The sequence below is a fragment of the Setaria italica genome, chromosome VII (genome assembly GCF_000263155.2).
Source record: "Setaria italica strain Yugu1 chromosome VII, Setaria_italica_v2.0, whole genome shotgun sequence".
Classification (NCBI taxonomy): domain Eukaryota; kingdom Viridiplantae; phylum Streptophyta; class Magnoliopsida; order Poales; family Poaceae; genus Setaria; species Setaria italica.
In genome coordinates, this window is record NC_028456.1 from 29507244 (window position 1) to 29643708 (window position 136465).

The 136465-nt window shown below is 47.0% G+C and overlaps 15 protein-coding genes, 2 long non-coding RNA genes and 2 pseudogenes across 24 annotated transcripts in view; 9 read left to right on the forward strand and 10 right to left on the reverse strand.

The window, feature by feature from the left end:
* Positions 1-6746: 6746 nt before the first annotated feature.
* Positions 6747-11110, forward strand: LOC101763472 (hydroxycinnamoyltransferase 2). The gene is made up of 2 exons (XM_004978169.3): positions 6747-7231; positions 8727-11110. Exons 1-2 carry the CDS (start codon positions 6791-6793, stop codon positions 9654-9656), a joined length of 1371 nt encoding a protein of 456 aa, XP_004978226.1. The 5' UTR covers positions 6747-6790; the 3' UTR covers positions 9657-11110.
* A 5377-nt stretch (positions 11111-16487) lies between these two features.
* LOC101762920 (hydroxycinnamoyltransferase 2) lies at positions 16488-18369 on the forward strand. Its single transcript, XM_004976697.2, has 2 exons — positions 16488-17001; positions 17167-18369. The coding sequence occupies exons 1-2, from the start codon at positions 16600-16602 to the stop codon at positions 18097-18099; spliced, it is 1335 nt and encodes a 444-aa protein (XP_004976754.1). The 5' UTR covers positions 16488-16599; the 3' UTR covers positions 18100-18369.
* A 9311-nt stretch (positions 18370-27680) lies between these two features.
* Positions 27681-29170, forward strand: LOC101764278 (annotated as a pseudogene).
* A 1960-nt stretch (positions 29171-31130) lies between these two features.
* Positions 31131-34927, reverse strand: LOC101763327 (probable protein phosphatase 2C 44). Its single transcript, XM_004976698.4, has 5 exons — positions 34423-34927; positions 32504-32755; positions 32115-32397; positions 31874-32028; positions 31131-31649 (listed from the first exon to the last, which is right to left on the reverse strand). Exons 1-5 carry the CDS (start codon positions 34543-34545, stop codon positions 31509-31511), a joined length of 954 nt encoding a protein of 317 aa, XP_004976755.1. The 5' UTR covers positions 34546-34927; the 3' UTR covers positions 31131-31508.
* A 3428-nt stretch (positions 34928-38355) lies between these two features.
* On the reverse strand, positions 38356-53751 carry LOC101763734 (protein FORGETTER 1). Its single transcript, XM_004976699.3, has 32 exons — positions 53081-53751; positions 52474-52539; positions 52170-52343; positions 51959-52089; positions 51768-51844; positions 51249-51430; positions 51065-51142; positions 49853-49985; positions 49132-49192; positions 48839-48920; positions 48193-48321; positions 47673-47816; positions 47452-47554; positions 46969-47097; positions 46492-46562; positions 45874-46043; positions 45694-45787; positions 44511-44608; positions 44298-44433; positions 44099-44205; positions 43337-43432; positions 43178-43265; positions 42977-43094; positions 42208-42319; positions 42014-42137; positions 41861-41938; positions 41592-41710; positions 40845-40898; positions 40601-40703; positions 39914-40042; positions 38941-39052; positions 38356-38830 (listed from the first exon to the last, which is right to left on the reverse strand). Exons 1-32 carry the CDS (start codon positions 53654-53656, stop codon positions 38799-38801), a joined length of 3906 nt encoding a protein of 1301 aa, XP_004976756.2. The 5' UTR covers positions 53657-53751; the 3' UTR covers positions 38356-38798.
* Positions 53752-56218: 2467 nt separating this feature from the next.
* Positions 56219-58544, reverse strand: LOC111258040. The gene is made up of 8 exons (XR_002678667.1): positions 58404-58544; positions 58201-58284; positions 58070-58110; positions 57813-57854; positions 57398-57469; positions 57131-57223; positions 56984-57054; positions 56219-56619 (listed from the first exon to the last, which is right to left on the reverse strand). It is a non-coding gene; the product is annotated as an uncharacterized LOC111258040 (long non-coding RNA).
* Positions 58545-59538: 994 nt separating this feature from the next.
* LOC101764683 lies at positions 59539-64840 on the reverse strand. Its single transcript, XM_004978170.2, has 8 exons — positions 64288-64840; positions 62494-63856; positions 61048-61277; positions 60772-60975; positions 60579-60671; positions 60408-60512; positions 60023-60322; positions 59539-59909 (listed from the first exon to the last, which is right to left on the reverse strand). Exons 1-8 carry the CDS (start codon positions 64732-64734, stop codon positions 59832-59834), a joined length of 2820 nt encoding a protein of 939 aa, XP_004978227.1. The 5' UTR covers positions 64735-64840; the 3' UTR covers positions 59539-59831.
* Positions 64841-65227: 387 nt separating this feature from the next.
* On the reverse strand, positions 65228-70081 carry LOC101764408. Of its 4 annotated transcripts, none has more exons than XM_022827955.1 (9): positions 69497-70081; positions 67909-68790; positions 67345-67487; positions 67064-67253; positions 66548-66979; positions 66361-66471; positions 65928-66245; positions 65785-65847; positions 65228-65398 (listed from the first exon to the last, which is right to left on the reverse strand). In XM_022827955.1, the coding sequence occupies exons 2-9, from the start codon at positions 68119-68121 to the stop codon at positions 65327-65329; spliced, it is 1542 nt and encodes a 513-aa protein (XP_022683690.1). In that variant the 5' UTR covers positions 68122-68790; positions 69497-70081; the 3' UTR covers positions 65228-65326. The 4 variants fall into 4 exon arrangements, with proteins under 4 accessions (XP_022683690.1, XP_022683691.1, XP_022683692.1 ...); XM_022827956.1 differs by having other exon boundaries at positions 67345-67484; positions 67909-68834; XM_022827957.1 differs by having other exon boundaries at positions 65942-66245; positions 67909-68834.
* A 3290-nt stretch (positions 70082-73371) lies between these two features.
* Positions 73372-80071, forward strand: LOC101765103. Of its 4 annotated transcripts, none has more exons than XM_012847311.2 (11): positions 73372-73783; positions 74806-76165; positions 76246-76313; positions 76815-76954; positions 77052-77238; positions 77327-77743; positions 77845-77937; positions 78057-78416; positions 78498-78557; positions 79461-79654; positions 79740-80071. In XM_012847311.2, exons 1-10 carry the CDS (start codon positions 73412-73414, stop codon positions 79554-79556), a joined length of 3153 nt encoding a protein of 1050 aa, XP_012702765.1. In that variant the 5' UTR covers positions 73372-73411; the 3' UTR covers positions 79557-79654; positions 79740-80071. The 4 variants fall into 4 exon arrangements, with proteins under 4 accessions (XP_012702765.1, XP_012702766.1, XP_012702767.1 ...); XM_012847312.2 differs by having other exon boundaries at positions 77055-77238; XM_012847313.2 differs by having other exon boundaries at positions 76821-76954.
* A 2581-nt stretch (positions 80072-82652) lies between these two features.
* LOC101765615 lies at positions 82653-83934 on the forward strand. Its single transcript, XR_001164453.2, has 2 exons — positions 82653-83383; positions 83661-83934. It is a non-coding gene; the product is annotated as an uncharacterized LOC101765615 (long non-coding RNA).
* A 3530-nt stretch (positions 83935-87464) lies between these two features.
* Positions 87465-88505, forward strand: LOC101765897 (ethylene-responsive transcription factor 4). The gene has a single exon (XM_004976705.4). The coding sequence runs from the start codon at positions 87612-87614 to the stop codon at positions 88227-88229; it is 618 nt and encodes a 205-aa protein (XP_004976762.1). The 5' UTR covers positions 87465-87611; the 3' UTR covers positions 88230-88505.
* A 2415-nt stretch (positions 88506-90920) lies between these two features.
* Positions 90921-94497, reverse strand: LOC101766310 (methionine aminopeptidase 1B, chloroplastic). The gene is made up of 10 exons (XM_004976707.4): positions 94281-94497; positions 94014-94089; positions 93621-93852; positions 93329-93490; positions 93181-93222; positions 92994-93065; positions 92453-92532; positions 91828-91925; positions 91357-91404; positions 90921-91223 (listed from the first exon to the last, which is right to left on the reverse strand). Exons 1-10 carry the CDS (start codon positions 94342-94344, stop codon positions 91078-91080), a joined length of 1020 nt encoding a protein of 339 aa, XP_004976764.1. The 5' UTR covers positions 94345-94497; the 3' UTR covers positions 90921-91077.
* A 1894-nt stretch (positions 94498-96391) lies between these two features.
* On the reverse strand, positions 96392-98056 carry LOC101765499 (annotated as a pseudogene).
* Positions 98057-99547: 1491 nt separating this feature from the next.
* LOC101765908 (probable metal-nicotianamine transporter YSL17) lies at positions 99548-101750 on the reverse strand. The gene is made up of 4 exons (XM_004978172.2): positions 101477-101750; positions 101139-101403; positions 100927-101061; positions 99548-100832 (listed from the first exon to the last, which is right to left on the reverse strand). Exons 1-4 carry the CDS (start codon positions 101733-101735, stop codon positions 99548-99550), a joined length of 1944 nt encoding a protein of 647 aa, XP_004978229.1. The 5' UTR covers positions 101736-101750.
* A 950-nt stretch (positions 101751-102700) lies between these two features.
* Positions 102701-104057, forward strand: LOC101766991 (late embryogenesis abundant protein 76). The gene is made up of 2 exons (XM_004976708.3): positions 102701-102971; positions 103055-104057. The coding sequence occupies exons 1-2, from the start codon at positions 102786-102788 to the stop codon at positions 103784-103786; spliced, it is 918 nt and encodes a 305-aa protein (XP_004976765.1). The 5' UTR covers positions 102701-102785; the 3' UTR covers positions 103787-104057.
* Positions 104058-104201: 144 nt separating this feature from the next.
* Positions 104202-109114, reverse strand: LOC101767391 (probable potassium transporter 15). Of its 2 annotated transcripts, none has more exons than XM_004976709.3 (10): positions 108623-109114; positions 107950-108178; positions 107605-107853; positions 107368-107418; positions 106998-107258; positions 106676-106728; positions 106432-106546; positions 105956-106210; positions 105328-105850; positions 104202-105176 (listed from the first exon to the last, which is right to left on the reverse strand). In XM_004976709.3, exons 1-10 carry the CDS (start codon positions 108920-108922, stop codon positions 104660-104662), a joined length of 2553 nt encoding a protein of 850 aa, XP_004976766.1. In that variant the 5' UTR covers positions 108923-109114; the 3' UTR covers positions 104202-104659. The 2 variants fall into 2 exon arrangements, with proteins under 2 accessions (XP_004976766.1, XP_004976767.1); XM_004976710.2 differs by having other exon boundaries at positions 107950-108161; positions 108623-108758.
* A 1627-nt stretch (positions 109115-110741) lies between these two features.
* On the forward strand, positions 110742-114576 carry LOC101768063 (oxygen-dependent coproporphyrinogen-III oxidase, chloroplastic). Its single transcript, XM_004976712.4, has 8 exons — positions 110742-111439; positions 111784-111859; positions 112285-112379; positions 113055-113138; positions 113474-113561; positions 113842-113966; positions 114043-114141; positions 114294-114576. Exons 1-8 carry the CDS (start codon positions 110897-110899, stop codon positions 114360-114362), a joined length of 1179 nt encoding a protein of 392 aa, XP_004976769.1. The 5' UTR covers positions 110742-110896; the 3' UTR covers positions 114363-114576.
* A 590-nt stretch (positions 114577-115166) lies between these two features.
* On the reverse strand, positions 115167-117675 carry LOC101768741 (60S ribosomal protein L11). Its single transcript, XM_004976713.2, has 5 exons — positions 117539-117675; positions 117294-117401; positions 116833-116875; positions 116555-116750; positions 115167-115590 (listed from the first exon to the last, which is right to left on the reverse strand). The coding sequence occupies exons 1-5, from the start codon at positions 117539-117541 to the stop codon at positions 115398-115400; spliced, it is 543 nt and encodes a 180-aa protein (XP_004976770.1). The 5' UTR covers positions 117542-117675; the 3' UTR covers positions 115167-115397.
* Positions 117676-133360: 15685 nt separating this feature from the next.
* Positions 133361-136465, forward strand: part of LOC101769146 (serine/threonine-protein kinase CTR1) — a gene marked incomplete at its 5' end in the record, with an annotated part of 4965 nt that continues 1860 nt past the window's right edge. Inside the window, 7 exons of the mRNA XM_012847273.2 lie at positions 133361-133798; positions 134517-134815; positions 135131-135275; positions 135374-135489; positions 135744-135952; positions 136042-136326; positions 136402-136442. Of these exons, the coding sequence (XP_012702727.2) occupies positions 133361-133798; positions 134517-134815; positions 135131-135275; positions 135374-135489; positions 135744-135952; positions 136042-136326; positions 136402-136442 (1533 nt within the window). The remainder of the gene's footprint in view (positions 133799-134516; positions 134816-135130; positions 135276-135373; positions 135490-135743; positions 135953-136041; positions 136327-136401; positions 136443-136465) is intronic.

A 136465-nucleotide genomic window follows, 5' to 3' on the forward strand; every position in this document is an offset into this window, starting at 1 on the left:
CATCAAAACCATATATGCAGATGCACAAACAACATAGGGTGGATGAAAACCAACCAAGATGTACCGTCGCAGGACCGGCGGAGGCACAGGGTGCCGCCGGAGGACCCCGACCCACACAAGAACCGAACAAAAATTCAGATCGACCTCTACACATGTGAGAACCATAGATCTGCATCACAAAAAGTACCTACGGTTCATCACAACCTTAAATCCACAAAAGGAGCGCACGAATCTGACAGAAGAATAGCCTAGGGTTCATCGACACCAACCAAAAAAATACGAATCGACAGATCAGCGGGGGAGAGGGGATCAAGCAGCGTAAAGAGGAGGGGGAGATGTACCGTCGCAGCACCGCCGGGGGCACAGGGCACTGCCAGAGTACCTCGAGCCACCGGCGAACCGAGGTCGAACAGGAGGAGGAAGAGGAGAAGGCGCACCGGGGAGGAGGGGAGCGAAGAAAATGGCGCGAGGATGGGAGGTCACCGTAACCTCCCGCGCCTTTAGCCCCGATACGGCGCCATCTCCCGCCCTCCGCCGAAATCTTCCCGCCAGCACCGCGCCATCCCGGCTCGCGAGAGAAGGTGCCCTCTGGACGGATGGGGCGATGCGGGATGGAGTGAGGGAAAGGAACGGGGGGATGCGCCGTTTCAGTTCCGGGAGGCAAACCGAACACGCGACAGTGCACGGGATGCTTCGGGGTCATGCAGCGGACGGTGGGACGCGGGCAACCAATCACGCCCTAAATACGCCATTTAGTACCGCTCGATAACACCAACCGGTACTAAATTGCGAGCCACATCACGCTGTTGCGGATGGCAGTTTAGTACCAGTTGGTTTTACTGACCGGTATTAAAATTTATTCCCTTTCTTTTTTTTACCCTTTTGTTTTAATTCATATTCATATCCGACGGAGTTTTTACTAATAATATTACGTTAATATATCAACTCATTCAAATCATTAACACTCAATAGTTCGTACATCAATACTTAAGGTCTTAGAGAGAACAAGTTCAAGTCCATGCATGCTACATATTTAATAATTCTCTTCGTTTATGTAGATATGCCACATAGCTTAAGTATCCAATCATAAAGCCTAGAACTTCATCAATATAAGCTAGAGCATGAATTAGTGCACTCTCTAGCGCTTCACAAGGACGGCCACATGCACTACCATAAATCTCGAACAATGGAGACGACGTCAACTGTAATGGCCTATAGAAAGTGAGATGAGCCTGGAGCTTGAAATCTCTGGTGCGATCGGGTTTCCATCGGTGTAACTATGATTCAACACATCCAAGACTTGAGCTAGAATCACATGAAAGCTCATTGCCACCAAGGTTTGACCAAAGACATCCTAAAAGAAGAGAATAACGTGATGAAATTTAAAAGATGTAACATATTTAAAGATAAAAGGATGATTAGATATGTTCCATACCATGTCATATTGATTCAGCTGACAAAGCCTCTCAGTAGTCCTAGTCACATTGCTCTCTCCCTCCTCGAGCACCTTTATTCAAAAATATGAGAAGTCTGGCACAAAGTACCCATGATCCTTAAGCTGTTGTAGGCAGGCCTCCACGATGGTCCTTTCAAACCCTACCTGGTGCTAATTGACCCCATGCGGTAATCGAAACCATCGGGATAGGCTGTCCTCGTACTCTCATCCAGTTGGCCTGTGTTTCTCGAACAGGAACTTGAAAAGAGATTTTTACTCATTTAAAATTTCGTGGATCAACTATCTCAGAAGTGAATTCCTAAAGGATGATTGGGAATTGCTCCTTTGCTTCGATCATCTTTGCCAAAATTTCGTGGATCAACTATCTCGGAAGTGAATTCCTAAAGGACGATTGGGAATTGCTCCTTTGCTTCGATCGTCTTTTGGCAAGTCAATGACGCGATTAGGGAAGTGAATTCCTGAAGGACGAGCCAATGGTGGCTCCTCAAAAATGTAGTGTCCACGACCACCACCACCATGGCGGCCACCTCCACCACGGCGAGAACAACTTCCACTTGCCATAGTTAGCCCAAACTATCCAAATAAAATTGGGATAAGATAATTTGCCACCATTTTTCTTAACTAGTCAAGTTTTCCACCAATAATACATTATCATATACGCACATCATATACATTGAAATAAATCTAGACCATCATTTCATAGCCATCCACAATTCTATCATAATGCTACCCGTGAATATCTACATGTCCTCTAAGAGATATAGACTTATGCCATAATTGTATAAAAAAATAATAGTATCTCAAAATTATCGAAAAAAAGAAAAACTAACTGGGGTGGGCGCGCGGGGGAGGTGGGGGAGGGTTCCATACCACGGTCGGTACTAAAGTTGCCAAAATGGCGGGAGCCCCGCCTCCAGTAGTTTCCTTTCGTGCGCGCAATGTCTTTTGTTTTATTATTTTTATGACTATAAAATGTTGTCATCGTGATATTAACTAAATACATTACACATGAAAATGTTTAATTGTAATATAATATTCCGATAATTATGACAAGGTTGTCACATGTATATATATGAAATAGTAGAGATAAAAATTCAAACATCGATCGTCCGCATCATGGCCATTAATCCTCATGACATATGTAGAGTATTAACTAGAGTAAATTATATATATGAAATAGTAGAGATAAAATTCATCGTACATATTAAGTCTTACATAAATAAGATATTTAGAATAAAAATTCATCATACCAATCCTAAAATAATGGTACAAGATGAGATCTACGAGTCCACCTATTTTGGCTGAATATCATAAAGAAATCTTGAAATAATTGTCCAAACGACTTTTGGAGCAAGTGCCATATTTTCATAATAGAAGTATGGTGGTCCAATAGCCTGAACTGTTCACTGAGCATGGTCCATTTTGGCAATCCAAAACCAACCATAAGTTTATGGGTCAAGGTCAATGAACAAATCTCTGCCTGAACCGACTATTGGCCACCATACTTCTATTATGAAAATCTGGCTCCAAAAAAGTGTTTGGAAAACTATTTCAAGATTCTTATATGATATTCAGCCAGAGTTTGTAGACTCAAAGTTCTTCTATTCTCTAGTATTGGAGGAGCGGAAGTGTTACATCCATTGCCGGTCCATCTGCATCATATTACATGAAAAATGTACATAGAACTTCGTATTAGATAAAGAACTTGATCAATATTAGGTAGAGAAAAGATAGAGTAAATGTGTTTATAATATTTAGTCCTCACTCTAAAAAACTCTCCATTCTCCTCGTTCTAAAAGATCAACAACTACTCCATTTGTAACATAAAACTCATTCTAAAAAACTCTCCATTCTCCTCACTCTAAAAAACTCTCCATTCTCCTCATTCTAAAAGATCAAAAAGCTAGTACTTATGACCAGAGGAGGGAGAATGAAGTTGCTAACCGGTCTAGTAAAGAAGCTGGTTGAGTGAAGAAAAATGAAGCCCGAGCAAATGGTTGAGCTAGCTCGGGTAGGAAGCTAAGGAAGCGCTCATTTATAGAGCAAATGGTTGACATTAGTAGTGGCTGGTAGTTTCAACCAGTACTAAATGGTTTCAATTAGTACCGGTTGATGCTACCAGCTGGTACTAAATGGCATTCTCACCATTTAGTAACGGTTGAAGCCACAAGCCGGTACTAAATGGCTCCATGGAAAATCTAGTTGTTGGCCACGCGGTCCACATGCCGCCATTTAGTACCGGCTAAGGCAGTTCCAAACTGGTACTACAGGAACTCCATGGCACTGTGCGTAACGATCAGTACTGACGCCGTGCGTTAGTATCGGACAAAAAGGCGTCCGGTATTAACGCGTTGGATGAATGCTCAGTTTTCCAGTAGTGTTCTTCCCGTATCCGGGACAGTATCTTGTGAACAACCACGAGGCGTGACCCACCTATCAGCCTTATTAAGTTGGACCAAACTAAAATTTTGAGCACTCGATAAAGATTGTTGGAGATGTCCTAAAGGATGATAGAATTAAGCATATGCTATTTTACAAGTATAATATGTCTTATAAATTGAGGTTTTTTCTCTACCTTCATAATGTTTCTAAACGGATAATGTTACTCTCACATGCAAATAGATCATATTAAATTGACACGTCTAAGAAGTCTTAACTTGCAAGCAAATAAACTATGACGCTAGAAATATCTAAGAAATATATCCGCGTAAATCACTACACAGCCTGCTGGTGAAAAGACTACGTATATATGTGCCACGATTAGCTATAGTGTACACATCTTTTACTTGAGGCTAGAAGAAAGATTCGTGTTAGGTTCTCATCCATATAGATCGAGCAAATTTAAGCTAAATTCTAGTGAAGTGTAATATATGTGCGTGCCCTTCACCCAGTCATGTATAAGTTTTTTTTTTGCAAGTACAATTAATCCACGAGATTCCCCGTCTGCATGCAGCACCATCATGTATTGATCGATCTGACGATCGCCAATGCCGAGTTGACCACAGAATTTTTTTTAAAAAAATGGAGATTATTAATTAGTTGGTCGGATAGCGTGCTTGTGATGTGAGCTACCATATATAGAATTACTCAGGGCCTGTTTGGCAACCAGCTGTTAAACTTTAACACCCGTCACATCGGATGTTTGGATGCTAATTAGGAGTATTAAATATAGGCTAATTACAAAACTAATTGCACAGATGGAGTATAATTCACGAGACGAATCTATTAAGCCTAATTAGTCCATGATTTTGACAATGTGGTGCTACAGTAACCATTTGCTAATGATGGATTAATTAGGCTTAATAGATTCGTCTCGCGAATTAACACAGGGTTCTGCAATTAGTTTTATAATTAGCTCATGTTTAGTTCTCCTAATTATCATCCGAACACCCGATGTGACACTGTTAAAGTTTAACACCTCGTATCCAAACACCCCCTCAATCAAATGCTATGATTACAGATACATTCGTGAAATAGCGCGAAATGCCGAGTTGTCCCCAGCCGTTTCCTTTGAAATGGGGCTGCTAAATTACATTACTTTTGAATTTTCTCAGACAGCTGATGGCACACTAGTGCTAGTTAATGCGACCTTCCTCTAACTGGTCTTGCATGAGAAATTGTACGCGCGCGGTTGCCGTGTAAGCAACTTTCTCTTCGTTCAACTATGTAGTATTTGAATGGATATAAATAAAAACCTATCTAGACTTCTGTCTATATTTGATCTCCGGTGTTTATATTCAAAATCTGAGGGCTAAATGTATCATCCCCCACACGCTAGGCACGTCATCAGTTCTTGACTTTCAGAGAGCAGGTTTAATCCGGCACGTACGTGTGTTCCCAATGCAAATTTATCAAGAGCATGAGAGGATGCATGAACTTTGTTAAAATTACAGAACGGCACTGCTAGTGCCCGGACGTCTGATAGGAATTTTTCCATCGGACGCTCCGCAACATCAAAATAAAGCATCTGCAACATCAGAAATCTACAGTTGCAACATTGAAAAATATGCGAAAAAATGACTACGTCGTTCGACTCTGGGATAGAAAATTCCCGCCGCAACATGAACACTATGTTTCATGCAACATCCACTGTGAAACATGCGGAAATAATAGTTACAACATCGATGCTTAACTATTGGAACATATATCGAGCCGTTCGATTTTAAAAAAAAAATTGGACGTATGTTGTATAGCATTACCGATTACTCCCTCCATCCCAGATTACTGTTCGTTTTGGTTTTTCTAGATTCATAGGTTTTGCTATGCACCTAGATATATGGTATGTCTAGATACATAGTAAAAGTCATGTATCTAGAAAAACTAAAATGAATAGTAATTTGGGACAGAGGGAGTACGATTCGTTCGTGTACCTAGCACCCACCACTCCTATATAAATGGCAAAATAAGCGATTTGGTCCCTCAACTTTATCCCAAGGGTCGAATTAATCCCTCAATTTTCAGATCGGTCAATTTAGTCTGTCAACTTTTATTTTTATCAAAATCACCCTTGTACTAATGTGGCACTCCATACTTGTTTGAAACTAATGCAAAATATCCTTTCTACCCTTGACTCTTTCTTCCCTCCTCAATTTCCATTACAGTGAGGTCCAGCACTTTTAAAAGCTCCGTCATTTCGTTCTGTTTAACACTAGCAGACCTTTACCATGTCGAGCAAGACCGGTACTAAAGCCCCCTCTTTAGTACGAATTACCAGTACTGGTACTAAAAAGGGGTTAGCAACCGGTAGTAAAAGCGTTTTCTCTGATAGTGTCGAGACCTTATTGTTGCAGCAAGCTGATCTGTTCCCTTAGGCATAATTTGGCTGAGCCCATCGGTCATAGCAAAAACACGTACATGAACACATCAGCCGTGATGGTATGAGGCATGGAGAACAACTCTTTGTGATCTGCAATGATATAAAAGTAAAACAAAACAAGCAAAGAGCCTTACGAATTGTGAACCATCTAATTCGATCAGAGCTGCGGATCGAGTTGCAGAGAAGAATGATCATTTTAGTTGAGGATTTCAGCCGATGGCTATTGGCTTGTGAAGAGGAAGTCAAGGTAAAAAAGAGTTTTCATATTATTCTCATGCTAAAATGGAGCACCACATCATCCATAAGAATAAGGGCGAATTTGAAAAAAAAAAAGAAAAGTTGAAATTTAAGGGGTGAACTTGACCTCGGAATGCCTATTTTGCCTATATAAATCCACCCCGTGTGGCCGTGTCATGTCCCCAGATCAAAAACCAAAGCAAGTGCTCCCCTCCCCCCCCTCCCCCCCCACCCCACACACACACACCTCTCGCGCGTGCGCGCCCGCGCATACTCGCAGCATGGTCAAGGAAGGGACCACCGACGGCAGCGGTGCCCGGCGCGGGCACGGCGGCGAGGTGACGATCACGGCCGTGACGACGGTAGCGCCGGCGCTGCCGGTGCAGGAGCACCGCCTGGCGCTGTCGAACCTGGACCTCATCCTGCCGCCCATCGACGTCGGCGTCTTCTTCTGCTACGCGGACCCCGGCGGCAGCAGCGGCGCCGCCACCGTGCTCAAGGCGGCGCTGGCCAAGACGCTGGTGGCGTACTACCCGCTGGCCGGGGAGGTGGTGGCCAACGCGGCGGGCGAGCCGGAGCTGCTGTGCAGCGGCCGCGGGGTGGACGTCGCGGAGGCCAGCGCCGGCGACGGCACCGACATGCGGGACCTGCGGCTTGGCCTGCCCGACGAGAGCGTCGAGCAGCTCGTGCCCAAGAAGAAGGCCGGCGTCATGGCCGTGCAGGTTCGATCGATTCATATATCTTCCATTCTCTACCAAAAAAAAACTAAAATACACCAAGCGAATCATCATCGATCGATAGGATACCACAATCTAGTAACATGCACGTACGGCTATTGTTTCAAGCATGCACAAAACTACTTGTAAGAATAGAACTCGACGGTGGTTATGTAACCGTCTGATCGTGGTGAAAAAAGCTGCAGCAAGATCGGGTTCGGGTGGCTCAGCTGTAGACCGGCCGTGCACGATGACTTGCATTGGTAGATGAAGCATGCAAATTGATAGTAACCATGCAAGTGTTTCACCTACGAGAACGCAGGGCTGCTGACAAAGAGAAAATCTACACGAGAAATTAACTGACGTGGCAAGGATGTACGTGCATGCATGCAGACATGCAGTACACCTGCCAACCTGTACGGCTACAGAATTTTATGGATCACCAACACGTACGCACGAAGATCTCCATTTCGACCCAAACTTCACCTAAGATTCGTTTCAAAAAAAAACTTCACCTAAGGTAAAAAGGTGATCTCTAACAGCTTTTTGGATAGATTCCATGTGGCAGTCAGCTACTTCAATCATATAGTGTGTCGTATATCCACCTCCAACCACACATTTTTTTTAGCAGTATGTCATGCCATCACTTCATGAAGTGTCCGCTCTGCATGGAAACCTTCTTTTCCTTATGATCACGACAATGTAATTTTCTAGTTTGCATTGGTACGTATGCCACTTTCATGCTTCATCAACCATCCTACCAAGTTTTAAATATTTGCATTCCAAGACTTTACATGTGTTCGTACACACTGCTACGTAATTTTTCTTTTTAGTGAGCTAATCAATTATTTCAGTAATTCTAGGTCATTCCGATTGGCTTTTAGTAGTAGCGTAGGATTGTCCACGGTGCGCAAAACATTTTCTGACTATGGCTAACTAGACTAACTTATGGACTTATCGCTTATGGCCAAGAAAAACGACGCTACAGCTCCGTATGTAATTTTTTTAAAGACCAGAACTCCGTATGTATTATGGCTAACCAGAACCTGTGTACGTATTATGTATAATAACTTGGTCAAGTCTCTTGGTCCAGTCAAGTTAGACTCACAATCCAGCGTGCGTTTAGATTACACGTATTATTCATCATGCTCTGCACCCATAAAAATTGTAGAGAACAAAACCTTATGTAACCATATTAAGTTTTTACTGATGACATTTTTTGTGGAAGCCTCCAAAAGCATCCTACTTTTGATAAAGACTACTGCAATATATAAGACGCCTTATTTGGTGGGATTCTTAATAAGTGACATTTGAGGTGGTTATTTACAATTTTGCCTGTAATAACTTAGTTAACCTTAACAGAGAGATCTGAGGTACAAAGATGTAGTATCCGACTAATTTCTTATGGACTGTTGCGAGTGCTACAAAAACGTACTACTAGCTACTACTACAAGCCTATAATCATGACGTCATCATTCCTAGCTAGCACATGCACGCGCAGGTGACCAAGTTCGGGTGCGGCGGCATCGTCGTCGGCTGCACCTTCGACCACCGCGTCTGCGACGCCTACTCCTTCAACATGTTCCTCGTCGCGTGGGCCGCGGCCGCCCGGGGCGGCCCCGCACCGCCGGCCCCGTCCTTCCGCCGCTCATTCCTGGCGCCTCGTCAACCAGCGCCACCGTGCACGGGCACCCTCGCCGACCGCCTCTTCGTCCCAGTCAGCCTCGCGCCGGCCCTGCCGGACACCGCCGCCGCCAACCGCATCTACCGCGTGTCCGCCGCAGACGTGGCGGCGCTGCAGGCCGCGGCGGGGCCGGGGCGCACGAAGCTGGAGGCGTTCACGGCGCACCTGTGGGGGCTCCACGCCCGTGCGGCCTCGCGCCGCCGGATCGGGTCGTGCTGCATGGGCGTGGTCGTCGACGGGCGCACCCGCCTCCGCGGCGGCGACGGCGCCATGGGCACCTACTTCGGCAACGTGCTGAGCATCCCCTACGGCGTCATGGGCGCCGGCGCCCTCCGCGGCGCGGCGCTGGCCGACGTGGCGGGCGACGTGCACCGGTGGGTGGCGGAGGCCGCGACGGGGGAGCACTTCCGCGAGCTGGTGGACTGGGTGGAGGCGCGGCGGCCCGAGCCGACGGTGGCGAGGGCGTACCTGGGCCGCGGCGAGGGCGGCGAGGGCGCGACGGCGTGCGTGGTGTCGTCGGGGATGCGGCTCCCCATCGGTGAGGTGGACTTCGGGTGGGGCCGGCCGGCGTTCGCGTCGTACCACTTCCCGTGGCCCGGCGGCGCCGGGTACGTTATGCCGATGCCGAGCGCGCGCGGGGACGGCGACTGGGTGGTGTACGTGCACGTGGCACCGGAGGTGGTGGAGGCCATGGAGGAGGAGCCAACGGTGTTCAGGGCGCTGGACAGTGGCTACATGTTCGGGTGAAGTGTCTGCTGGCCGCCGGTCGGATGGGAATGAAAATGCTGGAACGAGATGGCGCCATCGTGAGTGACATCGTTGCGTGTCTCTTGTTCGTGTTTTACGTTGCTTTGGGCTCCATCCCTGTACGTGTGTGCTGTGTAATGTGTACCTACGTGCCGTGGTGTTTACGTGGAACCACACGCGGCCGGGGACAGTAAAGAACAGAAGACAGAACTACTGCTGTAATAAGTGTGGTATACTGGTAGTGGTATATATCACATTACCTGATCATCAATGGGAGTATCGTGTAAGTATCTGATGATGACTGATGAGGCAATGATAAAGCATTCACACGAATACATTGTGGACTCAATTTATCTTTTTGCCACCGCGTGGCTCCTCCTCGGGACGGCTCGGGCGGAACACCAGCGTCCAGCGCCGCCTCCCCTCCTCGCCGTCACCCGAGCGGCCGCCGAAACCCGTGCGGCCACAGGGAAGGCGGCGGCAGGGCTCCACCACCCTCGTCCTCTCCTTTCCTCCCCCTTGTGCTCTCTTTGGTGGTGATCATGGCGGCGGCGGCCATGGCTGCGGCAGTTGTCGCCGGCCGTCCGCGACCGGATCCGCCTAGGGTCTGGCTAGATCCGCACCCTCGGCCGCCGGATCTGCTTCCCCAGGGCCTCGACGTGCTGGGGATTTGTGGCGGCTGCTGCTTCTTGCGGCGGCGACGGCGGGGCCCTGCTTCGGCGGCGCGTGCGTCGGGCGCACGCTTGGCCCGGCTACGGTGGCGCCAGCGGTAGGTGCGTGGTGTTACCCGGCATGGGCGGCGTGGCTCGGCTATAGCGGCCGGTGCGAGGTGCCTCGACTGCGGCAGTGTCCGTGGCTGCCGCGCGCAGCTTCACCCAGCGGCTCCATGGTGATGTGGCTGGGGCTGCGATCGGGGCCTGCGGCGGCTAGTCGCTCCAGTGGCGTTGCGGCCTACCCCTGCTGCGGACGGGCTCCTAGGTGCCGGCGTCTGTTCGATCTGGCGCGGCGGGCGGGCTCCAAGGTGCTGAGCAGCGGTGTGTCGGTGGCACCGTGGTGGCGTGGCCGACAACGGTTTGCTTGGGCGTATGCCAACGTTGCCGTGGTGGTGTTGTTGGCTGCGGCTGTGCGGAGGCTCACCGGTAGCGTCATGGTAGTGGGGTTGGTGGTGCCGGTCATCTCTTTGCACCATGGTGACGATGCGGGTGAAAACCCATCCCTCCTTAGGATGGCATCGATGGTGCCATTGGCGTCATGTCCTTACAGAAGGCGACGTCGGGCATCTCTGGCACAGACCTTAGCTCCTGTCTAGGGCCAAACAACTAGGATGCCGATCTTCCCTATCGGATGAGGTGGGTGAAAACCCAACCCAGTTTGAGCTGGCATCGGTGGCGTCTTTAGCGTCATGATCTTCTTGAAGGCGATGTCAGGCAATTCCAGCAAGGTGGCTTGCTTCAGCGATGGTTGCTGCCGAGCAGGCGTTTTCTTTCTTTTCCTTTCTTTCTCTTTCCTTTAAAAAAAATAGGATTCAATCTGTGGCGTTGGCTATGTGGTGGCTCGTGTCGATGTTCCAATCCGACTGGGCAGAGTTCGTGGAGGCTCAAGTCAATATCCCAATCTGATCGAGCGGAGTTTTTCATTGAGGCTCATGTCGATGTCCCAATCCAACCGGGCAGAGTTGAGTAGACCTGATCATGGGTTGCCCGACCCGACAAACCTGACCCGACCCACCCAAAAAAACCGATCCGATCTGACCATGTGACGGGTCGGGCGCGGGCAAAAATTTTTAACCTAGAAAAAAAAAACCTGACCCAACCCGAAAATTGCACACAAAAACCCGAACCTGACCTGACCCAACCATGTGACGGGTCGAACGCGGGCCAAAAATTTCGACCCGACAACCCGAAAGAACCCTACCCGACCCGACAAATGATCAGGTCTGGAGTTGAGAGAGATCCGATTGATGTCACAATTCAACCGGTCGATGTTGTGTGGTTAAGTTGAGTTTGAGTTGTGCGTTGGCGTGGTACGGCGCATGTTGATATCCTAATCCAACCTGCTAGTGTTATTTTTTTTTGTTTGCCTAGTATGAGCTTATTCTTCTTTTTGGCAGCTCTCCTGTTTCGTTTAAAAAAGATAAAGCATACACACCAGAGCGATCGAACTTGGTGGACTGAAAACCACATGGGCGCACGCGAATTCTGCTTTACTTCGGCCGGCAGGACAGCGGCAGCATGGTGCGTGGCACCGCACCGCAACGGTATGTGGCGCGGTGGTGGCTGGGCGCGCGTGGGCAAGCAGGGCGGCAGCGAGATCGTGCTGCGCGGTCACGCGTGTGCTCAGCTCCAGCACGACCGCCTCGGCATTCAACCGTGGTCCGCAGCCCGTAGGCACGGCAGGCAGCACTGGTGGTGGTGCGGCCGCGTGGAGCAAAGCGATGGCCGATGGGAAAAGGCAGCCCAAAATCTGCGGATTTCTGTGCCGGCAGGTAGGTAGAACTTAGAAGGGCTAGGGAGGGATCTGATTGGCATCTCCTGGACTACAGCCATTTGGGCCTCGATTATTCAGTCGGGTTGAACCATCTGAGGCCTTTGGGTTTGGATCGCAAAGTATTTTACTCATAGTTTTGCAAAATACATACTTTGGTTTGAAAAGTCAAGATGTATGGAATATGGATGCAATCAACCTTGCAGTTTATAATATAGTGATATTGGTAAAACTGTCCTGTTTTCTGAAATTTATGAGCTCTCACTTAGGACATTTGCTAATAACTCATGTGGCCTGTGATATGTAAAACGATGTCTTTTTCATAACACCACAACATATTTCAATTACCCGAGTGTTTTCCTAAAATGGCTAAATGGAGTATTCTTCTTATTCTTATCTTTTTCCTCAACTGATAAGTTTTTTTATTTTAATTTAGACAATACTCAAGGAGGAAAATGAAATAGAAACCAAGAATTCTCAACCAATGTTTCCCAACAAAATAAAACCGTTGGCCACTAAGCAAATAACACATAAAAACGTTGGCTATTTAAGGAAGTTCTAAAAATGACCAATAACTGTTGTCATCCGTAAAAGAATATTTGGGAAATGCTGTAAATCCAGTACTGTACACTTAATCCGTTCTCCAAAGAAATGTTGTATCGGTATTTGGCTTCTGGTTAAAGAAGATTTACTTGTTCTTAACCGACAAATTGGGTCGTAGCATACTTACAAGTTACTACCCGCCCTGTACTATAAGTTTTTTTTAAAAAAAAGGCAATAGTCCTAAAGTTTCAGGGTTCGTTTTAATTTACACAGAACTAAATGGATTCCGTCGGTCCCAAATAAAATCGCATGATTTGAACATATACATACTCTGCAAAATGTGAGTTTGGAAAGTTCTCTGAGCACACTTGCAAACCAACGCCAAAGGTGTGCGCGAGTGGCCAACATAGGTACCCGTTAAGCACTCACTGGAGCCGTTGGATGGGATATCGAGGCTGTCCGTCGTTGGTTCACCTAACCTCTGTGCGTGACAATCTGCGTGCGCGAGCGAGCACCGCGCGACGATCAGCCGATCTCAGATGACATGATTGACAGTGAGAGATCGAACGGGCGAGCTAGGCGCCTAGGCTTTTTGGCCCATCTCTGTCCGATCGTCCTAGGCGGATCAACGTGTAGTGGATGCCGCACACATTGTTCGTGGGCTTTGGCTCCTACTACGATCGCACGAACACGATTGCAGCTGAAAGATGCAGCGAATAATATATGCCCAGTATCTCGCACGAATTTGGTTGGTACGCAGTAGCGATCGAGAGAGTGCGTGTACTCACACTCCATCCGTTGAAAGCTGCAAGACCCATAATCTCGTACTATTGGAGTCGTCAGGGGAACTATGAATTACGATCGGGAAGCAGCAGGGGGCGCTCACTGTCGATGCAACACGCAAACGACAAAAGGAACAATTGTCATCGGGATGTCATCAACATGTCATCAAGGTCGTACTACGTCTCACCAGACGCCGGCCAGGGGCAGGAAACAATCGCCGCAAGCAGGGAACCGATCGATAAACCTGCCGGTTTTGGACGCATTAGCTAGCACTAGCAGAGACGACGGAAGCTTAATTGTTAGCATTGGTTTGACGAGTGCTAGCTCGATGGTGTCTAGTGAGTAGGTGGCTGTCCCTGTGGACTGCGTTCCTCTTTCACCTGGCGAAGCAATGGGGTCAACCCAGCTACCTGTCCTTGATCCGAATTCTTAAAGCGTCCGAGGCCACCTTTCCCCGTGATCTGACCTGACCCGGCCCTCTCGCCGTGCCGTCGTGCTCGAGCGCGTGGGAGAAATGGTGGCTAAATTACTTCTGATTTCTTTCGACGGGTTGCGACGTTACAGGCACTGGTGATGGTAGCTTACTAGCTTTAATTTGGTTCGTTTGGTACATGTCGCACGCAGTTGGCTCCAACTGGCTCGCAAGGTCTTCTCGGTTCTCATCACCCTCTCCAAAAGTCCAAATGGATCGCCGTTTGGTCATATACTTTTACCTTTCTGGCTACCCGTCTTCGTCGCCGTCGGCGCACGCCACGTCCCCCTTTTAATCTGTCGTAGGCGATCAGGATCACGAAAGGTTTTCACGTAGGGTATGCTACATACGCCGACGAGACCACGGGGGCAGAGGAGGACGCGGCGTGGGATCGTTCTCGCGACGGTCAGGTACGGTGTGGGCGTGCCGTTTTAGGGCTTGTTTGGAAAAGAACGGTAATTTTACAAACAAGTCCTTAAACGGAACGTGCCATTTATTTATAGTGGCCTTCAAGGTCGCCATGGTATGCAGCAGGGGTTTTGTATTTTGGGCATGCTTGGTTCCCGAAATTCAGCGCCACGCTTGTGGCGAAGAAATGAACGGTAGTTAAAATCGCGTGGCGTGCCGTAGTAGTAACCAACCAAGCACCTACCAGGCTTATGTGATGGTGCCAAACTTTAGGCTTGGCAAGCCAAGGCGGGGAACTAAGCACCCCTTTGGTTTCGGAGTTGTTTTCATTCTCCACCGAAATTACCGAAGTTTCACTGAAATTTTGTCAAAAACTTATAGAATCTGGACAAAAATATATGATTTTGTAAATTTTTTAGATCTAAACAAATGATTAGCATGGATTATAGATATATATCTATTAAGTTGGAGATTGGAGAATATGTAACATAAACAATAAGAAATACGAGTCTAGAGTAATATATTCACAACAAAACAAAGCATATCCATAGACCATAGGTGTAATAGGAATAAGAAACCTTCTGGGAGCTTGATTGGCGAGCCTGGACTCCATATCGCTCACTTGAGTAGCTATCTTACCTGCTCCTGCTTGCCGTGGGCGCTCGTGACAGGCAACCAGACGTGAGCGCGACTAGCTCTTGCACCTACGTGTGAGTGGTTGCTCGGTTCAGTTCAGCTGCCTCTCAACTCCTGAGGCCTGAACGCCGTTGCAACGGGCAGCATGCGGTTCGGAGCACTGTCAATCGATTCCAGGACGAACTGGTGGTGGATCCATCGTCGCGGCGTAACTCCCTCTCCGATATCTCTCTTGCGTGTAAAACTTTGTTAAAACGACTTGGTAGAAAGCAACGTGCGACTTGAAGGATATGGTCGGTTGTGGATTTTTTTCGCTCTTCCAACCGCATGACCTTTACGCCAAATTTTGGAGCGTATGCTCCTAAGTCCTATGTATTACCTTGACAAATAGTCTTGACTTTTCGGTTGGATCGGAGCTGATCGGTATTGAAACTTAATACAGTAGCACCAAATTAAACAAGCCCAAAAGCTTGACCGATTGTGAGTCTGTTTGTGAACTTGTTGGTGCATAAATCATCAATTATCCATACATGTTACTAGAAATAGAAGTATTGAGTTTGAAACCTGACCCTTTCAAGTATGGCTTATGCTAACTTGGGGAGCCTACATTTCCTATTAACACTGTCTTTAATAATTCCGTGTTTGAAACTTGACGATTCCAAGTATATAGGCATGAAATTCAATAGCAAAAAACCAAAAACAATTTTTCTTCCAGTCTCCAACTCCTCGCAAGAAGGGTTGCTCTCGCTGAACGCAAAAAGAAAATAATTGCATTACAGTGTCACTTTTATAAGTCCTCACCGTTAATTTTATCATGAAAGCTGCCTGCGATTAATAATTTATTTTTTATCAACATTTGTGAAGATTATTCACTCTAGAAATGGCGTCCATGTGCAAAGCCTGCAAACCCAAAGTCAGGCCAACGGGCACCAAACTGAATCGACGGTGTACGTCTAATACAACCAACAAATGCAGATGCAGCTAGACAAGCTGTACCAAACCTGCACATCAGCAATTCAGCAGCAAGCCAGCAACTAACATGCAGCAAAATCTGAATGCAAAATATAACAAAGTAGCGAATTGCACACGGCTAACATAATTGATTTGTTAATCAACATCTGTGAAGATTATATTACTCACTCTCAAAATGGCATACTGGCATCCATGTCCAAAGCCTACAATCCCAAAGTCAGGCCAACAGGCACCAAACTGAATCAATGGTGCACATCATCTTACAACCAACCAAATGTAGATGAAGCTAGACAAGCTGTCCGCGATTTCTGATTCTTGTCAGTAACAGAAGAATGACCCACCAAACCTGCACATCAGCAGAAACATGCAGCAAAATCTGAATGCAACATATATTAGGGTAGTGAATTGCACACAGCTAACTAAAACTAGACTTTTTAAACAAGGGATAGATTAGACAATTAACTAAGACATTGGATATATAGTACATTGTAAATTTGCAGTTCAATTAGCTTACCTAACCCCTTCCCTTTAAATACTTGCATCATGGCACCTTAGAAACCTGAAGACCCAAGTCCTACACTTCCTCAACACCTCACTCTCAGGCCTCATTAGCCAACACGCACAGGGGCGCGTCACCCAGGCTACATGGTGAACGAAGCCACCAAAGAGCAGGGCAGCCACGACGTGACCGTCACGGTGGCGCCGGCGTTGCCGGTGCAGGGGCACCGCCTGCCGCTGTCCAACCTTGACCTCCTCCTGCCGCCGCTCGACGTCAGCCTCTTCTTCTGCTACCTCCACCCGGCGCCCACCGCGGCGGCGCTCAAGGAGGCGCTGGCCAAGACGCTGGTGGCGTACTACCCGCTGGCCGGGGAGGTGGTGGCGAACGCCGACGGCGAGCCGGAGCTCCTGTGCAGCGGCCGCGGCGTGGACTTCACGGTGGCGACCGCGGCCGGCGTCGACCTGCGGGAGATCCGGCTGGGCGCCGTGGACGAGAGCGTCGAGAAGCTGGTGCCCGTCAAGAAGGCCGGCGGTGTCGTGGCAGTTAAGGTATATTTATGATGCGCGAGGATGACGTTTCACGTATTTCGCGTCTGAACTTTGAAGGACACGTACATAACATGACGTGGAAATCTGTACTCCACACTTTCTATAAGACGTAACGTTCACATGAACGCCGTGCCACTGCTTTGCATGGCGCATGCATGCACGCAGGTGACCAAGTTCAGGTGCGGCGGCGCCGTCGTCGGCTGCACCTTCGACCACCGCGTCTGCGACGCCTACTCCTTCAACATGTTCCTCGTCGCGTGGGCCGCGGCCGCCCGCGGCGGCCCAGCACCGCCTGCCCCGTCCTTCCGCCGCTCCCTCGCCGCCCCGCGCGACCCACCGCCGCGCGCGCCGTCCACCGAGGCCCTCATCGACCGCCTGTTCTCCCCTCGGAGCGCTGCGCTTCCCCCGCCGCCTGTCGCCGCGAGCTCCGTCAACCGGATCTACCGCATAGCCGCCGCGGACGTCGCCGTGCTGAAGGCCGCGGCGGGCCCCGGGCGCACGAAAATGGAGGCGTTCACGGCGCACCTGTGGCGGCTCTGCTCCAGAGCGGCGTCCCGGCGCCAGAGCCAGTGCTGCATGGGCGTCGTCGTGGATGGGCGCACCCGCATGTTCCCCGACGGCGCGATGAAGGCCTACTTCGGCAACGTGCTCACCATCCCCTACGGCGTCATCGGCTCCGAAGAGCTCCGCCGCATGGCCCTCGCCGACGTGGCGGACGACGTGCACCGGTGGGTGGTGGAGGCCGCCACCGGCGATCACTTCCGCGGCCTCGTGGACTGGGTGGAGGCGCTGCGGCCCAAGCCGGCGGCGGCGAGGGCGTACCTGGGAGGCACCGGCGGGAGCGAGGCGATGGCGTGCATCGTGTCGTCCGGGATGAGCTTCCCCGTGGGGAAGGCGGACTTCGGGACGGGGCTCCCGGCGTTCGCGTCGTACCACTTCCCGTGGCCCGCCGGCGCTGGGTACGTGATGCCGATGCCGAGTGCGCGCGGCGACGGCGACTGGGTGGTGTACGTGCACGTGGCGCCGGAGCTGGCCAAGGTGATGGAGGAGGAGCCCACCGTGTTCCGAGCCCTGGAGAACAGCTACGCGTTTCAGTGATGGGCGTATTCATGTACGTGCATGCGTTGTGGTAAGCGCTGTGTACAGTACTTGTGAAGCTAATTTATGTCGTCATGTATGCCTGCGACGCCTGTCTAGAGTTGATGTGCGTGGAGTACTCTGCAGTGCTACCAATTTGTCCCGTTGGTAGTAACTGTGTTTCTGAAAAAAATAATAATAGTACACTCTATGTATAATCGTTGGCTGTTGGGCCTAGCTAAATTATATGTGGGGGAAATATGTAATGGTGACGAGCGGTGTTTCTACTCAGATCCTATTTGGTAGAACTTAGCTTCTTCACCGGTTTTTAGTGAAACTCTACCAAAGGGGCAATTTCAAAACGGCTCCATCATCGAAGCTGAGGAGAAGCCACAAAATGGCTTACACTAGAGAAGGAGGTGAAAGAATTATAGTAGATTGGTAAACATGGCTACCTTACCCGGCTCGCCATCGGTTCCGTGTTTATATAGGGATAATCCCCCTCAAGAGTACATGTTGTTTACAATCGTAATTAGCAAGGGTACTCGGTCTCTATTACATATATCTCTATCTCTATGCCGAGTCCAAGCTGACTACGAATACCAGTCCCAGGCGCATATGCATGTTATACACTCCATGCATATTACGTTTTACATAAGCCGAACCTATCTGCTGTTCTAACAGCCTCCCGCAATCTCAACTGATCTTGCTTGTCAGGTTGAGATTGTTTCGAAACTCTATGAATTTCTGAGTTGCCAACGGCTTTGTAAATCCATCTGCCACTTGATCTCTAGAAGGAATGAACCGAATCTGCAACTGCTTCCTGGTAACCCTTTCTCTCACAAAATGAAAATCAATCTCGATGTGTTTTGCCCTTGCATGAAACACTGGATTAGCTGAGAGATAAGTGGCTCCAAGATTATCACACCATAAGCACGGAATCTGAGCTATCCGCACACCTAGTTCTTGCAACAACGCTTCCACCCATATAAGTTCAGCAGTAGCATTCGCTAATGACTTATATTCAGCTTCCGTGCTTGATCTTGACACAGTAGGTTGCTTTCTAGCGCTCCACGATATTATGTTAGGTCCAAGGAATATTGCAAAACCACCGGTAGATCTTCTGTCATCAATCGAGCCTGCCCAATCTGCATCCGAAAATGCACTAAGCAGAGTTGAATCGGAAGGTCGAATAGTTAAGCCAACGTCCATAGTTCCTTGAGTGTATCGCACGATCCTCTTTACTGCACTCCAGTGAGCCGTAGTTGGAGCATGTAGATACTGACAGACTTTATTTACTGAGTATGTGAGGTCAGGCCGGGTGAGAGTCAGGTATTGCAATGCTCCTACTATGCTCCTGTACCGCGTCCCATCTTCTAGTGACAATGGCATGCCATCTTCCCCTCACAATTTTTCTGTTGCAGACAATGGAGTAGGTGCACTTTTGCACTTCAGCATGCCAACCCTTGTCAAAATATCGGACGCATATTTCCCTTGCGAAAGCTGCAAACCACCATTCACCTTTTTTACTTCGATGCCAAGGAAGTAATTCAGATCTCCTAGATCCTTCAGGGCAAACTCTTCTCGAAGTTTGTTGAGTAAATCAGTCACGGCTTGAGGAGAGGAACTTGTAACAATTATATCATCCACATAAATGAGCATGTATATAGTGATGTTTCCACTAGAGTATATAAAGAGGGACGTATCTGATTTTGATGGTCGAAATCCAAGCGCGCATAACTTTGTGCTCAACCTTGAGTACCAAGCTCTCGGAGCTTGTTTTAATCCATACAGTGCCTTGTCCAGCTTGCAAATGTAGTTAGGCTTTGACTGATCTTTGAAACCTGGTGGTTGCTTCATGTAAACCTCTTCTTCCAGAACACCATGAAGAAACGCGTTCTTCATATCTAATTGTCGTAAGCACCAGCCCCTTGATACTGCAATAGACAATACCAATCTTATTGTAGCAATTTTAACCACAGGACTAAAAGTGTCTTCATAGTCGATCCCATATCTTTGCTTAAACCCTTTTGCGACTAATCGAGCTTTGTAGCGATCAATACTCCCATCAGATTTCCTCTTTAACTTATACACCCATTTGCAGTCTATCAAATTTATGTCTTGCCTTGGAGGAACAAGATGCCAGGTGTTGTTCTTGTGTAATGCCATTATCTCTTCTTCCATCGCATTAGTCCACTTTGGATTGCTCAGAGCTTCAGCAAGATTATCAGGTTCCCCTGTCGAACAGTAGCTGGAGTATAGAATTGTTCCATCTGTGAAAAATTTTAGCTTAAAAACCCCACTTTGTGATCTCATGTTTGGGCGAGCAGCTGCTGAGGTCGCAAGTTCGGGCACAACGTTGCCATCCGCACGCGATCCAGGTTCTGCCGTGGAGGATCGTACGGAGGTGGAGCCTCCCGCGCTCCCGTCAGCCAGCCCGGGCTCGACACGCCCATGTCGTGACGCGGGATGACTCCGCGCGCTACCAGCTGGCACTGGCGCTGCACCGCTGCTGCTGTCGCCAGGTGTTGCCGCCGCCGAATCCGCATTGCCTTCCGTGCCAGATGCTGTTGGAAAATCCTCCTGGATTTCAGCGCCCGTGTCTCTATCCAGAAACAGAGAATTTTGCTGCTGCTGTCTGTTTTGAGTTGGGTTTTCACCGGCGATTGCTCCTTCGTGATCCTGCACACCAATCACATCACTAGAAGGCATGTCAAGGTTATGGTCATCAGTAATTATTGGTTCATTGCTATTTGCTCCCCCCGGATTGGTGGCATAAAGATCTTCAGAAAGGAGTAAAATTTCTTGTCGAAGATGAGCTCCTGCATTCTCATGTAGCATCTCAAAAGGAAACACGGCCTCGTCAAAGTTAACATCGCGCGAGATATACACACGCCCTGATGAGATGTCTAAGCATTTGAAGCCTTTATGGAGGGGACTATAACCAAGGAAGGCACATCGCGTAGAACAGAAGGAAAGCTTCTTATTGTTGAAGGGTCGTAAATTGGGCCAGCAGGCACACCCAAACATACGCAAGGACATATAGTCAGGTTCTTCTTGGAGGAGGAGCTCAGTTGGGGTGTGAAGATTAAGGACCTTGCTAGGCAGAAGATTGATGAGGTGTGTGGCTGTGAGGAACGCTTCGTCCCAAAACTTTAATGGCATGGAGGCTTGTGCGAGGAGAGCGAGGCCAACGTCGACGATGTGACGATGCTTTCTCTCGGCCGTGCCATTCTGTTGATGAGCATGAGGGCAAGAGACACGATGAGAGATCCCTATCTGTTTAAAGAAGGTATTTAGCTTCTCATACTCGCCACCCCAATCAGTTTACATGGATAAAATCTTTCGGCTAAACTTTCTTTCTACGAGTTGCTGGAAGTCACGAAAGACAGCAAAGACATCAGATTTTTGTCGAAGAAGATATATCCAGGTGTACTTGCTATAGTCGTCAATAAAGTTCACATAGTAGTTGTACCGCCCTACAGATGTAGGTGCAAGACCCCAGACGTCGGAGTGAATTAGAGCAAGCGGAATGGTAGAGATGTTCTGAGACTTGGAGTAGGGAAGTTGATGGCTCTTGGCACGCTGACAAGAATCACAAACGGATGTGGTACTATCATCATTAATAAAGGGAAGATCATTATTTTTTAGGACATGAGTAACAATGGGAAGAGCAGGATGTCCTAGGCGACTATGCCATTGCTTAATGGATGGCCTACTTATTACAAAAGATTGTTTTCTCCAACTATTATCTAGGGAGCTCGGCACCAAAGGGTAAAGACCACCCTCACATCTTCTTGATGTAGAATTCTCCTCGTTGCCCGGTCCTTAATAAGGAAAAAAGTGGGATGAAATTCAAAATAAGCATCATTATCACGAGCTAAACGGTGAACAGAAGCAAGATTTTTGTTAGCTGATGGGACATGGAGGACATCTTTTAGAAGGAGGTTTCGAATTGGGGATTGCAAAATAGAATAACCAATATTACTAATGCTCATACCTGAACCACTAGCAATGTGAACTTGATCACGGCCGCCATACTTCTCCCGAACAGTCATCTTGTCGAGGTCCGAAGTAATATGATCAGTTGATCCACTGTCCACATACCAATTTGTATCAACACCATAGTATGTAGCATTGGCAGCTGTTTTGTTGCTCACGTTGGGCTGAAAATCCTCCTCAAACCTGTGCCAGCACTCAAGAGCTGAATGGTTTGGTTTATCACAGATTTGGCACCTTGGCTTTGAGGTACCTTGCCCGTCGAACCTCAGGTTGGTGGACTGATTTTGTCGTCCACCAGTACCTCGACCTCCTCGGCCTCCACGTCCACGAAATCCTCCTGATCGACCACGATTAAAGTTGCTGCCTCCACCGCGACCACGGGACGAAGAGAAGTTTGCTGAAGATTGGTACTGTCCACCTTGGTTTTGCAGCATCTCAAGTCTTGTTTCATACGACATTACTTGGGCATATAATTCAGACAAGGGAATTGGATCCAACCTTCCCATAACCGAAGTCACAATTGGATTATAGTCCGCATCTAATCCGGTGAGTATGAAGGAGACCATCTCATCATCTTCTATTTTCTTGCCAGCGGCTGCCAATTCATCACCTAGAGCCTTCATCTTGTTGAAGTATTCAGATGTACTCATACTTCCTTTCTTCAAAGTAGAAATCTGCATGCGTAGGTTTGTCACTCTCGCACGCGATTGCGCTGAGAACATTGTCTCTAGCGCCGCCCAAACAGCAGCTGCAGAATCCAGCGTCGCAACTTGGCCCAACACATCTTTCGAAACTGAATTAAAAAGGAACGCAAGCACCTGCTGGTCTTGAGCAAGCCATGCTGAATATGCTGGATTGACGTGGATCTCTTTCATCTTGTCGTCCCTCACAACTTCTATGGTCGTTGACGGCGACTTGAAGGATCCATCAATGATCCCCATGAGCTAAGCGCCTCTAATGGGGGGAAGGACTTGCGCCTTCCAAAGGACATAGTTGTCCCGGGTGAGCTTCTCGGTAACTTGTGGCCCTAGGGGCGCAACAGAGGGGGCGCCGAATGATGACGCCATAATCGAGGCTAGCAATTAGATGTATTGGAAGAAGATAGCTCTAATTACCATGAAAGAATTATAGTAGATTGGTAAACGTGGCTACCTTACCCGGCTCGCCATCGGTTCCGTGTTTATATAGGGATAATCCCCCTCAAGAGTACATGTTGTTTACAATCGTAATTAGCAAGGGTACTCGGTCTCTATTACATATATCTCTATCTCTATGCCGAGTCCAAGCTGACTACGAATACCAGTCCCAGGCGCATATGCATGTTATACACTCCATGCATATTACGTTTTACATAAGCCGAACCTATCTGCTGTTCTAACAGGAGGAGCCAAAAAAAGTAGCTTCACCGGCTTCTCCTCTCTTTCCAAGTATTAAGTGATCATAAAATTACCTATATTGCCATTGAGAAGTCGTTTTACCAAACATTTTGCAAAATGGCTTCAGCTCCATCAGAGAAGCCACTCCACCAAAGGAGTTAGAGCCAAAACTGTTTTGGAAGAAGCTGAAGCTATACTGAACGGAGCCTAAATTACTAATATAATGGTTGACTGTATCATGCATAAAATCTGAGTCGCATGAGCAACTATTGTAGTAGACTGTGCTGAGTTGGAAATAGCACATGGCTCAATATGTGAAAATACACCAGCTGATCAGCAGCTACATTAACACATGGTACGGTGCGGTGATCGGTCGAATTTGTGCAAAGAAAAACAAGGGTCCATCCCGGAGATCCGACCTGCCAAGTGCCAACCGCAGACCGTGCGTGGTCCACGTGAACACACACATCATATATGGTATATACAATGGCGGCAGTATTAGAAGAACCTCTTGATTTAAACATTGTTGGTATTAAGAATTGTAAAAACAAAAAACATTTTGGTCTTGCTTTGCTGCACAGATAACTGCCCTTGAAACATGAACAGCAGAAAACCCATCAAGGTAACAAAATTAAATTAAGTTTATATGCACCCAACAGGGGTCCATCGCATCACCAAGCACAGAAGCATTGAAGTTTGCATAGACTTTGTATGTACACAAATGGGTTCCTTCCGCACAAATTTCGGGAGAATAATGAGCATGAAACCTACAAAGAGAGCGGAGAGAACTACAGCTTATTCCTGATGTAAGCAATCCAGGCATCGAGAGCTACTCGGCCATGCCTTGTATTGTACTTATCCTGCTTTTCTAGATTTTATCAACATCTCTGGTTATTTATCAGCTGGAAATTCCACAATCTTTTTTTCATTGGAAAAATTCATTAAAGATCAGGTTAGCACTAAACCCATTCGTCCATCTGGGTGGGCGTAGCCCCGACTTTTTTATTTTTTAACCCTTTTTCGAAAGATTCTCACAAATAGACCCCTGGTGGAACCAATTCCAAAAATGGACCCTTGGCGCTTCTTATCAAAAAAGGTTCAACACAGGGGTTTGAACTTAGGTCTCCAGGATAAGAAGCTCACCTCCTAACTAGTTGAACCATAGCTTAGTTTGTTGCATATTCCTCGGAATAATTATAGTTGTTTAGTTCGGGGTAGATAGCTCGGCGCCAAGATCTACGGCGCCAAGCTTAGCGCTAAGATCCATGGCGCCAAGCCCCCGCCATGTCGGCATCCGCGTCAGCAGCTGCGCATGGACCTTGGCGTCAGGGTGGCTGGCGTTGAGACGTGTAAGCTTGGCGCCAGCGTGGATGGCGCCAACCTAAGGGTCCATTTTTAGAATTGGTTCTGCTAGGAGCGTATTTGTGAGAATCTTTCGCAAAAAGGGTTAAAAAAACAAAAAAAGTCGGGGCGTAGCCATTTTCAGGCCCAAACTCATTCCAGGCCATTGCCCATTGGCCTGTTTATCTTTCCCTTGCCAGCCTGATGAGTGGATGGATGACCGCGAGGCTGACTCGGGGTGTTTGGTTCCACAAATAAAGTTTAGTCCCTGTCATATCGAATATTTAGATACTAATTAGGAGTATTAAATATAGACTAATTACAAAAATTATGTGTGCTAATCATAAATTAATTAGGCTTAATAGATTCGTCTCACGAATTAGCCTCCATCTGTGGAATTGGTTTTATAATTAGCTCATGTTTAGTCCTCCTAATTAGTATCTAAATATTTCGATGCGATAGAAACTAAACTTTTCCATGGAATCAAACACCCGGTCTTGCTCTTGCAAGAAGAATTTTTCAGCTCCCATCCCCACCCGATCGGCATTTCGGTCGTCTTTCACGTTTGGACGGAATGTGTGAGCCTCAAATCTGTTGGTGCACACCTAAAGTTTGCCTGTGACAGTTCGCGTGTGATATTTTGTGCGCTCGCGATGATGATCGAGGACGACGTGATAGTGAGAGCAGGAGTTCAGTACGTGTGAGCGAGTGATCAGTTGTGATTGTGACGGCGGTGTGAGGCTTTATTTCCCAGTCCTAAACGGCTGAATGAGCAAACGTAGCGGACGCCGCACCATCGTGAGAGCACCGGTCACTAGCAGGGCTCGCCCTGCCTGATACTGCAGCACCAGGGATACAACAACGACATGTATTCAGTAGTTTCTCGGCTTCTCGCACAAGTTTGGTTGGAATGCAGTTGCGACGACCCACAACGTTTACGGCCCATCTGTTTCAAAGTCCAAGTTCACCAGCAGGTTCATGTTTGGTTAGTTTTACTAACTTGTTATATTTTTCCAGCTATATATCCTACGTACGCGTGTGTCCATGCATCGATTTATCTCTTTGCTAAACTTTGCTTGAGATGTAACTATAAATCGTTGGGTACTTCTTAGACAAAGTTTGACAAGAAAACAAACTGACAATGTTAGATGCCATCCAAACACGCTCGTACATGCAACGGCCGGTCAGGCGTGAACGTGTGGTTCGTATGGCCTGTCGATTGTGGCTAGCTCTTCAAGCTAGCCGTCAGTCACATCGCTAGAGCTTTAGGTGAATTATTATTAGCCTCAATCACTTTGGATTAGTTCAACCCCTTTGCCTCGATCACTACACGAGCGCAGTTGTAAGGTTTGAAAACAACGTTTTCCCTCCAAAATACTATAACACTTATATACATATATACATACTCACCCTTATAAATGCATACTTGATCCTATATATATGCACGGGTGTGTTTGAGAGAATGGACTGACAGATCTTGAGATTAAAAGTCACCATGTGCACCTCCTGAGAGAATGGACTGACAGATCTTGAGATTAAAAGTCACCATGTGCACCCCGCTGTTAATATGTACACACCACCGTACCTACCACTTGAGATTGACCAAACGGGTTTGTGAACATCGTCAATTGGTCTAGATCGGGTTGCAAATAGATTCCTGAAATCAAAATGGGATTAACAAAACTGAAAGGGAACGTCGCAAATCTCTGTTGCGCAAGCAACACAACCCCACAAACTAGGTGAAAAAAAATCCAAATATCTAAGCCAACACGATAAAAAATTCAGGAATAATTACGTTGGGCATGGAGCTGGTCGTCTAGATATCATATTGTTACACGGCAAGCTACGGTATTGCAAGGCAAAACGAGTTGCGATTACACTACTTTTGAGTGGCAGTGCGCGCCAACGTACCCCATTGGTAAAAAAAAGGGTCAGTACTATATATAAAAGATTCTCTCCACCTCTATTTTATAAGGGAATTACAAATATCTAAAAGATTAAGAAGAAATAAGACTCTGGTAATGAACTGCTGTTTATTGCAAGATTGTGGTATAATTTCGTAGTAGAGCGTCTGACGACCCTGGTGATTGGGGTAGTGCATGTGAAGTCCACGCTCATGCAAAAGGAAAGGTAATGCAATTCCTTTACATAACCTCCATGTTTGTCCGTGAAATTTTTCTTTGGTTGTCTTTGCTTGGATGCTTTGCCGGCTCCAACAAAAATTCTAGGACGCGTCCCAACCATCAAATAGCTCGCGTCGTTGCTGCGGTAGTGACAGGTAACTATACATTTGTCGTGCACAAGTGGTAGTATTCGGTTTCGTTCAGCTTTCTCCAAAGTCCTAAATTTGCAACAGCACCATATGTGTCCATGTGGTTTCGAGTGTTTGGTTTATCTGATCAAAACGAATTCAGAATTTCAGATAGACAAGCAATTGGTCCACCATTGCATACTCATTCGTTGTAGCTTGATCTACTAGTGTGTGCTAGTTCATTTTAGTTTTTATCACTTGTGTAAATCTTTTTAGTCAAATTCTTTGCACAAACCTTGGGGCCATATTTGTAGTACAAGGTGCTTACAAGAGGTGAATATCGATAAGTACCAACAAACTCGACTTTCATAATAAGACACATTTAATTTGATCGGTTTGTTAATTAACCTTTGACCAATAATTATTCCGCTATTTTTTATGTGATACAAAACTACAACCATAAGAAAGTTTTTTTAAATACAGATCTAATGACATTAAAATTTATATGACAGAAAAATATGAATAGCAAACTGTTGATTAAAGGCTTATCTTAAAGAAACAAAACAATAAGCCTTGTAACTATAAATAGAGGGAGAAGCAAAAGGGCACATAGCTCACTGAAATTATTCACCATGGTGAACGAAGGCAACATGGTGAACGGAGCCACCGATGAGAACGGCATCCAAGAGATGACCGTCACGGTGGCGCCGGCGCCGGCGCGCCTGCCGCTGTCCAACCTGGACCTCCTCCTGCCGCCGCTCGACGTCAGCGTCTTCCTCTGCTACCCCCACCCGGCGCCCACCGCATCCGAGCTCAAGGAGGCGCTGGCCAAGACGCTGGTGGCCTACTACCCGCTGGCCGGGCAGGTGGTCGCCAACGCCGACGGCGAGCCGGAGCTCCTGTGCAGCGGCCGTGGCGTGGACTTCACGGAGGCGAGCTCGGGCGGCGCCGCGCTGCGGGAGCTCCAGCTGGGCCTCGTGGACGAGGGCGTTAAGAAGCTGATGCCCGCCAAGAAGGCCGGCGTGATCGCAGTTCAGGTATGACTCTCCAAGGTGGTCAGCCAGGCTAAGGCATTCTCTATCACGTTTCAAGTAAAGTACTTTGCATTGGCATTGGATGACGACGTGACATGACTTAAAGTGTACACGACCGTGCCACTGCGTTGCATGGGAACATGCACGCAGGTGACCAAGTTCAGGTGCGGCGGCGCCGTCATCGGCTGCACCTTCAGCCACCGCGTCTGCGACGCCTACTCCTTCAACATGTTCCTCGTCGCGTGGGCCGCGGCCGCCCGTGGAAGCTCAGCGCCACCGCCACCGGCCCCGTCCTTCCGCCGCTCCCTCGTCGCCCCGCGCGATCCGCCGCCGCGCGCGCCGTCCACCGAGGCCCTCGTTGAGCGCCTGTTCTCCCCACGCAGCGCCGCACCGCCGCCTCCGGCCGCCGGCGCCGGCTCCGTCAACCGGATCTACCGCATAGCCGCCGCGGACATCGCCGCGCTGAAGGCCTCGGCGGGGCCGGGGCGGACGAAGCTGGAGGCGTTCACGGCGCACCTGTGGCGGCTCTGCTCCAGGGCGGCGTCCCCACGCCAGAGCCAGTGCTGCATGGGCGTCGTCGTGGACGGCCGCACCCGCATGTTCCCCGACGGCGCGATGAAGGCCTACTTCGGCAACGTGCTCACCATCCCCTACGGCGTCATCGCTCCGAAGAGCTCCGCCGCATGGCCCTCGCCGACGTGGCGGACGACGTGCACCGGTGGGTGGCGGAGGCCGCCACCGGCGATCACTTCCGGGGCCTCGTGGACTGGGTGGAGGCGCTGCGGCCCAAGCCGGCGGGGGCGAGGGCGTACCTGGGGGGCACCGCCGGGAACGAGGCGATGGCGTGCATCGTGTCGTCCGGGATGGGCTTTCCGGTGGGCAAGGCGGACTTCGGGACGGGGCTCCCGGCGTTCGCGTCGTACCACTTCCCGTGGCCCGCCGGCACCGGGTACGTGATGCCGATGCCGAGCGCGCGCGGGGACGGCGACTGGGTGGTGTACGTGCACGTGGCGCCGGAGTTGGCGAAGGTGATGGAGGAGGAGCCCACCGTGTTCAGAGCGCTGGATAACAGCTACGTCTTTCAGTGATACGATGGCTATCGATAAGCTAAACCAAAAGCACAAAAAGAAAGCACACCGCATATGCATGCATTATAATCACATGGTAAGTGTTGTGTACTTGTGAACGAAGCTAATGTATGTCATGCATGCCTGCCTGTTTATAGAGTTGATGTTCATGGAGTACTCTGCAGTTCCATCAACTAATTTACCGTTGGTATTTTCAGAAAAAAAATACTACATACCTCTGTTCGTAAATATATGATACCGCTAATTTTTTTTCTCTCAAACTTTATTAATATCTATTTAATAAATTAGTTAAATAAAGTAAAATGAGTACAATTGCGTCTATCATCTAGAATACTTTAAATTTCATGTAGGTTTATCTATTTATACAAATATTTGTAGAAAATACAAAATACGAATAGTCAAATGTCAAACGAGTAAAAAAATTTAATGGTGTCATATATTTAAATAAATACGGAGTGTCGTAATAAAGCCCGTTGGGCTTAACTAACTTATGTGGAGAAATGTGTAACGGTGACAAACAGTGTTACTATTAACTACAGGAGAACATTCCATCTGCTATCAGCTACAGGAGAATTTAGTGACCAGTCGAATCTGCGCAAAGAACAAGGGCCAGGAAAGAGACCCGACCTGCCAACCGTAACATTTGGAAAAAAAAAATATGGCGACACTCACATACACGTATGCACACTCGCTCCTACGAACACACGTACGCAACCCTATCTTTATGAGCACCTTGAAAAGACTGAGCCGGCAAATCCTCGAGATTGACAAAGTCACTACCGGTGAGTCGAGGACTCGAAACCTGATGAGCAGGTTTCACCGCAAGGAATCTAACCAGCTGAGCTGCGCTCAGTTCGCATTGGTACAGGGTTTGCAACAAAAAGAAAACTCTTGATTTTTCTGTTCTTTGCAGAAGAAGAGGTAACTACGAAGTCTATTGCATCATAAGAAAACTACATATGGACAAACAATAGCAAGATAACTAAATTAAATTAAGTTTATATGCATAAACTTTGCCTCCATTATTACACGAGTCTTTGCATCACAATCACACCAGCATTGAGGTGTATATAGACTGTGTGTACACACGCAACAGGCCGGTGGGGAGGCCAGACGTTGGGCTTGAGACTTGGCGTAGATGACGAAGAATGAGGCATATATTGCTCGAGAAGAAAGAAGATGATCTCTCCATTTAAGAGGACAAAGAACGTCTCGGTTCATGATTGTTTTTGTTTGTTTCATAGCCCTAAGAGATTATGTCATAGAGAATAATGAATAATCTTTTTCGAAGGTTAGAATGGATAATCTTTTACGGGAACAAAGGCCAACATATTTTTTTACTAAGACTATAAATAGCGCCTTAAAGGTAATATGCTCTGACACCGTAAATTTTGAAAATTGTTATTTCTTGGCCCTTGAGGTATACTACTCATAATCGCAATTCAGTATACTAGAGATAATAAGGAGTCACATCAGACACCAAACCTACCCATCTATATCATATTCATAGTATTATTTCGTAAGGTCTTTTCTGTAACATTGAGAGATTATTATTATTATTATTATTATTATTATTATTATTATTATTATTATTTCTCTTTAGACCTTTCTTTTCATTTTCATTGAATGACGTGACATGTCAGAGTCTCCCGCTCCAGGTTATCCACATCTTCCATGGATTTCCATGGATCACTTGCGTTTGCGTGTCATCTTGCTGTATTCCTCGAAATAGTCAATTCGTATGAGCTCGCCAAGCTGCCATGAACCCAAAGGACGCGCGAAAATACGCAGTTGGCTGCTGACAAGTAGATAAAGCGAGACGCGGGAATGCATGGGCGTTGGGCCGTTGGCCTTACTTTTGTTCTTGCCGTTCATGACGCCTGAAGACTGTAAGAAACCTAAGGGACAACACTTTGAACTCCAAATCTGTTTCATTGAGCTCAGAGGCACCTACCCTATGTAATGTGAGCCATACAAACTAAATATAACCAAATAAATCAATAAGTTTCCTATAAACAACCTTTGCCACCATTGGGTCCATTACCATCACAAGCACACAAAGCACTAAGGTTCGCACAGACAGAAGTCCCGGTCAACTAGCGTGTGCTGGTGTATATACGCACAGACGAATGGGCACCCTGCACACACACACACTCGCCACCCAGACCCAGCCCTCAAGTCTTCACTGTCCTAATTAGTTCCATGTCTGTCCACAACTAGGATAGGTACACCAGATGCTATCAGAAATTTAGCAGATACGTACAGCAGATGCTATCAGAAATTCGGCAGAGGGAGATTATCACTGACAGTAGTCCCAATCGACGAGCCCAGGTGAGATTCAGCAGCGGAAACGGATGACGATGCAAGAGATATCATCCTTGCTCTTCCTTGCGAGTGCTTCCGTAGTCAGCCGCTTCGCTGCTGCCTGGGGGTCCTTGATGGACTTCACGAGATCAACGGCCTCCTGGTTCTTCATTACCTACAGAAAGGGAATACAGAGTAGTAGTTTAGAAACTGATGAGAAAATGCCCTTTTAAGAGCGGAATGTCTCGAACATAAATGAGATTTTCATAAGGTAGGCTTTTTGGAAGACCATGGCGATTTGCCAGTGTCTTTCCTGGTTGCTTAGTGCAGGGAGAAACATGTTGCTGATAATACAAGATTAATGAAGGGAACAGTTAGCGAGCATATTCTGGTACCAACCTTCCATAGTCCATCACTGGCAAGTATGACGAACTCTATGCTTGGGTTTATCGGTACATGTCTAATATCAGGCTCTGAACTCAAGTGGGCCTTGAGGCTTTGGTCACCAAATGCCCTAGCAACAGCAAGCTGGCCATTTACCCGAGGAACATCACCTGCAAGGAAACCGTAGGATAGATTAAAGCAATTGCATCTTCTCAGTTACAACAGTGAAATAATAGCACACAAGAAATGGCTGTACCAGGAAATGTTGTTACAAAGCCACCCTGCTTCTCAATCCTCTGTCTTTCATTAGTTGTATGTGGCTCATGGTCAACAGTGAGCTGATTAGCAGAACCTCTTTCACACACAACAGCCCGAGAGTCGCCTACATTTGCTATCCACATGTCCTTGCCATCAACAACAATAGCAGTAACTGCTGTGGAACCACCTGGTCCAAGTTGTTTGGCATTTTCTAGAATGTATTTATTTGTAGAGCGATATGCGTTTTTTATCGCGTCTTGAGGGCTATCCCAGAAGACTGGCTGCAGCAACCACAATAAGGAAACAGTAAGTACGCTATATAAACATGGTAACGAGATGACATCATGTGCTCCACACACAAAATAGAAAACTAAAAGTAACACTTACCTCTTTTATTATGTTTCTAAAAAGGTTAGCTTTCAGGTAACTTGGCACCTTATCTCCCAAATGGCCATCGAAAATGGCAAAGAGGCCGAGCTCATGGTTCTTCTCATACTTGTACTCTGCTACATGGTAGTCTTCCATGTCATGGCCAGACTTGCCTTCAACCAGGTGGAAGCCATGTGTGACTTTGTTGCTTGAGAGTTTACTCCTTCCCTTGCCGGTATCAGTAGATGATGAATTAAGGCAAGCTGCACTCTGTCCATGCAAAAGAGAAAACCAAATGTAATATCAGTATATCAACTCATTGAAAAACATACTCTATCAACAAGTGTTCTATACACATTGAAAAGAAAAACTAATTCTGGCAGCAAGTGTTGTACACACATTGATTAAAAACTAATTCTGGCAGCAAGTGTTGTACACACACTGAAAAAAATGATTCTGGCAGCAAGTGTTCTACACACATTGACAGAAAACTGATTCTGGGTGAAAGTGTTCTCCACACATTGACAGAAAACTGGTTCTGGCAGAAAGTGTTCAACACCAATTGACAGGAAACTGGTTCTGGCAGAAAGTGTTCTACTTCTACATACCAAAGTACTAGAACGAATACACCAAACATTCCTACAGTCAAATCAAAAGTGTTGTTTAAACAAAGAACTTTCCTACCGATACAGCTAAGCTGTAGAAATGTTGCAAAAGAACAGCTATGCTAGGCAGATAAATTATGGTGTCTGAACTGTAGCAGTAATCATTCATGAGGAAATAAATAAGAATATCACCCAGCTAAGGTCCAGGTGTAGGGTCCAAGGCCAAGAACAGAGATTGGAAACTGCAATGCAACAACTGTTGGCTTAACAGGTCAGCGACAGGTAGCTGGCTGGGAGTAACACTCTTCTTTGTTTAGTATCCAAAACCTAGTAGGCAACGCACATGGCTGCATCCTGAGGATCATGTGGGTGGATATCTTCCCTGCTTCAGTTCGAGATATCCGCAACACTTCAGGTGCTACTTTATCAGTGGTCCATGACTCAACTCGTGACGCTTCTCATTAACATGTGGTACAAGTGTCGAGCACTGTAAGTTACTGGCATTTGCACGCCATTTGCCACAACAAAATGAAATCCCTAGGATTTCATCTGTATCAAGTGGCAGCTTTTCCGAGGAAGCCGAACACTAATGTTTTCTTCTGGCACTTGCTAACAAAACACACTAATATGGATTTTGCTTTGTGATACGATACAACAGCTAGTGCTCCTGAATCCTGATGATATAAGCTGAGCTCGATGAGAACAGGCAGGACGACCTCACGGTTTGCGCGAAGGTGTTGCTGTGCATCAAACTACTAGGAGAGACGGCTTGGCACTTGGCAGAGCAAGGCCCCAAAAGGGACAAGTTGCTTACGGCTGGCGTGACATGGCGGTGCCGCATGCGTACCCAGTCAAAAAGGAGGCCCTTGTTGCAAAAGTCCGACTTTGCTTGGAAGTTGCGGCCCCAAACCTTGAAATCTTGTGACTCCGATTTTCAAGTTGCAACGCACCCGTTTTTAATCAATTATTAACCTCCTCTTGTAAAAAGTAATAAATGACCATAAATACTTTTTTTTACTAACCATAAATTCGTACGTAAAAAGACCACCTTAATTGCACCACGAACTGTCGTGATGTCGTGTGCAGAGCACACGAATCTAGCGTTACCGAATGATTTTGGTAGGGAATTTCTAGAGGAAATTATATCCACAGAAGAGTGGCGGACGCTTTCGTTTGACAAAAAAAAGTTTTGCAGGATTAAAACTGACACTGACACGAACAGAATCAGGACGATAGACAAACTAAGCATAAGTGCGTGCATATAACACACAAATTTATGGAGAAGTTCTCAGACACAGAAGATAACACACGAGGGGATCGATTCAGGCGTACCCGGATCATGTTGAGGAAATCAGGCCGCTTCTTGCCGCCGCATGCCGAGGAGGATGAGGCGGCGGCGGAGGGGGAGCAGGACGCCGACGACGAGGCGGTCTGCCGCTCCATCCGGCCGACCATGTCAGGGGGGAGCTCGCCGCGGCACAAACCGATCAACCGCCACCCGCAGGCAGTCACGAGACGCGGACGGATGGACGAAATTAAGCTTGCTCGCGACGAAGACGGTGGGAGGGAGCGGGAGCGCGAGATCTTTTTATGCAGGCCCCTCGGGCAGAAGCGGCCGCGTCTCCGTCTCGCGTGTGATGGAGGGAGACAGAGCCCAGAGCCAGGCCTTGGCTTCGTCCCCGGTTGCTTGCCTTGATCCGATTCTGAGGCCGGAACCGGACACTTGTGGTGTGGCTGTGGCGTGAAGGGGAGAGAGGAGGAGGAGGAGGAGGAGGGGAGAAGAAAGGGGCGGTTGCTGTGTTGATGATTGTGGAGGAGCCGCGGAAAGTGGGGCCCACAGCGGAGCGAGCGGGGAGGTGAAATCGGCAGAACCGAAGAAACGGAGCCGATTGCGCCCGGTTATCCAAATGCAGTGCAGCGGTTTTTTAAGGGTGTTTGGATCCTGTAGCTAAAAATTTAATCCGTGTCACATTGGATATTTGGATGCTAATTAGGAGGACTAAACATGAGCTAATTACAAAACTAATTGCAGAACCCCTAGGCTAAATCACGAGACGAATCTGTTAAGCCTAATTAATCCATCATTAGCGAATGTTTACTGTAGCACCATATTGTCAAATCAAGGACTAATTAGGCTTAATAGATTCGTCTCGCGATTTAGCCTAGGGATTGTGAAATTGGTTTTGTAATCAGCCTATGTTTAATACTCCTAATTAGTGTCGAAACATTTGATGTGACAGGAGCTAAAATTTAGCCCGGGGATCCAAACACCCCCTTAATATCGATATACGTGTAAAAAAAGGAGAGAGTGTGTATCTTCTGAGCTATGAGATTTAGACGTGTAAAAAACAGAGACATGCAGGTTGACGTATGACGTATCAGAGTGTGCGTGTTTATCTTGTAACTGAGCTATGAGATTTACACGGGAAATACTACGCCATGCATGTACGTCCTCTATGCACAAAACGGCAAATTATTCTTGAAAGCGTTCAATTGGCGACATCTGATGTTCACAAGTTTACCTTAAGATTCAATCGGATACTCATTTTAAGCATATACGACAAATAACTTTCGTAAAGTTTGTCCTAAAAATATGAGATGCCGACAAACAATTCTGATAAAATGTTCAGTTGGTTGTGTTGATTGGTCGTAAACAACTTAATCGTGGAAATTGGATATAAATTCCTACACATCATGACAAATAAATCCATAAATTTCGCAACAAATATACCATATTTTTTCTGCATATAACAACTATTTATTGCATTTACACCGCATCGACAAATAGATCAGGATAGTTGTTCGTCGATCATAGTACACGCGTAGTGCCTTGTCCGCATGACACGGAAAATATATGTCCATACTCTCTTTAGAGTCGATAAATATTTTACATTAGAATCTAAACTGGATTAACTTTGAAATGAGCATCTTCTTTGCTGTTTTATCTATATAACAGAAAAGGTACTTTGAGTTAGGCACTTTGACACGGCTTAAAAGATTTAAAACACTTATCTTAAAGAAAGGCAGAAAACAACATTTGAAAATCGTGGATTGCCTCGGTGTTTATTCCCATTTCGCCTTGGTTATCCTTTTTCTTTCCCGAGCTTGGAGCCTTCCAGGAAGCTTCCTCCGCCCTCTCTTCCGTGGTGAATAACGCTAGGTCCACACAGCTACACCGAAAGCAGCATGACGGTCTACCATTTCACGTGTTCCAATTCCGTACTTAACAGCCTAGATATCTTCTCAGCTGCGAGGTTGTATCCAAGAACCAGCTCAACAAACAGTGTGGGCGTAGGTAATTACTTCCTAAAAGAGGAGAATGCATGGAAAAGTATAGCCTTTTCCAGCTAAATTCCAGAAAACAACAAGTTATTTTAGCGTTTAGCCGTGTGCCTTTTTTCAAGCAAATTCAAGCAAGCAAAGGGTTTGTTTTAGCTACAAGCATACTCTATGACAGCAAAGCAAGCATCACAACACTTAGCTTCTTTAGGCTTTGTGCTGTGCGTGTTTGGATTTGGAAGGAAATACACACCGGGCCCTCCTTGCCCTTGGACCTTTGTGCGTGCGTGTAGCAAAATGCGCGCGTTGGACCTGTTGCTGGTTGACCTGCTCAGAAAGGGTCTCCGGGTCTGGGATGGATCACTCGTCGGCTTGCCGCCCTGTGGGCCGAGCTGTGGTGGACGGTAGCCTGCCGGTCAGAGGCCACCTGCACCCAGTGGCCGGCCGGCCTGCTTCTGCTGCCCTGGTCGGCCGTAGCCAGGGGCCCACATGTCCATGTCCTAGGATCACCGGGGCCCGTGGGCCCGTGGCGCTGCGGTGCGGGGTCACGTGACACGTGCGTTCGTGCCGCACGGGGCCGCTGCGCCTGCCAGTGCACGGGGTGTCGTGTGTGTGTGTGTGATCGAGTGGACGCATGAACCGGTCTGCCCGCTCGTGCTGACCTGCCAGTCGTCTCCCGGATCGTCTGTGGAGTGAACAGGCTAGGCCGCAACAGCGACCTGGCTTTGGCTTCAGTTCGTCGTCACCAAAGCCCCCGGTGGCCGGCGTGGCCGGTGCCGGTGACTCTGGTCTGGTGGGTGGTGAGGCAGCTTCGTCAGCCAGCCAAACTGGTGTGGGTGCCTGGGTGGTGAAGCTGACAGCCTGAGACTCCCAACTCCTGCAGCTGTAACGCTTACCAACCAAACTCCGGTCACTGGGTAAGTGAAAAGTAGAGAGGATGCTTTCGGGATCGTGCCCGCCGGCTCGATCAGTTGCCATCTTCCGAGACTTCGAACTCGAAGGCCACGCACGGTCGCGTGCCACACAGTGACTACACCGAAAAACCTCGTGGTAACGGACTAGCCTAGCCTAGCCAGCCTCGGGGCAGAGCAGAACTCAGCGATGCCATTGCCAACCACACAAAAATGCAAACGAACAAGCAGCCACCAGCCAGAAACAAACGCTGACATCGCTGGCCAGCCCCCAAACCCGAGCAAAAATACGCGGCGAGTGCGCCGGGCCGGGCGCACGTCGGCTTCCGCTACCCCGGTAATGGTGGCGTCGCCACCACGGATGCTTGAGCACCGGATCAGGAGTGCGAGCAGGTGAGTGCGTTGTATGATTGCGCCTTGCCCGGGAGTGGCGCCAGTGGCCTCATGTCAAGGTCGTCGCCCTGACACATCACCTAGGTCGCCGCCCTGACACATCGCCTGAGGAAGTCCAGGGACGGGATGATGATGGGCTAGCTTAGGAAATGGATGGGATTATCGTTTTACTTTTTAGTAGCAGGCTAGCAGCAGCTAAGCGTAAGGATAATGAGCTAAAACCGGATGCAATTCGTGACATGCGATTTCCAGTAATCTAGGCCACGATGGGCTTCAACTTTTACACCATTACCTGATCCTTTCATCAAGAACAACTCAGAAGCTTCTAGCACGATGTTCTATGAAGCATTGAACTGCTCGAAGTCCTATTTTCTTTTCCAGCTCCGAAGTGATAGGGTCGGTCACGAGGTCAAGAGACCAACGACTCCACAAAGACTTTTTGGACGTTCGGGTGTCATCTGGAAACTTCTTGAAAGCATAGACATTTCTACTGTACACGCCTTGCCATCAGAAGTATACCAGCATCAAGCCTCATTAACTACTGGTTGGAAGTGTCATTACACACCTCGCCAAGTCAGGGCCAGTGTGAAACAGGTAGGTACACCATGAAAAACCAGTTCAATATCGGCAGGCAAACAAAATGTAATGGAGGCATCTTGTCAGTTGTCACCGGACATAAAGGTATAGCACGTATAGTAAATAATTTGGTCTAATGTACAGATGTCTCAAATTTTTCTTGGGCTGTTTAGTTCAACATCAGCAAGAACTCCACAGAGAAAACACTATGGCGGCCCTCATATTGGTGAGTGCGCCTTTCATTGTTTTGTAGTAGCTTTACATAACAAATATACAACATATAGACCTGGTAGAGAACAAAAGAGGGGAAAAGAAAGCAACAACGACGACGGCACACCGCGTATTTTACATACAAAATGTTGTCTGTGTATACCTGCCTGATCTGTAAGCTAAGAATTTCAGCGCTTCTGATAAGTTAGCTTGCTAGCTTCCTATTTAACAAAATTAAATATGCAGAGGCCCTAAAGGCTGCTGCATGTGACATCAGAACAGTGATTAAAAAACCCGGCAATATGAGTGAGTGAGAAACAAAATTGAAGCCTTTCCATGTCAATCGTCAATATCCTGGACCCATTGCAATCCTGGATAATGCAACATTTAAATTGAGCTTGTACATGATAAGAATGAGGAATGTAGGTTGAGTTAATAAATTAAACCATATGAGAGGAATGCTGGGACATCAGAAACAAACCTGTTAGTACTGACTCCACTGCTGAATTCGGAATCAGCAGTCCAACAATTCGTTGGCTGTCATTTGTTGTCACTAAACGGACAACACGTATTCTCTTGTGAACCTGACGAACCTGTTAGATTACAGTGACGAAGCATAGGACATTAATTAACACTCAGACTGTGAGAAATCAAACCGTAACTTCATTATATTGTTGGTCTCCTAGAATTATCCTATGTTTGGTTAAACAAAGGAATACTCCAGGTCAACAAGATCTGAGTTCTGAAGGGCAGGAATAAACTTCACCCCAAAACAGAAAAAAACAAATATTTTAGGTTAAAATGTCTGAAGTCATCAATAACAAGGTTTATGCTGTTCTACATTCAGTTTGTTACTATCACTTTTTTGTTGATATAGTATATAACTATATACATAAGTTTTTTTCCCAACCATATATAGTTCTAAAATTTAAGCTCTAATGCATAGATAGAAGTACCAGCTTAAACAGACACAAAAGGTACCCATGTGGGTAACTTGTTTGCAGTCTATCCGGCTAGCCCCAATCCATCTCCATCCTCCAAGGAGATTATGCCGCATGGCATCTATCTCAGGAGAATTATCACAAATAGCTGCCACCCCCTCAGAAGAATTATCACTAATAGCTGCCACCATGGCATCACAACTGCACTTGAACCTTTTTCTGATTATCCCGCATCTTCCTGCTCACATTTGTTATTTGGAGACCATTATTTCTGGGTTCCTTCGACAGGAATCATCAAGGCATATTGTTCTCCTTACTCTAAGGAGTGCAGTGTTATAAGTGGTTTGTACATCTAGTTGGAACTAACAGACCATAGAGGGGCCAATACAAAATATAGGTAAGAAGCCATGTCTTCGAATCAGATCAACCAGCTGAATATAGAGGAATCACATCATAACTCAGCATAACAACTAGCAACAATACAACTTGCAAATAGTACGCATAGAAGTGAACCTGCTTGGCCAGGGCCTTCTCTATTGTACCCCAAACTGGAAGTATGAGGCCACCCAGTATATTAACCTCTTGCAACCTTCTTCCTACAGTACAGTAGCTCCCAATTTTACATTTAGATCCATGCATACACTGAAATGAGGTAAAGAGGGACCAGATCAGTAATGCAGATAAAAGAAAATAAAGGTACAAAATAAGCTCATCAGCTACTTGGTCAAACTTTTAACGAAATTAAGGGTGTAAAGGGAATATGGAAAATAAAGTTAGTCACAAATTCCATACAAGGACTAATATAGAATTGGTCCAGAAACATATAGCTATTCACCATACCAGTACCTCCAGAGATTTGCATACTGAGGCATTATGCAGCTTGAAAACCTCTGGAGGCTAGACAGCGAGATGTTGCTTGCATAAGGAATAAAATGAAATAAAACATGCCAAACACTCCATCCCTGTGCTGCGACATCATATGCTTAAAGTTTTCCACTTCACAAAACATTGATGCCTGAACATAACTTTTAGTTCTAAGTGCAAATTAATAACACAAGTACGAGGCCCTTGCTAACTTGCATCTCTGTGACCTGTGTAGGCTACACAAGTTACCTACTGATGAAAGACTCCCGTGACTTACAGATCATCAATACTTAGTGTCATGTTCAAAGACCAAGGAAACAGAATTTGTGATATTACCTGCTTCGATGAAGCATCATACTCTTCCTGCCATCCTTTACTAACTTTGTCCATTGATGACACCTTCCTGTACTTGCTTTTCAGTTCAGTTAAAGGCATATCCCTGCAAGAGTAAAATGGAGTGATAACAAAAACTAGGAACTTCCATCCTTTAGATCAGATATGAAACCTGCTAGGCTGTATGAAGTGTAAAATTCTAACACTACTAAACCTTGCCAAGAAAAAAATGATGAACCGCAAATACCTTAATGCTTCACCAATAGCAGGTCGGATTATTTTGTACATTCCTTCAGTTGAGCTGGTTCAGAAAGAGTTAAGAATGACTCAGGTTGTAACATTGGATCAAATAACAAGCACATTACATAAGCCTCTTTTTTCTATTCAAATTAAAATCACTGTCTCTCATACATGCAAGTTTCTGTCACTTGTATATTGTCAAACCTCATTCCAGCCTTCCTCGGTTGCCAACAGAAAATTTTTAACTTTTATTCTTGTCTCTTCTTTTTAATGAAAGGTACCCCATAAAAGATAGATTCTACCAAAAAATCAAAAATGAATTTCTTGTTTCTAGGTTCTTACTAATCTCTCCTGCTCTCCCCATAGATGTATGTGGACTTTATTTCAGAACATTTTGCATTGCATGGCCAAGGAGGGGTACAGCACCGAGCAGCAGACGCAACAGCCACCCAATGCACATGTATATCAAAAATTTGGTTAGAGTAGATTATTAGAGGTTAAGATAGATGATTTGCTAGAATTATGGCTTGTCTATATTAAAGGGGGCAGCCGGCACCTTATTTGGGATTAAGCAAGAAAAGATATCAATCTACTTTCCAGCCCATTCTCCTACACCTTCCCCTGTAGTGCGGCTGCAGGCTAGCGAGGTCTTGCTACTTGGGTTCATGGCCATCTAAAGTATGCCCATGGCATTGCACATGGAAGAGCCAAAAAAAACAAAGAATTAATCATCATCCAAAAGATCAAAACATACCCTTCAAAAGCTAGAGTGAAGTGCCTTCTCCCCATCCATTCCCTTCTGGACTCATAAAACCCATCGTTTGATGAACCAGCACCATCTTTCTGCCTTTCGTCAAGCATCGCTTTTGCCGACTTTACGCATGCACATGTTCAAAAAAGGAACTAAGCAGGTAACCAGAGTACAAGACAATTCTACAATTACATGGATTATACTTAAATACAACTATAATGCTGTCTGAATTCTCAAGGAAAATTATTAGCTCCTACACTGCCTCTGCTTACCTCCCAAGTAACTCCCCGATCAATAGTGAAAGTAAATAGTACCGTCAAAGCACCAGATAAGCTATCAGTGTGAACAGTCTGCATGGAGAACATGCATTGGTGGTTAATGAAAATCGAGCTTCCAAAGCAAATATCATCTCACCAAAACATTACCTTGGGTGATTCTTTCATTTCAGCATTCTTAGCTTTGATATAAACAATTCCAGAATCTAGTTGCCCTTCTATCCGTGCATTGTGAAGGACAACATCAAGTATACTTGTAAAAAGATCAAACAATCTGTTCCAAAGAATGTGTTAGAATGGTCGAAATGGCTATCTAAAGATATGTGGATTGTGCAGCAACTCACCTATTCTGGATGTTTGGAGCCAACCCCAAGAGACGGTTGAGAAAACGAGCAACATCGTGCATATCTGAATCTACAATCCGACCAGAAAGCTTCCCTCCATCTTTTCCATTGCCTGATGAAAATCATTTAGTGAGCCATAATATTTATTACCTAACTATATGTAGAACATAACACATACAAATTATATAAAGGAACTTGACCATAAGGCTAAAATGTTCCCCTGGCACTGCTCCTTAGGTAGATGGTACCAAATCCAAGGCTATGGGGCACGCTAGCCATTATCTAAGGGAGGAAACCCACTTGACGAGCAAGACCAACTCAGAAGGCTCCTAGACGGGAGGCTCAACCAACTCGGCAAGACCTCAGTTCTCACATACAAATTGTAAATTATATTTCTCAAGTGCTGTTCAATCAATTATCAATTTTCTTGATGATTTTTTAAAGGGCTAGTAAGAAATAAGAAGTCTGTCAAATAGGAGATACAGAATAACTTCGGACTCAAATACCAAGGAAAATTAACAAGTATTACAAGCTTCTAAACAAGGATCAAAGGTAAACCATTGATCTTCAATTTAATAATGACAAAACAAGAAGACAACAAATAGTAGGTATCAAGCACACGAATTGTCATTATGTGAAAACGAAATGGCAAAATATAAGTAGTTAAGCACCTTCAACATGAAGCAATGAAATCACAAAGGTTAATATGCTACCAATTTACCAGAACAAGCATACAACTTGAGTTAAAATGGTATTTTTATTAACTTACATACGACAGCATCCCTGATAATTCCAACTGATACTAGAGCAGCTTTTGCTTCATTGATGAATGCTTGGATGCTAGCTTCATCATCAGAACACCCCGGAGGAACAACTGGAAAAGAATCCTGGTCACCTTAAAACCAACTCTTAGAATGATGTATGCACGAAAAAGGAAATAGTTCAAAAAATTAATTGTGATAGTATAAACCTGTTCCATTATTCCCCTATACATCATGGTTAACGCCTTTTTCCCATAATTACTATCATAGTTAAAAGCACTCAAAGAAGGTCCAGCCCTGCCAAAGTAGAAATCTAGCCTCAGAAATGTTTTGACTGGTGTTATTGCAACTTAGAAACCAGTAAAAACCTGCGATCTCCTTGTGTCAAAGCGCCAAGAGACTCCAGCCTTTTTGCCACAATTGATGCAAAGCGCTTTTCACCGCCGAGATTTGTAAAAAGGAGCCTACAGTTGAGTTCCAATTTTTTCAGATAAATAACCAATATATGCATCGTGCAAAACAGTTTGCAATGTGAAAATAGTAAACATGTCAAGAACTGAGACTGGAGCCCTGGGCAACCAATATATTTTAGGGAAAATACAGTGATTTCCCCACATTAAATACCACCACTTCATTATGTCAACATTTGACTGATGCACAATACTCTAAGCATCATATTTGTGAAAAACTCCTTTCCAAATAGACAGCTCAATAGGACTGCCCGTATAAATTTGCTGGTTCTATAACAAACCAATCTTGACAAAAACAAGCCCATATGCATCCTTAAACACGGGATATGAAAAACAGAGGACGTAACTCAAATTGCTGCATATAATGCATTGAGAAGTCATTAGTTGTTCCAGGTTTGCTGGCAGCCATCAGTATTTACCAGCACTAAAAGTAGTTCTGCACCTACATTAATATGTTGGCAAATCAATAAATGTTCTAACTTCTAGCTACCCTTGCAGGTGCTTCCTTGAATGACTCAAAAAAACTCCAATCTGGGTCTACATCATTCAATTTTCATTTGCAAGGAACTAATACCACACAAAACCCACGTTCATGAGTGGCATACATCAACCGACAGACGTGCAAGAAAGACAGAATGTTCATGTAAATAAATATCATACCTATATTGAGGTGCAGAAGTTTGATTAGAACGATGGGTTCTCCCAAACTGCTGTATTGCACGGTCCGCGCTCCAAGGGAGTTCAAGTGTTATGTGTACTCTTCTTCTCTGCGAAATTAATTTAAGCAGTTTGAGAATTATTCTGATAGATTACCCTATGCCATAGTTGCAACATATGCTAAAATGGAGCAACATAAGACCTGATTTTTTGCCCTTCTATCAGCATGGAGAGAAACACCAGCAGATCCTGCTTCAGATATAATTGCAATTAGTTTTTTGCTGTCCATAAACTGCTGTTTTTCGTGCATATTAATCATCTCCATTGAGACTTCTTTCCTACAAGCAATGAACAATATACATGGGATTCGTTGAACCAGAATATAAAACATAATGTCATGAGTAAGCTATCTCACGCGTTCCGCGCCTGATAAACCACGCCTTTTCCATCTGAAGCTCTTATTAGCATGCCACGACGTCCCGTTATTTCTGCGACATTGTCAGGGCCCCCCAGCTAAAAAAACAAATATGAGAACTTCTTGATCAGACATGAATGAGATCTTATGTGCCTAATCATCTGGCTTACTGTTGCTTTAAGTTCTACGATAACTTATGAAGTGAAACAGTAGAACACAAAAAGATACTAGATGATGAACAGAAGTTAGAGAAACAAAGCAAACTCAGTGATAAAGATCTCATATCAGCCAAAATGGATGTCATAAAGCATAATTATTTTAGTAGGCACTAGGATGTCATAAGCCCATTGCTTTGAGATATATTAACACTGCTTATGTCATAAGCCCATTAGGACCCATAAGATGGAGGAAGGGAGCAACACATGTTCCTCCTTAGTGCCTGCAGTAGTGTTCATCAGCGCCAGTCATTATGGTTGTTTTGTCATCTAAGAGATTAGATAGATTGAGTTGTTATCTATTTCCTTTAATTTAGGGATAGGTTCTTTAAGGTTCAAGTCATCTTAAGGATGGGTTTGTACCTCTCTTTTCATAAAGCAAGAAGATTATTCTCAGCTGCTGCTGTGGTGCAGCTGCTGGTAGTCAACCTAATTGCACCACTTGAGTTCAGGGCCATCTAAACCTAGACAATGATAGCTTAACTTATACCAACCACCCCTTATTCAAATAGTAAGTCCAGTAGGGCCTCGTTTAAATTGGAGGAATTCCAAAGGAATTATAGAGGAATCCATTCATGTGGAAAGGCTTTTGCAGTTTAGCATTTGGAACAAAGGAGTTCCTGAGGAACGGCTACCATGTGCGAAATGTAGGAAAAAGACATCCACGTGGAACTGATTACTACATTCTGATTCTCATAGAATTACTCAGAACTTGAAGCTCTCCATGTGGGACTATCCCAACACTACAACTGGGCCACAAGGGCTACCACAGATTGGGAGAGGGTGTTATAACCTTGTCAAGTGGTAATCAATGTTTCTTTTATATAAACTAATAATTAATCCTAAATCTGTTCTATTACTACCCCTTTTATGCCATACATGAACAAAATGGCCGTAAAATAACAGAAAATCAAGAAACAACATGGATTGTAATGTTCGACATTATTACCAGGGATAAACAAAACTACCTGATCGATGATATCATCCAAAGGATTATTAGGGAGATCCAAGGAACGTATTATATCCAAAATCTTCAACTTCTTCTCTAGTGCAGCGTCATACCTGACAAGACACAAAGCAATTAGCATAAACTGGGGACCATATGATTATAAGGTAGTAAGGGTCTGATTCATCTAACAAATACTCACCTCTTTGAAAAATCAGCAACATGGGCATCTTGCTCTTTTTCCTCATCTTCTACTATCTTGCATGTGTAGCATGCCCAATCATCAGTCATCATCCCAGTCCAAGGTGGTGTTAGACAACTTGGGTGAACATGTCGAGAACAACCAGAACAATGAAGCAACAGGCTCTTTTCCTGACAGATCAGATATTATTATATAAAAAGAACTTCACAAAAGAAAGTTAAAAATAGAAATAGCTCTAAACTTTCAGAGGGCTTTGAACCTTTTAAAGTTAAGAGGCATTGTATTGTTCTGCAAGCATTCTGCAGCCACAAGTACACAAACTAGTTTTCGGCATTATTATCAAGACTCGGCCACAGATGTTTCGTATACAGCCAGGGCCATGGTAGGAAATATGAAAAGAAAGAATCATGACTACAGCAAAGGCACTATGCATAGTGCACAAGAATAAATAGTACAATCAAATATGGAAAACAATAATTATGAATGCAGGCAATGCCATTAAGCACACAAAGAGGTATATCACCCACGATGGAGTAAAAAGGGAATAGAATAAATGCAAATAACTCTGTGTTTAGCATAATATACTGTATAATATATATAGTAGGGAAGAAAAGTCACCTCCTCTGTGTTGCAGATTTGACACATGTGGAACTCCTCATCAGATTCTGTTGATTCATGATCTGATTCAGCTGAAACATTTTATAGATATTAGCCATATTAACGTTGTAATCAAAAGCATCCATGCAACAATAGAACTCCCTCTGATCAGAAACCTAAGCCGTTTAGGACATTTCACATGGTCTACAAGATGACAATATGGTATTTTGAATAAAAAGAACAACATACTATGAAGACATTAGAATGATTGTCCTTGTAGCATCATGTTCTCAATCTATGTAATTCTTTATATATTGATGGTTATCTTTGACTGACACAAATACTTGTTACTTTCTCTTTCTTTGGGATATTTTCTTCTAGTTACAATTTTTTTCAATACACAGCTGTACTCTAAGCGCACATGATACACCATGTAACACTTGTTTGCTACATGGTCAAAAAGACGAAATTAAAACCATGTCATCACCAGGAACTTACAAGGAGAATAATCATCGGTGTCGTCATCACTCACATCTACCATTTTTGCTACTTTCCTTATGCGCCCTTTAAATGATACATCCAGTGCAGAATGGCGCTTACGCTGGATCTCTGTGACTTTTTCTTCACCTAAAAGATTTACATAAATAAAATCACTATAGAGCAGGCAAAAGAAAATATCATAAGAATTGAGAAACCGGTGCAGAAATTTAATATAAATAACTAGGCACCATGAAAATATGAATACCCTTTTTTACCAGATGCTAAGCACTCTTTGCTAGATGAGAAAAGTCCAAACCCTGGAGCATATGTTTGCTTATGGAAGTGGAATATATGATGTGTATATTTAGAGGAAGCAAAGTCCATTGATCGTAAACTTGGAAGTGCCAGCATTCCAAGTATTACACAGCATTTGCAACGAAGTTGGACCGAAGGATCGTAAAAACTAGGTAAGATTAACGTGCTGGAACAACCACAACAAACCTTGCTGAAAAGAATCAGGTTTTGGAGGCAAAGGGTAGTTTTCTTCGACAAGCTTTAAAAGAAGCTCCCGAGGACCAGAAACAAAATCTTCCATTTCAACTCCCTGGTTCAAAATACAAATAATAAGTATTTAGATTATTGGAGTATTAATCTAGTTTGCACGAATCTGTGTTTACTACAGAAGGGCAAAAGAAAATTTCAGTAGAAGAATGTGAACAGACATATTTGGTGACAGCTTCCTCAGTTCGAGCTTCTCCAGTGCTCTGGAGACCAATCACCACACATTTGTTCTCTGCCAAGGCCTCCTTAGCTAACCTCACAACAGCAGGTACCTTTGCAGACATGCACATGTGCCTGAAGAAACGCTGCAAAACATAGTCCATCAGTTATGAAGCATAACAAATAGCAAGTACTCCATCCATCCAAAATTATAGGTCGTTTTGGCTTTTCTAAATTCATAGCTTTCGCTATGCATCTAGACATAGTGTATATCTAATTGCATAGCAAAATCTATGAACCTTAAAAAGCTAAAACGACCTATAATTTGGGACGGAGGGGGTAGTTAAGCATGTTAGGCAATTCTACGAGACTCATTATACTACTATTAAAACTATTTCTCAATTTTAGCTATGCCAAAATAGGGGCCATATAATGTTGTGAAACTCTGGATTGTCAAGGGTGAAGTATGCAAAGGCAATAAAATTGCTTAAAAGCTATTTTGAAAGCGTAAGGAAGCAATACCTGATGGCTGGCCCAATACAATCGCCATATTTGATTTGAATTGCCTTTCTCTTCAGCAAAGAATTCACTTGCTGATATGAGCTCAAGGCGCAATTCAGCCCAAAATTCAGCCGCCTTTCTGTACATGTTCTGCATCGCAAATAAAATTATAAAAAGATGAAACTGTATCATGAGCTATATACGGATCCACAGCCTAGGAAAGCTAAAGTTGCATGTGGATGTCACTAAAAAACAACAAAGTTTTTTAGTCCTAAGCAAGTTGGGGTAGGCTTCCACAAAAATAAACAATGAATAGAAATAAATATGTTGTCCTGCATTTGCACAGGATAGAGGAATTCGGTAGTCTTCCAATGGGTAGGCACACTATATGTAAACATAAAATAAACTTTTTTTCTAGCTCTTAACTTGCTGTACATAGATGTTTCCTTTTATAAATTTTAATGTGAAAAAAAAATCGATAGAAAGAGCTCAGGTAGTCGTCACCCTTTACGAAAAATCATTCATAGACAGAGGAAAACATTGATGCAGTAATGAAAATGAAAGGGCACAGTGACAACGTCACCCGGTAAATTCGTAAGGCAGGGAACATGATTTAACTAAGTAAAAATTCAAATGCGGAAAGCTTGGCAAATGTGTATGGTTGTACCATCATTCTTTCCTCAAGCGGAGCCTCCACGATATCAAAATCAGCCCCCTTATAACTTAGAGTACGGCATACATACATACCCCTGCAACAATTTAATGAAAGCAGCACTCAATAAGCTGCACTGATAAATCGAGTGCACCAGCCACTACTTAAGACAGAAAAGGTTGGATGAAATCATGAAAACTAATCAGTTCCCATTTACACAAAGCACAACTGAGACATGGTACCCATTACAGGTAACAGGTGGACTCTTCATATACATAGCGACTGAAATTTGGCGGAAGAAATGCTACCTAGCTTTCATGTCCATGGCAACAAGTTCAAGAGCCCCCACACCACCTTTCTCAAGAGCACCTGAAAAGTTCCCATAAATATGAGCAACCACATTTGGTAGGCTAATACTGGAATTGACAGAGCATACAAAACTAAATCAAGGCATGTGATTCTTAAAGTACAACAACTAGCACAATCCTAAATGAACCATGAAATAACAAGTGATTATCATAACAACCTAACCAAAAATCCAGCACTATACCCACTTCTTAGATGGTAGTTTATACTACCTCCGTTCCTTTTTAAATGACGTTCTGACCAAAAAGTTTGGCCTGTTTCCAGTACAACACTCCTGTCCGAAACGACAAACATTCGCAGAGGAAGAATTAACTATCAGTGCAGTTGAGTTACCAAGAGCAGCAGTAAACCAAAGTTGTCCCAACAGCTCTTGCTAGTATGGTATGTTTTAGTGGGCAATAAAAGGTATGCTCATTCCAACTGAGTCAGCCTTTACTTATTATACTGACACGCTGCAATATCTGAAATTCCTATAGAAGTCTATCATGGCCATAATTTACTGTCTTTTTTTGACATAAATTACTGTCCATTATTGGGTCTTAGCACCACCAGTATGTTTGCTGCCAGCATGGACGCATCAATTACTTATTAAGTGCAAGTTAATATGATAAAAGAAATTCAAACAAAAGGAAAGGTTCACTTAAAAAGGATGAAGCAGCAAACCTAAAAATTGTGTAAAATTATGAAATGATGTTCCTTCACCCCAAAGTCCAAGTCGAACCATATAGCCCAAATTTCGTGGTTCTGATGCACCAGTTGCTGAGCAGTAAACAACCCGAGCCTCAGGTAACTTTTCCTGTGATGTTTGGTCATGTTACAATAATAGTCTAAGTCCAAGCAAGCATGTTAATCTTACAAATATATCAAAGATAATGTGGCATTTCATAGAATAGTCCAACGAAACTTTTTTTTATGGCAGGCAAATGAAGGAGAAGAAGGAATTATAAAATTGTAACATTTCTTGTAATGAGATGAAGCTTGAATTTTAAACAAAGTTGTAACATTTCTTGTAATAAGATGAAGCTTGAATTTTAAATAGCTATGAAATTTATATTGCTTCATTTAAAAGGAAGTTTCAGGTGCGAAACTGAAACTAGGTTTTCCTAACTCTCTGACAAGAAAGAGTAGAAGGTCCAAACTCAAAGTTGGATTCAGTTAATGTGTGGTCACTGATCCATGCATGAAACCCAAAAGAAAAGGTCCATAGATGGATCTTCTCCTAAAGAACACCCTTTAAATAAAAGGGTTGCTACCTTCACTATTACTACATCCGCATTTATGGTATGTTTTACTTTAATTTTGGCATGCTGCACATCTAGTACCATGGAAAAATTTATGCCCAAAGTATTGAAACAATAGCATGGTACGCCTCCGTTAAAAGGTCAAGCTTTGTAAAGAGCACAATTGCAATGCTGATTATGTCATCAGTGTTGCATGTAGCTGATGGTTTAGTTAAATGTTTACCCAAGTTCTTAAAATACAACAACTACTAATAAAAGATCTAGTCTAGTTATGTCTTACCAAACATACCTGTTTAACGTATCTGCATTACCGCACCTGATAGTTGTATTAAAAATGTATTCTCTCATACTTGGGAAACCCCCAAACTTTACACGCAGTGACACATTACTAAAACATGAACATTTATATTGACTACAGTTTTAGTCTCTGGAATTTAACAGAAAGAATCAGATTATGGCATCACCTTGAATGTAACCCTATTTAAGAGTACATGACCAATATCATCACAAGCACTTTTTCAGTATTAAGCATAGTTTTTTTTGGTACGTCACAATAACTCACTAAACTGAAAATATAAAGATGAAAGGTTTTTGTCCGGACAGATTACAATAAGCTCAAGCTTATAAATCACACCTGGATCTCAAGAACTGCTTTTCCCGTGCGAGTGGGCTGGCTCCCTGCATCAGGAATCAGATTTTTGGCCTTGTGGCACTGCAAAAGACATTGTTTCAGCATACACAGCATTATTTAGGTATGCAGATCTAGCTATAAAATGCATATTATACGACATGATGATAATTGAAATCGAATACATAACCTCATCAAACACTAGGAGACCGTCAAACTCGTGGCCACACCATTGAACCAATTGCTGTAAACGGGAGCGGCCTCTCTCAGACGATGCTATTAAGCTGCTATAAGTTACAAAGATTACCCCATTCTTAATCCCAATGGCCTTCGAATCTAGCTTCGAATACGGTAACTTATTTAAAGGGTGCACTGCATAAGACATATACAATATCAGTTGCCAATATAACCATAGATATAGACAAATCAATCTGCTACAGCCAGAAGGCAAGTTCGTCTTATAATTGAATATGTTGTATACATCCTTTGATGTTGCAAAACTTCATCAAGAACTTCCAACTCCCAGAAATAATTTTAAAAAATGTGTGTTAGGGACACCACTGTTGATTCAGGCCGTTTTTAGAGTAACTTTAATTCCTGATCACTGTGTCACACTAATTCAATCATTTCTAGATAAATATTATATCAAAATCACATACTGTTGAAGGTGCAATACAAATCAAATTGCAAGAGTGAAAAGGCCTCACACCTTGGACACACTTTGCACCAACATCATCTAAATCTCTTTGAGCATCATACTTCAGGTCAGAACCAACAGATACCCACCTAGAAATTGCAACCAATAGCAAATCAAGCAATGAAGAAGGCAGGTATAAACATAAGAAGTTGTTGGAAATTCATCACAATTAACTGATGAATGTGATTTTTGCCAAGTCTTACACTGCCTTATGTCTTCCCTGCTGCCAATTTTCCCAGATTAATCCAGCAATCGTTCGACCCTTACCAACACCAGCCCCATCACCAATGAAAAAACCTGCTCTATCACCAGTAGGGAGATGATGAAGGTGCCGCTGTCATACAACAACACAAATATTTACAAGAGGAACGACATATAAAAACTTCATAGAATAATCATAGGATGGTAACCAACCTGACAAGCGTAAACTATTGTTTCGATTTGCAAACAAGACAATGCCTTCGTATCATCCAATTCATCCATGATATTCAAGTTGTAAGTCGGCTCAGGAGGTTGCACAGCTGATAAAGAAGAGGTTTCTACAACTGGATCTGGATGAGGTAGACCAAGTGATAGTTTCGGAGGCCTCTGGAAATTAGTGTAGGCATAGCAAATTCACAATCAATTGGATAAAAGATTAATGTTGATATCTATAAGCATTAGAAAGTAAATCTTCAAGTCCTTAATCAGCATCAAAGTCAATGGAAGGAGTACTTACATAGTCAGTGAAAGTTTCTCCAACTGTGCCACCTTCGTCTTCTTCACGCTCAACATCAATAGCAACCTGTTTAATAAAGTCCAAGTAAGTTCAAGGCTGCAAGCCTCTTAATACAACATATGAAGCAACCATTAGGACCTGAGGAAGTAGTATGATAAAACATAGAAAACAAACTGAACGTTTGTGATAAAATGGCATTGAAATTGTGCAAGTTTGCAACAGAATACACATCCTTCAACTAAGAGTATACCAAAAAAACATGCGAAGGTACATAGACAAAATATTACCCCATTAATTCAAAAAACTGAAAATGATTACTAATCAGCCAATTCAATTACCACAAATAAAAGCATATGCCCCCAAAAATGGAGCACCATGCATGCTGAAGGTAAGAAGCAGTGCACAATTCAGCATTTGTTGCCTATGTTGACTGCTACAAATTGATAGAACATACAATTTTGTGCAAAAAGTGTATCAATTGAATTCTGTTTCAGTATAGAACTGATGTATCATATAGAGAAGCATAATGCCTCTCCATATCCCGAGCAATTCTGATTGTCCCGACGATTGCTTCGCAAGGCACTGACACGGTGACAAAACAACATACCTCATTGATCTCCTCAGGCTCAACAGCAGGCAGCACCATAGGAATCGTCACACCAGCCACCGGTTGCAGCGGCTGCGCCACGCCAGGCGGCAATATGGGGAGGAACGGCACCGGAGACACCTGTGTCGTAAGCCCCGAGGCTGGGGCGGGGCCCGATGGCGGGGCGCTGTTGGACGAGGCAAGGAAGTTCTGGAGCTTGGCGTGGTCCACGGCGAGGTCGACGCCGCACTGCGGGCAGCGGAAGCGGGCGAGGCCGTGGGGCACGTTGAGGACGGCCTGGCAGTGCGCGCAGGGGAGCTGGATCTTCGTGGGGTCCACCCCCTGAGCCGGCGGCGCGCCCTTCCGGGGCTGCGTAGGAGGAGGGAAAGAAGGTTTCGCGGGGGATTTGGGCGGAGGCGACAAGGACGAGGACGAGGTGGACTTGGGCATGAGCTGCGGCGGGAGGCGCTGCGCCATGCGGCACTTGGGGCAGATGAACTCGGTCACGCCGGGGCCGACCGCGAGGACGCCGCGGCAGCCGGCGCAGCGCACCTGCACGGGCGCGGCGGCCGGGGAGGGGGACGAGCCGCCGGCCATCGGCGGCGACCGCACGGCGAGGGTTTCGGGGCAGGGGAGTGGGATGTCTGGTCTCGGTTTCCTTCCTCGCTCGGGAAGAGCAGGAGAGAAACCGAAACGGCACAGCCAGAGTGGGTTGGTTGGTCTGGCCTGGTATTTGAAGATTTCGAGGCTGGTTGGGTGCCAAATGGAAATTGAAACACGAAGAAAACTTGCCTAAAAATGAGATTTTAAGCTCCTCCGAAAAAAACTGAAGTTTAAAATTCCTTTCTGTTTTTGTTTTGAGCAGTATATTTCTATGTTAAATACTTCCTCTACTTATAAACTAGTGATATTTTGGACTTCAGCGTGGTCTACGAAACATAATTTCAATTAGTACGTTTTGTTATAAAATATAACAAAAGTATATCTTGAAGAAATTACTTTTAGATAAATCTACTTATATCATTTTTTTAAATATGAAACTCAACATGTTAAAATTAGTGTGCAATAATTGATTAGACTTGTTGAAATTAATCGTAGATGGAGGTAGAATGCTAGAAGTACATGAAAAAATTAGATGGCATCTAAATTGGAGATAGAGGGGACTCAAACCTGCGTGGATACCTCCCACCCTAACCAGTTGAGTTAGGCCCGCTTCCTCTGCTAGTAGTACGTAACTTTAATTGAGTTATATTTCGACTTTAAGCAAAGAGAAATAGAATATTCAAGATGAAACATTTACTAAACGCACATGGCAAATATATTCACACATATGTCAAGTTATATACTTAAAATATGGAGTCGGCATACTAGTAAAAGGGAGGCATGGGCGCATGGGGATATGATCCATGTAGTAATGATATTTTTGGCTTGAGGAGTGACTCCAACCGGGTTCAGTTGGTCCAGCATGGACATGCTAGAATCATATGATCCTCTGTTTTTTGTTTGGTCTAAGGATGGAAAGGCCTAGCGCCTCGTTTAATTTGAAGTACGGACTACGGAGTGGCCTTGAACCTAGTTTGGTTTGAGAAATGTGAAATGGTATTTTAAATATTTTCGCACACATGTCGCTTAACCAAAAAAAAAGTGAACAGTAGTAAACAATGACCTAACACATGAAGCCCCCTATAAAATTACTCACCAAAGTATCAACCCAACAAGTCTCAAACGTCCATCTCAAATATATCAATGAGGTAATCATTTAATTAAATTGTTCAAAAAATACTGCAACAAGAGCACAAACTTTTAGGTGTTCATGACACAATAAATGTCAAGGGCTGCTTGCCATTATTAGGGCATGTTTGGTTTCAAGGTGTTAAAATTTAAACATCGAATGTTTGGATGCTAACTAGGAGTATTAAACATATGTTAATTACAAAACTAATTGCACAGATGGACGTCTATTAAGCCTAATTAGTCCATGATTTGATAATATGGTGCTACAGAAATCATTTGCTAATGATGGATTAATTAGGCTTAATAGATTCGTCTCGCGAATTAGCACAGGGTTCTGCAATTAGTTTTATAATTAGCTCATGTTTAGTTCTCTTAATTAGCATTCGAACATTCGATGAGCACCTCGTATCCAAACACCCTCTTATTCTTACAACCAGCCAAATAATCACCCTATCCATGTTGCGCGTGTCTTTGAATATTTTAATATGCATAAGAAGCTAGGGGATCATTGGTGCCCCCCTTTTCCAAACAGTGTAGATGCTCGATGAAATAAATGGTTTTTTAAAGAATATGTTAACATGTGTCAATTTTGCATACGTTTACTGTGTGGATAGGAAAATTACTAAAGAAGCCCTCCGTTCCGGATTATAGTTTATTTTAACTTTGTTTTAGTTTAAACTTGTCGAATTTTGATCAAATATATAGAAAAATCTAATTAACATCTACGATACCAAATAAATACAGTAACAAGACATATTCCATTATGAATTCGGTGGAGCTAGTTTAATATTGTAGATGTTGGTACTTTTGTCTATAAACTTGATCGAAGGTAGAGAAATTTAATATTATTAGAATCCCAATTCATATTCTAGTATCTTAGGGTACTATGATACTACCAAACCAAAATGACATAGCTCTTTCACGGTACACAAATACTATTATTTAGTGGTGTGTGTATAAGATCTAACCCTTTATTATTATGGATAATTTAGTAATTATTACATTGTAAAAAGTGACATTTCAAATGGAATGGTCTTCTAGACTTTATGCTAGTGTAAAAAAAATATTATAGTGATGCTATTTGTGTTTTTTTGCTATGATATCCTCATACTACCTATATTATTCATGTATACTACCCATACCACGGGTAAAGTTTTCAGTAGTATATATTTAATCTTGACCGTCGAATATTTTTATAATAGCACTTTTCGAACACTAGTATAGCCTAATATTATGGACCGTAAAAGAGCTCAGACGTATCGATCCCACCTTGCATCCTAATTTTTGTAGCATCTTCATACTACACGAAGGTTCCATACGATCCTACATGAACTTTCATAGTATCCCAATGCTACGATGTTGATGCTTTTGTCTATGATCTCGATCAAAGTTGGAGAGGTTCTGAGCAATGCATCATATCTGATGGTTTGCTCGTGCTAGACGCTTGACCATCTTTACCGGCCGGTCAATATTTAGTTATTTACAGGTGACAATATCCAAGAGCTTCCGAAAGCTGCTCCTGGTTATAAACAAGCTGTGAAGGAAAATAGAACTCGGCATGCTTCAAGAACTGCGAGGTGCCCTATACTCTATTTAACTGTTTCTTCTGCTCCGGTTCCAGGTGGCTCAAAGCCCCGGGTAGTACTGGCAAAGCCATGCTAACTTATTCCGACAGATTCATGGCACTAACTCACTAAGTTCCTTCATGCAAGGTAATAAAAGGTCTCTTCACTTCAACTGATCAGCACCCGAGCAACGCCAATGCCAGCATTTAGTCAGACAGAGGTCACCGCCACCGAGTTGGTAGCCTTGCCTGCTCTCCAGAACTGCAAGAAAAACATATAAACGTAGTGAGCTGGCAGTTGTTTGGAAAGGCATAGCGAGCTGGCAATAGAAATGCATGAGACTGTGAGAGTTGTAGGACAATATGCGCAACACCTAGAGAAAACTTCAGGTCTAATGTGCATCATGCTGGCCTATATTCAGCTGACAGAAACTGAGAATAGATTATGTGATCTATCTAATGTGCTTTCAAATCTGGGAAAAATTGTTGCAGAGTTCAAGCAGCGTGTACTACCATGTCAGGAAAATTTAAATAATATTTAAATAGGTGTGTTTACTGCATTTTTCCTTAAGGTTTGTTATTTATATTTAGAAATTGCATAGAATATTTGCAAAAAATAATATTACCTTCTTTGGAAGGATATTCAGGGGGGGTTGCGAGTTTCTATATATGTGACGACAGCAGAACTCTGGAGCATCTTCAGGGAAGGAAAAAAGCTTCGCAATTAGATATTGCAGCTTAATTTCAACTGTAGAGAACACAATACACGTTACCTTGTTTCGATGAATGTTCAGGTTGACGTACTTGGCCTCTGAGGGGTTTGGCCATGAATGGGGGCAAAGCGAACATCTTCACGAGCGGAAAACCTGCCGAGAAGCAATGGTATCAGCAATTCAGAATTGCAACAATATGTTTCTAAGGGTCTTCTTTTGGTCCACACCATGTACATGTACATGTACATAAACCCTTGCAATTATTTTACATGGTATAAAAGTTTCAAAACTGCAGCTTGTTCTGAACTGTGTGAAATACAATATTACCTTCTTTGAAAGGATATTCAGGGGGACGGCCTTGCTCAAGCAATGAATGCCTACCAGCTTGCAAAGCTTTCTCTGAAGAACAGAGTTTTTCAGTCATTCCGTATACACATAATCAAGTGTTTTGCAAAGTAATGAAAATCCGTAACAGAATCAGGGATGTTCTTGTTCTCGTAGCTTGCATGCTTGGACGATCCAATGAAATCATAATATACATGATATTTAATGCTACCAAATCATAGCCTCTATTAGCAGAAGAAAGTGCACAGACGCAAGGGTAACAAAGGAAGTTAGAAAGAACAGAAATCACTCAAAACCAGAAGCAGAGAAATATACTCTGTTTAGCACACCATTATCAAGGTAACTGGAAAGCAAGCAAATTAAGAGTGGATACAGAGGGAAAACTAGCCGTACGTACCAAGTAGTGCAATCAATGGCTCCTTTTGTATCGTTTCTGATCCTGATAATGAAACTAATCAGTCAGTAATAAGCACAACTGTATATTACTGTATGAACCAAGAGGTAAACACATTCTTCCAGACCAACAGCATACGGCATTATAGTAGATGGTATTATCTAGAGATGCCAATAATACTGATTCCAATTCTTCTATCAGAACATGAGGCTAGAAAAGACAGTACTATATAGAGATATCCAGTAATAGCAGTATGATACCTGAAAAAACAGTACTTCCCCCCTGAATTGAAGAAGGCAGCCTGCACATATTCAAGATTCGATATTTTTACAGTGTCAAAAAAGAAGATGCAGAAACATCAAGGGAGTCCCAATTCATATGCACGCTGTACCTCTTCTTCAGCTGAAGATAGAACTGGGCAAGATCGGTTGATTGTTGCCGTCATAAGTTCTTCGCAATACGCCTTCGATGAAAGCTAGTGAAATTCCATCACATGACCAGCAAGCCGACTGTTAATACTGGGATCTGCAAATGCCATATAATGGAACAAGCTTGCACCACAGCACCAGTGCCGTGCGCACAAATTAAATGTACCTGGATCCAATGGGCGCAACGTGGTGCAGGTTGTTCGGGCCGCGAGGGAAATGCAGCCTGTCCTTAAGCTCGGGAATGTTGTTGGCCATCTCTTCGACCATCTCCGCCGCCTTGTTCTTGACTAGTTGCCACTTCAAGAAGGCCCTGCAGCAGGAAAAACCCCAAATAAGTAAGAGTGCTGCACAAGTAAGTTCGATAGATCACACTACATACAGTTCAAAAATTCAAAAAAAAAATAGAGATCATGGCTCTGGCACAGAGCCGAGGGAGATTTGAGACCTGGCATGGTCTGAGCGGAGGAAGAGGACATCCGGAACAAGGGTGGCGAAGCAGGGGTACGCAGCATGCGCAGGATTCCTGTAGATGCTTACGAACCAGTTGCAGACCTAAGCGTGCTGCATTGGTGTGGCCGTCGGCGAAGTCGTTGAGGGCCACGAGGTACTGGAGGAACCCCAGGAGAAGGCGGCCCTCGTAGCTCATTGAGTCGGGGCGCAGAAAGCCGAGGACGTAGATGGAGGCCTCCCGCCACATGCCAAACTTGACTCTCTTCACTAGGTTCCTCACATAAAAGATCACGCGCGTCTTATCTCTCGCCCGGCGATTTCAATCGAACATCGTATACAATCACAAGAGCGGCAAATCGGTGGGCGGACGAGTCGATCAAATCAAAGAGAGAGCATACACTTCGTAGATCTCGTCGTCGCTGTACCGCCGGTGGTAGGCGAGGAGGCGGCGGAGACGGAGGCGCGCCGTGCAGGGATAATCCAGGGAGCGCAACAGGGCTCGCTCGCTCGTCTTCACCGGAGCCGGCCATCTCTCGCTCGTCTTCACCGGAGCCGGGCATCGCTCGCTCGTGCTCGCCGGAGTCCGGCACCGGTCAGGAAGGTGTTGGTTTTCTTCAACTCCGTCGGTGTGGCGGGGAAGTACCAGATATATATTTTGGGAACGGAGCGGGCCAGCGGGGGGCCTGCGGCGGGGCGGCGTGGGGGCCTGCCCGCCGGGCCCCGGGGCTCCATGGCGGGCTGTGTAGAGGGATTCGGGACGGGCTCCGGGCTCGTAGTGGGCCCTCTTCACAGCGAATGGCCCGGTCCAGGTAAATGACCGTGGCCCAGAGTACAAGAATGAAGAACTTGCGTGGTTTAAAAAGTCAAAGCTGCTTCCCGTTTGGATGCGTTGTGGCGTAGTCTAGCGCAGTCAGCGCCTGATCTTTACTACGTGCACTTTTGACTTTATCGATGGTCAAATACTTTGAGACGTACTCCCCCAATGACAAATACAGTCAAAGGTATTCTCGACTTCCGAGTGAACTCGAGGTTTAGGGAGCCAACATTACCCAGAATGACACAGAACAGCGAGCTAAACCCCGTCGTTCTTTACTTCGTGCAGCTATTGTCGGTGGTACTAAGGAAATGCCCTAGGGATCTAGCATTAGGACGAAGCATCGTACAGTTCCGAGAGATCGCGATATGGCTCCCAAATTTCATCTGAGCCTGGGGTATTTTGAACCTGCATGGGATGACGACGACATGGATTGACTGAATCAGAATCAGTGGTAACAGCAAAGATAATGGATGGGTATTTTCCATAAGGTGGCGGCCAGAATTACAGCCGGATATTACCTGTGGAAAACCTGGAGGTGGTGACGGTTCACCTGCTAGCTCCTCCGGGGAGTTCACCGGACCATCCGCGCCCTTCACACTGCCTTTACCCTCCTGCAGCTTCGTTTGCCTTTCTTCCATAGCAAACAACTTCTTCCTCAGCGTAGCTGCCTCATCTTCAGCCCTTCTTTTAGCCTCCATGGCTTCCCTCAAAGATGTCTTCAAGGCTGGCTTCCTGCGTCGCCTGGTTCGGCGGGACTCCAGTCCGAAGTCACTTGCCGAGCCTTCCGTTGGCTTTTGACACTGTTCACGGAATCGCTCCTGTATGTAAAATGAAATCTCAGCTCTTCCATGCACGATCCACATAAAGAACTTTTTAGTATGAATTTAGTTTCTCGTATCTCACAATGGTACTAGCTGCTGCCTTCGCCATTGGCTTCCCATCCTTGGGTTTGTGAGTCAATATGAACAAATCCTCAACTGTAGGCTCATCATTATGCCGTTGTTGCCTCTGTTGCACACGGTAACACAATTAGCGCATCACTAACAGTAAGAGCAAAGGAACAATCTTAATTACCTCCTCTTCAATTATACGTGCAAAGCTCTTCGTTCCTGAGCTATGGTAAGTGGTTACATTCGCCTGACAAGCCTTATTTCGAGCACTTGCAGCCTGATAAGAGACAAATAAGATAAACATCCAACAAGCACCAAATCACCAAATCAGAGTGGCAGCACAAGCTATGCACATGAAAGGGAACAGTATGTACTACCTGAGCTTTTTCAGTACTCCAATATGCAACTAAGAATCGCCACTGTTCTTCAAGAACACGAGGATTCCGATCAGCAAGGCGCTCCTCTTCCGTTTCATGTGTATCAAAATGCTTTTGTTTTAATATGGATTTCCAGCTCTTCCACTTCCTTCCTAAACTTTTCACAATCCATAACTCACCAACTGGAGCGATGTCAAATTTGAGCTACAGCAATAAACAAATTGTGTAAGAGAACAAAACACAGGCGCTAAAAACAGAAACCATATTAGTGCATACCTTGACAATATGAAACATCACATCCTTGTTTTTCTCAGGAACACTTCTCCAATCAAGATGTGAAAGAGGTGCCAATATTCCATCCCGTGCTAATGTGCCCAGAAAGGAAGACAATGTGGCTGCTTCTTTTCCAATAGGCAAACCTGAAGTGTTCAATGAAACTGGTATGCGCATGCCCTTAGGCATGGTCCACAACTTTAGACATAGAGTTAAACCACGAGGACGTCTGCCTATTTAGAAGGGGCGAAAAAACAGAAGTCTGAGCAGATATGATCATTTATCAGGAATCACATACAAACTGACTCAACAAGGCTTGAAAACAGTGGATTGCCCAAAGTATTGTAACTTGTAATAATGAGATAAAGAAATGCCCGGACTCAAGGCCAATGGTTAAGCCAAACAACAAAAGGGAGCTGACGCGAAGTCAGTCTGCTTTATACCATCGGATCATCAAACCTCATGCCACCTGTGTTGGACTGGGAAAACCCAGTACAAACACTCAACTTTTGATTCAACTTGCTATGTTAGGCCAGTCCAAGTTACAAAAATCTGTCCTCATGAAATAGATTTGAGGAAAACAAAGTATGTAGGAAGGAAAACAAAACAAACAATACAGCTAGCCATGATGGCATGCTGCACTGGTTTTGTAAGGGTGCAAGGCATTTAGAAGGAAAAAAAATCATATTGTTGTTTGCAGACTATGCTCAACCAGCGTCTCAATATATAGATCCTGGTTAGTGTCAGAAATTACCAAAAAAATTGACAAAATCCACATGTATATGATGCATATTGTCTTCTATTACTTCCACAAATTCAATTTTCTAAAAATGTCTACTAGCTGTTTATCTGACAGGACCCACCAGTCCAGAAGTTAAACCCAGACCAAGAGGCAGAGTTGAAAGTTGCACTTCCACCTCTACTTCTGAATATTAACCCTTGATCAATTGATCAATAAGAGGAATTCATCAAGCAAAATATCGAAGCAGTCCCCAACAGGTTACTTTCTCCTAGTAGTACGATTTGTCCACAAAAAAGCCCAAAATTGCACAGCTTCTCTTAATATGAATGTGCAACTTAGTTCTTGGATGGAACTTCCATAATTTACATGGAGAACATGACCGTGATAAAAAAGAATCTGAGTATTAGGGAAATTAACAGCAATTTATAATAAAAACTAACATGTGCAAAAAGGCTTTTTAAAACATTTTCTCTACCGTCCAACAGATTAAAGCACAAGTGACCAGCATGGACAAATAAACTATGAAGTCCTTTGCTCCTCAGAGAGAGTTACTGTGAAGACCCCATAAAAAACACAGGCCATGATTTCAGCGTAACTTTAAAAACTAAAAGTGAGAGAAAAAGCTCCTCCATTGGGCCATTTGTCACCCTTTCTGTATGTCTTATTCTATGCACACACAAATAAGGATGATAAAATTAGAAACATACCTTTATTCTGAGATGCTACCTGCAGTTTCTGTCCTTCTGAATCCATTGAATCATGCAGGTGTGACTCACCAGAACTTGGCCCAGACATCATATGGTGAAGCAATGACTTGGATGATAGCTTTGCAAGGGCCCTTCTAACATCCATAGGAATATAAGTATGAGCAAAATGCTCAGGATCAGACATGTCGGGGTTTGAAGAAAAATGCTTAGGATCAGACATGTCAGGGTTTGATGAGAAATACTCAGGATTGGACATGTTGGGATTTGAAGAAGGTATTGGAGTTGAATGAAGGTTCTCCAACTCATTAGAGCTTGTTTGACGAATCTCATGCAAAGGAGATGAACTAGTAGATAAATTGTTGATGATTTTATCAGTATCTGACGGATCAGGTGAACATTGTCCTGGAGATGCAGTCCACTGCTCATCAGGCTCACTTTCTGTCAGTTTGTCATCTATAACAGGTTGTCTGTCAATGGCAGCAGATGAAACTTTCGCCAAACGTCTGCTACGCCTAAGCTGAAGACCTGAATTTGATGCAGCCATCAGACCCTTCCGTTTCCTCGTGTGAACTCTGTGATGTCCTGGCTGTTCGTTTTCTACACGAGTTACTTGATTATCCAGTTCCCTGTGAATCACAGAATCAGATTGTTCTTTCCGCATCTGATGTGTAGCATCATTTGGCAGCCCCTGTCTCTTCTCTGCACCCATAGCATTGAGGTCAATCAACTGCCTAGTTATCCTCCTGTTGTTATTGTCTGCAATAGTCTCATCGCCCAGTCGAGTGCATGCATTTTCTCTGTGGTTTGCTTCATTTCCAGGCTCCTGTTGCTTTTCCTGAACATGAATTGCCCTATTTGAAGATTCTGTCCGAGCATGTTCCGGAGATGTCACAGTGCAAGGAAGTTGTCTTTGTGGCTTCTGTATGATCTGTTTGGGAGTCTGCATGTTTCTCTTCTCAAGATTTACAGTTTTGGGGCAAATGGAGCGCCTAGCTGTGCCATTTATATCTGTTGTGGTAGTATCGTTAATATGTGAAATGCACCCTGATTCCCTAAAAAGTGCAGGATTAGAAGAATTTCGCAGTGCCTCAGTAACTCGATCTGGACTCTCTTGATATGTCTGCTTTGTACGAACAGCATGGCTGGAAGGAAGATCTTGAGCCTGATGCCTGACCTGATTTAGTGGCTCTCCATGTCTATTTTCTGCCCTAACAATTCTGGGGCCACCTGAATATAAGTTCCTCTGCTCCCTATACCTTGCATTATCCTCGCTGACCCGTACCTCCTCTTCATCAACAGTGTAATCAGGATGCTCTGATTCTGCCTGCTCTGGAATAAGCCGATTAGGATGCTCTGTTTGTGCCTGTTCAAGACAAGTTAACTAAATATTAGGTTCGTGTTGCACAAGTAGCAATTTTTTGATGCTCTTGCTGCACCTGGCAGTGCAACAGGAGCAGCCAAAAGGTATTGAGGAGTTTCCAAGATTAAGTTGCTACTAAACCAACTGCTGCACCACCCCACAACCATGAAGTTTGGTATGTTTAAACTTTGTTAAAGTGTACGCCGACTACATAGAAGCAAGAAGCTCACTCTAGCTTTTGAGCCCACCAAAGGTCTAGAAGTTATCCAACCCTAAGACTTTTTCTAAAAAAATCCAACCCTAAGAATAAAGTTTCAAACTTCACAAAAAATAAAAGACTGACTTACCATTGAAGTAAAAGGGGTGAAACAAACAAAACATGAAACAGCACCATTGAGCCCAGAACATAGAAGAACACCGCAACGGCATCATACCTCTCGGGCTTGGAGGATGGGTGGCACCGAGGAGGAGGCGCCGAGTGGCAAAACGGGGACGGCGTCCGCCGCTGCGGCGGAGGACAGGAGGTAGTTCCTGAGCCGCGCGGTGTCGACGGCGAGCTCGGCGCCGCAGAGCGGGCAGGCGCAGCGCGGCAGCCCGACGGGCACGCTGAGGAGCGCGCCGCACGCGCCGCAGGGGAGCCGCGCGCCCCGCACGTCCGCGGCGCCGCGGGGCAGCGGGAGCGCCTTCCGCCGGCGCGGCGGCGGCGGCGGCATGAGCTCGGGGGGCAGCGACTGCGGGGTGGCGCAGTCCGGGCAGATGAACTCCGTCAGGCCCCGGTCCACCTCCAGCGTCTCGCCGCACCCCGCGCACCGCACCTCCAGCGGCTCCGCGTCCGCCGGATCCCCCGCCGCCGCCCACGCGACGGGCGGCGGTGGCGCCATTGCCCTCTCTCGACGACGGCGAGTTTTTTTTTTTTCCTGCGGCTCTTGTGGTGGAGACTGGAGAGCGGAGCCTGGGCGACTGGCCGACTGGGGATTTCAGTAGCAACGGTCTAGGGTCTACTAGGTGTAAGCTTTCATTAGTGACGGTCTAGGGTCTACTAGGTGTAAGCTTTCAGCGTCGTGCTATCTTGTACTGAAGCGTCACAACCAAGAGACCGAAGCAATGCGTATGGCACATTTTTTCAGTGAAAAAGGACTAAACGTTGAAAGTTGAAACAATTGTTGCGACTTTTGTTTGGATTCGCTACAAGCGCTATTTGAAATCCTGCGAACTTCTTTTTCAAAGAAAAAAAACCTGCGAACAATGTTGGCACATTTGTTGCAAGTAGCAACGAGATGTTTCGCCATTGCTTAAGTGCAACGCTTTTAAACGCTCACTCCTGGGAGGAAAACCGTGCAAGCATTTCTCTGTAGCACTTTTTTTCCGGACATGTAGGAGAGCTAGTGAATGTCATTGCATTAAGAAGAGTTGTTCGAGTACAATGCACCCAACAAAAAAGAGAGAGAAAAACGAAAATAACACAGTGATGCTTCAGACGCTGGTAGACACCACTTCCTCATCGTCGTCCTCGCGGCTTTCCCCGGTCTGCGCATCCGAAGCATCCTGCAAAGCGGGAAAAAGAAGTAGATCACTTCATATCTGCGCCAATTGAACAGGCTGAAGCTGAAGAGAAAATCCCTGTTACTCTGACCAGGTATGCATGCAGGAATGCAGACTCCGAAATTTATTAGATCTGAGAAGCTATATTTTGGGAATAACCCATTTTTTACTTCTTGATGACATGATCATTTGCAGTTATAACCACGCTGCAACTCTAATTACTGTAGCTGATTTTATTTTCTACCAAGAACAATGGTAGTGCGATTCGAAGATCAACACTGCAGAAATCTTGGAACCAAAAACTTGCAGAAATCTTGGTACCAAAAACTTTCTTTGTGTATTCCTTGTTCTGAAATGCTACGCCTAACTTTCATGACTTGATCGCTTACCTGATGATGTCTTGACTGATCCTCCTGGCCTCCCTCTCTAGCTGCAGAAGATCCAGGGGCATGCTACAGAAAGATACATCAGATGAGCCTCTAAACCAGTTCTGATCTAGATGAGAAATGCAATACGGTTATCCTTCACCTACCTCGGGACCAGTACCTAATGGTGGCGCTCCACGCAAACTTTGCTCCAAGGACTTAAACTTCTTCTCCCAAGTTTCATTTAACCCCTGCAGGGCCTGATTAATCATCTGCTGCACCTGCTCCTGCGTGAACTTCTGCCGGTGCCCTTTTATACCAAAACAATTTGGTGTGGACTTTGCTAACTCATCAACCTCGTCCTTGTCAATGATACCATTGAGCCCATAGTACCTTCCACGGTTCCGACCCCCTACTTCCTGCACCCATGCAAGGTGGGGGTGTACCTTATCACCAGCCTCCTCCATACGTTTCTTGAAGCCCGCCTGAAAAATGAAGTGGATGCAGAACATGGTTCAGCAACCATATGATAAACACCATGCATGTTGCACCATGACCAATTTCTAAATGATGCGAATAACCTGAACACCAAGCACCTACCACAGTTCGCTTTGCTCTCTCACTGACAAATTCCCCTGTGCCACCATTACGTCTATGGGTCTTGTTGAATACCTCTAGTTCTGACACTGGCTTCCCACCATTTTCTATAACCTATTCAATTCAAACATAATCAGGAATTGGTGCGGAAATAAGTTAAACAATGAGATTTGTCTTTGTCTCTTATTACCATAATCTGCCTATGCATGGCAATGCTCCGTGAACCCGACGTGTGATGAGCACGGCCGCCAGTGTATCGGTTCTTCCGGTTCTGGGAAGACATCTTTAAGACTTCTTCTTTGGCCCAGTGTTCGCATAACCTCTCCCACCAACTTGGATAAATCCATGCAGGGGGGAAAGGTTTCCACAGTAATGGGTCATCGTCCTCACTTCTCTCTAATGCCTGCTGGTCCTCTGGCTCTTCTTTATTTTCATCTTCTGACTCTGCGTGTCTGTTGGACCTGTGTGCGCCTGAAGCTTCATTGGATTTATCCACTGCAGTAAACTTTAGTCTAACCTTTCGCTTCTCTTCGCATAGGATACCAGCAAACTGTCTTGACGCTCTGCGCTCAAATAGCTTCAGACACTCTGCTTCTCGGCCAGGGGCCCACTTGTAGCGTTGCTAGCACAATTGAAGTATAAGGTCAGTGGTTAAATATCTTCAATAATACTCCAGAAAGCAAATGTGTTCGGCTACTTTACTTACAAGAAATTCATTCAAAATAGCATCCCTCGTTTCTGGAGGATACTGTTGCCAGTGGAGAACCACATCTCCATCGGGTGGAACTTCTCTTCGCTGACCAGCTGGCAGATAGGTTGACCCAGGGTACTTTTGCTTTAAAAGAATAGTGATGGTAGAGGCCACCTTAGGGCAAGGTGGGTTGACATCCCATTTGCTGCCAAGTAAGTCAACTCGTCATGACTCATGACTCATGAACATAAAAAATATATTAAGAAATAACTTTGTCAATTTATCGATACACATACTCAATAATATTAGGTGTCAAAACAGGCCTGTCAACTTCCCTTCGTGGTGGGACCAGTCTTGTAGGTTGATGACCACGTCCTCTACGCTTCCCTGACGATTTCACAACAGATTCTAACAGGGAGTGGGCCCTCTGTGCATCCTGCTGAAAGAGTAGTTCTCAATGAAATAAGCACAAACGATGCAGATATATTGAGCTTAGTATCCATGCAGAAATTCAAACCACAGAATAATAGGGGGTAATTACTTTTATAAAAAACACGTATCACATGTGCATAGTGGAAGGTGATGTGAGTACTAGGCAAGTTGAATGTTACAGACTAACTTGTCATTACAGAAGGCTGAGATGTGGTAGACAATAGGGTGGTATTTAGCAGTGTCAAACTGACAGTGAGGTGCCACGGTGATTGCTGGCAGCCTAGCAGAAATCACCATCTGGCAGTGCATGCCTGAGGACAAGTTTTGGAGAGAGGTGTATCCTTGCCAAGGCCTTCGATAAGTAGTCACGGTAGGAACACAGATCATTGCATTTCTGAGTCAGTGGTATTACCTGAAGGTTCTCATACCTGTTGTGCACACATAACATGAAATTGAGCCTCTGGTGAATGTGGCTGCTCGTCACCAATTCTATCAAGCGAGTGTTCATCCGGGACCTCTGGAGGGTACGGTTGACTGTAGTAGAGTGGGAATTGCCCATCTTGAGGTGCATCATGATTTGATGGAGATGGTCCAGTGGCTGCGTCAGCTTGGCCCCACTGGCTTGAGCTTGCTTGAGGCATTTGGTGCTGAGGCAATGGACTGGGACACAGATTGGAAATGATTTTATCAATGTTTAGTGGGTCTGAATTGCATTGATTTGAAGTAGCTGGCTGCTGGACAGGCTCATCGTTGATAGGATTTTCTGGCTGTTTAGACAAACGTGTACTACGCCTAAGATGACCCCTCCATTTGGATAACTAGTCAAGCCCTTCTTTTTTCCCTTCTGAACACTAGCACTCTTGCCGCTCCTTTTCCTCTTCAGATTCCATCCAGTTGCCTTGCTGTGATACTCACCTTGGGCCTGTTCAACACAATTGACTTGATTTGGGGCCTCTATTGTTTCATGCTGGATGGTACTTGATACAGCCCGATATCCATTTATCTGCTGTCCATGACTTACAATGTCCTCTACAGGTTGCTGTCCTTGTGAATGAACTGAATAACTGGAAGGACAAACTTGTGCCCGAGAGGCAGAGCTTACATGTATGGGAGGCTCTTGTCGTACTTTTTGCACACCTGTAGATTCAGGACAAGTTGGCAATTTAGTTTTCCTCGCACTAGACTTTGCAATAGTGTTATTGATTGGCTCAATACGTGACTCCTCCCTATGAGCTGAATGGACACTGGGCTCTTTTTGTGCCAACATGGTGCATATTGCTCCTGTTTTGGAATAGCTGAATGTCTCCTCTCTGTGAATTGAACAAGTCAGGTGATTAAACTTTTCTACTTGACCCTGCTCCATGCAAAAGAATGCAAAAGGAAGTAAGAAAATATCAATCGACGGAGTAGATCTATGCATAGAAGAGTAAAGAAAAGGAAATCCGGATATAAGAAATTCTGCAGAAATATAAGTGTATGGCCATCACTGATATTGGCAAATCTGGATATTTGAATGGTATAATCTATCTATCAATTTTGTCTTCTGTGTCCTGGAAATTTTCCATACTTTATTTCTCTCTATCAAACCCTCTTCACCAAATCTCTATCCAAAATCTGTTAAACATCCCTCATCAGCAAAATTGTGACTAGCACACAATAAGGCAGAGTCAGACTCATGGCTTTCTAAAGTCCAATACAGTGCCTCTGAGTGGTCCAAAAAGCAAACAGAAACTAAAATACAAGCACCGTATTGCTGGCAAACTAGAAATTCTACATACAGCTTATACAAACATAAAACGCAGGTGAACCTATTCTTGCTCAATTGTTAGAATGGAACGTCGCGATTCTAGTGACAGAGTAATAGGGCCATAGGGGATATTGTTGAGTTAATGTGACATTTCATTGGGACAAGGGCAGCAAGTTACAATGGTTCATAAAGAGTGCATTAATCCATGTAGTCAAAATGAACTTTAAGCAAGTGTTTCTGGTAACAGTCCTAAATCACTAGATACGCACCTCGGGACGCCGGTGTGGGGATGGCCTCAAAGTAATGCCGGCTGGGGGCGGCGCCAGGACGGAGACACTGACGCGGGGCGGGGAGGCGTAGTATACCCGGAGACGCCCGCCGTCGACAGTGAGCTCGACGCCGCAGAGAGGGCACGCGAAGCCCGCGAGGCCCGCCGGCACGCTCAGCAGCGCGGCGCAGGCGCCGCACGGCATACGCGCGGGAGCCGGTGCGGGCACGGGCACAGGCACAGGCGCGGCGGCGGCGGGTCTACGGCCGGGGATGGGCAGTGCCCGGCGCGGGCGCGGCGGGGGCGGCGGCATGAGCTCCGGCGGGAGTGCCTGCTGGGTCCCGCAGTCGGGGCAGGCGAACTCGGTGAGCGCCGGCTCCACCTCCAACGTCTCGCCGCACCCCGCGCACCGCACCTCGACGAACTCCGGCGGCGCCGCCGGCGCCATGACGGCGGGAGTATTGGCTAGGGTTCCGCTTTCCAGTCTCGGGCCCTTGGGGAACAGAGCAATTTTGAGTGAGATCAGTGAGCGGCGGTAAACGAGTTCAGGAGGGAGGAGCGACGCCTGGTCGCCTACAGCCTATCATCCCCCGGGAACCGGTCACTGCGACCGTCAGGAAAAAGCTCCGCGCGGATTTCAGTTTTCAGCAAGGTCATCCAAAATTTCGCTGCTCGAAGGAGGGAAAAACTTGCGCCAAATCTATTCCCAAATCCATTTTGCTCGTCTGTAGATTTAGGTTCTGCAGAACTAACTAGATATAGGTTCTTTACAATAACAGGCGTTGGAAAAAATCTTTCCTTTTTCCTCCCACGTCATCCTTCTCTATACATTTTCTCCTTAAGTAGTTTGTTACATTTGTTTCTTTATAATAAAGTTATTGTATCTTCTCTTTCTCTTCATGTCACAAAATCTGTGATACCTTCGTGCGCTCGATTTATCTATTTGTACCAACTTCTTTTGTGTATCACTATAGTTTAATTATGATGATGGTATATACTACTCCCTCCATCCAAAACAAAATGGCATTCTGAGATTCAAATTTTACAAAAAGAATGACATTCTAGATTTTAAATCTCGTGCATGCATACAATCTAACGCGCTAATCTCGTGGGTGCATGATTAAATTGAAACAAGTTTTCTCCATTTTTCTATATGCAAACTCAACTAACTACGAGCATATGTGTCCTTTTTTTAACGAACCGCACAAGATGATACGAGTTTCTATTGATATATCAATAGTAGAAAAATACAAGACTACAGTCTTGGAAGGCTATAGGCAGGAAAAAGAAAAGAAAAATAAAGTAAAGTAAACAAGGCTCGTCCGGTTGGATTGGGACGTCAACGCGGGTAACCACTACACTCGACACCTCCCACCAACATTATCATGCTCATGTAGTCGTCGAAACTTCCAGGCGTGGCCTCGCGTCGACAGTGAACCGAGAGAAATAGACCACACCGCATTAAGAAGGCACCGCCACGCAGGACCTATCTCTATAGTGCCGTTGCAACACCACATTCCACCAGACATAGTGATACCATCGGATTCGAACCTTTCGCAGGCTGCCTCACAGTTGTCACCGCGATAACACAAACACGCGGGGGCCTCGCCACACATGTCGTTGGACTCCACCTCGCTCTCATCGCCTCGAAGAAACACCACGCGCAGGGACCTCGCCACATCCGCCACAGTACTTCATGTCGCGGATCCGTTTCTTATGCCACTATCAGAATGGTGAGCAATATTACCCTGTTCCAAAGGTCTCCATTAAACAGCCAAACCACCACCACAAGTCGACTTCGCCTCATTGCTCCACCCACGCACATAACCTCTGCTGCCGTGCCAACATGCCAAAGAAGTAGCTTGCGCTGTTTTCCGACGATGTACCGCACCGAAGTAGCTCAGCAAGGCTGAGCAACCCGCCGCAGTCCGCTGCACCGCCGCAGTCCGCTGCAAGCCTAGTCATCCCATGATGTCGTTGCTGCAAATGCCTAAACACCTTCTTTCGACGTAGTCCCACGCCACACTGATAGTTGCCAAGCAATACCAGCCACCGCGGTGCGCTGCAAGCAGCCAAATCCGACATCCTCTTGCCGCCACCATAACTGCGATCGCCTCCACGTGAGCTGGGCAACCCCCATCAAGATTACCATCCTGCACCATGCCGCCTTGCCACGCCGCAAGGTCGTCGCGGTGGGACCGCTGCCACCAATTGCAGCCTCCCCTGACCAACGGCGTCACCAACAATGCCACAAGCCGAATTGGGTCTTTAGAGACAACACCTCCGAGGAGGGGACGACGCCAGTGGTGCAGCCATCACTCATCCAAAATCTGGACAGTGTTTTCACCTAGAGAACCCGTGCAGCAAGGATGAGGCTCCAATATGACGCTCCCAACACGGAGAACGATGTCATAGGACGCCGCCACCTTCGCCACCAGCAAGATTGCAATAAAAGGCTTTCGCTCAGAGCGTCCCATCCCTAGCCGCAACACGCACCAGCACAACACTACCAAGACCACAATTATGGAAGCTCTCCCGGGGGGCGGCGCCGCTGCCGTGCCTCCTCATCGCTGCCGCTGCAAGGCTGGCCCGCCGCTCCTCCTCGACTCCTGGTCGGCGTGCCGTAGGGCCGAGCCGCCGTCACTCTGCCTCTACGCCCGGCCGACATAGCCACTGTTGCCCCGCGTGCAACACCTCCGCTCCACGCACCGCGCGGTGGCGGCTGCGGAGCGTAGCTCAGATCCGGCCAGGTCTCCCCCAGAGTCAGCAAAAGCAGCCCTGTCACCGCCCAGGGGAGAGCGACGCGGGGCCGGGGCCTCCACCTCCTTCGCGGTCACCTTGCGCGATGGCGCTGTCTACTCGTCGTGCATCGTCCTCACGCCTCATCGCCCCGCTCTCCACCAACGCTGCGCGGCCTGCAGCTCTGCGGGCGCAACCCAGGTCGAGCCGCCTCCTTGCGTGTAGCTGCCGCCACGTGGCATCCACGCATCGCTGCCTTCGGCCACCACAACTTGGCGCAACGACCCCTGTCGAAACCTTCATGAGGACGATCAATCCGCCCCGGAGTTCTCCGGATCCAGCGACGGGCCACGCGGATCCGGCCAGAAGGAGCCCCCACACGGGCGAGCTCAGGAGAAAAAAGAAGAGGCCCCGCCGTCGCCTTCCTCGTGGCTGCGCGAGTTTCCGGCAACCGCTCCGGTGGCGGTGAGGAGAAGGTGGGAGGGCATGGCGGAGGGTTGTGGCGGCCGGGGCTGGAGTGCCGCTCGAGTCGCCCGATTCGGATGACGCGAGGGTCGACTTGGAATGTTCCTTTCTTGAGAATAGAAATTTGATGGCTCCATGTGTTTTTTTTAGTTAAAAAAAACTAAAAGCATATGTGCTTTTTTTTGTCATCCACAACCTAATCTGTTGTGAAATTTCGGAGTGTCCTTATTTTTGAACGAAGGGAGTAAGTAATAGTAGTATTTCTTTTAAAAAAATAATAGCACGAGTAGTATTTATATAATCAATAATGCTAAGAGTACGACGTCCAAAATCTTAAAAAAATCGGACGCTCCGACATATATTGCAATAGTTAAGTATTGATGTTGTAACTATTACATGATACATAGTGTTCATGTTGCGGTAGAAATTTTCTATCCTAGATTCGAATGATGTAGTCATTTTTTTTTATATTTTTTAATATTTCAACTATAGATTTCGATATTGCAGATGTTTTGTTTTAATATCGTGATATTGCAGATGTTTTGTTTTAATATCATACTGGAGCGTCCGGACGTCTGGAATGTAGCAATAGCTGTCGGGATAACCAGCTTTCCCGTCATAGCTGAGAAGACCCCCACATCCTTAACCCCTTTTCCCGAGGGCCAAATTGTGAAAACCCCAAAACCCGTTCGACGGTTCCCCACACTCTCTCATGGCGCCGCCACCGGGGATCGTTGAGGTGCGGTGCGCTGGCTGCGGTGAGACGCTGGAGGTGGAGCCCGGTCTCACCGAATTCGCCTGCCCCGACTGCGGGACCCATCAGGCGCTCCCGCCGGAGCTTCTGCCGCGGCGCCCCCGCCGCGCGCTCCCGCTCCCCGGGAGATGCGCCCCGCTGCCCACCGCGCCGTCCCGCGTCACGTGCTGGGGATGCGGCGCCGTGCTAAGCGCGCCGCACGGTCAGGGGCGATTCGCCTGCCCGCTCTGCGGCTCCGAGCTTGCGGCCTCCCAGACTGCTGCCGTCTCGGTCGTGGCGCCGCCCGCAGCCGTCCCAATCACTCCCAGCAGACTGGCGCAGCCCTCTGAGGTACTATTATCCATCTTCATTTTTCTCCCAGAACTACCAATGGCAGCGACTTAGATGTAAATCCGTTCCATTTCGTGAGGTTAAATTAGCTTGAAGCTTCTACTGATAGCACTGTTGACACTGGCATTGCTATAAGAGCTGATGCTTGCATCGTGCCTTTACCATATCACCTCTGACTCTTTGTCCTGCAATTCTAGGCAGTGAGGTAAATTATGTTGGTGAACGTATAAGTGATGCATGGATTTACTATGGATGCATTTGGTTTGGCGAGTGGCTTTTGTGGGTTTTTGTGTTAGTTTTAGCAGCTGGCGTTCTTCTCTTGTTCTAATAACAGCATTGTGAGGTTAAACTGTGAAAGACTACCAATAGAACCATACGAGCATCACATATCCTTTTGTATTGAAACAAAAGTCATTCGCTCTAAGAAGAGTTTTACACCGGTTTGGTCATGTTTAGTGTGATCAACCAGCATTTGATTCCATTTTCCATAATGGAAATGAGTTGTCAGTATTTTATTTGCAAATGAACAATTAAGTCCTTTGACAGTGGATGTAGCAGTGCTGAAAGGTGATAGGAATCATCTTATGTTGTATACTAATATTATTGCTTGATAACCAAAGAGAGTGTTTGAGATAGTGTTAGAAGTGGAAGGAAGTGCTGAACAGAGCTCTAGTAAGTTTAGCCTGATCAATATTTAACTGACCTATTTATTATCGTTCTTTTTTAACGCTTTTTACAAGCAAACAGTACCTCCGGTCACAAATTCACAATATAAGTGTCACATTTCATTACTTTCTGAAGATTTTGTGCATCCATGATCATCAACATTTGTTACTGTAGATTTTCCCAACTTACAAAATGTTATGATTTACAAAAGTAATTTTTGTGTAGACTGGTCAAGACTGGTAAGAGTTGACGGCACATTGACTTGTGGTGAGACTTGTTTTATGATCAAAAGGAACATCTGTGCATGCTTCTCATGGTTCGTTTTTCTTCTCTATGTCGTCTCTGCTGTGGTGCAGGTGCATCCATGCCCTTCAAGCCAATTAACTCATGTAGGGAACGTTCAAAAGCCTATTCACTTGGAGCAGACACTTGGACAGCATCCGAGACATTCCTTTAGAAAAGAGCCATTTACTTCATCCAGAGCTGACACTGGAACAGAAATTCATGTAACAGGAAGGTCACAAAATGAGCCTGCTAGCCCTTCATCACATAGAGAGGAGTCACATACTGAGCCACTCGATGAGATTATTTCCAGGCCCAGCAAGAAGAAATCTAGATTTGTAGCTGGCCCTAATTATTATGCTGCAAGAAAGTTGCATGAAGAGCATCCTAATCAAGCCGTGTATGCATCAGAGGCACAGGGAATGCCTTCAAATTCTTCAGTTCAGACAGACAAGGTAGAAGATAGGTTTCCCAATGGCACAGTTACAGTGGACAGCAAGCAGAAAATTGGAAATGTGGTTGTCCCTAGTACTATTGAACAGGAGTGGACAAAGTCTCTGAATCAAGCTGTGGATGAGCAACAGGCAGGTGAAATTCCCAATAATATAGTTCATGCAAACAAGGTGCAAGTGAATTTTGCCAGCAAAGCAGGAAACTGTATAAAGAGTGCCAAAGGTAGTAAAGTAAATCAAAAAAGGAAAAGTAAGATTTTATCGAATTTTTCAAATGAATTGCCTCAACTTAGGCGCAGTAAGTGTTTGGTAAATGGATCACACAACCTAGTTGACATTGATCCTATTGAGAAGATAGATCCTTCCCCGAATCAAAATCTATCTGAAGATCCAGAGATTGAAAGAAATTTAACAGATTCTGACCCTTGTTCTCCTGCTAGGTACCGATTTCCTCATGGTGGCTCTAATGAATGGGATCGTGTTGATGCAACTACTCCACCTGCTTTGAGTCATGGTACACCACAAGCTGATCAGTTTCCACGGACCCAGATGTGCTCGCCAGAGACTAGATGGGCACTTCCAGTTGCATGCTCAAATTCATGGCATGACCATGAGATACCTCAGGAGAGCTCTAATGGGGTCGGCCACCTTGAAAGAGGTTATGCAGAAGTGTGTTCAAATCCAGCAGAGATGCAAAATCAGGATATGGATGGGCATCTGGCACAAGAGGCTTGCAGCGACAAGAACCGTTTGGGACAGCTACGACTCAAGCCTCACAATGAAAACCTTTCAGAGCATGGAAGGCCAAAAAGGAATGGTTTCACTGGCTCTTCTTCAAATGGTGGGGTGCATCTTGAAGACCAATCTGTCTCTGGAACCTGCCACCAGAACTTGTCTGCTTCATGCAGCCGCCTCGCTGCTTTGCTGCCAATTCCGGCTGCTACTGCATTACCCATGATCACATCGCCTTCTTCACGTGAAAGTATATCGTGCTTTCTAAAGCCATGCACCTGTATCTATTGAAACCTCTCTATCATTAACATGTGCTTCCTAATCTTGCAGATCTACCACTTAACTGCAGCAGTCCAACATTGCTGCACCAACAACCACCATCCCCCCTCTACTCACAGGTCCCTTACCCCTCCCCTAACCCGTGTGTCGATTCGAAAATGTTTATGTTAGGTTTAGTGCTACAATTAAAAATGTAACAGACTATATTTTCACAAAACTACACTAAGACTGTAAAAACTATTGCACAACTACACCTTTAAGGATCAAGTTCACATGACTGCTCTTTTATTGTCACTCGATATCACAAAACTGCACTTTTGATGATCAATTTCACAGAACTTCAATTTTACCTGCATACCATATCACAAAACTATACTTATATTGTCTATCACCGAACTGCACTATTTTTGTCATTTGGATGACAATATAAGTGTAGTTTAGCCATGGAAACTCTTAAAAGTGTATTTTTTCTTTTATGTTAGAATTTCTAGCATATTTCTATATTTTCCTAAGCCACTGTTAAACATCAGCCATTTACCTTTTGCGCGAGTTGTACTATATCATGTGCACCTGCATGATTTCATTACTTTGGCAGCAATGAGAGTTCTGATATAAAGCAGTTTCAGGATGCACCATGTGGTGATGTGCTGCCAAAACCTATTAGTAACTCGTCAAAAAAGCGCAGGGGGCGTGCCCCTGAAAAACTAATGGAACCGCGCAAAGAAGCTGACAGGCCTGTGTTGACGCCCAGTGGTGCTGAGTAAGTATTGTCCATGTTTGCTATGTTTATTGATTTTTGAAGAACTTCTACATTCAGAGCTTCATTGTATGGCAATTGACAAATTGGCATGAACTAGCAGCTGGAATGTGCACCCACCGTGTCCTAAAGTGGCAAATACCCTCTCCCTTCTCATCAAGCAGAACTATCCTGGGATCTATGTATCAGATGATACCAGTGGAAATGGCCAATCCTGTGAACATGTGGTTTACCACTGGCACCAATGCCCACCAGATACAGTGGCTACTATATTGGATGAATTCCTCGTGAGTAACTATCAGGACATGTTTTGTACGATATTTTGCTCACTGTGACATTTGCAAATGATGTGTGCGTGCTATCTGAATACTGCAGAAACGCTACAAGTGGTCTCCTGGCCACGAAGAGGAGTGTCAAAAGTTATTTGACCGAAAAGCAGTTAGACAGTTAGTTAATCTCTTTTGCTATGAGAAGCAAAGGGTTAGGCAGGTGTTAGCAGCAAAAAAGGCCAAGAAATCTTCATTGGTTTGTAGGGCCCATGGTGAAATGGAGCTAGAAGAGGATGGTGATAGAGAAGATTCAGACGGACAGCAAGGAGATGAATCAGTGGTGTTACTCGAGCATGAAGATCCGCTGAAATGGAAACCATTTTTCCCCGCATGGATGAAGCCAAAATGGTGGGAAATGTTGTGTGACCATTGGGCCAAAGACGAAATCATGAAGGTGTCTTACCAACAGAGGAAGAATAGATATTCAGGAAAACGCCCCTGTGATGCTGCAGGTTCACAGAAGGTAACACTGCATGAGCAGCTTGTGATAAGAACTAAGAATGCAAATCCTGCTTGTTGACACTTATTTCATCATGATTTGATGATCCTGGCGTGGTCAAATAGGGCTTGTATAATGGTGGAAAGCTGGTGATTGGCATCGATTCACCCACAAAGATATCGAGGGAGTCTGTTGACGAGAGGGCATGTCAAACCGAGGTACCTACCTTTTTTAATGTACTGTTTTGATTAACAGCTCTGAAGATTGAGGTTGTTAAGTGATATTGGCTCCAGATGCCAACCAGATGAACAGTTTTGGCATGCCTTCTGTTTTTCAGGATACTAGAGATCAACCTAATAAGGAGTCACAGTGCACTCAGCTAGGCTCCCATTCTGTTCTGAGACAGGTGGGGAGTGGGAAGCGTGGGAGGTACTGTGGTGCCATCGGTATCAGCAAGAAGTCCCAGCACAAGTCATTATCTAAACTGCCCCCAGTTTGTGTGAGCAAACAGGAACAACAGCCAATGTTCACAAAAGAACAGGTGCAAGAGATGATTAATCAAGCCCTGCAAGGGTTAAATGAAGCTTGGGAGAAGAAATTTTTGTCCTTGGAACAAAAGATGCCCAGGATGTCCTCATCACACATCGTCCCTAAACAAAAGATGCCCAGGATGTCCTCATCACACATCGTCCCTAATGTTAGCAAATTACCGGTCTATTTGGCTCATTTAGCCAGGAAAATTGGGGTTGTTTGATTTGTCAATGACATTCATTTGCAGGGTGTGAAGGAGTCATCATTGGCTGTTGGAAGAAGCAAACAGTGCAAACTGGCACGGCAGGTAATAATTGAATTTGCGTCCTTCCTTATGTACATATCTATGCGCTAGTATTTGCTAAAGAGAAGCTATAGTGAAACCTGCCTCTAAATACTTGCTGGGGTTAGCATTTCACCCATGTAAAGAAAATTCAGTGCTAGATTTATGCTATCCGGATCTCATAAGTTGATCACTAGGCTGCAATTGCCATGTTTGTATGGTTTAGTTACGACTTACAAATAACATAGTATATGAAGGCATGCTTATTTTGAGTGTCGCAGGACACAGGATAAGTTAATGTCTAGTTCTGTTGCATCTGGGTTCGTCAAGGTCGAGCCCTACTGTAATGTCAAAATCCTGCCCTGGAATGGAGGAAGTAGTTTGCTTTCCTAGAAAAGAAACTTGTAGTGTCAAAAGATATGAAAAGTTTAGCCCACATGCATGTGAATGGTTGACAGTGTTTCATCTCTTCTGAAATACTGAATATTGAGCCTGGCCAAAATCACACATCCACTGTGTGCTGCTTCGCGCTCGAAAGGTTCTATCATAATAGGATGTGCATTTACAAAAGATTGACAAGGATTGTATTTAGTTTGGGTTATATACGGTATATTTATGAGGAAAAGCCAGATTTTCTGGAGATACTGGTGGTGGCTAGAAATCCCCATGTGTAGCTGTTGTGAAAGGATAGCTTATTGCTGATATTCTCACTCACTTACGCTTAACACATTCACTCACCTAATAAAACAGTACAATACCTTTGCACCCTTTGTTAGCTGCGCTACAGGACGATTGTCTTTCAACTATTCAGCTTAAACTGTTTTGACAAGTGCGACTGTTGAGTTCCTTTTCCAGGTTAGATTCCTGGTAAGATGTGATTATGTGAAAATGATGTGAATCTGTCTCGCATGGTTTCTGTGTCTGCAGGATTCATTAGAATCCATGGACGGAGGAGATGACCCATCTGCAGGAGACGATGACGATTGCCACCAGGTCGAGGACGAGGAGGAGCATTCGAGCTGAGCCAGACGTGAGCTCTTCTGTGGCTCGCGGACGATCTCGCGTCTTTCTGGAGTCTCTGCAGAACGGCGCCTTGGCACAGGAGCAAAGTAGCTCTCCCGGTAGGGCTAGTCCAGCGTGTAAAATTTGTGCATGTTTCACCGAATACCGGAGCTGTTTCTTACAGGTTTCTAACTTGTTTCACAGAGGGTTGTCTCCATACAGTTTGAGCCCGCACCTCGTAGCGCGTAGGGGATCGCGCAGCTTCGTGTGGCCGCGGGGCGTGGAAGCCGTCACGAACCCCCTGCCCAGGCAACGTGAAGCACCAGATCCGCGCGGCCTCGGTTCCCCCGGTTTCTTTGCGTCTCCTGCGGCGCCGTATAGTTTGGTGAACGTGATGTGCCGTTAGGTTGGGGAGACGAAGCGCTGGACGCTCGGCACTTGTCGCGTCTACGCAGTGGCACGCGTGATCGTTCGTGGAGGACTGTGGAACGATGCTGATTTGTTAGCCGAATTGCTAGGCGCGAGCGAGCTGGTCATCATCTGCGTCCGGCTGCTGTGGGAACACCCGGCTCTGTTGGAACCTTGCAGCCTAACCGACTGGTGACTGATAGAGCACACGTAGCCATGGAGAAAACGTCGGTGCAATCCGGGCGGTAGGGAGGAGAGAAACCAGCCCCACGCCCGACGCGCCGGCCGACGATCCGCGACAAACAAAGAGCGTCGAGCGTCCACTGTCCTCATCTGACTCTCAGCTGTGCCCGTGGTGCGTGTGGAATGGAGAGCTCGCGCGAGGCGGCCACGGGGGCACCGCCCGTCGGCCGCGTGACCCACGTCCCGCGAAGCACGAACCCACCGGCCACCGCGCAGCAGCGTTGTTGGTTCGGAGGTAGCGAGCGCCCTCGACCCAAGAAGCTGGCGCCGGCGGTGGGGTTGTTTTGTTCGTCGAAGCGTGCACGCTTGACACCCGGCGAAGAGCAGGGAGAAACAGGCGGTGGCTTTCCGACCGGGGGTTTTCCACCGCCCAAATCCGGCGGTGGTGAGTGGTGACCGGGCCCGGCCCCTCCGCTCTGCACGTAAGCAACACCCAAAACCCCGCGCGGATCTGCTTGCTCTCGTCTCGTTTGTGCGCGCTGCCGCCACCGTGCCAGCCAAGAGGCCCGAAGCGCGCTCTCCGATCCATCACTGTTTTTACATGCCAATCTCGTTCGGAAGTTGTGACTTTTGTGAGTGGAGTAGAAAGCCACCGCTAGGTTCGGCGCACCGTTTTGTTGGTTCACTTGCTGGTGCCGTTCACTCCGGTGCTTCGAACGTGTGGAATGTGGAGCAGTAATTGACGCGAAACCCTCACGTCCTCGTCGAATTCACTTTTAGTGGAATCGTAGTTACAAGATAAGGTCCCGTTTGGTTTTTTAAGCTCCTAAAATTCCTGTCACATCGAATATTTATATACCAATTAGGAGTATCAGATATAGATTAATTACAAAATCAATTGCACGAGACGAAACTATTAAGCCTAATTAGTCCATGATTTGACGATGTGGTGCTACAGTAAACATGTGCTAATGATAGATTAATTAGGTTTAATAGATTCGTCTCGGGAATTAGCCTCCATCTGTGTAATTAGTTTTATAATTAGTTCATATTTAGTCCTCCTAATTAGCCTCCGAATATTCGATGTGACATAAATTTTAGTCCGATCCAAACAGTAAGTAAGCATATAGGCAGTCAAGGATTGGGAAAATATGCATAAGACGACGGCGAGCAAGACTGAGCCAAACGTGAGCCTGCTGTGGCTCAGAAGATCTCGCGCCTTTTCTGGAGCCTACGCAGCAGGACGGCTGCCTTGGCCTGGGAGCAAAGTAAACTCTGCGGGGAGCTTGAACTCCGGACTCCGGAGCAGCTTCCTCTCCCCTGAAGGCCTGATCTGCCCGGCTCAGAAGTCAGAAGCCACCCCGCAGCATCTGGTCGCGTCTGCGCGTACTAGGAAACCGCACAGCTTGTCGCAGCAGCGTGGAAGCCCAGTCCAGCTCCCCCGCTTTAGCGCCGGCCACGCGGCCGTCACGCGGGAGCTGTCGAGGGAAAGAAAGCGCGCGCGCGCACGCCACCTGCGCGTGCGCGCCCACGCGTTGCCACCCGTGGGCAACGTGACGCTACCACCGCCTGTCTGGCCCGCGCGCGGCGCGCCCCCTCGGCCCCCGGTTTCCTTGCGCCCGCGTCGCCCGCGGCTGGGGTGCCGTTAGTTACGCATGATCCAATAGTTTGGCGGCATATAGCTTCGTCATCGTCAACGTGCTGCGGGTTGGGGGATGAAGCGCCGAACGCTCGGCTCCGTGTCGCATCGACGCATGGCGCGGTTGCGTCGGATTTCTCTTTAAAAAAACTACTCGGGGCTGTTGTTAAATTTAATTTATTACCATGGTAATTCTCGAGACAAATTGGTACTGGACGCGAGCTAGTCCTGGTCCGACTGTGCTATGTCGGCATCTAGCCCACTGATAATTTCGTAAGAAGAACTTCAACAGAGTTGCCATCCAATTACCTAAACTAAATTTTAGCAACTCAACATCAAAATGACCATCCAAGATATCTCGATTGCTATCCTATTCGGCAAGCCAAATTAGCCCTCCCACTTGCCAAACTTAGCAAGCCAATCCCGCTGGCCAAACTAGCTTGCTAAGTGTGGGCCTCACACGCTTGCCATCCCGCGGCGGCGGCGGGCGTGGGAGGACGGCAGCGGCGCGGGTGCGGGGAGCCGGAGAAGAGAGAGAAGTGGCAGCGGGCGCGGGGAGGAGGACGGTGTGAAGGAGCCAGCCGGTGAAGCAAGGCCGCGCAGGGAGAGCCGGCCGACAAAGGAAACGGTGGGGAGGAGCGGCACCAGTAAAAGGAAGAAGATAAGAGGTGCAGGAAAAAAAATAGAGGATAACATATATGTCCCTCATATGACATGTGGGACTCATTAAGAATTGTTGAGATTTGGAGTGTGGGAAATGGATAGTCTGAACAACTTAATATGATATTAAGAGTAATCTTTTTGTCAACGAGTTAAATAAAGAGTTAAAAATGAATAGTCCATATGCTCTAAGTCAATCCTAACCCACTAGGTCAGCTGATGTCCATAGAATTAGGCAAAAATCTGACGTGCCATAGAAATTAAAGAGTGAAAACCGAGGACACCGGGTCGCATGCAGTAAATCGGATCGGCGCGTGGACCAAGACGCTCGAAACGAGGAAAATTGACGTTGGAGCGACCCGTCATTTCTTTCTTTCCTCCCGGATTTCCCTCGACCTCTGGTCCGCTGCGCCACCGCCTTCCCCGCTGCCATGCCCGGCGCGCACTCCAGGTTCCCCCCTGCGAGCTATACTGCTGGAGCACCGCAAGTTTTTGGCGCGTGAATCCTCTCGGCATCCAGGTGCGGCGCCATAGTCTGCCTATCCCCATTTATCTTGCAGCATCCTTTTTCCCCAATCTCTCGCCTTCTCTAATCTATCTGCTTGCCGGCTAGAATCGGCCAAATCCAACCCCAATCGTATATCCTTGAGGAAGAAATTGTCCCCAACTCATGCGCAACAATGAATCGGGGGGGACTTCAATCGAGATCTACTCAAGCCGCCGTTGAATCGGCCGCCCTTGCTGTAGTCGTCGGTGGTGCTCCAGACGCTGCTGCTGTTGCCACCGGTGGTACTCCAGTCGCCGGTGGTGCTCCAGGAGCTGGTGGTCTTCTAGGCCCTCGTGCTCCAGCCACCAGTAGTTTTCCTGCTCTTAGTGCTTATCCCGCCTGTGCTTGGTGACCAGCTGAATCTCTTGGCGCATCCTTCACGGTTGAATCGTCTCTTTGCGGCTCTGATTGGTATGCAAGGTGTCTTCTCCAAAGTCTTGTATATGGTTCACCACTCGATTTGTTATCAGTACCAGAAGCTTTATACTAGAAATACATGCTTCTCTCAAACTATTGGCCAGCCAGTAAAAGAAATAAACGCCTACAATTTACATGGATGCTCATATGCGTGTCTTTTGTCAGCAGCAGCAGCTGATTTGGGGGGGATTTGAGTAGAATATAGTTGTTCATAAAAGTTGCTAGATCCACCACTCCTTTTTTAATAATGTCTCCTCCTTTTTTCTTGCAGCTGATTGTATTAGCAGTCATGCCATTTTGGTGTTGCAGTGCTCTGGGTGAACTGATTGCACATTGCTTACTGGATCAACTGCTACCAAAATTAGTATCTAAAGTTTATTTCGGATTGTCATGAGAGACTACCTAAATTACTATGTATTAAGCATGGCAACACTATCTATTATCTGCCGTGTAATGAACCTATTTCGGGTTACAGTTCGAGCCCTACCGGTTTGCCTAGCTGAATTACTTTGCATCAATGTTGATACATGTATTTCTTTCACCGATGCCTTCCTGAATCTATATTGCACGATTGATCTAGTACACATGTGCTTGGAGTGGGGACACTAGGAAGCCATGCCAAAGTACACCACAGTCCACAAAGGTGTTGCTTGTGTGGTTTGCCGCAGTTGATCCTTCTCTATTAACATTACATGCAAAAGAGGTATTAAATTTTCTTCTCTATAGAAACTACCCATGGACACTTTGCATTGGGGAGCTACCGTATCTCTCCTCTTAGACACTACCGTGAACACTGTGGGTTGCGACTGCCTGAAAACACGAAACCGTCAGCGTAATTCGGACAGGGAAAAGAAAACACGAAACCGTCAGCGTAATTCGGACAGGGAAAAGAAAGGGGAAAGGAACCCGTCCGTCGTCGCTCCGTCGGTGTGAGGTCTGAAACGGACAAGGGCCATGCGGTCGGCGAGCGGTTGAGAGCGCGCCGAGACGGGGAGAGGGAAAAAAAAAGGAGGCGAGAAAACGCAAAAAAATATTGCCGCGGCCGGGCCGCCAGGGCCCGCGACGACGTGCGCCGGCCGCCGATCCGCGATAAAGAGATGGCGTCGTCCACTGGCGTCTGAGCTGGGTGCGCGCGCCGCCTGTGCCTGTGCGTGTGCGTGTGGAACGGAGAAACCTCGCGGCGTGGGGGCCCCACGAGCGCTCCGCTCCGCCGCTGCCGCCCCCTGCGTGTGCGGCCGCGGTCGCGCCCGTCTCCATCTGCGGCCGCCGGCTGACATGTGGATGCCGTGACGGTGGCGGCCGCTAGCCACGGCGTGCCGCTGCGCGCGAGCGCGACACGACCCGATCCGGCGTTTCTGCGGGGGAGGAGAGCGACGGCGCGAGGCGGACGGTGTGAAAGCTGAAAGCCTTGCCTGCCGCGGACGGACGGGCGGGCGTGGCGACGGACGTGACACACTGACACCCACACCTCACAGCTCGGCCACCGCGTCTGGTTCGGTGGTGGTGGACTGGTGGTGCAGCCTCGACCCAAAAAAGCTGGCGACGGCGGCCGGAATTGTTTATACGTGCACGCTTGACACTTTGCGCATGTACGCTTCTTAGGTTTGGAACGTGATGCGCGGTTTCGTCGGGCAGCCTCGGAGAGCGGCATTGTAGCAGTAAAAACTGTGATTCGGAAACTAAGTCAGGGTTAGTGCAAATACATTGATGTTATTCAGATGTATTAACATGTAATCTTAAGAACGACTACTGTAATGGTTTGTTTTGTTTTCCTAATCTCAAATCTTTTAATTTATTGTGAGTTGTATGGCAACTAGTCTCATAGTAGCCTACGAAACGGTTGTTTTGCGAAACAATGATCTCTTTATCTCTCCTGGCTAGACACGAGGATTTTGAGCCCACAGGCCTAGCCCGAGCCCGATAGGTTTTGGCCCGCCCACGCCATCTACCGGGCTGGCCGTGGTCCGCGAAAACCAAGCCTGAAAAAATAGGCTGGCTCAAGCCCGCCCAAATAATTAATTTCATTTATTTTCAACTTAAAAAGAACGGTCGGTCCAAGCTCGACTCGGGTCTGCTCCGAAAACTCAGCCCAACAACGCCTATGGGCTGTTCGTGGGCATAAATTTTTGGTCCGAAATGAATCGGGCTTTTTGTTAGCCCGGCCCGCAAAATGCTCAGGTCTACTCCTTACTCACCCTCTTCCGCATCAGCAAAAATAATGCGTTATTGAATGAGATAACCTACGAGACTGCTAACGTGCAGCATGAATTAGCAATTTCTTGAAATTAAAACTACCATTTGTTGATTGGGCGCTCGTGTCTCTACATTGTCTTTTCGAAGGGGCGCCTGTGTCTCTACATTGTCTTTTTGAAGGGGATTTTTTTTCTAAGGGGGCCATGTCTCCATTGCTAATACATTGAGATGTTTAGCATTAAGGTCAATTACATGGGTACATGTTTCATGAAAAGAATTACATGAAAAATTTACATGGGTATATGCCGATGGTCTCATAAGTCATTTAATACAACACCAAGTATTTTTTGATGATACAGAAAATAGATGGGAGGTGGAGGAATAAATTTTTGTTTCAGTAAGTTTTCTTGAAACCACGCTCTTGCAACTGCACGTGTTATTACTTTTTATATATTTAAATTAAAAAAGCGTAGAGTTATTATGAAATACATTAGAAAATAGACTATTTTTGTTGATGGTTAAAGTCGCTTTAAACTTACGTGTTATATACTAAAATGCACGGGATCGCCTGAAAGACGATAACGCCCTGCTAAACCGTGCAGAGATTGTAAGGCTATAGCCGCGCCAGGCACGCTCTCACCGGCAGAGCCTTCACAGCTGGGAAACAAAAACGAGCGGTGGTTTTCCAACCGCCCAAATCCGGCGCTGGTGACTGGCGGGGCCCCTCCGCGCTGCACGTAAGCAATATCCAAATCCCCGCCGCGGATCCGATCCGATCCGACGCGCTGCCGTCTGCGCGCTGCCGCCGCCGTGCCAGGCAAGGAAGACGCGGGGCAGGTGCGCCCGCCCCGCCTGTCCCCGTCACCCGCTCGGCCCCTCCGCGCTCGCCTTCCTCCCTAGTCCCTGGTCCCCATCCATCACGTCCCCACGTCGCGCGAGCACCGCACCGCGGGCCACGCGGCTGGCGACGGGACCGGAGCCACCGCCGGGCCCCGACGCCGCCGCGCGCCGCGCGGGACCGCCCACTCGTTCGCCGCTCGCTGCGTTCGTGCGGTGCGGGGCAGGGCAGGCGGTGCCGCCGCGGAGCGTGTGAGCGTGACGCGTCGTCGTGCTGCGCGTCTCTGGAAATTGCGACGTCCTTGCATGCCCCGTTCGTTCGGCTTCGGCGCGCGGACGTCGTGGAGTGGAGCGCGGCGGACGTCGTGGAGTGGAGCGCGGCCGAAAGCGACCGCCAACCGGGCGGGGCGGGTGGGCGGCGGCACGCCCCGGCCGGTTCGCTCGCCCACTGGCCGTTGCTGTTGCTACTACACGGAACCGCCAGGTTGCCCTTGTCGTAGTCGTAGGTACCGTTCACTCCACAGCATCACGCGAACAATAGCTGTGCTCGTTGAATTCATTTTACAGTTACCGCCTGTGCCCTGGGGGCATGTGGCCATCGATGAAGACGCTGGGCAGCTGGATGAAGGTGACTCGCGCAGCTATCTGGAGCTTCAACCAAACACACCGCCTTGCTCGATTAGACTCACTCGCTTGACTCGGATCATAGAAAGAGAAGAAAACTTCACCGTGCGTTCTGAACTTCTGAAGGACCACGGAGACCGATCAGGGACAAAAGGCACGAGCGGAAGTACAGTACCGGCCTCGCACGGGCACGCGCCGTACAACCAAAACAGAGAACGCACTGACTGACCGACTGACCGACCGAGCAAGCAGCCGCACCGCCGAAACAGAGGAGACGAGGGAGCAAACGGCGGAGCCCAACGCGGGGGGGCGCCCGCCCCCACCTCCGTCGCCTCGCCTGTGGGTCAAACCTCCCCTCCCGCTGGCTCCTCCTCACCTCCCGCCTTCCCTATTAATACCCCGTACCCACCTCCCTTTCCTCCCCGCACTCCAGCATCCGCCCAGCGCACCAACGCAACAACAACCTCCACCGCCACCGCGCCCGAACACTTGGCGCCCACTCGCCCGCCGCACGCAAGCTTCGTCCGCCGTCGTCGCTCGCCCGCCCGCCCGCCCGCCCGCTCTCTCCATGGCGCCCAAGAACAGCGCTCTCCCCCCGGTCAGCGCGGCGACCGACGGCATGGTGGAGCCGAGGTTCCGCGGCGTCCGGAAGCGTCCCTGGGGACGGTACGCGGCGGAGATCCGGGACCCCGCCAGGAAGGCCCGCGTGTGGCTCGGCACCTTCGACACCGCCGAGGCCGCGGCGCGCGCCTACGACGCCGCCGCGCTCCACTTCCGCGGGCCCAAGGCCAAGACCAATTTCCCCGTCGCGTTCGCGCACCCGGCGCCGCCGCCCAAGATGCTGGCCGTCAGCCCCAGCAGCAGCACCGTGGAGTCATCCTCCCGGGACTCGCCGGCCGCGTCCCCCGCGGCGGCGCTGCCTGCGCCGTCGCTGGACCTGAGCCTCGGCATGCCGCCCATGGTGGCCGCCCAGCCGTTCCTGTTCCTCGACCCGAGGCTCGCGGTGACCGTGGCCGTGCCGGCGCCGGTGCCCTGCCGGCCGGCCGTCGTCGCCGGCGCCAACAAGGCAACCTGCCGTGAAGACGAGCAGAGCGACACCGGGTCGTCGTCATCCGTGGTGGACGCCTCCCCGGCGGTCGACGTTGGGTTCGACCTCAACATGCCGCCGCCGGCCGAGGTGGCGTAGGCGGACTTTGGCGCAGCGCCCGATGACACGACGACTCCCCCAGAGCTCGCATAGAAGATTAGAACTTGTATTAGTACGTAAGAGGTTGGTTAATCGATCGTTTAATTGTCGCGATGGGTTACTAGGTGTACATAGATGTTCTTTTTGCATCGGCAGATAGGTATAAGGAAAAAACTACTGCCGGTGTTGCAAAAAAACCAAACAAAGGTGTTTTGTCGTTCGTTGTAACATATTAATCGCTGATTAATGAGAAATTTACCGTCTTTTGCTCGTAAATTTGCCTGTTGCTGTATGTTTGCACGTGTTCTCCGGGGGGAAAGGAGTCGTCCCGATGTCTAATGATCAACTGATCAAGAAATGACCTTCCAAGAATCAAAAAGATGTCTTCATGCTAAGTTGTTTTAATTGGTGAAACATGATCACCCAATCAATTTTGATCATGCGTCTTATGTTCGCATCCAATAACTTTGATTTGAGAAGACGAATTAAGTCTTCTGATGCTACTACCGGTCTCTTCTTCAGCTTGGCACAAGAAGGAACAAACGAACACCTATTGCTTGCTTACAGTGCAAGCAGCCAAGCATGTTGAACCGTTCTCCCCCGTGAATTTCCGTAGCACAGTACAGGTTTGTTCGTCCTCCCGCACCATACGACCGGCTTGCATTGACAGCCAGGGGTGGGGCGGAGGACGACGACTTGGAGACGACGCGGAAAGCCACGCAGAAAACCGTGGCCCCGACCTTGACGAGCCAGCGCGCGCGGGGTCGTGCCGCGCGGCGCGGCGAGGGGAGGACCCCCACGAGACGAAACGGTCCACCCGTACACACCACCGCAAGCATCGCCTTTGCTGCCCCCCACCCACGAACGCCGCGACGCAAGCGCAGCAAGGCGCCGCGACGCCACCACGGGCCACGAAGGCCAGTCGCCACCACCCCTGCCGGCCCCACGCGCCTTTGACGGCTTCCTTTCCTGTCGCTCGCGCAGGCGCTTCGCTTGCGACCGCGGCAAGCTCCCCTCCCCGACTCCGAGCAACACATGAGGCGGGTGGGTCCCTCCCGCGCCGCGTCCTCGTGGAGTCGTGTGATAGAGAACCAGGCGATCAGCGTCGCGCGGCGCTGGAGGAGTGGAAGACTGACCGCTCGGCACCGCGCCGGCTGATTATTTTGTTCAGGCGGCGGGCGCGGTAGCTTTGGGAGGTCTCGCAAGCAACCACCTCTGCTTTACGACGCCTTTACCAGGGTTTGTTTGGATCTGAGTCCAAACCGAATTTCATCCTGCTAAACGCCTAAACGTCTATCAAAATGAATTTTTGATGCAAGTGACCAAGCTGTAGCTGTAAGTTTGACTGGGTTGGATTTGTCCGAGAATCCAGTGACATGTTGGTGGTTGGCCTCACTCGGTGCAGGAGGTGATACTGATACACATCAAGTCAAGCTGGGAAAATGATGGTACTAGTACGAACATAGACGTTTCTGGCCGTTTAGCTGAATATTCTGGGAGAAGACGAAGCCACACTCACACTGTGGTCTAGTAAGTTCATACTCCGTACCAGAATCGTTAATCACGTACAGTGTGGGCTCTCAGAGGGAACACAAAACGATTACTATCGTGGAGCACACAAGTTGGAGCTGAAAGAGAAAACACAAGGTGACACTCGCACAGGTCTCCGGTCCGGCGCCATCAAAATCAAGGCAGTCTCCACCGCCGGGTCTCGAGCTCAACTTGCTCCGCCGGATCCGAGCCGGCCAGCGGCCAGCCATAGGGAGAGGCGGCAGTGGCGCGACAGCGACACCTTCTCCGTCCCGATTCCGAGCCGCCCAGCCACGGGCGAGGCGGCACGTGCCCCGCGCGGAATATGCCGCACCTCGGAGGCGTCGGCGGCTTTGGATTGATTGGATTGGATCTCAGGCGGCGCCGCGCCCGGGCGGAATAAAGAAAGAAGGAAAGAAGCCGCCTTTGCTTGCACGAGGCCGCCGCGCCTGACGTGCGGACCCCATCCAACCTGCCCCGGGGCCGCCCGAGCCCGTGCTCCAGCGGAGACGTCGCCCACGCTTCCACGGGGAGAAAATTAGGTGGCGCTCGGGATCGTGTCGGCCACCGGGCCGCCAACGAACACCCGCCGCCTGCGGGGCAGCGCACGCAACCTGGCGCCGCGGGCGCCGCAGCGGTGGGTCAACAAAGCACGCCGTCTGGGGGATCCGCGAGACCGCAGCTAGACCCGGTGAGGTGACCGATCCATCAGGCCGGCTGTGCGGGTGCGGACGTGCGGTTAACCAACCGACCTCTCACCGTCGTGCCGGATCGTGTCGATGCGCGAGGACGACGACGATACGACGGCTCACGCAAGCTACCACGGGCCGGCCGCGCTGCCGCTTGGCGCATGAGCCGTGTGCCAATCAGCCCCAGTGCCGTGGAGGCGCGAGCACCTCGCTTCGGCACCACGTCTCGGCACCGCGCGCGCAGAGCCACGAGCGGCGCCAACTACTCCCACCGAGGCAGCGGCCGGTGTCGCCCCGCACCGCACGGCCGCTGCCCCCTACTACGCGGCGTTCAGCTCGTGACGCAACCGCGCTACCGCCTCCACGCAGACACGCAGGCCGTCCAAACCAAACCCCAGGCACGGTAGGCGGTAGCACAACGGACGAGACGAGGCCGTCGCAAGAGGTGTAGCCACGAGAATCACGGGGCAGCGAGAACCAAACCGAACGCCTACCAGAAAGTTGAGGCCCAGAAGCCTAGAGGCTAGAACTTGTCCTTTTTACCTAAAATTCCCTTAACATTTTACGCCAATTAGCAAGGGGATTACAGTACAGCGGCTACAGCTAACGGGCATGCAGAAGATTTTCCCCTAGCATTTCGTGAGGATCTCGGCGCCGGTCCTGGTGATGAGTATGGTGTGCTCGAACTGGGCGGCCAAGCTGCCGTCCGTCGTCACGGCGGTCCAGCCGTCGTCCCACATGTCGCAGTCGGTGCTCCCCATGGATAGGATCGGCTCTGGACAAGAAAGTTCGGCAGCAGTCAGGAACACAAAGCGCGTGACGTCGGGAGTGAAAACCAAAACTGGCTGGCTTTACTGCGAGTGTCGTAAATAAAGAGTCAAGAATGAGTTGGGATCCTTCCTGTGTACCTATCGTGAATGTCTGCCCTTCAACCATCTGACCTGGCTTGTTGTTACCTGTTGCAAGTCCACAACAGTCAGGTCAAAAAATTGCAAAACTTAGCACTAGAAGATCAATACTATCAAAGATCTCCAAAATCCACCATCTATAGCTACAACTTTCGGTTGTTGTAGATATAGGCATGCCGACCTATTCTTGGTGCAGAAAAACAAGCTAGTTTGTGAGACTTTGACTCATAAAATCCAACAATCAGATGTTTTGTGGCCTAGCACATGTTTGTCCTGGTCTCTGTATGGTGACTATGATTAATTGAGTTAACCAGATGAAATCGAGTAAGAACATAAAAAGAATATCTGCAGCCTGGGTTTTCTTTTCTGATACATATCTAGCTTCAACGAAACGTTTATTCTCAGAAGAAGAAAAAAGCGTCCACAATTACAGAACAGCCTATCCACATAAATATTAAAGCTGTTACTTACGCTGATGATATATGATTGGTTCTGAATGAAATACTCTGCCAACTCCATGCCCAACAAAACATTCCACAACACCAAGTCCATGCCTCTCAGCATGCTCGCTGAAATGTTCAAGCAAACGAGTGGGTGAAAGCCATTAAATTAGTATCTGATAAGAACTAAAATTCGATATAACCCCAGTAAACCATGAAGGAAAAAAAGTTAAACTGAAGATTGCTTTGGAATTCATTTTGCATCAGTGCTGCTGTGCACATGTGGAAGACATTGGGCGAATCCATGTAATTGAAAAGGGTAGCATTTGATAGTCAAAAGCATTCCATTGTTACGAGGCCATTTTTTGTGATGCCAGGGTAGCCATTGAGGAAAATACAAAATAGTATAAAATGTTTTTAAGGACAAAGTTGTTATGCATTGGCAACAAAAATTTTGTTCTACAATGTTCTTCCCAGAACATTGCTTGTTTCAATGCTAGCTCAAATATCTGAGAGGTTTCCTATCTTACATAACTAACCCAATAACCATTCCAAGAAAATATGGTCAAACTCTGCTTTCCAATGAACTATAGAATGTATAGACACAGCTATCATTGTTTGCTGCACATGAGATAGATCAGAGCGATATAGTATACCTTATTCTTCTGCCAATCTTCTTAAAGCTGGTACCATGCTTGCAGGTCGATATGCCCCTGAGCAGGCATTCTTCAGTAACCTGATATGCACAGTGATGGTGAGACATTCTGGTTAGTGATGTTTACTATAGCAATGTTACTTACCCACGAAAAATGTGTACATACAAAATAGCAGGTAAGATGAAATAATAAGCACCTTCTTACAATAATTCATATCTCCTAAACAAGTAACTTGAAATTGCTTTTCATTCTCATAGTACAAAATGGAAAGTCCTACCGAGACAGAATTTCGAACTTGCTAGATAAAAATAAATTTTTAGAAATCCCTCGCAGGAATCAAACCAGTGGCAGCCGTGCAATTTTCTGTTAAAATTATGAGGATTTCTCATCAACTCAATTCCAATCAGAATGTGGTAATGAAATAAAAAGGAATAAGTAGACTTACAAACAGAGTTTGGAAACTAGAGCTGCTAGCCATGACTAACAAATAGTAGATTGCAAGAACAAGCACTACATGCGCTCTAGAAAAAATGGTAGATACCTTCACAAGTCGTTTACTGGCTTCGTCAACTTCTCCACAAAGAAATGTTTTTGAGGTGTCCCCATGATAACCCTAAAATGGTGAGGGCACTTCAGGTGAATATATCCAAATTCAAGTCCTTGAGGCATGAAAGCATCAATAGTATGAAGTGGCAATAATTAGATATGATCAAGCAGTAAACACGTACATTTAAGTAGACAGTGACATCGATATTAATTATGTCTCCATCCTGTGAAACACTAATAGAAACAATTAGTTACGCTGGCTGTGGAACTGTGAAGTGGAAAGGCCCTGAAAGTGGGCACAAAACAGGCCAAGGTAAAGGCTTTCTGAACCTGTAGTGCGCGCGAATCAGGTATTCCATGGCACATGCATTCATTCACTGACGTGCATACACTTTTTGGAAACCCACCATATCCAAGTGGTGATGGATAGGCTCCAGCATCAATGATCATCTTGTGCACTGCTTTATCAATTTCGTCTGTTGTTACAGAGGGCTGATAGAAAATGCAATAGATTTCTCACTGGAGATATAATTAGGAATAAAAAAAGGTATCTTATAAACAAAAGCAGCAAATCAATCATGAGAAATAAAAACATAATAGTGGAAGTGCTAAGCATGCTTACTTTCACTAATGTTCCTGCATATTCAAGAACACGAGCAGCAAGCTCACAAGCAGCTCTCATATGGATGATGCCCTCTTTGTCGTGCATTTGTATCTCTTTTGCTATCTCAGGTACATCTTTTGTGCCAACATAAGGAGGTCGAGGTATGTTTCCTGGAACCGGAAGTGGTGGGCTAACAGTTCCACGAATCAGGGGCGCTCTTTTCTTTGGCTGTCCAGACTCTTGTGCTCCTCTAGACATTTGAGTTTCAGTTTCAGCAAGCATCAGAAAGGTACACAGACTAGGATGCAGCCATGCAGGTAGAGTGGCACTAGCAGTCTAGTACTCATGTCCTACGTGATTAGACAATTAATTTCAAATTATAATACGGAAGCAACAAGGTGGATTACATACCTCGTACTTGCTTTCTCCAAACCCCCTAATCTCTTTGCCTGGACAAGGAAAGGCTTCTTCTGAAGGCATGTTTTCCCTTGAAAAAATCGAAAGGAGACACACCACGGTCGATTGAGTATAATAGATAAAGGAATGATACATGCCATTAGAATCATGCTACACCCACGAACTTTAGGCATCGCATCACAAGACACTGAGTTTTCCTGCCCGCCTAGACGCTTTACGGTATACTGTCGTACATAGAGAGAGAACAGACCGAGCAGATACCTCGGCCACCGGAGACCAACGGTGCGGGGCGGTGGAGCTCCATGGACGGGACTCTAATCGCCATTAGAGCGGGCGGCCGTCTCCTCCAAATCTGCAGTGGGGCGGGCGACGGGGTCGCCAATTCGGATTGGTAGTCGCGCGGGCGAGGGGGAGGGAGCCCGCGACGAACTTTGAGAAGGGGAGAAAGAGGATAATACGAGGGGGAAATGGATTTTCGCCTCTCCTTTTTTTCCTTCCCAGCAAATGAAGGGCCGAGAGCTGGGCCAGGTGGGGACGCCGAGCACCTCAGTGGGCCGTGGCATGCATAGTCTCTAAATACGTTGGACCGGGCCGTGTCTCTATTGGAAGCGAATTTTTGTTGATTTTTTTTATATATTTTTTTTACAAATTTGAACAAATATATAGTCGAATAAAAAATTTGCAAAAACGGGTCTACGTCGCCGGCTGAAACAGCGGTAGGATCCTTACCCCCGTTTCAAACGGCGATAGAGTGTCGGCTGGTATGTACTGTTGTATATCGCCGGATAAAAACGGCGGCAGGACCTTAAAACGGTGGAAGGGTCCTTACCACGTTTGAAACGGCGGTAGGGCTTCACCCAACTTGCGCAGCTCCAAATGAGTGAAACAACATATTCTGCATTACGCGATCCAAAAAGGAGCCTGCAACACTACTAGCAACTTGCAAAATGGGTCTCCGCTGCCCTGATCGTGCCTTTTCATGCATGCATGATGCACTGTGCTGCTACTTGCACGGAGCTGGACCTATCAATAGCTGCTGGAGTAATCAACGCGACCACCGCTAGGGTAAGGACCACCACCACCGATGACAGGGAGCACAGGGCCCGAAATGATGGGTGGCAGGAACCACCAGCGACTTGCAAAATGGGTGGCACGCGGCCCGAAATGGGTGGAAGCGAGCCTGCAGCAAGGCGCGGCGCTACCGCCATCTCATCCGGCGGTAAGCGGGCTACCGCCATTTCATCTGGCGGTATCTTCCTCCACCACCGATTGACACGGCGGTAGCCTGTTACCGCCGTTTCAAGTGGCGGCATAGACCCATTTTTGCAATTTTTTGATTCAACTATATATCTGTGCAAATTTGTAAAAAAATATATAAAAATGAAAAAAATCCTTGGCAGCCTGTCAAAATGCGATTTTGATCCTTCCTGAAGGAAGAACGAACAGGGTCGGAACCAGAGTTTGTTTGTTTGTTTGAAGCTGAAAGTGGCCAATAAAGCTTTCTCTCAATGGAAGCTGAACAATGATGGAGGCAAGGAGCCAAGGACCAAATGAAAAAGGGTATATAGAGAAGGTCAACAAACCCGGGCATAGGAGTTATAGGAGGTCGATGAAAGAGAAGCCAGGTGCTCGTTTCTCCTGAAGCAACCACTTTGCATAGCATGTGCTGCAGCTATATATGTCCATGTGGGCCGTGGCCCACCTGCTCCGCACGAAGTTCGATTTTTTGGCCCGGCTCTAGCCTGACCCGGCACGGAGGGCTTCGGGCTCAGGCTGGCCCAGCCCAGTAGCTCGTGCCGGGTGTAGGCTGCCACCCCGGCATGATGGGCAGCCCAACCTAGCACGGTGACAAGGAACCGGCCTGTTAAGGCCTGTATAAATACAGTCCAACATGGCGACATCAACCGGTCAACCTTAACCATATCTCTTCTACCCCGTCGCCACTCTTCCTTTCCCAATTCTCGTTCGCCATCTCCCCGTGACCCCGTCGCCTCCCCTCCGACCTCCCCTCCGCCTGCGGCCTTCCCTCCGGCATGCGGCGCTCCCTCCCTCCCTCGCGGCCTCCACCGCTACCAGCTGCCTCCCTCCTTCACAGCTTCCACCGCCGCCTCCCTCCCTCACAGCCTCCTCCACCACCGTCGGCAGAGCGGAGCGCTGTGGCGGGGGCTAGCAGCGGCGCGGGCGCTCGCCGTTCCTCGCGGTGGCCCGAAGCTGGCCATGCTCGACGGGCTGACCCGTGCTTGGGCCCTCAGTGCAGCTCGTGGGCTGGCACGACCCGGCACGAAAATTAACGGGCCTTGCCAGGCCCGTGCTGGATCGGACCCCGAATGGACAACTATAGCTGCAGCCTGCAGGAGCTTGCTCGCAGATTCTTAATTCGGAATTTTGGAAAGTACCGAGTGGAAGATAACGACCTGCACCGCTCGGCATGGCACGGGGCATGGCCGCCGATCGTTCTGTCCCGTTCTGAACACCTGCATGAGGTCGCTCGCGGTGATGACGGCGGATAGGATGATGACGCTGCCGGCGAGCCCGGCGACCACGCCGCCGTTCTGGAGCCCCACCCACCAGCCGAAGGCGAGCACGGCGATCTTTCCGTGCGTGGGCCCGAGGTCCACGTTCATGCGGGTGCCGTACGCGTTACAGAACGCGAACAGCGGCGCGGCGAGGTAGGCGACAGCGACGTGGGTGGGCCTCAGCTGGGGGTAGAGGAACGGTACGGCGACGATGGAGACGGCTGCCAGGGCGATGTAGCCAGCGACTGCGGCCGGGTCGTACACCCGGTCGCGGAGGAACACCTGCGCCCGCCGCCGATCGTCGAAGCTCCGCGCCGGCCGCCGGCCGTCGGCGCCAACGTCCATGGACGGCTGCGCGGCCAGTCGGGGGTGGCGCCGCCTGTGCATCGCGCGGAGCCTCCGGAGCAGGATGAAGAGCAGCTGGCAGAGGCCGTCGGCGAGGACCATGGCTATCCCGATGAACCATCGGTAGGTGTTGATGCCGCCGACGCCACGAGGGTACCAGCACCCCTCCTTCGTCTTGATGTACGGCAACATGATCCCCCAGGACACCAGGGATCCCGCGAGCATCGAGATGGTGATCTTGTACGGGCTCAGCAACCCGATGCCGATGTCGGTCACGGAGAAGTCGAAGGAGAACCCAAGTCGAGCTGCGGTAATGCCGAAATCGGGAACCACTGCCAGAGCGACGACGCCATGGCTCCGCCCAAGGATTTGAATATGACTGACACTTGCTTACTGTGGCGTGAAAAAAAGGGGGGAAATTCTGTAAGGCACGTTGCTTTTATCTAGGAAATCTTGCGGCATGGCACTTGATTTGTTGCATCAACTGCTACCTTGCTTGTTTGGCGCCTTGCGGCGTGTGGATGCTGTTGATGAGGTGCGCCGTGGCCGTTCCGGTCGGGAACGTGAGGTGGTGCCGGATGATGAGGCTGTTCCTGAAGGGCATGACGGCGAACATGCCGGGGAAGCTGGTGAGGAAGAGGAACCCGAGCAGTCGGGGGCGATCTGAGGCTCCTCGACGTTCCTGCCGCTGTTCTCGGCGCCGCCGCCGCCCTCGGCCGAGCTCCTGCTCATCGCCAGGATGTAGGACCCGAACCCCCCTGCTCGTTCATCCGCAGGCCACGCGCGAGGAAGCGATCGGTTAGGCAAAATCGATGATCCGGGGACCAGAAATGATACGAAATCCTGGAGTTTTGGAACAAGACCGGCCCGGCGCGTACCGGTGTAGGCGATGTTGGTGCAGGAGACGACGAAGGTCTGGATGACGGCGTTCTCCTGGCGCGTGAAGGGAAGCTGCGCCACCCCGCAGCCGTGGAGCAGGCGCACCCACCACCGGGAGAGGAAGAAGCTCATGAGCCCCGCGGGGATGGTGAGGAAGGGCAGGTACACCGAGGTGAGGCTCAGCTTCATGGCCACGATGCTCAGCACCACGCCCAGAGAGACGCCCACGGCCACCGAGCGCGCCGTGATCATCTCCGACGGCGTCGGCACCGGCTCCCCCTCGAACACCTGCTCCGTCGACGGGCCGGCGGCGGCGTCATCCTCCTCCTCCTCCTCCCGCGCCGGCTGGTCGCCGTTGCCGCTGGCCGGAGGCTCCATTTGCGCGCCGAACGCTAGCTCACGCCAGGTTAGCGCTTGCTAACGTTGCCGCGCGCGCACCGGCCCCCTCCTTCTGCCCAGCCGATCGGTTGCCTTGCCTGCGGGAATTTGAACTCGGGAGGGCCTTTTTATGGAGGTGGGGGGAGATCGTTCGGTTAGCTGGGTTGGCTTGCGATTTCGGACGCGTGACAGTTAATTTGATTGTTAAGTGAAGTGCTAGCTGATGCTAAAGATAGCCGTTTTCGTGTGCTGTTGTGGCGGTAGTGCGGGTTGTTGTACCGCTGTATGCCATCTTTGTTCGTTGAGTTGGTCTGCAGTTCAGTGATTGTTCTCTCCGTGAAAAACTAACCGTTTTTTGTACCAAACCTGCTGGCAAAACTAGTAGTTTGAGATTTTTTTTTTGTCTAGAAACATAATATAAAAACAGATGTTGTGTGAAAAAAGAGCAATGTTGCTATGCGCCATTTGAGTGGAACTCGACACCTCCACTAATTGAATCGTACGGGACGAAAGCATCCAAATAATCAGCTCCCAACAAAATTCACTCTTTTGGTCGTGATGAAAAATTGACTACCAACTATTTTATATGTCTTCTCATCCATATTCATAGTTTTCTGTTTGCGCACCACTGGTTGTTTTTCGACAAATGTTTAATTGAAACTTTCACTTGAGTTATTTCATATCTTATTACAACCTGTATGCTGTCCTTGGAGAATCTAGACTTTGACCTTCTAGTTTTAATCTTATTCATTACTGATTTTTTTCTTCACATTTTAGATGAAAAACTTGCGGTAATTGCAAATTTTTGGTAATTTAGATATAGATATAAGATGTGCCTTTTGTTTTATAAATAATGTTTAAATTGGATAATTTGTATGCAAATTTTACTTATATTATATTTCATAATGATAGATATGGATAATTGATATGTAAATTAGAAAACTATCCTATATTATCTTTCATAATGTCAAAACAAAGATTGTAGAGTTACTTTAGATTATTTTCATAATGGTAGAGAGTCATAATTTAGATATAGATTTGGATTGCATTTATAATGACATGAGTAGGTAATTCTTTTAGAAAACAAAATATGCAACAACTGTTATTAGCTATGATTATTAAAGTGTAAGAAATTAATTGCCAGTTGTTTTTAATTTTTGTAAGAAATTCCTGAATTTATTTCTTTTTTTTCTAGCACATCCTGCGAGGATTATTGTGAAGGCACCGAAGGAGTGTTTAATCAGTCAGTTATAGTAAAATAAGATGACCTTATGACGTTCTAAATGCCAACGCACTGACACGCAAAGGATTGCTTGTACTGTGAACAATTGGGAAAACAAAACATGTGACAATATTCAGGAAAGTGCGATCAGCTCCGTTAAATCTGAAGTGGCTCAACAAGAACCTAGACTACGACGACGTGGGTACTGTTGCTAGGAACGCATCCAGGCGCTTATTTACACTTGGAGTCAGGAACATGATGCACATCGGTGGCCGCGCGTTGGACAGCTTGAGCATGGACCACAGCAGCGTCCCGACACCGTCCCCGCATATAAGTCCGGCGGCCACCGCCGGCGACCGTGCACGCGCGCCATCGCCATCGAGCCTCCTCCACAGGTACATCACGATGCTCCCGATGAACATGCCGATGGGTATCTCGGGCGGCAGGAAGAACGCGACGGCCACGGCGATGGTGCACGGGAGGTACCGCCCTCCGCGCCACCCCCTCCGCGCGGACACCTCGCCGAGCACATTCACGGCCAGCGTCATGGCGAAGAAGACCTTGCAGAGCAGCAGGCTGTGCCTGGGCAGCCCTTGCTGGGACAGTGCCAGCATGGCCATGCCACGGTACATCTTGGCGAACGAAGCATCGGGGGCGCCGTCGCCGCCGTTGTACACCCCGTACAGCATCCAGAAGATGAGCGGGTTGATGACGCAACCCACCACCGTCCCAGCGATCTGGCCGATGAACACCGCGTGCGGCGAGGTGAGGGTGAGGTACCCCGTCCTGAACACCTGCATGAGGTCGCTGGCGGTGGCGACGGCGGACACGAGGATGACGCCGGCGGCGAGCCCGGCGACCAGGCCGCCGTTGCCGAGCCCCACCCAGGAGCCGAAGGCTAGCACGGCAATCCTTCCGTACGTCGGCGCGACGCTGACGTCCGTCATGCCGGTACCGTACGCATTGCAGAACGCGAAGACCGGCGCGATGAGGTAGGCGAACGCGACGTGGTTGGGCCTCAGCTGGGGGTAGAGGTGCGGTATGAGGAGGATGGAGGCGGCCGACAAGGCGATGTAGCCGGCGACGGCGGCCGGATCGAACACTCGGTCGCGGAGGAACACCTGCGCCCGCCGCCGGTCGTCAAAGTTCCGCGCCGGCGGCCGGTCGTCGACGCCAAGGCACATGAACGGCTGCGCGGCCAGCTGGGAATGCCGCCGCTTGCGCATCGCGCGGAGCGTCCGGAGCAGGATGCAGAGCAGGTGGAAGAGGCCGTCCGCGAGGACCATGGATATCCCGATGAACATCCCGTAGGCGCCGTGGTTGCCACGAGGGTACCAGATGCCCTCCTTCGTCTTGACGTACGGCAGCAAGACCCCATTTGCCAGCAGGGACCCCGCGACCATCGAGATGGTGATCTTGTACGGGCTGAACAACCCGACGCCGATGTTGGTCATCGAGCAGTCGAAGAAGAACCTGAAAAGTTGCATGTTGTTTTGGATCGAGCAGAGGTTAATTACTCATTCATGAAGTTCTTGTTTAATTCATGGTGTTTAATTTGTGTACTCACCCACTTCGAGCTGCGGTGAGGCCAAAGATCGGGAACGACTGGAAGCCGCAGTCCTCGCCGCCTGCGAAGAACCACTGCCATAGCGACCACGCCAAGGTCCCGCCGAAGGTTTTGAACATGGCTGACACCTGCTTACTGTGGCATGGAAACGTGTTTAGACAAATCTTGCGTTATGACTCTTAATTTGGTGGATCAATTGGCGGTTTAATTACCTTGCTTGTTTGGCGCCGAGCGGCGTGTGCATGCTGTTGATGAGGTGCGCCGTGGCCGTGCCGGTCGGGAACGTGAGGTGGTGCCGGATGATGAGGCTGTTCCTGAAGGGCATGACGGCGAACATGCCGGCGAAGCTGGTGAGGAAGAGGAACGCGACCAGGCGGCCGATCTGGGGCTCCTCGACGTTCCTGCCGCCGTTCTCGGCGCCGCCGTCGTCCTCGGCCGAGCTCCTGCTCATCGCCAGGATGTAGGACCCGAACCCACCTGCGCATATGCTCATCCGTTAGGCAAGATCGAAGGCACAGCGTGGAGTTTTCGCAGAGGGAAGTGCGCGTACCCGTGTTCGCGGTGTTGGAGCAGGCGACGGCGAAGGTGAGGATGAGGGCGTTCTCCTGGCGGGTGAAGGGGAGCTGCGCCGCCGCCGCCCCGCAGCCGTGGAGCACGCGCGTCCACGCCCGGGAGAGGAAGAAGCCCAGGAGCCCCGCGGGGACGGTGAGGTGCGGCAGGTACCCCGACGTGAGGCTCAGCTTCATGACCACGGTGCTGAGCGTGGCGCCGAGCACGACGCTCACGGCCACCGACCGCGCCGTGATCATCTCCGACGGCGATGGCACAGGCTCCCCCTCGAACACCTGCTCCGTCGACGGGCCGGTGGCGGCGGTGGCGACGGCATCCTCCTCCTCCCACGCCTGCTGGTCGTCGGTGCCGTTGGCCGGAGACTCCATTATGCGCGCGGCGAACGCTAGCTCACGCCTGGCTAGCGCTTGCTAACGCTGCCGCGCGCGCGCGTTCTTCTGCCCGGCCGGCCGATGGGTTGCTTGTGGAAATGTTAGCTCGGGAAGGCGTTTTATGGGGGGTGGAGGAGGGAGATCGTTCGATTCGTTGGGTTGGTTTGCAGTTTGGGGCGCGTGACAGACTGACAGTTGATTTGGCTGTCAAGTGAAGTGCTTTGCGGATGCTAAAGATGGCAACTTTCGCGTGTTTGTTGTGGCGGCAGTTTTCGCTGTATGCGATGCTGGAGCAGGGGAGGAAAATGTCTATCTCTGTTCGAGCTGGCCTGCGGTTCAGCGATTGTTTTTTTAACGTCCAGTTTAGCGATTGTTCTTCCTGTCAGTAACTCACTGGTTTGGCATTTAACCGAGCTCTGAACGGTTTGCATACCCATACTTATGGGAGTGATCTGGAGAAACGATGCGCCTAGGCAAGCATCGAGCTAGTTTAAAATTTCCCCACTCGCTAAGAACCAACAGAGTTTAATTTCTCCGTAGGCAAAGCATCAATGCACTAATTTTTCCTTTCTCCTCACGCACGCTGCACGCACACGTATAACTGTATCAGGCACTTCGGAAAGGTATAGGCCTTCCTGAACATTCGAACAGATCGCAGCACTACGGCCAGGGAGCCCGGGACAGCAACACACGCCAGAGCGCCGCACGCGTCACCACGTGTCCCCTTCCCGAGCTTGCACCGCAACGTGTCTCCGGACGTGTCACCTCCCTCGTCTCCGCCGCTCCACCTCCATATAACAACTCACAGTCCCCCGCGCTCTGCCCCCGTGCAAGCTCACGATCCTGAAACCTATCCACAATCACTAGCTCGCTCTGATCCAATCCAATATCGCCGGTTAGCCGTCGACGCCGCCGTCTATGTCCAGACTGATGACCGCCATGCTGCTCGGGGGTGCGCGCGTCGCCGGCGCCGCCAAGCTCGCCGGCAGCGCTGCCGTTAAGCAGGCTGCCGTCCCCACGCCGGCGTGCTTCCTTCCTCCCCGCCCGCCGCAGCCGGCGAGCTGGAGCCGACTCTGCTTGCAGACTGCGCCAAGATCGTCTCAGGTAAGCACACTCTGCTGGATCACTGGTGGCACGTCGACTCGGAGATGTATAGATGCTGACACGCACGAACGATCTGTTTCTAGGCGTACAACAACGCGCCGGACGACCGGAGGGACATCAAGGACAAGTACAAGGACGCGGCGGCGGAGGCGAAGGACGCCACCGGCGATGCCAAGGAGCATGTGAAGGGGATGGCCGGGGAGGCCAAGGACAGGGCCCAGGACAAGGCCGGCCGCGTGGCCGACCAGGCTTCGGACATGGCGGGAAGAGCCAAGGACCAGACCAAGGGCATGGCGGAGGACGCCGCGGACGGCGCGTCCCGGGTGGCGAACAGGACGAAGCACGAGACGAAGGACGCGGCGCGGGAGGCCGCGGGCACGGCGGCGCACGTGAAGGACCGGGCCAAGGAGATGGGGCACGAGGCGGCGGACCGGGCGCAGGAGGCGGCGCGGGCTGCCAAGGACCGGACGGGGGACGCGGCGGAGCGGGCCATGGACAGGGCCGGCGAGGCCAAGGACCGCGCCGTGGAGGGGACCAAGTCGGCCGGGGAGAAGGTGGTGGAGATGACCAAGGATGGCGCGAGCAAGGTGGCGGAGACGGCGCAGGCGATCAGCGAGAAGGCGAAGCAGGCGGCGCGGGGCACCTGGGACGCGGCCAAGGAGACCGCGCAGAGCGTGAAGGACAGCGTAGTCCCCGACGCGGCGGACGTGGACGCCGCCGTGAAGGAGCGGGACCGGATCGCCAGGGAGATGGACAGGGTGGAGCAGGAGCGGAACAAGAGGGAGGCTAGGGAGAAGGGCTCAGGCTTGCCGTAGATGAAGTAGCTTCACGCTTGCCAGCAAGCCTTCCTCTTGAGCTGAATTTCACTTTGTCGCTAGTTGAATAATGTTTTGGCAAAACGTCATGCACGTCATGTACCGATTTCGTTGCCTCGTGTTGGATCAACACGTCGAAGCTCTGTAATGTGCAAGGAACTGTGATGGTCTGCTAGCATCGGACCTGTTTATCAAAAAGCAAGGATCTATGTTAGTTTCTTTTTGGATTTTCTTAAGCATGGATCTGAACAACCTGAACTACACGTGCTTGAACCTCATGAATGCTGCGAAATGGAAACGTAGATGCAGTCAAAGCTGCGAACTGAGCTGAACAGCTCACGATCTAAAGCCGAGCCTGACGTATGACTGATCCCAGAATATCAACAGGATGATCAAGTAAGACAGCACTTCTCTAGGCGAAAATACACTTTCTTGAAAATAGCAGAAATGTTTGCACTGATCCCAACCGGCCGCAGAAGAGTAAGAATGCTGCTCCAGGCAAAAATATACTTACATACGGCCATTTTTCACAAGTGTCGCACTTACCAAAAAGATATCTAACAAACTCAAGACAAAAAAAAGGAACTCTGCTTCAGACAAGGGGGAAGTGGGAAAAAATAGGTTACTACAGTACTACACCATCGTGTGATGTGCCAGCTAACACTTTCAGCCACATCTTGGCATTGTACAAAAGCTACACGGGAGATTGATCCCTATGACAACCGAATTGAAGCTATCACTTTCTAAACAAGCCCAAGTGTGCAGGTATCGTCTTTGGACTTTGGCCACTCACCACTGTTACACTGTTCCTCTTTTCCGGTCAGTGTGGTATCTATCACAGCCATCAACAACACAACCAAGCTGCTCCCACATTCAGACATAAGAAGTCATGCGCACCTGCATCATGTTCGAGTGCGGGATGCTCATCAACATGATTGCCCGGCGGCAGTTGTTCCTCAGGAACGCGAAGAAATAGTTTATCATCAGCTTCTTGAAGAACCATGAGTCCTTCCTGGCCTTGATGATGGGGTTGTCGATGAGGTACACGGCACCAGACTGCTTTGACTGCTTGATGAACGCCAGCTCCAGTTCGAGGTTCTGTGCATAATCCAGTACAGGATCGACATGAGGTGTCGAGCAGCTGGTTTCAGGAATGACTTGTGTTGAAGGCACATAGTCTGCCATAAGAGGGACATCGAGGGAGTAGAGGCTGCCGTTTGGCGCTGTGATGATCTTCATAGGGGTGGGAGGCTCTTCGTCGGAGTCAACATCGTCTTCACTTTGTAGGGATAGCTCTACTGCCTCCCTTTGTATGAATTTTTCAAGGCCTTCTATCAGGAGACGCTCAAACACACTGTGGTGCTCCTGCTTCTTGTCTTTGTACCCGTATCTGTGCACACACAAGTTAGTGTTAGGTGACATTTTGCAGTTGATTCATGCTGAAGCTGAACAACTCCTACAGCAGTTCATAACTGGATGGTCAATTTACCAACAGTGCATGCAATTAACAACAATCTAGCATGGTTTAGACATAAGCTTACCTGGCTATACAGCGGAACATGTGATAGCTCCTTGAGCATACACGTTGGAAAAGAAACCTTTCACTTTGGGGAACCGCAGGAACCGGCACATTCCTGATACAGACAAACACTATAATAGAGTGTATCGCAGGAAGGGAGGTCAGAAAATGACCGAAAATTGCAGGAACTCCTTTCACAATATCACTGCAGACTAAGCCTAGTCCAGGAGCTCTGATGGTACCAAGGTTGGGCCCCAACTTTCTCATTAAATCCTTTGAAAGCTTCTGCTTGACTTCACTGTCATACTTTAGTTTACTCCCATAGTTCCATATAAACATAATCAGGAGTAGAACAGATGCAAAGATCAGGAATGCCCAACCTCCATCTCCAACACTACTCAGAGCTGACGAGAAGAAAATCAGCTCCAAGAAGAGGAATGTGATAAAAAACAACAGAACCTTAGTAATATTGGACTCCCATATTAGAAGCATTATGATTGTAACATAAACCGTGGCCATTATCATCACACCAAGCTCTGCTATAGCTGTTCAAGATGGAACTGTGTCAGAGCAACAGAAACTAAGCATATTTAATATCGGCGAAAATAAAACTACTTGCATAAAAAACATATTCAATAGATTATTATTACCATATGCATTGCCAACATCATATACGCTTCTGAACAAAACAATGAAGCCCAAGCAGGAAACCAGCAGGAACCAGTTTACAACAGGAATGTAGATTTTAGCCATAAATTTTCGAGATGTATGAACAATTTTCAGCCGAGGAAAACAACCAAGTGCTATAGACTGCTTTAGGCACTGGAATATAGCAACAGTCATTGTCCTACTGGCAATCAGTGCAGCCAAATTCGCCAATAAGAAAACAGGCCAGAAAACTCCACCTGTAATAGAAGACGGCATAATAAGTCAAAACTACATAACTCCTCCGGATTGGTTAAAGAAAAAAGTAAATCTCTGGAATATGTGATACAGGCCAACTGAAAGCAGAATACCAAATTGATCTAACCAGTGAATATTTACATAACATGTGGAAGAAGTATTATTGGAATGTATTCATAAGAAAATGGCAGCTAAGCTAAATGGTCAGCAACATTCAACTTACTTGGAATAGATGAAAAGAAGACCTGCTCAGATGACTTTGGATTGGCAATGAGAAAAGCAGCTTGTCCTAGATACGCCAAGACAAGGCAAGGAAGAACAAGAAGCACAAACATATACTGCAAAGTAAAATAAAACCTTATAAGTACATATGGAGCACATAGGAAGGAGCATGAGAAACGTTAGCTGTGGTAGCATATAGGAAGGAGAAAATGAATTTGTGGCTCTCATAGGCTTGCAGATAATACCTGAACATATCTTACGGGAAAGTAACAAAGATTCGAAAAGATGGCCTCAGATCCTGCAATGTAGATTGGATAAGCTTAAAAGGAGTCTCTTGGAAATTTGGAATGAAAAAATAAACGTTTTAACTTGTATATTTAAGACAAAGTTCTGAACTAATGCAGTATATTACAAAAGGGAACAGAACCAATGTAGTAGTATTACAAATGGGAATCTTAGTTCATTTTAAAAAAATCAGTAGTAAAGTTATCCAGCAAAGTGAACAAGACAAACCAAAAAAAAGTTGGGCATTCGGCTGATTATAGATCAACAAGCTATGATCATTACCTGTTGCACATAAAAGACACCCACCAAGGGACAGCCAAGCCTGAAAAGGATTCCTCCCAAAATAATAAATGATGTAGAGAGGATTAAATGCTTTAAAAGCTGTTGGTCCGTATAGACTCAGATTGTATATGCCAATTCCTCCAAGACAACAAAACCATACAAGTAAAGAAGGACCAAGTGCAAACCCCACTTTGCTAGTGGCATACCTCTGTAAACTAAACAATATTACAAGAAGTGCAACTGAAATCATCACCACAACATCTGCAAAGAATGTTTGATAAAAAATACAAAGGGCATTAAGCAAAAATTATTTAAAAAATCTAACTTTTGCACTGTGAGATACAAAAATTTTAACCCAAAAAACAATCACCTTGTGAGGCATTTCGTATCCCAACTTTCAAGCCACTGACAGCAGATAACACTACATTAAGGGATAAATAATTAATTTGGCTGCACAAAGTACTCTTTAGTAGAGAAATAGGTTTTCAATGCTAATGAAAAGAAAACATATTTATTTGATGGCTAGTCTATTTTTATTTGTGATTCTCCCACTAACAAAATGTTTAAAATTGAAACAAAAATATGCACAAAATGAAAAGTAGTAAACCTGACATTGCTGGTGTGATAACTCCATTTGATATGAACATGGAAGTCCCAAACAACACTAAGCCTAACAGCAGCTTCTTTAACAACAATGATGATTCAAGTTTCTCTTTTACTTTTATGGATCTCTCTAGTTCTGCCGTTGGAAGCTTGAGTCGAAAACTTGACATCCTCTTCTCAGAGTGTACTTGGTTTGGAATGAGACTCACTTTAGCATTTCTACAAATCAAAGAATACAAGGCAAATATACCACCTGCGGAATCATAGAATCAATGGGAGATGTAAGCCTCCGGCACACTTTTGCACAAAAGCTTAACATGACTAACTGAATTCACAACCTCGCATATACCTTCACCATCATCATTGGCCCAAAGGACAACCAAAACATATTTCACTAATGGCATCAAAATCAGGGTATACAGAACAAGTGAGAGTGCTCCAAGGACATCCTCCTCCCCATGAATTGGGTACTTGTTAAACATGACATCAAATGTATATAATGGACCAATTCCAATATCTCCAAACACTACAGCAAGAGTCTGAAGAGCAAGAAACATCGTCCTGCCAAAATCAAACTCCTGCACATGTAAATGAGATAACTAAACCATATGAAAGAATAATGAGTCAAACATGATCAACAATGGCAGGCATTCTGTAGCAACTGAAAATATTAGGATCTATCTATGTACACCTAATTTCTTTGAAGTGTCCAAAAAGAATTTTGCATCTATCTACGTCCACAGAAAATATTGTGCTTCTGATCAAGAGGCTTGACTTCATAATTGAAGTTCATCTGATGATAAATGTCCAAATAAAAAAATGATCGTAAAATAGAGTTTCTCAGAACAATGGTTACTGAAAAAAAAGCTGATGAAATTGCACAAGAACAACATGGAGCACTACTGAACATTTATAATACCTGCCTATAAATTGCACGGCGAATCCATCGCAATCAGGCGGCAGGAACAGCACAAGCGCAACAAATGCGATAAAGGAATAATCACCCGTGCCAAGCCCCTCACCTCGGTGTCCCCGAGCTGCTGCCCCGCGGAGACCTCGTTGCCCTCGACGTCGAACCAGTCCACGGACGGCACGGTCCGGATCAGCCTCTTCTTGCCCTCCTCCTTCTCCTCCTCGTCCTCGTCGTCGCCGTCCTCGTCGTCCTCCGACTCGAAGCTCCCGCCCCTGCCCACCACCCCGACGGCCGCGGCGCCCCTGCCGCGGTCCTCGTCGTCATCCTCCTCCGTGGACACCCAGCGCCACTCCAGCGACGGCGCCTTCCGCATGCCGCCGGCCGCCGACGAATCCGCCGACGACGCCATTACGGGCTAGGGTTGGGTCCCGATCGGATCGAGAGCGCGGGCGAGGACGAGGAATTTGGTATAGAAAATTCCCGTTTCGTGGTTCGTGTGGCGGTGAGGGGGTGGTGGTGGTGGAGGAGAGAGGGGACACAGACACAGCGAGAGAGAGGAGGGGGGAGCGAGAAAACCGGGAGCTGGAGCGCGACCAATGACGATGGCGGGGCGGACAAGAGCAACCGTTTTTACTCGCGGAGACGGAGCGGGGTGGGCCGGTGGGGTGCCGCTGAGGTGGCAGCACGTGGGGGGTCACATGAGTTGCTCAATTATTTTTCTCAAGAAAAAGTACTTAATAATTTTAAACTGGAGATGGAGATTGAAGCAAAAATATACAAATTGCATGAAATTTCATATATGTTCTACCTATTCTAGCTTTATTTTTTCAAACGGCATCCTAGCTAAACTTGTCAATTCACGGGCATGCAGATGTAGTGTGTGCGGTGTTTTTCTGGAATAAATAAAAAGGAAAAGTTGCTACATGACTCTCTATTGTTACAGGCATTAAAAAGTTGATATTTGTTGTTGGACAATTACAAAATTATACCCCCTCGGTTCCTCCTTCCAAAATGTAGGTTGTTTTTAATTCTAAGCTAAAAATACCTTACTTTGATCAAATTTATAGGAAAAATATATCAACATGGCAACACCTAACAACGTCAAATTAGTCATGCTAATTCTGCAATGAAATAATCTTGATAGTGTATTCATTTGCTAAGTATATCTTGGCTTGATTTTCATATGATTGCTTCTTCATATATGTCATTTGTAGCTCAACAACCAATAACAGGTGGTGTATTCTAAAATACCAATTTATAATTTTTTCATTCAAAATATACTATAATTTCATTAAAACCTGGTTAGAATCTATTTTTAAAAATAAATTTAGAATCTAATACATTTTTCTAAAAATAAAACACATCTTGGGTTTTTGAGTGCGAACCCAAAACACATCTCGAGGAATCTATGGCGTCAATGCATATATTCTTCAACTGTAGCCTTGAGATGGGCATGCCACTATGCCACCATCATCGTATTTTGTCAAAGGTGAAAATGTGCAAACCACTTGACGTAAATTTTCTCCTTTCCCTCCCAGAAACGCATCCTGTCATGTTATCTTCGGTGGCTGAATACCAGGTTCCTGAAGTACAGTCCCTGCCTGAAAAACGAATGCTGAAGCTATGTGCCATTGTTCAGGCACACGGAAATCCGGCACTCGCAGATCCATGCCTTCCACGGTCTGACTTTGACCCCGCTTAAGATATCACCAGTTTCCTCTCAACATGTATTGCGACTGCGACTCTGCAACCACTGTTTCGCTCCGTTTTTTCAAAAACTAGTGACCTGGTAAACACCGGAAGCTGGGTGCAGCTAATTCTTCCTCACCTTCTTGCTTGGACTTGGAACAGCTTTCTGTTTAAAAAACAACCTCTCGTTGTCGTCTATAGTGATTTACAGGTTCAGAGCATTTTTCTCAAACGAAACAAGTTCAGAACATGAATGGCAACAAAGACTACAAATCCTATTTCAAATTAGCTCGAACAGATACGTTGCCTCTGGCTACATGCATGTCTGAGCAGTTTGTTAATCAGTTGGTACTTTTTTTAACACGTTTCTAAGTAGTAAATTAGAAGCCATTTTAACTGTTGCGTACTCGCATCCCTTTCGCAGGATCTGAAAATCCCGAGAGCCCAGAACATGATCCGTTTCCTTATCCCCTTTGGAAGCCAGCGCCGCGTCGCAGCACAGCATAGGGGGAGCTCACCTCCCCACCCACCGCTCTTTCCCTCCCTCCCTCCCTCCCTTTTGACTCCTCCCACCTGCAAAACCGCGGCGGGCCGCATCCCGCCCGCGCCGCCCACCGGCGGCAGCCAGCCACCGCCCCCGCCGTCTACATAAACAAGCAAACCACCACTCGCGAGCCCAATCAGCCCCCCACCAATGGCGTCCTCCCTCCTCTCCACCCCGTCCCAAACCCTAGCGGCCCCCGCCGGGCTGCGCGGGCGGGCGCGGCCGGCGCAGGTGCACCTCCCGCGCGGGGTCCTCGCCCCCCGCCGCAGCCGCGCGCTCCGCGTGCGCGCGTCGGTGGCGATCGAGAAGGAGACGCCCGAGAGCGAGCCGCCCCCGACGTTCCTGCGCGAGGACGGGCGCGGGGCGGGGTCCGGGTCCGTGCGGGAGCGGTTCGAGTCCATGATCCGGAGGGTGCAGGGGGAGGTCTGCGCGGCGCTCGAGGAGGCCGACGGCAGCGGCGCCAAGTTCGTCGAGGACGTGTGGTCGCGCCCCGGGGGCGGGGGCGGCATCAGCCGGGTGCTCCAGGACGGCCGCGTCTTCGAGAAGGCCGGGGTCAACGTCTCCGTCGTGTACGGGGTCATGCCGCCCGACGCGTACCGCGCGGCCAAGGGGGAGGCCGGGAAGAACGGGGCCGCCGCAGCGGATGGGCAGAAGGCTGGGCCCGTGCCATTCTTCGCCGCGGGGATTAGCTCGGTGAGTGCCTTTCCTGGTGCATTGACGTGAAGATTCTAGATCTCTTTTCCATTTCCATTATGCAAATTACAAGTTGCATGTACACATTGCAATGCTGCACTGCCGTATGAAGTTAGATGAATGTGTTGTTAGTTCTTTGAAGTGTGGTGATCAATTTCAGTTTACTTTGTTCTACTCTATTTAATGTACACCATGCACTTGACCTCTTGTTTTTGGGACACTGATAATTCAAATCTGCCCATTCAGGGTTATGAAATGCTTACCAACTATAGGCAATACTTTAATCTTCTAGTGTTAACCTATGAATATGATACATGGATTTAAAGAGTATTTTTTTTCGGCAGGTGCTCCATCCCAAGAATCCATTTGCTCCGACATTGCATTTTAACTACCGTTATTTTGAGACAGATGCACCAAAAGGTACCTTTCTATGCTATAAAATCCAGAAGTATTACATTTAATTAATATCCTGCACACTAAGAGGATTTTGTGCTTCATCATGTATGCCTCCCTCATGTTCAAAGACCACTGAACAAATGAGATGCTCTTATGCTTTGCTTTTGGTGAAAATATAGGCTTAAAATAGATTCAATCCTCTAGATATCTGTCAGCGAAATGGGTTCATCATATTTACTTAATGAGGTAATCCAAGTTTAACACGATCATCTCCAAATCCTTTTGCAAATTTATCACATTTATATAGATCTTTGGACGCTGGAGAAATATTATGCAGTTCAAAAGGACTTGTATTGGATTTGGAGATGCAGAAATTGACATACTGTGAATGTCTTTCATATTAGGAAATGTGTTTTTTAATGATCATCTGTTATAATATCCAACTGCAGATGTTCCTGGTGCACCAAGACAATGGTGGTTTGGTGGTGGTACTGACTTGACTCCCTCATACGTCATTGAAGAGGACGTGAAGCATTTCCATTCTGTATGTAACACCCCCAAAATATTGCAAAGCCATGTCCTAGACTCTAGGATGTTTTTCTTTCATGTCCTTGGCATTGCTTGTGTCCTAGATAATGCTAGGTGTCCCTATGGAATGAGTACCTTTTTTAATGCTCCACTATTTTTAGATGTAAACTAGTTAAATTTCTTTGATACCAAGTGCTGTATCAAATGCAGTTAATGAATCTATTAGGTTTCTGATATAGTTTATAGCTGTTCTTTACTCTGAAAAGGCATCCAACACATGGGTGTTTTTTTTTGACCGGAGTTAGCAGGGGAAGCCCCTACCTTTTTTTTGTATATTTTTTTTATTCCAGATCCGTTTAATTCGCTCCCACGGGGAACCGGACCCGGGCCTGTTGGGTGCTACTCAGGTGCTCTAGCTACTAGGTTAGAGGCCGTTTTGCACACATGGGTGTTTAGGTTGGACACATGTTCCCCCAAACTATATAGTTTGATGCAGCACAAGCAAAATAGAGTTTGATGCAGTTACAAGGTTTTATGGTAGTCTTTCTTACGCGCAAAGTTCTTGTGTTAATCTTTAAAGGAAACAGAACAAAAACAAGAGTTAAGAAGCTAGTTAATAGCTATTGCTAGCAGTTTAATTGCTTTTTCATATACATTGAAAGTCATTAACATGTGTATTGTCTGACTTCAGGTTCAAAAACAAGCATGCGATAAATTTGATCCAAGTTTTCACCCAAGATTCAAAAAATGGTGTGATGATTATTTCTATATTAAGGTATTTTCAGTTCCTCGTTTTTTATTGTAGAACTAGAAAAGGAATAAATTCTACAGTGTGGATCGCATTGTTTACTATCCTTCCTTTTGCAAATACACAATTCTGCATTCGCTAATTGGTTCAAATGCCACCAAGAAAGAAAGAAAACTTTTGGCATTTTTTTGTATTTGGTTATTGGTCTTGTCTCTTCGCGATGGCCATGGTAAATTGGCAATCCTGGAGAAGATACTAATTTCCTGTTGGAAGCTTTGGATGCTGAAATCAATTCTTAAGAGTTTCTGGCACCTTGCATTTGAGTTCTCATGTTCTGTCTTCCAATGATTATGATTATGCAGCATCGTAATGAGAGACGTGGGCTTGGTGGAATATTTTTTGATGATCTTAATGATTATGATCAAGAAATGCTTCTCAACTTTGCGACAGGTGAGGCCTTTTGCTAGAAGCCTAGAATGACAAGATGAACTTATTTGTACTCAAGTAGCTTGGCACAGTGGTTTCTGAATTGTTCTGTGGGATAGAGTTTCCAGACATTTTACGTGAGATAAGTTCAAATTGAAGGTTGCTATAGCTTTGAATCCTGTTCTGTTTTTTATAAGCTATGTAGTTAATGTCTATGTAGCATTTCAGTGTTTAGGTTGCATTGCGATTTGAGGTGAGCTCAAGTTCTAGTTGTAACAACCAAGGTGATTTTCATTCCCTACAGAATGTGCGGACTCTGTACTTCCTGCATACATACCAATCATAGAGCGGCGGAAGGACACTCCATTCAACGAGGAGCACAAGGCATGGCAGCAACTGCGGAGAGGTCGCTATGTGGAGTTCAACCTTGTAAGTGGTTTTAGATGAACACAGCCAGTGTCTTTCGTGGATGAATATCTTCTGGCTTTAATATCCTCTTTTGAAGGTCTATGATCGTGGTACAACATTCGGCCTAAAAACTGGAGGAAGGATTGAGAGCATACTCGTTTCTCTTCCACTTACAGCACGATGGCAGTATGATCATGTGAGTCAAAATGCTGCTTTGTTCCGCCAACCCAATAAGCATAGACATGTCTTCGTTTTGCCACTGGAGAATGTTTAAAGATCCTTGCAAAAGAAAACGTTACTGCTGAAATAGCTAAGTTCTTCAACGTTAACGTGGAACTTTGTTCGCAGAAACCGGAAGAAGGGACTGAAGAATGGAAACTTCTCGATGCATGCATAAACCCAAAGGATTGGATCTGATTAGCCGAAGTTTGTTTGTTCTTCAGATCTTTTGTTAGCTTTACCCTCCCTGTACTTTTTTAGCTTGAGAGTTCCTGTCAAATGTGTAGTTTCCATCACGTATTCTGTATCTGTAGAATCGTGAATAATAAATATGATGTAGTGCGGTAGCTGTTTGTATGTGCTGTTTTTCCCCATGTGAAAGAGAGAAGCACCTTGTTGGCCTTGCCCTTGTTTTTTGTCCAAGGATTGAATTTTTTTTTTATAAACATTTTAGCCTTTCCCTGAGAACACCCGAATTCATTTTTCATTGAAAGGAGGCCTCTCCATTAAGAAAGAGCCCATGATGGCCAGGGCTCTTACTTTGATGGCCTGTAGCCCGGCCTAGTTGGCCCAAAAGCCCCCAAATCCTTTTGGTTTCCGCGGATCCGTGGTTGGAACTTGGAAGAGCTGCTGCCATTTCAGCGCAAGTCGCGTTCCTTTCGCTTTCCTGAGGTTACGAGTAACAGCGCAAGTCTCATTACGCGGATAGAGACAATAGGTTTACAGGCTTGTTGAGGTTCTGAACACAAGCCTGTGCTTTCTATGCAGGAGTTTCTTAACGTGCCCGGAGAAGACTCGATAGCTGCATGAAATAAATTGGCCGCTTATTTCACATGGCGTCAAGTTTCAATTTAGCTCAGTGCACAACTGAGCTCAGGTTCAGTTTCGATTGTAAACATTTACTAGAAACGCAATTAAGTTCAGGTCTAATTTAGCACAAATTTTGTAGCAAACGTTGGAGCTCAGGATTTTCCAAGAACGAAACAAAACAAAACAAAACGATACTCGACAGAATAAGCCAGACATCTACTATTGCTGTCGGTGCCAATGGGGGTAAAACACAAGCAGAATTAAGATGAAAGTATAGGGCGCCCAGAAAAGGATCCAACTGCAACAGTACAGGCAAAACTGACAAAACATTCTGGTTTCTTCTAGTTCAAATCCAACCACCAGATAGACTTAAATAGCTCGAGCTCTAAAGAGGGGCTAAGCTCTTCTTGTGATGCTTAAGAGTTAGTTGGCTTGGGCCTTGTTGAGGATCACACCCTCGTACTTGACCTGGAACCACTTCATGGCGTCCTCCTTGGTGACCCTGTGCTGGATACCAACACGGGACTTGCACCTGCGGCGGCGGGCAACACGGTACCCAGCACGCTCAAGGACGACGTAGAAGTCCATGCCGTAGATACCGGTAGATGGGTCATACCTGAGATAATGCGATAAAGAAAATGGTTACTAATCATCAACAAAATGCAGCACTTCATTAAGCAGACACTTGGCAGACAAGAAAAAGGAGCTATCCCCTGCAAATGCACAATAAGTATTCTGAAATTCCAAATCCCTAAGGGAGGAGAAACTAGCCACAAACAAACAATGGCCACATATGCAGACAGTAAAGACAGCATCGGTATAATGTTCGACAAACTGAATCAAGTGGGAATTGCATCATATGCACAGTTTAAATCAAGGAGATACTCCAGGATACAACTTGTTAAATAATAACACCACAGCAAAATATGTCCGTTGCACCACAGTACTAATTTGACCATAGCCCTGGACAAGCATGCTAACCATGGAATAAATCAGATACAAATCACAGATGCACCCAAAGAATAGCATTTTGACTTGCTAAGGACTCGAGTTAACATGTCAACCCTGATACCAGCTCACACTATACTAAAACTTAATGAAATATAACCGACTGGTATGGCAGCTTCTGAAAAAGCATAAAATAGAACTCAAGAGGACAAAATATAGGAAATAATGTCTTGCATTAATGGCTCTACATAGAAAAAAAATGATGTTATCAATTCAACATGACTTGCAAAAATAACTTGCATACTGTATTTAGATAACGAAACACCAGTTCCAGACATATGAAGACCAAAACAATGTTCTTGGCATAAAGGGAATTCCATGGTTGTATGATTCAGTCACATTGGTACATCGGCAAATAGATCAAGCTATCCAAAAGCTACTTTACAGTGGATTCTCAAACTGTGTTAAGTTGCCATAGTGAGTAGCACCCGACATGCAGCACACATGAATCTAAAATTACATGTTCCTTCCTCTACTTGATGACAAGCAACAAAACAATCATAAAAGCATTCATTCGCAGAAACAGTACACCACATTTAAATTACTAGAGAGCAGAAATGGGATAATCTTACTTGATGCCAAGATCAATGTGCTCCTGGATACCAAACCCGAAGCAGCCGGTGTCACTGAAGTTCCTCCTCAGCAGCTCGTACTCCTTGACCTTCAGGCCACTCTCCAGAAGCTGCATCGCCTTCTCTCCCCTCACCGTCACATAGCACGCAATCTTCTCATTACGCCTGATGCCGAACGACCTCACAGTGTACCTCGCTGCAATATTATAACACCATCAGTATGCGCACCATCAACCGAAACCACACACACACTTGTCTGTCAGGTTTAAGTAAATCACCCTTGGAGAACACCGGTGACTGCCCACTCAGCTGCTCGAGCACCTGATAAACAATCACTGGAGGTTAGCGAAGAGCAAATGGTGAAGATTGTCAAAAGGCAACAAAGAATAGTGCCTACGAATAGAGACATCAAAGCAATTAACGGCATCTGACTGAAACAATGCGAATAACATCTAACCACAAACTGATGTGGCAAGCAATTGTATTCCTAAGCATTTGGACGGCACAATTATGGTGTAGATAAGTATGAGATTAGATTTGACGGCTTGAGTCGAGGATAACCTACAGACCAGAATTAATTCCCACAGAAGATAAAATGGAGCACAACTAGATGCGATTCGGACATACCACAGTACACACATACGCTGAAGTAAACTATGTAACAAGCGCATAGAAAGCATATGAATCAGAGCACCAGAGCGCAGAAACTAGGATGAACTAGAGGGGAATGTGCGAATACCTTGGCGGCGCGAGTGAGGCGATCACCGCTCTCGCCGACGGAGATGTTGAGCACGAGCTTCTGGACCTTGATCTCCCGCATCGGGTTAGACTGCTTCTTCTCCGACGCCTGCAATCGCAAAAACCAAAGCCCAAACCAACCCACATCGTCAGAACCGCACGCACGAGAGGACCGAACGATTCAATGGAGAAAAAACAGAAAGGGGGCGGCGCTAAGAACAGCGCATCTCCCGGCGGCGAGCTCACCATGGGGAAGATCTGGGAGGCGACGGCGAGGGAGGTGAGATGGGTTCTGCAGTGCTGTGCGGGGCGGCGGCGGCGGACGAGGAAACTTTATAAGTAGACGAAGAGAAACCCTAAAATCCTCTTACGCCGTGTGCAATTACGAACTTAGCCCTGAGCAATGTAGTGAGTCGAGGGGTATTTTAGTAATTTAGTACAGCGAGTTGGCAAAAAAATTTCCGTTGCCGGGTCTCTCGGGTGAGAGCCGAGTATCCTAACCAGCTAGACTACAACGGAATTATGATAGGAAACAGCCTAGGAAATATATATTTTATTTTCATCATAGGTGGTTTAATTTCAGAAGCAGCATCGGCCCTGTTGATGGTTAGTTATGTATGAGCTATTTATTTTGGAAATTTTAGAATATTTCTTATCTCTGAGCTTTAATGTTTCTGAGGAGGATATATCCTAACTGATACGAACTACAAAAATGGTCTTGGTACAGCACTGACACATCGGAGCGGTGAAATCTCATCATACATTTTAAGAGAACATCAATCTAGTCAGTACAGTTACAGTAGGCCCCAAACATCTGCTTACTCTTGATCATGGACAAGTTTACGTGATTCACATCATACATTTCTTTTTGGCAAAATCTCATCATACATTGAAGCGACAATAAGGTCCCGTTTTCTTCCACTGACTTATTTTTAACACCCGTCACATCGAATGTTTAGATACTAATTAGGAGTATTAAACATAGATTATTTACAAAACTCATTACATAAGACGAATCTAAACGGCGAGACGAATCTATTAAGTCTAATTAGTCCATGATTTGACAATGTGTTGCTACAATAAACATTTGCTAATGATGGATTAATTAGGCTTAATTAGGCTTAATAGATTCATCTCGCCGTTTAGCCTCCACTTATGTGGGTTTTCTAAATAGTCTACGTTTAATACTCCTAATTAGTATCTAAACATTCGATGCGACATGTGCTAAAAATAAGTCAGTGGAAGAAAACGTCCCCTAAGAGTACTCTTTACAGGGTCAACTGAAGATGAAAAAAACACCAATTAGTCAGCACAGTTCCAGTACTCCCCTAACATCTACCTACTCTTGATCATGGTCTCATGGACAAGCTTATATAGTATTACATGATAGCCCCTTTCAGACGACCAATCAGCTCACCCTTCTTTAACTTCGAGTGACCCCTCGTCCTTCTTTAACACAGAACAACAGTTTTCCTCACACAACAGTCACAGAGATATACATGCGGACTCTAGCTAGAAGCCTTTGGAAATAAAAAAAACACTACAAACTTACAAAGTAACATCTGTCTTAGAAGAAAATTATAAATAGTTTAGCGGCTCCTATTTTTTTGATCTCTAGGTGTGAATCTAGCGGGTAATCAACTTGATTCTTAGGCTAAAATCAATGTCTTAGGTCTAAACAAGAACATCTGAGAGGGAGAGAGAGATAGAGTGAGTAGAGATGCCGACCATCAGGCTTGGAGGACGAGCTCGCCATGAGCGGTGACGGTGGCGATGGCGAGGACGGCGCTGGGGCGGCAGAGCTTCCCACTGCTTCAACGCTAGATTGATCGGTCTAGGGTTTGTCAGGTGGGTTTGGTGGGCACGTTCAACCTTGGCGTGCATGCCCCCGGCCCCTACCTTTCTCTTTATAGCGCTACGTGAAGGGGGCCGCTAACCATGTTCGGTTGGGCACCCCCGATCAGGGCGCGATCGAGGAATCCGACTCAGTCGTTGGACTGAGTCAGGTGAGATCAAAACTAACATTCTCCCCCTTGATCTCATCTTATACTTAATCTTAGTCTTAAACTTGAAATACTTAACTTAGCATCCATTTCATTACAGATTAGTGTATAGAGCATACCTCGTCATAATAGTCAATTATGTACTATCAGATTCACCAGCTACAATACACCTTTCTATTTTGAAACAGATTATTAACTTATTCTGGGCTCTTAGTATCCAGGGATCATAGTCTTTCCCATAAACCCATGCCGGCTAAGTGTTTAATGAACACATTGGACGGTAAACCTTTCGTGAGCGGATTCACGAGTATTTCTTTTGTTCTTATATGCTCTAGACTAATGGTATGATCCTAGATTTTCTCTTTCACAACATAAAACTTGATGTCAACATTGCTGACTCATTGTCGTAGTACATCTTGAGTGGCTTTTGAATGTTGTCTACCACTTTCAACTTAGGTACAAATTTCTTTAGCTATTTTGCATATCCCATGGCCTCATAACATGCTACAAACTCAGCATACATCGTGGACGATGCAATGATGGTTTGCTTGGAGCTTTTCCATGATATGGCTCCACCTGCGAGAGTAAATACCTGACCTGACGTGGACTTTCTATCATCTACATCTCCCGCAAAATATGAGTCCGAGTACCTTTTTATTTCGAAGGAGTCAACTCTTATGTATGTTAACAATAGGCTTTTCATGCCTTACTTATAACGCAATACTTTTTTTACCATTCTCCAGTAATCTATTACTGGATTATCTTGATATCTACTAAGTATCCCGGTCATAAAAGCTAAGTCGGGGCGTGTACATACTTGAGCATACATTAAGATTCCGACAGCTGAAGCATATGGAACCGCTTTCATTTGATCAATCTCGTATTGGTTCCTGGGACACTGAAATGAATTTCAATTCATAAAACGAATCAGGCTTCACCGAGATCTTTCATATCAAAATTCAAGGACAAAAACTTCATCTCCAATAGCAGATTAACATCGCTACTAGCGAGTAAGATGTCATCTACATACAGGATGAGGAAAATAAATTTTTCATTCTTGAACTTGTCCTCCTTATTCTCATTAAATTCAAATTTTCTTATTGTTTCATCAAACTTCATATACCACTATCTAGATGCTTGTTTTAATCTATAAATGGATTTCTTCAGACGGCATCCTATATGTTTTTTTCCTTCAATGACAAAACCTTTGGATCGTGCCATGTAAATATTTTCATCCAAATCCCCATTAAGAAATGCCATCTTTACATCCATCCGATGTAATTCTAAGTCATAGTGCGCCACTAAAGCCATTATGATTCTAAAGAAATCCTTACATGAGGCTGGAGAAAATATCTCGTTATAATCTATTCCTTCTCTTTGCGTGAAGCCTTTTGCCACAAGTCGCGCTTTATATCTTTCCACATTCCCTTTGGAGTCACATTTTATTTTGTAGATCCATTTACATCCTACTGTTTTGGCTCCTTTAGAAATTTCTTCTAAATCCTAGACTTTATTGCTACTCATAGATCGCATTTCATCTTTCATAGTTTCAAGCCATTTCGATGAGTGAGCGCTTCTCATGGCTTCTTCAAACGAGGTGGAATCTCCCTCCATTTAAACTTCTTTGCTAGCATAGACTTCGTAGTCATTAGGATTAGCTGGTTTTCTAGCTCTTTGAGACCTTCTAGGGGCCTTAACATTTGGCGCATCTTCCATATGAGGCTGTTGCAGCTCTTCCTCATATGTGACAACATGTTCTATAGGATCCTAAAGGACATTTTCCTCATCTTCATTTGTTGTTGCCATGAAAGAACTAACAACAGGTGCTGTTACCACAGTGTCCTGCACTGTCGGTGCAGCAGCAATAGGTATCAAGAAAAATACGTATACCCGCTTCTCCTCAAGGCTAATTTCTCGGGCTACCATGCTCCCACTGATCATCTCATCCTCCAAAAAGATAGTGTGTCTCGTTTCTACAAACTTAGTATGTCTATCAAGACAGTAGAAACGATAACCTTTTGACTTATCTAAACAGCCAATAAAATGGCAACTGAGATTTAGTTTCCTAATATTTGGGTTAAATACTTTAACCGCAGCCGGACAGCCCCATACACGCAAATAATTTAGTGAGGGCTCTCGTCCAGTCCACAACTCATATGGTGTTTTAGTCACCGACTTACTAGGAACCCGATTAAGAATGTGAATGGCGGTTTGTAACGCGTCCATCCACAAATTAATCGGTAAAGTGGAGTAACTTATCATACTTCTCACCATATCCATTAATATATGGTTGCGTCTTTCAACTATTCCATTCTGCTGAGGCTCGCTTGGTGTGGAGTACTGGCAACTATGCCATTTTCCTTGCAAGAACATTGGTCCAGGAACTTGACCATATAGGGTATGTCGACCGTAGTACTTCCTCCGCGGTCGGATATTACTATCTTAATCTTTAAATTATGCTGATTTTCTACTTCAGTCTTAAATATCTTCTGATCGTTCCTTAATTGGATAAATATAGCCATAATGTGAATAATCATCTGTGAATGTTATAAATGAATCATAGGATGTCTATGTGAATTATTTCTAAAATTCCTGCGGTTCGTTTGGCATCTTTATTAATTTTCTTAACATATTTTCCCTTAATGCAATCAGTGCATTGCTCTAAATCTGAAAATTGTAAGGGTGGAAGAATTAGTTCCTTAATTAATCGTTCAATTCTCCCCCTCGAAATATGGCCTAAACGATAGTGCCATAATTTCGAAGATACATCATCAATTCTTTTCCACTTATTTCTTACATTTATAGACGAGGAGGCATTCACATTCTCAGTGCTTACAACATTAACATTCTCACCAAGTGATAGCAAATAAAGCTCATCTTATGTAAAGGCAAGACCAACACACTTGTTATTAAACTTAATCGTACATTGTCCATCACCAAAGTGCCAAGCAAATCCATCACTATCTAAGCGCGAGACACTTATTAAATTTCTACGCAAAGAGGGTACATAGAGAATATCTCTTAGATGAAGTAAAAAATTATCAATTAATTCTAATGGGAGTTTTCCAATGGCTTCAACTTCAGCTTCAATGCCATTTGCTACCTTAATGCTTCTTTCTCCTCTTTGCAGGATCCTCCTTGTATGGAATCCCTATAATGAATTTGCAACATGAACAGTTGCACCTGAATCAATCCACCAAGTAGATTTTACATAACTTAAATATAAGGACTTATCTATGAACGTGATAAGGTCCCTACCTTTCTTACACAGATGCTTCAGGAAATCCGCACAATCCTTTTGATAGTGTCCCTTCTTCTTGCACCACTTGTAAGTGTCCTTGTCCACCACTTCATGGTTTGATCTCTGATGGTGATCATTTTCTGGAGCCTTTCCTTGTGCCTTAGAATAGGAGGTATTGTCCCACTGAGGTTTCTCTTGTGGCTTAGAATTATTGTTATGATAATTCCTCTTCTTATTTTGCCTCACGTAGTTGATAGAATCCCCACGCGAGCCCTTAATTCTCTCCTCTTCTTGCACACACATGGCAATAAGCTTTTCAATGCTCCACTTGTCTGGCTATGAGTTGTAATTAACAACAAAAGCCTCAAACTCCTTGGGTAGGGAGGCAGAGATCAAATGGACTATAAATTTATCTTTGAGCTCCATGTCCATAGGCTTGAGCTTGGATGCCATGTTACTCATCCTCAATATGTGCTCTCTTGCCCCACCACTAGTGTACTTCTCGGTAACAAGCCTCTTAATGAGAGTGCTTGCATAAGCTTTTGAAGAGCTAGTTTAACTGACTCTCCACCTTCCTGAGGTACTCTCTAGTGGTGGTACACTCTGGGATTGCTCCCCTTATAGCCTCCACAATGGAGCTCTTAATCACCATCAAGCGCTTGTGGTTCGACTGATCCCACTACGCATGATCAAGATCGTACTTCATTCTAATTGGTGCATGGTCATGCACTCGAGCGTTGAAATCTTCTTCACTCTCATTTTCACCTCTCACGGGGTCCTCAGGAGCAATGGGACAGGGAGCAGTCAGTGCTAGATCAATATCCGACAGCGCAAGCACTATCTCAATCTTCTCTCATCATGAGCTATAATTCCCTCCATCGAGGGGCTCTATGGACGAGATATAACTCAAAGGATTGCCTGAAAACAAAAATTCAGAAAAAATTTGAGTTATTTCAAGGTTGGTCAAATTAAAACATGAAACTTCTTAGTATTAATTCTATATCACCGTTGGGCAGAAATAAAATCAATAATGATAAAATAAACTTGCTACTATAATAATCTTATCAACAACGTTGGTCAGTAGATAAAATTATTATACTCAGAAAAATTACTTATTTTCTAATCAAATTTTTCCGTTGGTTCCAATTTAATTAGAAAAATAGATCAAAATCCTTAACTTAATGCATAAATTGACGAAATAATGCTAAAAATTTAACTTATCTTAAACTTAACACAGCGGAAGCTTAGGATAATTTTCAGAACTTAAAGATATGTCAGAAAATATCATTACTTATTCTCAACTTGTCTCACTCTTAATCCATTTTCCAATTAAATTTTCCCGTTGGTTCCAATTTATTCAGAAAAATAGATGCAAAAATACTTAAAAATTCAGCAAAATGTTGCTACTAAGACTTAGACTTAATTCATGAATTTTACCCACAGGAAAATTCCTTAAAACTAATTTTATTTGAGCCATTTATCAATTTCTAGGAAAAAAATATGAAAATTCGCTGGAAAAAGTAAAAGAAAAGGGCTCAAAGTGCACTGTTCTTCGGCTCGACCGAGAATACGGCCCAGCCCAAAACGGCGCAAGCGCCCGCTTCGCTCTCCAGGTCGCGAGCTACTGTTCTGCCGGCCCACGCGAGAATACGACCCGGCTCAACAGAGAAATTTGGCCCAAGGCCCATACGCGCTCATCGCGCTCTCGCGTCCCAGGTCGCAACCTGGGCCTGGGCCAGGAATTCTCACTCCCGCCTGGGCCTAAAGCCGACCCAGCGTATCTCCGCCGTTCAATCACGATTGACGGCTGAGCGGTGTTTTCGGGCGCACAAAAAACCCCCGCCTCGTGCCCGACCAAAACCCTATCGGCATTTCTCTCCGCCCCCAGCTGCAAGCGTGCGAGAGCGAGAGCAAGCTGAGCGAGAGCGGCGGAGCGGCGGCGCCGAGCGGAGCGGGCTAAGCCGGCGGCGGAGCAGACGAAGCTCGAGTCACTTTCACCAGCGGCAGAGCTCGAAGCCTGACGCTCGGTGGCCACTCTGTAGGCCCCCTCGCCGGCGCGCGCGGTCACCCGAGGGTGAGCGCGCCGCCATCAAGCGGCACTGCGAGGGGGGCCCTCCCCCTGAGTTGCTTTGGGCCACGCCGGCAGGGAACGTCGGCGACCCCAGAGCTTCTTCCCGGAGCAAATCCGGTGAGGGGTGGACTAGAGGGAAGTCACTGACCCCTTTTTCCCCTTTCTCTTCTCACTTCCCCTTCTACTTAGGGTTGGGGTTAGCTACCAGCGGCCGTCGTCTTAAGATTTTGAACTTCTTAGGGTTAGGGTTCTTCCTCTGATTTGAATCATCTCCTTCTAATTGCTAAGACGAAAAACTTCCCCGACTAGATCTACACGCTAGTGTTAGGCTACTGATACCATTGATAGATTTTCTTGGATCTCTAGGTGTGAATCTAGCGGGTAATCAACTTGATTCTTAGGCTAAAATCAATATCTTAGGTCTAAACAAGAACAACCAAGAGGGAGAGAGAGAGAGAGAGAGATATAGAGTGAGTAGAGACGCCAACCATCGGGCTTGGAGGACGAGCTCGCCATGGACGGTGACGGTGGCGATGGCGAGGATGGTGCTGGGGCGGCGGAGCTTCCCACCGCTTCAACGCTAGATTGATCGGTCTAGGGTTTGTCAGGTGGGTTTGGTGGGCACGTTCAACCTTGGCGTGCGTGGCCACAGCCTCCCACCTTTCTCCTTATAGCGCTACGTGAAGGGGGCCACCAACCATGTTCGGTTGGGCGTCCCTGATCAGGGCGTGATCAAGGAATCCGACTCGGTCGCTGGACCGAGTCGGGTGAGACCAAAACTAACAGCTCCATCCCATCCTACAACTGGTATTGCAAAGTGCTAAAGCTATCGACTCAGAGAGCTATATGCTGCAGGGCATTTTTTAAAATGCAACAAATATCTTTCTTGTGAACTGTGCATATAAATTGAAGAACCAGTTCTGACCTTTTTTCTTGACATCAATATCCAACACCATATATCTGTAGCGTTTCAGTGTTTAGGTCGCAGTGCGATTCGAGGTGAGCTCAGGATATAGTTGTACTCCAACCCGAGGCGATTTTCTATCCCTCGTGTCCTTCCCTTCCACCTACAGCACGATGGCAGCATGATCGTGTAAGTTAAAATGCCGCTTTGCTCTGCTGACCAATAACCATAGACGTGTCTTTGTTTTGCAGCTAGATAACGTTTAAAGATCCTTGCAAAGATACAAAAGAATAAGAAACGTACTGCTGAAATAGCTATGCTCTTCAACATTAACATGTAACCATGTTCGCAGAAACCGAAAGAAGGGACTGGAGAATGGAATCTTCTCGATGCGTGCATAAACCAGAAGGATTGGATCTGATTAGCCGAAGTTTGTTTGTTCTTCATGTCTTTCGTTAGCTAGTATTGTATTCCCCTCCCTCAAACTTTGTTAGCCTTGAGAGCTTCGGCCATTGTGTAGTTTAATTTCGTTTTTGTATATGTAGAATAAATATGATGTTAATGTGGCAGCTGTTTGTATAATTGTATCTGCTGCCTTTTCCCCATTGTGATAGAGCGTTGCCCTTAGTTCAAAAAAAAAGATAGAGCCATGGTTTTGCATCCAAAGGATTATACAAAAAAATTATCCTTTCCCTCCAACCTATGGGAAAATGATCCAGGGTTATTTTCGGCCTGCTCAGCCGACACCCCCGCGGCCCGGCCTAGTTGGCCCAAAGTCCCAAACCCTGGAAACACGCACACGGCCTCACACCGAACAGTTCACCCAGATGCATTCATTCCCGCGCCTGCCCACCTCCGCTTCTGGAATGCGTCTGTGACGGTGAGCGACAGTGGCTTCTGCTTCTAGGACCGGCCTGTGCAGATGTGCGCCATCATCACCTATCGCGGTGCGACTTCCATCTCACACGGCCACCCAATGACTTGCCAATACGCCGGTAACGTTGCCATGTCGCAAGGCCGCCATTGAACCAGCGGGCGAGTGGCTCGACGCAGGGACGGATCCAACACGGGGAGGATGGAGCTCTAGCACCCCCTACTGCTGTGAACCTCCTAAAAACTTTTACCAGCTGTTTGGATGTGGTTTGGATGTAGATATTGGATTTTGAAGGATGGTTTATGAATTGGTCTCTCTCATGCCGCACGGTACTCATCCTGCTAAAGCTCTCTCCCCCTTGATTCCAATTCCAACCCCTCCGCTTCTGGATTCAGCGGCATTCGATTTTTCCTCGTAGCTCTTCGTCTCCACCGTTGAGTCGAGTGTCGCTTGTCTCCTCCCCTTTGTTGTCAAGCCGCACGCCGCTCCCCTCCTCTCCGCTACACCCTAGCCACCCCTCCGCCGCACCCCTCGCCTCCCAACCCCTCATCCCCTCCGGCGCCGGGCACCGCGCCCCTCGCCTCTTCCCCTTCGCCGGCGGGCCGCCCCTTCGTCATAGGGCCGTGCGCCTCGCGCACCCTCCCCACCGTCCCTCCGTCGCCGGGCTGAGCACCGCTCCCCATCACCACCAAGCCAAGCACTGCTACAACGGCTCCCCTCCACCACCAGGCACCTCTCCTTCTAGTAGCCAAGCCGCTCCCCTCTGCCACTGGGCTGAGCGCTCCGATGAAGGACGAGGGCAGAGGATTGGACGGTAGATTCCAATTCCATCCTTTTGCGCATCCAAACATGATTCGAAATTCGAAATTGATTCATTCTTACATTTCCAAAAGGCAACGCAATAGTCATCCAAACAAAAGAATTCGAATCGCGGCCAAATATCATGGATGAATTGGTATTGAACCCAATTCAATGCCAAATCCTCCAATATCGACATCTAAATGAACCCTCAGGTACGAACGAAAAGAAGGAGAAAAAAATGGAGGTAGAAGAAGGAAACAAATAAAAGGAAGAAGAGGAGGAGAAAAGAGAATACAAAGGAAGAAGAGGAGGAGAAAAGGAAGTAGTCAAACTCATTGGATCGGCTTGGATCCGTCATTGCCGTTCATCATTGGCAGGATCGTGTATCACACGTCTACTAATGCATGGTTGGAAGAACTGTGCATAGTCATTTCAACTTCCGGTAGACATTTGATGATACATGGCACAATCTAAAGCTGGCTGAGTCCTCTCCTTAAAGAGGAAATAGGAACGAGGCCTTATGCTCAGATGCACCCATCATCAGCCAGGTCGAGCGATGCCACGGTCTAATGCTGGCGATGCCATGGTCTAATGCTGGATGGTCGAGGCCTCTCATTAGCAGATCAAAATAACTGGAACAAGGTCTTTGTGCTCACATCATGAGGATCTTTTTACATGACCACACCTTGTTTTTGCAAGTAAGAATAAACAAGACCTTTGTTGACTCGTCGTGCTATGATGGCTGGCTGGTTAGACGGTTACTCCTCTTTGGATCCAGCCTGGCGACAGGGGGCTCAAGCCCCCATCCCCTCTTCCTTCAGAGCTCGACGAAGATGGCTTGACAGATTGGTACCGAGTGACGGACCAGAATCCGGATCGTATGAGATGTCCAGCCTTGGAGAGGTGGCCACTGTCCAGGACGTCGTGGCTACTCAATTAAGGAAAGGAGAACGGCTGTTATTGGAAAGTACTCGCTAATAATTAAATAATAATAAAAGTATAAGACTCTTAGTGTCTTAACTGACTAGGATTCATATAAACCGACCTGTAATTCTGCCCTTGGATATATCAGGCGAGGTAGAGGAACCCCTCCAAAACAACCAACATCAACGCAAGCCAATAAATCACACAAGACGTAGGATATTACGCTATTTCGGCGGCCCAAACATGTGTAAATTGTGTCTCGCGTTCACCTTTGAATTCATTATCTCCAGCAAAAACCATGAACCAATCTGCTACATTGGGTATCCCTCGGTAGGTTGCCGGTCTAGACACCGATACTGACTCGTGCAATCAACAACAATATGAGAGTAGGGCAGAGGTTTGTACTATGTGGTTTTGCACTTATTAGGGGAAAAACATCAATTGAATAGGTACTTTATTCTTCTCGTAAGGAAAAATATAAACTGAACCGGTTTTGAGAGCTGGAGGAGCTTTTATGTTAACTTTTTTGCTTAGGATAAGATTAAAAAAAACCTAAGGTACACGAACATTTTACCGGTCCCACTTAACTTCTTTGTCAACCATTTTCCTCATATTAGACCTTCCCGAGCTTATTAAATTTCTTGAAATTGGAGCACTAAAACCCCACACGAATGACCTAAAAACGGACTGGATGTATTAATTTGTCAACATATCGCACGCATAGACATAACATGCCCTAAAAAGGCGATAAGCTTGGCACCACCAGTTTACGCATCGAAATTATGCAGCAGCAATTCTCATTGCTCCTGAGCCGCTAAAAGCACATGCACCTGAATGATAGTTCATCAGTGTATATACACGCCGTACTGCTATTCTGCTGACCCCCTGATTGTTTATTTCTGATCGAGCGCTTATCCTCTCACCACAATGTCCCGCTGGTTGGAGACAAATATCTAATCCCAGCAATTGCGCATGGGCCCACCCCAACATAAGATACTTGTGCCTCAAAAACTTTGAGCTAGTGGACTAGGACTAGAGGCAGAGGACACTGCAGACCGGCCAATAACATGCTGGATCTTCCCAAATCTTGCTTGCTAGCTTTCAATTCTTTATAAGGGTTTGCTTACACCAATGCCCATTGCTTGATTGTGATTTGCCCGGAGTACAAAGATGAGGCTAGTCCATTCATAGGCTAGGTTAGCGCACAAAGCAAGGAGACAAGCCGAATCTAGGTTCAACAATCGTTCAGCTGGCACAAAAAAAAAACTAATGATCGGATTGGGAAACTACATGCATGAGTGTCATCGCTGAAAAGGTCACACTCATTGTGCCAAAGCGCTCCAACATGGGTGCACAATAGTATACTCAGAACACCACATCATTTGCCGCTCCAAAGTGCCCTTGTGTTTGCAGTAATATTTGTTAGTGCATGACACTCTGCAGTGGTGGATGCTGCCATGTGCTGATCTGAATTTGCAAGGATCAGCCAGACAGGCCCTGCAAAAGAGAGGAGCCTTTCCCATTCTCGGGCCTCTCTCTCCCCTCCGGTCTTTTGATCTCTCAACGTAGAATTCGGTGACGGCCGGCAATCCACGGCAAGCTCACCGGCGCCGCGGCATGTTCCCCTCCGTACGTGCTCCCATCTCTGTCTGTTGCCGCATTGAGAGTTGAGACGGCTCTGATCTCTTGCCATGCGTGCTTCTCCGATCCATCGCTTTACAGAGCTGCATCCCGATGCGTGTGTGTGCGTGCACAGAAAGAGGCATGTGCTATGGGCTGACTGCAATCATGGGGAGCGTGGCCAATCGCCGCCGCAGCCGCAGTCGCGTTGCTCTGAATGATACGTGCCCTTTTGTCGAGTTCACACAGGGGGCAGAAGAACAACGGTTTCTGAAGTCTGATCGGCCTCTGCTACTGACAATTTGACAAATGTTTAGGCCTATCGATTACGTTTTGTTTGCTATGTCATTCCTTTTATCGATCGAGCAAGAAACACTGAAAAGTGCCTGTGGAGCGTGGCCGACACCGGCTCGCATCGATCATGCGTTGCCCCGCTGTTGGATCGATCATTTGCTCCGATCGTCCGCACAAGTCTGGAGTTCTTAGTTTCCCTTTTCCACGAGGTAATGTGATTGCTGTCACGAACTCCATGTACGACGATCAGGAATGAGCAAGGTGCTGGCTGCTGACTGCTTACTGGGATGGAGATGATTCAGGCATGGGAGGATGAGGTAATGCCGCAGGGAGCTGATTGGTCGTTTGTCTGAATCGAAACATAGTTTAGAATTGAACCTTCAGTTTTGTTTTTTTTACTTGGAGTGTTGACGTTTCTGCTTGACGTCAGATTTGTCGTTTGAACTGACGGATAATCAATGAATTGTATCTGAATTTGAAGATTGCCGTATTTTGTACTTGTGGGAATAATCGAAGGCATAGAGAGCCCTCTAAGCTGTTTAAACGCATACAAACTTTCGGTGATGAACAATAGGAAATGATGTGATTAATGGGCAAAAAAGTAGGTGAACCGAACTCTACAAATGGGAATTAGTTGGATAACCAATCAGTAGCGGCCCCAACTTGCAAGATGTTTGATGCCACTTCCCGATATTAAAAATGTTCTGGCCTTGGCATAACTGGTGAGAGTGGAGGGATAAATGGAAAAAAAGAAGAAGACACTACCCCTAACATTAGAATATTCACACTTCTTTAAACGAGCAGTTTTGGAACTCAGGAATCTGAATGTTTCATAATACAAAGTTGACTGAAGTTTCCAGAGAGAGACCAATTATTGACTAACCCACGAATCAGATTGAAAATTTCTGTATCTTGAATAAGAATAATGCTTGCCCCGGGAAGTACACTGGAGTAGGTTTGTTTTCTTTAAGTGTGATGAGTAGATTTGCCACTGCTTCGATTCTCACAAGAATAACATACATACATAAGGAGATTACAAAATGTTGGAAAACAGCTGCAACTTGCAACATTGTTTTCTTTAGGAGAAACTTGCAGCATTGCAAAATGATGGGGGGAAATCATTACTCATGATATGCCCAAAGCAGATAACCTTTATAATGATAACTGAGATATGATTTTCTCAACAAAAGTGATAAGGTTGCCGCCCCCCAATTCGCAGCCTTTGCTTGTGTTCCCAACCAGAACTAGATAAAACTCCAGCATCTGCCCTGCGTTTTTGGCTTCCAAGCAAAGCAAAGCAAATATGGCTACCAAGCCTATGCATATCGACCTCTTTGGCTTGCAGAGCACTCGAAGGAATGAGTCTGACGGTTTAAGGAATGGGAGCAAAAAATATGTTCTATGCCTTTGTTTAGGGCAGGTCAGCAATCGTCTGAGGCAATCATCAGAACCATCTTAATCGTTGAATCTCACGTGTCGCGTACAGTCTTAAGATTTGCTTTCCAAATGATTATTTGTCATGGTAGATGGATACTTTGATTAATTATTCAGTCTTTTCGATGACATGTCCTTTCGCGCGCGTATGTACAAGTTATCAGAGCAAATCTTACTGCTTCAAAGTTAATGTGAACTAACGGGTAATGTCCTGCCATGTCCATGCTATGTAATGGAACATGCTATCCTTTCCCCATCAGACGAACTAGCCAAGCGGCATTGCCAACTTGCTTCACTACCGCCTGCCGAAGCCTGCAAGCAGCATTGCCAATCTGCTTCGCTACCGGTTACCGAAGCCTGCAGGCCGACGTGCCGACGTTGCAAACATGCGCTTCCACATTGTACTGCCACACTGTATCTGTTGCGAGATAAGATAAAAGATCCTGTGCATCAAAACTGTCACGGGAGTACGGCAAAAAGGATGAGAGAGGAACTCACTCGGAAAAAGGTTTACACAGCAGAAGGGCATTATTCAGGCGAGAGCATCTCAACATGGATCTTCCTTCCTTCCTCCCGAACCGGTTTTAAAAAGAGAGAGGCTCACGAGCCTCGCTCTCCCGGTCGTTTTAATATTTGCAATTAGCAGTTTTTTAACCCCTCAAAGTAGTGGTGACCAACTGACCACGGAAGAATTAGGTTCCTCCACATTTGTTAACAGTATAGAGGCGCGGTTCTCGAGGCATAAAGCAGGGGCCTTTTCCTTAACATTACTGTAACATACTGTGCGAGTTTAGTATACTTCTGCTACTACAAATAGTAAGCCTACATATCCTCACCGGTCTTTTTATTACTAGCCTTTTTTTTTTTAATCGTGGAAGTGAAATTTGGCGATCGCTTGGACACAAAGGTAGCTGCAGGAAGAAGAAGATAACATAGTTTACACGTACGTTACGTAGCCTTTCACAGGACGAGTGCATGTGAATCAATCGCTTTGCCAAGGATAGGATTGTAAACCGCCGTACATTTAGATAAATTACCCCATTATTAACGGTAAAAATGATACCTTATCTTCCAAACCTTTGCTCTAAACAAATATTTCAGTTGCACATCTCACTACGACTAGCAGAACGTTGCGCATTTTGAGGTTCCACCATCCACTAGCACTAAAATGGCAGCTCAGCTCAGGGACTGAGACGCCGAGACGCGTACGCTACTTGCTCTGCAGCGCACCCATCCTTTGATCCTCCCACCTAGATTTCACCTGTCACGCACCACGCACGCATGTGCCGACTGCCGCCGGCCGCTGGTCAAGTGTGCGTGTTCGGCTCGGCTGGCTGCCGTCCGATGCTGCGCGCGCCTGTGCCCAGTGCCTGGTAGCCGGCAGCCCGGGCAGGCCGAAAAGACGGCGCGGATCGGCGAATCACGGGGCCGGGCGGGCGCACACCGCGGCGCGCCCACGAGCTGAGTCGACCACCTCGCGCGGCGACGGGTGTCCCGCCACGGCACACGCGGCGGCTCCGCACGGGCTCCGGCACACGTGCACCGGGGGCGCCGCGCACGGTACCCCCGCTCGCTCTGGACGGGATGGGAGGGCAGCGCCTTTTTTTTTCTGCGGCGGCTCGCGGTTATTAAAAACAAGCACAAGGAAAGACGGTGACAGTAACGGCCAAATAAAAAACTCGACAAGAAAAAAAAAAAAGAAGCAACCTAAAAGGACCAACTTGCATGTTGCAACCCCTCCATGTCGCTCCCCCTCCGCAGCAAGTTTTTCAACTCCTTTCACACAAGCAGCCCACCCCCCCTCCTCCCTCTCCAATCCCCCGATTTAGCAGCAAGCAACCAGCCACAATCCCCATGCATCAGCCCTCCTCCGGCCATGCCGCACCGCCGCCGAGTCCTTAACCCGACGCTGCCGCCGCGTTCCACCTCGCCGCGGACGACTCGCGGCTGCCGCTCCTCGAGGACTACGCGCTGCTCCAGTCCGCCGCCGCCGCCGCCTCATCCGTTGTCGACGCGCCCGCGGCCCCGGTGTCCGCCGAGTGGAGCGCCGGGAGCGCCTTCACCGCCTCCAGCGACGCCGCCACCACCACCGCCTCCTCCACCGCCACGGCACCAGGCTCCTCCCAGCTGACCGCCGCCGAAGAAGCCGGCGGGAGGGACACGTGGGTCCGCCGCGCCAGGGAGGGGTACTACCTCCAGCTCTCCCTCGCCATCCGCCTCACCTCCCAGGCCTTCCTCGCCGGCGCCCCCGCCCCGCCCGAGCTCCTCCTCGGCTACGGCGCCCCCGGGGATGCCGGCGACGGCGCGGATGATCCGGAGGCCGTCTCCTACCGGCTCTGGGTAGGTGCATACATACACAGATGCATACATCAGTCTCAGTCGTACGGACATGGTATAGCACACGAGCATATGATGGTGCAATGCGTGCAGAGACTAGAGAAACGCGAACTCCTGCACAAGCTTTAAACTCTTTTGCTATTTTTTTTTTGCTTCTCTGATGCACCAAAATTCTTGCTTACTGTTTTTGCAATCATTACTAATTTTTGAGGTAATTAGCTGTTGGTACTTAATTTGAAGGTTTAATTTGCTGAATTTTGTTGATGTTCTGCTATTCTTGAAATTTTGTGTATACTTGTATTAGCATGCAAGTTCATGTTGTTGTTTGGTTAATTTCTTGCACTCACTGAGTGGTTTAGGAGTGGTGGTTACTTAGTGGCTATATATGCTTCCATGCTGGTCCATGATGCAGCCGCTCAGAGCTTGTATTGTATTCTTGCGCATAATCAGAGAACAAGCACATTACTGATTGCAAATGATGCAGCCTCTTCTCCGTTGAAAATTTTATTCAGATGCGCCGCTGCACCTAATTTATTATTGCAAGTTGGAGCAAGCTGAGCCGCGCAGCCTTCAGCTTAGTCGTACTGAGCAGTGATGAACACGTGACGATCTGGCGCGTGCAACTGTGCTCATCGATCATTAGTCGCAGTGTAATCAAGGAGTAAGACCCGAGAAACCTGACAGCAATGGCGATGCATGCATTGTCTGTGTGTTCCTGCAGGTGAACGGGTGCCTGTCGTGGGGCGACAAGATCGCGCACGGGTTCTACAACATCATGGGCATCGACCCGCACCTGTGGGCCATGTGCAACGCCGCGGAGGAGGGCCGCCGGCTGCCGTCGCTGGCGGCGCTGCGGGCGGTGGACGCCACCGAGTCCTCGCCGGAGGTGGTGCTCGTCGACAAGGGCGCCGACTCGGTGCTCCTCGACCTCGAGCGCCGCGCGCTCGACCTAGTCCGCGCGCTCGGCGTCACGCTCGACCTCGTCCGCCGCCTCGCCGTCCTCGTCTCCGACCACATGGGGTGAGCACACTGACGGCACTGCTACTGCGTGCATGGGCGTGTCGCCCGTGTGTTCTTTTTGCTTCGCTTCAAAAAAAGTTGAGCTGGTAAATATCAGCAGCGGCGTACATGCCACGCTCCTGCGCATGCGCAAACCCCGTGTAGATGCCTAGATCGATCGCTAGACTGATGGACTATAGGCTTGCTGTTCCTTCATGTTCCGTGAACCTGGTGGTCACCGACGAACGAGCACGTGAACGCAACAGTTTGATGTGCACCACCTTCATGTGACGGTCTCTTTCTCTTGTGTGTGTTTATTTCCTTTTCCATGTGAAGAGGTGCCTTGCGATCGGAGGACGGAGACCTGTACATGCGGTGGAAGGCGGTGAGCAAGCAGCTGAGGAAGCGGCAGAAGTGCATCGTCGTCCCCATTGGCGGCCTGTCCATCGGGTTCTGCCGGCACCGGGCCATCCTTTTCAAGGTAGGTACCATCGGTCAGACGCAGCACCAGCCATTGTGCAACTTGTGTTATGGTTTCTATAAGCTTAGAGGACAATCTGCTTCTCCGAAAACATTCAGGAACTCGCAGATTTCATCGGTCTGCCATGCCGGATTGCGCAAGGTTGCAAGTACTGCTCTGCGCCTCATCGATCATCTTGCCTTGTCAAAATCGACAGTGAGAGGAGATATGTAAGGTCTGTACTTGTTCCCGTTCTTTGTCATGTCTGTTTACAGATACAATGTAGCATAACAAGAACTGAGGCAGTTAAGACTTAAGAGTTAAGACTGCTCTTTTGAAGCTTTTCTTCTTATGAAGCCTGAGCATTTCAGTGCCTTACTACAATCTGATGTTGGTGTATGCCAATGAGCTATTGAGCTTGTGATTGGTACATTTTTATGTTGTGCTGCATTGGCTCAATCTCTGTAGTAATTCTGCTGGTGGCTTCAGGGAATACGTGGTGGACCTTGTAGTTGAACCGGGAAGCATCAGCTGCCCAGATTCATCTATCAACGGCCAGTTGCTCTCCACAGTGCCTTCACCTTTCAAGACTTCGTGTAAAGTAGGCTCAGGGAACTACACGACACCAGTCGCTGCCTGGAATCAAGCGATAGCAGATGATCGTCGCAACATGGTACTATCGAATTCCCAGTATTCAGGTACGCAACCTACTAATCATGAGCAACTCAAATATTCAGACAATTCATTCATGCTGCTGGCTAGTAGTCCAATACTGTACTATTTGTAGTTGCTAGGTGTTGTGTCGTGGAGGAGAACTCTGTTCAGGTAGCTAGCAAAGAAGGCTTACTGCCAAAGTGCGGTCAGATCACAGAGAATGGAAACTGCAATGGCATATCAGTGTTAGATGTGTCGGCGCAATTGAAGGCGATGGACATCAGTGCTGAGAATGGCAACAAGGAGAACGTCCCAGGTGCCACCCTTCTGACACGCTTGACCATTGAGCCGTCTTTTGCTGTAGATTGGCTCGAGATATCATGGGAGGAGCTCGAGCTCAAGGAACGCGTAGGCGCCGGTACTTCTTCGCCTCAAGAATTTCTACTAGCTTACTGTATTCTCTGAATTTAATCACCGTTGGGGTACAATGCAGGCTCTTTCGGTACGGTGTATCGTGCAGACTGGCATGGTTCAGTAAGTACCTCAAGCATCCATTG

What these genes read in the sequence shown, in the direction of transcription:
- LOC101763734 (XM_004976699.3), bottom strand. Translation starts at nt 53,656, where the DNA reads ATGGCCGGCGGCTCGTCCCCCTCCCCGGCCGCCGCGCCCGTGCAGGTG. An exon ending in TGGTGCAAAGTGTGTCCAAG is followed by an intron (nt 51,431 to 51,767) that starts GTGTGAGGCCTT and finishes TGTCTTATGCAG; the next exon opens with TGCACCCTTTAAATAAGTTA. An exon ending in ACTTCTGCACCTCAATATAG is followed by an intron (nt 43,433 to 44,098) that starts GTATGATATTTA and finishes ACTCAACTGTAG; the next exon opens with GCTCCTTTTTACAAATCTCG.
- LOC101765897 (XM_004976705.4), top strand. Translation starts at nt 87,612, where the DNA reads ATGGCGCCCAAGAACAGCGCTCTCCCCCCGGTCAGCGCGGCGACCGAC.
- LOC101764408 (XM_022827955.1), bottom strand. Translation starts at nt 68,121, where the DNA reads ATGCCTCAAGCAAGCTCAAGCCAGTGGGGCCAAGCTGACGCAGCCACT. An exon ending in CTATTTTGAATGAATTTCTT is followed by an intron (nt 66,980 to 67,063) that starts GTAAGTAAAGTA and finishes CAATTGTGCTAG; the next exon opens with CAACGCTACAAGTGGGCCCC. An exon ending in CATTAGGTACTGGTCCCGAG is followed by an intron (nt 65,848 to 65,927) that starts GTAGGTGAAGGA and finishes ATCTTTCTGTAG; the next exon opens with CATGCCCCTGGATCTTCTGC.
- LOC101765103 (XM_012847311.2), top strand. Translation starts at nt 73,412, where the DNA reads ATGGCGCCGCCACCGGGGATCGTTGAGGTGCGGTGCGCTGGCTGCGGT. An exon ending in CTATATTGGATGAATTCCTC is followed by an intron (nt 77,239 to 77,326) that starts GTGAGTAACTAT and finishes TGAATACTGCAG; the next exon opens with AAACGCTACAAGTGGTCTCC. An exon ending in AGAGGGCATGTCAAACCGAG is followed by an intron (nt 77,938 to 78,056) that starts GTACCTACCTTT and finishes TCTGTTTTTCAG; the next exon opens with GATACTAGAGATCAACCTAA.
- LOC101766991 (XM_004976708.3), top strand. Translation starts at nt 102,786, where the DNA reads ATGTCCAGACTGATGACCGCCATGCTGCTCGGGGGTGCGCGCGTCGCC. An exon ending in CTGCGCCAAGATCGTCTCAG is followed by an intron (nt 102,972 to 103,054) that starts GTAAGCACACTC and finishes ATCTGTTTCTAG; the next exon opens with GCGTACAACAACGCGCCGGA.
- LOC101766310 (XM_004976707.4), bottom strand. Translation starts at nt 94,344, where the DNA reads ATGGCGATTAGAGTCCCGTCCATGGAGCTCCACCGCCCCGCACCGTTG. An exon ending in CTGATTCGCGCGCACTACAG is followed by an intron (nt 93,223 to 93,328) that starts GTTCAGAAAGCC and finishes AGTGTTTCACAG; the next exon opens with GATGGAGACATAATTAATAT. An exon ending in ACCAATCATATATCATCAGC is followed by an intron (nt 91,405 to 91,827) that starts GTAAGTAACAGC and finishes GACTTGCAACAG; the next exon opens with GTAACAACAAGCCAGGTCAG.
- LOC101763472 (XM_004978169.3), top strand. Translation starts at nt 6,791, where the DNA reads ATGGTCAAGGAAGGGACCACCGACGGCAGCGGTGCCCGGCGCGGGCAC. An exon ending in CCGGCGTCATGGCCGTGCAG is followed by an intron (nt 7,232 to 8,726) that starts GTTCGATCGATT and finishes ATGCACGCGCAG; the next exon opens with GTGACCAAGTTCGGGTGCGG.
- LOC101768741 (XM_004976713.2), bottom strand. An exon ending in GCCTCACTCGCGCCGCCAAG is followed by an intron (nt 116,876 to 117,293) that starts GTATTCGCACAT and finishes ATTGTTTATCAG; the next exon opens with GTGCTCGAGCAGCTGAGTGG. An exon ending in GTCACCGGTGTTCTCCAAGG is followed by an intron (nt 116,751 to 116,832) that starts GTGATTTACTTA and finishes ATAATATTGCAG; the next exon opens with CGAGGTACACTGTGAGGTCG.
- LOC101765908 (XM_004978172.2), bottom strand. Translation starts at nt 101,735, where the DNA reads ATGATCACGGCGCGGTCGGTGGCCGTGAGCGTCGTGCTCGGCGCCACG. An exon ending in CTCCAACACCGCGAACACGG is followed by an intron (nt 101,404 to 101,476) that starts GTACGCGCACTT and finishes GCATATGCGCAG; the next exon opens with GTGGGTTCGGGTCCTACATC. An exon ending in CTCACCGCAGCTCGAAGTGG is followed by an intron (nt 100,833 to 100,926) that starts GTGAGTACACAA and finishes GCAACTTTTCAG; the next exon opens with GTTCTTCTTCGACTGCTCGA.
- LOC101762920 (XM_004976697.2), top strand. Translation starts at nt 16,600, where the DNA reads ATGGTGAACGAAGCCACCAAAGAGCAGGGCAGCCACGACGTGACCGTC. An exon ending in GCGGTGTCGTGGCAGTTAAG is followed by an intron (nt 17,002 to 17,166) that starts GTATATTTATGA and finishes GCATGCACGCAG; the next exon opens with GTGACCAAGTTCAGGTGCGG.
- LOC101768063 (XM_004976712.4), top strand. Translation starts at nt 110,897, where the DNA reads ATGGCGTCCTCCCTCCTCTCCACCCCGTCCCAAACCCTAGCGGCCCCC. An exon ending in TCGCCGCGGGGATTAGCTCG is followed by an intron (nt 111,440 to 111,783) that starts GTGAGTGCCTTT and finishes TTTTTTCGGCAG; the next exon opens with GTGCTCCATCCCAAGAATCC. An exon ending in CACGATGGCAGTATGATCAT is followed by an intron (nt 114,142 to 114,293) that starts GTGAGTCAAAAT and finishes CTTTGTTCGCAG; the next exon opens with AAACCGGAAGAAGGGACTGA.
- LOC101763327 (XM_004976698.4), bottom strand. Translation starts at nt 34,545, where the DNA reads ATGGTCGGCCGGATGGAGCGGCAGACCGCCTCGTCGTCGGCGTCCTGC. An exon ending in ATTTCCTCAACATGATCCGG is followed by an intron (nt 32,756 to 34,422) that starts GTACGCCTGAAT and finishes TTGCATGGACAG; the next exon opens with AGTGCAGCTTGCCTTAATTC. An exon ending in CTTTGTAACAACATTTCCTG is followed by an intron (nt 32,029 to 32,114) that starts GTACAGCCATTT and finishes GTTTCCTTGCAG; the next exon opens with GTGATGTTCCTCGGGTAAAT.
- LOC101764683 (XM_004978170.2), bottom strand. Translation starts at nt 64,734, where the DNA reads ATGGCGCCACCGCCGCCCGTCGCGTGGGCGGCGGCGGGGGATCCGGCG. An exon ending in TGATGTTTCATATTGTCAAG is followed by an intron (nt 60,976 to 61,047) that starts GTATGCACTAAT and finishes TTATTGCTGTAG; the next exon opens with CTCAAATTTGACATCGCTCC. An exon ending in CACCTCCAGGTTTTCCACAG is followed by an intron (nt 59,910 to 60,022) that starts GTAATATCCGGC and finishes CATCCCATGCAG; the next exon opens with GTTCAAAATACCCCAGGCTC.
- LOC101767391 (XM_004976709.3), bottom strand. Translation starts at nt 108,922, where the DNA reads ATGGCGTCGTCGGCGGATTCGTCGGCGGCCGGCGGCATGCGGAAGGCG. An exon ending in TTCCCGTAAGATATGTTCAG is followed by an intron (nt 106,547 to 106,675) that starts GTATTATCTGCA and finishes TTTACTTTGCAG; the next exon opens with TATATGTTTGTGCTTCTTGT. An exon ending in ATGTTCCGCTGTATAGCCAG is followed by an intron (nt 105,177 to 105,327) that starts GTAAGCTTATGT and finishes GTGTGTGCACAG; the next exon opens with ATACGGGTACAAAGACAAGA.